The sequence below is a fragment of the Camelus dromedarius genome, chromosome X (assembly GCF_036321535.1).
Source record: "Camelus dromedarius isolate mCamDro1 chromosome X, mCamDro1.pat, whole genome shotgun sequence".
NCBI lineage: Eukaryota > Metazoa > Chordata > Mammalia > Artiodactyla > Camelidae > Camelus > Camelus dromedarius.
In genome coordinates this window covers 66,349,689-66,471,584 of record NC_087472.1, presented here as the reverse complement: position 1 = coordinate 66,471,584, position 121,896 = coordinate 66,349,689, and the positions used below count along the sequence as shown (strand labels likewise).

The 121,896-nt window shown below is 38.5% G+C and overlaps 1 protein-coding gene across 2 annotated transcripts; it reads right to left on the bottom strand.

Moving 5' to 3' along the window:
- Positions 1-11,668: 11,668 nt before the first annotated feature.
- Positions 11,669-83,612, bottom strand: LOC135320228 (uncharacterized). Of its 2 annotated transcripts, XM_064483088.1 has the most exons (4): positions 82,009-83,612; positions 55,166-55,310; positions 46,776-46,870; positions 11,669-12,104 (listed from the first exon to the last, which is right to left on the bottom strand). In XM_064483088.1, exons 1-4 carry the CDS (start codon positions 83,563-83,565, stop codon positions 12,099-12,101), a joined length of 1,803 nt encoding a protein of 600 aa, XP_064339158.1. In that variant the 5' UTR covers positions 83,566-83,612; the 3' UTR covers positions 11,669-12,098. The 2 variants fall into 2 exon arrangements, with proteins under 2 accessions (XP_064339158.1, XP_064339159.1); XM_064483089.1 differs by lacking the exons at positions 11,669-12,104; positions 55,166-55,310 and having other exon boundaries at positions 46,779-46,870.
- Between the last annotated feature and the right edge of the window lie 38,284 nt (positions 83,613-121,896).

The window sequence follows — 121,896 nt, the reverse complement described above, 5'->3', positions numbered from 1 at the left end:
CTCTGAAGTATTTGCTATGAATTTAGATAATCCATGCATGACATAATTCACCACTGACCAATAATCTGGAATTGGCCAAAACTGGTTCTCAACTTCTATGAAACCATTTTCCACATGGACGGTTTCATCTTGGCTTAGAAGAAAGGGCACTGGGTCAAGAAATCTGGGCTCAGTTTTTAGGTTTAATACAACTATGGGACCTTAAACAAATGATTTAACTTTTCTGTGCCTCAGTTTCCTCATTTGTAACATGGAAGTAAGTGGTAGGATAACCATCATCCTTCATTTGATCTTTTGCTTTTTTGCCTCTGACCTGAAAGTTATTTCCAAGCACACCACACTAACCTAGAAAGCCATTGTAATGTTCATTAAAAAGCCTCCTCTCATTAGTTCTTCTGCCAAAATGACCCAGGGAAAGGTATTAGGCTCACATGTAATAATAATAAAAATATCAAAATACAAAGGGTTAAAAATAAGCTTGTTCCTATAGGTGCCAGTGCCATTTCACCCAAGGTGAAACCCTGTCAGAGGTAAAAATATTAGCTACCAATAATGACTCCAATATCTTACTGTCCAGAAAACTAGAAGCTAACAAAGACCTTGAAAGTTCACCTGTTTAAGCCTCCTGTTTCCAATATCCTAGCAATCAGCTCAGTTATAGGAGTGGCTTCTGGGGTTATTGAAAACTAATGTCTTGACTGCAAATTTATTCATGTACTATCTTCCTAAAGCATGCCATCAGTTAAGGTCATTTTACTGGAGAAATTTTCATGTTTCAGATCTCCTTTAGTTCCCTGGTCTATTGTGATTAACATTTTATCTTCCAAATTGCTCCTGTCATTTGGAAAATTACTACTTCATGGAGAGCATCAAGTAGGGGCTGGTCCATATGGTGTTGTACAGCACTGAGATCTATTATTCTTCTGTATTTTGTTTTTTCATTGACACCAAAGATAAACCTGGAAAACTAACACCTGTCCTTGGGAGCCTATAATTCTTCCTTTTATTATTTCTAACTATGATCTGGATAAGAACTGCCACAAGGCAAGGAAACATGTTCCTTCACCAAAAGGGAGGCAATGTGATGGAGTGCAATGGGCACAGGCTTTGGAATTAGGATTTTGGAGCTTCAGTTTTCTCATCATTAAAATTAAAGTAGCATATACAAAGGAACTGACATGGACTAGGCATTTAATAAATGTGCCAGTTCTTCTCAGCAAATGATGATCCAGTACAGTAGAATTAATTTCCTTTTTTTCCTTTAACAGTGCTCCCCAACTCAATCCCACCTCAAAGGCTGAGAGGATATTGGAGCCATTCTAGCCTGGTCTCCCCTTCTCTTTCTCTTTTTTCTTGTTCGATTCCTCCCCAACCCTTCCTTCTTCCTCTTTCATTTCCCACAGCCCCTTTCTTACTTCTCTTTCATTCCTCTCTAACTAGCACACTGAGTTCTGTTTGCACACAGCAGGTGAGAAAATGTGATTTGGCCGAATGGCAAATGTCTTGCCAAGTGCATCTGATGGGTTGCAGGCTTCCTTCCTGCTGTGGTGTGTGATTATTATTTCAATTAAGCCTCTGGAGAAAATGGTGACAACTAAAACAGGGCCACCAACATATCCCATAAGCCCTCACTGTAGGCCCTGCAGTTGGCCTGACCTTCTCTAGCACTCGGGCCATCCCCCAACTGCCAACTCAGAAAGCTAGAAAAATTGGCTACTGATTTTATAGCACTCTGTATTTGGGGGGAAGAAGGGGGAGCAGGGCAGAATAGAGTTTATAGCTAAAAGGGTTATGGAAATTGACTAGCTAGAGGATCATCTCTAGGCAGAAAATGATGATTAAAATAGCCACTTGTAGCTGAAATGAAGCTACACCCTGGTGGCTTCAAGTCATCTGGGTTTTTTTTGTTTTTTTTTTTTCTGACACAAACAAGTTTCTTCTACAATTAGCACTACATAGGTAGTTGGACAAATATCAGGGAGTGCCAAACCAGATCCTAGCACATCTGCAAAGGGACTGTCAGCAGAATGACAACAGCAGCAGTAGCTGCTGTAGTTCTGAGATTGATGGTAGAAACAGAGGAAGCAGCTGAATCCCAGGACACAATGTGGATACCGAGGCTCAGGTGGAGTTTGTTGGACCATGTACTAGTTTGCTAGGGCTTCCATAACAAACTGAGTGGCTTAAAAAACAGAAATTTATTATTGCACAGTTATGGAGGCTAGAAGTCTGAAATTAATGTAGGTTAATTAATGAAATTAATGCAGGGTAGGTTCCTTCTGAGGGCTGTGAAGGAGAATCTGGGCTATGCCTAACTTCTGGTAACTGTTTCTGGCAATCTTTGATGTTTCTTGTCTGTAGATCATGGCTTCATCTTTGGCATTGTCTCTTGGTGCATGTCTGTGTCCAAATTCCTCCAGTCATATTGGATTAGGGGCCCACCCTACTACAGTGCGACTTCATCTTAACTAATTACATCTGTGATGACCTTATTTCCAAAAAAGTTCGTATTCTGAGGTACTGCTGGTGGGAACTCCAACATATGAATTTTAAAGGGACATAGCTCACCTCATAATAGGCCAGAAAGTTTAAGAGACAGGAATGGTAAAGCCTGGCATAGGAGGCATAAAAAGCATCCCCTGTTGTTTTTGTTAATGATAAGAACAGTCTGCTGAATTATGTGCTAGGTTATGGACTGGGTTCTTTACATGCATTATTTCATTAGTTTCTACCACAAATCTATAAGGTAAGCATTTCAAGAGATAATAAATAGAAATAAATTAAATAAATGTGAAAATTATATGCAAACACATTTAACAGCATTCTTTCAGGAAAGGGATGCCAGAAAGCCAACAAAATAGACATTGTTATTCATCCCATTAATGACTAAGTTGGGAAGCTGTGTGGACCAGAGCTGGCCAAAATACCCTTTATGAGCAAATGGAGACGTATTTGTCATCTTGGCTCCCAAGAATCTGTATAAATCTCTATAGGATTCTAAGGCCTAGTGTTTTCCCTGTATGTTCACCCACCTCATGGATCACTGATTCTGTGCCACACTCAAGAACACAATGGGTCAGTGGAAAGAACCCTCTACCTGGGGAATCAGAAGACCTAGATTCCAGTTGAGTTCCTGCTTTGGACTATATGTGTCTTTAGGCAAGTTACTTGATTTCTCTGAGTATCACTTATCCCTGTCTATAAAAGAAGGGATCAGATGTGATTATCTTTGAGTTCCCTTCCATTTAATATTCTGTGGTTTAATGATTAAAATACTTCCACATTCTTAGCCTTTCAGTTATTAATGGATTAGGTGAGAAAGGCATCATCTCCTAAAGGCCCATTAAAACATACTTGTAGAAAATAATTACCAGAGAGCCATTTATAAGCAGACAATTGAAACTAGTCTATTTTGGACTGATCTCCTATTTTATGGATATAAGAAATACCAATGCCTGCCTTGTAGATATCATATCACACTTTCTCAGCCAGGCACTTATCTCTCAAAATGAATTTTGGCCTCAATTCTCTAGGTTTTCCAATGCCTCTCTGAGTAACTTAGGTTCAAGACCTAAAAAGGCCCTAGGAGAATTTCTATGAGTAAAGTTTGAATAATGCACTTGAATAATTGGTGGGAGGTACCAATTTCAAAGTCAGTTCTGTAGCCTGGGGGGCTTGGCTTCTCTGGCATCTGGCAATGCATGAATGCATGCATGCATCCATACATCCATCCATTCAAGCTATTAATCAAGCAGCTATTATTTACCAGATGCTGTTTTAGGGGCTAGGGATTCAGCAATGTCAATTAATAAAGGTAGCTTGGTGTAGTGAAAGACAGCTGAACTGGTAGCTAGAGTACTTGATCTCACTTTAATTGACTATCTGTGCAATTCTGGACAGCTCTCCAAACCTAAGCCTCAAGTTTATTAGCTGTGAAATGTGATTTAATAGAGATGATCACTAAGGAAGATTCCTTCTAGCTCTAACTTCTATTAACAACATAAATAGATAATTGAATTGAATGGTGAAAGACATGGACTCTGGAATGAGGCTGGTGGGCCCAAATTCTTGGTTTATAGCTTACTAGCAATATGGCCTGGGGCAAATTGCTTAACTTTTGTATGCCTATTTCTTCTATGTATGGAATATTAATAAAAATGGTACTTACCTCAAAGGGACATTGTGAGATTAATGAGTTTATATGTGTAAAGTGCTTTCAACAGTGTCTGGAATGTACTAAGTACTCTGTTAGCTATCTGTAAGAGACAGACAGTGCTTTTGGCTACTTGAGCTTGAATCTTTTAGCCCTTATGAAGTATGAGAGACAAAAACAGACAAAACCTCTAAGACTTAACAAATGAAGGGGAAGCTCAATATACTTTACTTTTCTAAATGGTTAATGCTGCTTGATTATGAAGAGGCCTGAGAATTCAACCTCAAATAGCTCCCTCTCCCTCTTAAAGGGTACCAATAATATACCAATTGAATTTATTATTTTTAATTTTATCATTTATTGAGGTATAGTCAATTTACAATGTTGTGTCAATTGCTAGTGTACAGCACAATTCTTCAGTCATACATGAATATACATATATTCATTTTCTTATTCTTTTTCACCATGAGCTACTATAAGATATTGAATATATTTCCCTGTGCTATACAGTATAAACTTGTTTATCTATTCTATATATACCTGTCAGTATCTACAAATCTCAAACTCCCAGTCTGTCCCTTCCCATCCCCATCCCCCTTGGCAACCACAAGTTTGTATTCTATGTCTGTGAGTCTGTTTCTATTTTATATTTAAGTTCATTTGTCTTCTCCTTCTTCTTTTTCTTTTTTTACATTCCACATATGAGTGATCTCATATGGTATTTTTCTTTCTCTTTCTGGCTTACTTCACTTAGAATGACATTCTCCAGGGACATCCATGTTGCAGCAAATGGCATTATTTTTATCATATTTTATGGCTGAGTAGTATTCCATTGTATAAATATATCACAACTTTTTTATCAATCATCTGTCAGTGGACATTTAGGTTGTTTCCATGTCTTGTCTATTGTAAATACTGCTGCTATGAACATTGGGCTGCAGGTGTCTTTCTGAATTAAGGTACTCTCTGAATATATGCCCAGGAGTGAGATTGGTGGGTCATATGGTAAGTCTATTTTTAGTCTTTTGAGGAATTTCCATACTGTTTTCCACAATGGCTGCATGAAATTGCATTCCCACCAATAGTGTAGGAGAGTTCCCTCTTCTCCAAACCCTCTCCAGCATTTATCATTTGTGGACTTTTGAATGACGATCATTCTGACTGGTGTGGGATGATACCTAATTGAAGTTTTGATGTGCATTTCTCTGATTATTAGTGATATTGAGCATTTTTTCATGTGCCTATTGACCATTTTTAATGTCTTAATTGGAGAATAGCTTGTTTAGGTCTTATGCCCATTTTTAGATTGAGTTATTTGTTTCTGTCTTATTAAGTCGCATGAGCTGTTTATATATTCTTGAAATCAAGCCCTTGTCAGTATCATCTTTTGCAAATATTTTCTCCCATTCCATAGGTTGTCATTTTGTTTTGCTTATGGTTTCCTTTGATGTGCAAACACTTGTAAATTTAATTAGGTCCCATTTGTTTATTCTTTCTTTTATTTCTATTGCTTGGGTTGACTGCCCTAGGAGAACATTTTTGAGATGTATGTGAGATAATGTTTTGCCTATGTTTTCTTCTAGGAGGTTTATTGTGTCTTGTCTTATGTTTAAATCTTTAATCTATTTTGAGTTTAATTTTGTGTATGGTGTGAAGGAGTATTCTAGCTTCATTGTTTTACATGCTGCTGTCCAGTTTTCCCAACACCATTTGCTGAAGAGACTGTCTTTATTCCTTTGTATGTTCTTGCTTCCTTTGTCAAAGATTAATTGGCCAAAAGTTTATGGGTTCATTTCTGGGCTCTCTATTCTGTTCCATTGGTCTGTATGTCTGTTTTTGTACCAATACCATGTTGTTTTGATTAATGTAGCTCTGTAGTATTGTCTGAAGTCTGGGAGGGTTATTCCTACAGCCTCATTCTTTTTCTTCAGTATCGCTTTGGCAATTCTGGGTCTTTTGGGATTTCATATAAATTTTATTACAGTTTGTTTTAGCTCTGTGCAATATGTCCTGGGTAATTTGACAGGGATTGAATTAAATCTGTAGATTGCCTTGGGCAGTATGACCATTTTAACAATAGTGATTTTTCCAATCCAGGAGCATGGGATATCTTTCCATTTTTAAAAGTCTTCTTTAATTTCCTTAATGAATGTTTGTAGTTCTCCATGTGTAAGTCTTTCACCTCCTTGGTTAGATTTATTCCTAGGTATTTTATCACTTTGGGTGCTATTTTAAAAGAGATAGATTCTTTACTTTCTTTTACTGTTGATGCATCATTAGTGTAAAGAAATGCAACTGATTTTTATACATTAATCTTGTATCCTGCTAATTTGATGAATTCTTTGATTAGTTCTAGTAGTTTTTTTGTGGAGCTTTTAGGGTTTTCTGTATATAGTATCATGTCATCTGCATATAGTGACAATTTTACCTATTATTTCCCAATTTGGACCCCTTTATTTCTTTTTCTTGCCTGATTGCTGTGGCTAGGACTTCCTAGACTATATTGAATAGAAGTGGTGAGAGTGGACAACCTTGTCTTTTCTCAGATTTCAGTGGGAAGGGTTTCAGTTTTTCACTGTTGAATACTGTGCTGGCTGTAAGCTTGTCATAAATAGCTTTTATTATGTTGAGATATGTTCCCACTATACCCACTTGGGTAAGGGTTTTTTTTTTTTTTAATCATAAATGGGTGTTGAATTTTATCAAATGCTTTTTCTATTTAGATGATCATGTGGTTTTGGCCCTTTCTCTTGTTGATGTAGTGTATTACATTGACTGATTTGCATATGTTGAACGATCCTTCTGTTCCTGGAATGAACCCAAATTGATCATGGTGTATGATCTTTTTTACGTGCTGTTGAATTCTGTTTGCTAATATTTTGTTGAGGATATTTGCATCTTTGTTCATTAGTGATATGGGTCTATAATTTTCTTTTTTGGTAGTGTCTTTGGTTTTGGTAGCAGGGTGATGGTGGCTTTGCAGAATAAGTTCGGGAGTACTCTCTCCTTTCCAATATTCTGGAAGAGTTTGAGAAGGACCATTATGAGTTCTTCTTTGTATGTTTGGTAGAATTCCTCAGTGAAGCCATCTGTTACTGGACTTTTGTTGGCAGGCAGGGTTTTTTTTATTGCTAATTCTATTTCACTTTAAGTGATTGGTTTGTTCAAGCGGTCAATTTCTTCTTGATTCAGTCTTGATGTGCTGTATGTTTCCAGAAAGGTATCCATTTATTCTAGGTTATCCATTTTGTCTCCATATGTTGTTCATAGTATTCTCATATGATATTTTGTATTTCTGTGGTATTGGTTATAATTTCTCCATTTTCCTTTCTTATTTTGTTTATTTGTGCTTTCTCTTTTCTCTTCTTCATGAGCTTGGCTAGAGGTTTGTCAATTTTGTTTACTCTTTCAAAAAACCAGCTCTTGGTTTGATTGATTTTTTCTATTTTATTTTTAATTTCTATTTTCTATTTTATTTATTTCCTCCCTGATCTTTATTATTTCCTTCCTTCTGCTGACTTTTGGTTTTGTTTGCTCTTCTTGTTCTAATTCTTTTAGCTGCTAGTTTAGATTGTTTATTTGAGATTGTTTTCCTTTTTTGAGGATGGCCTGTGTCACTATGAACTTCCCTCTTCAGACTGCTTTTGCTGCATCCCATAGATTCCGTGTGGTTGTGTTTTCATCGTCATTTGTCTCAAAGTATTTTTTAATTTCTTCTTTGATTCCATCATTGACCCATTGGTTTTTTAGTAGCATGTTGTTTAATCTCCATGCTGTCATTTTCCCCCCTTTGTTTTTATGTAGTTGATTTCTAGTTTCATGGCATTGTGGTCAGAAAAGATGCTTGAAATAATTTCTATCTTCTTAAAATTGCTGAGCCTTCTTTTGTGCCCAAGTACATGATCTATCCTAGAAAATGTTCCATGTGCACTTGAAAAGAATGTATATTCTATTTTTGAGGTTGCAATGCTCTGAAAATATCAACCAAGTCTAATTATTCTATTGTATCATTTAATTTCTCTGTTGTCTTATTAATTTTCTGGAAGATAAGTCCAGTGATGTTAATGGATTGTTAAAATCTCCTACTATGATTGTCTTCCCATCAATTTCTCCCTTTATATCTGTTAATATTTGCTTTATGTTGTAGGTGCTCCTATATTGGGTGAATATTTATTAACAAGTGTAATATCCTCATCATGTGTTGCTCCTTTAATCACTACAAAATGTCCTTCTTGATCTTTCTTTGTGACCTTTGTTTCAAAGTATAATTTGGCTGAGATCAGTATTGCTACTCCTGCTTTCTTGTTGTCTTTTTCCATCCTCTCACTCTCAAACTATGTGTGTCCTTCTTCCTAAAGTGGATCTCTTGTATGCAACATATTGTAGGTTCTTGTCTTATAAAGTATGCCACTCTATGTCTTTTGATTGGAGCATTTAGCCCATTGACATTTACACTAATTATTGATAGATGTGTGTTTATTGCCATTTTGAACTTAATTTTGCAGTTGATTTGGTATTTCCTTTTTGTTCCTTTCCTTTTCGTGGTTTGATAAATTTCCTTTGTATTATCTTGGTTTCTTTTTAGTTTTTGTGACTCTATTGTAAGCTTGAATTTATGTAATTATAATGCTGGCAGTCAGGGCCAAAGCCAGTTCTGGAGGTGTCTGTGGGTAGCAGCTAAGCCTCTGTTGTTTTCCAGAAGACTCTGGGGAATCTGTGCCTAAAATTCAGGACCTTTGATTCCCCTCATGAGTGAAAGCACTTCTAATAGTCTCCACCTTAATTTTTGTGACTACTAAATCCGTTTACCTATCTATGTAAATCTACACCTCAGAATTAACAGAGAGAAGGGAACTGCACTTATTGAAGGCCTATGATATGCTTTATGCTTCACATTCATTAACTCGTTTTATCTTCACAACAACCCAGAAAGGCACTACCTCCATTTATATAACTGAAGAAACCTCAGGATGAAAGAACTTAAGTAACTTTCCCAGGTTACACAGCTCATAGGCATCAGAGCTGGGAGTTGAACACAGGTCTTTTGGCCACTGAATCTTTGATCTTTAAACTGTACCCCACTGCTTATAGGCTTCTTTCTGTGATGAACTACCAAAAAAGAGATGTTCAGTTTCCATTAAGTATTATGAATAAATTGGAAGTTAGTATTGAGATTAAGAGTGTAGAGTATCATATTTATCAGAATTTGACTCACAACAGAGTCAGGAGACTCCAACACTTCAGAAAGCTAGATCCTGCCTGTTCCCTTCCCCCAAGAAGTCCACTGGTGCAGGGTCTACTGGTGTTTCTTAGTAAAGCACAGAGAAGTGTGTTTAGAAATAGGGAGAGGGCATTTTTCCTTGTCACAAAGTCTGGTGATCTCTACTGGAACTTAGTGAGAGAAGGTCAGTGATGCAAAACATCCTGAGATGCACAGGACCAGCCCACAAAATTTATTCCACCCGACATGACAATTGTGACTCCATTGAAAATTTTTAATTAATGACTGTTAGACATGAATTTTAAAGGCAAAAGGAGATTTTTAAGATTAAGCAATTGCTAAATTCTCCCATGTTCTGCTTCCTACAATAATACTAAGAATGATCTGAGAGTGATCCTGGCTGATACTGAATTGATTCTGAAGTTTTGGGCAGCTGAGGAGATACTGAAGGAAGGGCAGGATAGAAAGGTTGCTGCAGGAGTGAAACTAAGGCTCAATGGGAACAAGATCGTGGAGGATGCTAGGATTAGCATGAGTATCAAGGAAAAAGTCAGAAAACATGGATTGCATTACCAGCCACCACCCTGAGTTGCTGTATAACCTTGAAAGGTATTTCCCTTCTTTTCATCTTTGATTGATCAGTAATCCAAGGAGAGAAGTAAACCCCATTTCCCTCCCTCTCTGGACTATTAAGAGTATTTATGAGATAGTAGATGTACACATGTAAACCTAAGTGCTATGGAAATGAGGTCTTATTGTTGTTCCTGGGGAAGAAAGAAACAGCCAGTGCCTCTTGCTATTCAAAGCCCAGGTAATGTTCTGGGACCCTGTAAGGTCCACCCAGCTTAGGCCAGCTAGTTTGAAATTAATATCTGATACAGTACCTCACCCAAACGCAAAGTTATATACTTTCAAGTTAGATGAGAGCACTTAAATTTTCTCTAATGAATGGTATATCCTTTGTCCTGTGGGTAATTAGCATGTAGCAGAAAATTGGAGAGTAGAGGACAATGTTTTTCATTAACCAGAAAATTAGAGCTGAAGAAATTATTCTTCTCCCGACAGTATTCCAGAAATATATTCTTTGGTCATGTCTATTTCCACTCTTCCCTCCTTGCAGATGATTAAATTGCACTACTCCTTTCTTGAAGTTAACCTTTCATCTCAATGCATTGCACACAGTAGGTTCCCAGCACCTGTTTGCTTATGTATTAACTCATGTTACTAGAAACTGAACCCCTAGTAGCAAAGTAAAAGTGTGGCCAGAAAGTGACCAAGAGAATGTGGTCAAAGAACTTGGCTTCTTATGTAAGGTAACTTGACATTACATGGGTACTGATATACATTTTATTCTGAAACATTTTATATTAGATCATGTTTTCTTATTGGGGAGAGAAGTTCTCCTCTCCTTCTGCAATAGAAACTGCTATCAGAGAAACCACCTTTCAGATCCCAGTACTTGCTTAAAGATGGGATTAAAATTATTTTTCAGTTTTGAGCAGAGGCCCAAGGAAACTTTCAGTGTGGCAAAAAGCTACTAACCCATGATGACTCTCAATTCATGTACTATGTGGAGAGAAGAACACCCCACCCCCACCTGCCATTGATGCTACTCTCAGTGGAATCCTTGAAGTGATTAAAAGCCATGGAAAGTTAGAGCTGACTAGTAGTTTGGGAGGAGTTTAGTGGCAAAACTCAACTTCTCCTCAAAAGAGTAAATTAAATATTCACTTTTGAAAGCAAGTCTACCTTGCCAGTAGTTGGCAGGCCAGCTGCTGCCAATTTGAGTCTTTGAGCTGGTATTGGGCACCTTGGAGCTTGTATCATTGCTACTTGCAGCCATTTTCATTGGGAAGACCCTGGAACAGGCTGTCTCAGAGCATTAAATTGGCCAGTCTACCTGTTGGGTTGGCTCCTTGCTGTGAACAGATGTTGGCCAGCCTTCTCTGCCTAAACTTGCCCTACTAGGGCATTTACCTCATTCTGTTCACTGCCTGCTGCTGTCCTAAGCAAGACTTGCCTGTTGATCAACCATTGCAGAAAAATTAAAGGAATTGTTATTAGTTGGTTGAATAAGACACAAGAAAAGTGGGATAAGAACACTCAAAAATAAATATTTTTACTGAATTGAATGTCATTTTTATTTATTACAGAATACTGTTCTCACAGAGAACAGAAAAAGATAAACTGAACTAGGACTACAACTTCAAATATTTCAGTTATATTTAAAGAACTATCTCAGAAACTGAACCAAATGATGAACAAGAGAGTAACATTTCTTCATTTCCCATGAACTTGGTAGGGAGAGAAGGGAACTTAAAGATGCAAATCAGCCACTCTCTAATTTCAAATGCATTCTGACATTCTCCCGGATAGGCAGAAATCTATCTCATGTGAAAGAGCTCTGGAGAAGAAAGTTCCGAGACTCTTCTCTCATTCAACTCAAAGTTGAACAGCTCTCAATGTCAAAAAATGTTGCATTATGTTTATCTCAAATCCTTTATATTAAAGACAATCCATTTTCTCTTGTTCCAGTCTCTGGAGACAAAGGACAACTGTAATGCTTTTGAAGACCATTTTTCAATCACCCCACAGTCTCCTCTTCTCCAAGTTAAACAACCCCAGCTTCTTTAATCTTTCTTTGATGGTCTTATTTTCCAATGCCATTTGTGGCTCTCCTCAGGGTCCCTTCACTCTCTCTTCATCCAGCTTTATACATGGAGCCTAGAACTAGATAAAGTCCTCTAGTAAGTACTGAGTATAGTGAGAAGCTTCCTTCCCAGTGATCAGACTTTTTGTATACTCAGGCTTTTTTCCCCAACATTTGCAATAATGGCCACACTCTTGTTATTGGTTACTGAGGTTGATTTTCATTATTTTTGCCAAGTAAATTATGGTATATTAACTCAGTGGTATATTAGACAGCCATTGAAAAGGATAATAATTTTCAAGAGTGTATAGCAACAGAAAGAGAAAAGGTATAGTTAAGTCAAAAAAGGAAAAATACAAAATTATGTGGCCTCACATATGTGGCTGCAAGGTACTTTATACACCACTTTATTATAGCACTAAACATTTTATATTCCTGTCATTTGTTTCTGTGCTTATCTGCCCCTCCAAGCCAGTGGAAGCCCTAGGCAGTTTTTAAGTTATCTCTGTCGCACTAGCACTGAGTATGGGTCCTGGAATGGAGTAGGTACTTACAAGTGTTTGTTAAATGAACAGATAAATTAGAGCCATATAAAAATACCTAAGAATGGAAACAACAGCTTAGGCATAATAGGAGAAAATAAAAATAGTTGTGCTATAATGGTGAAATTACAAGGGTTTTATTCTTCTCAAGTTTTCTTTCACCTATTATTCTTACCTGGAAAAAAAGGAGGGGGAAAAAGTCAGGATTAAAGTGTTTATTCCTGGTCAGCTTATAATCAACAGGTCCCTCAATGTCCTATTTTCTATCCATGCAACTTGTTTCATTGTTACTGGGATGTTTTGTCTTGATTTATGAGCAGATCCTTTGGTAAAGTTTCCTCTGATATTCTTAGTTCACTTTCAGGAGTACTGCTTGACAACATCCCTCTTCCCTTCTACCTAGAGAATATATCTCAAGCTATACCTGGGTGTAAATGTAAGTATTTTCCACGTACATCTCCTCATCTGAACTTCCTAACAATCCTGGGAGGTAGTCAAGGTAGGGACAAATTTCTGTTTGAAAGATGAGAAAAAGGCTTAAAGAGGCTAATGGTGACAGAGATTGCAAGAAATGCAATCCCGAACCCAGGTCTCGGACTTCAAACCCCATGAATACTCCATCACACCATCCACTGCTGGGCTGTATGATCTCAGATATAAAGACCCCCAAGATTCCTTATGCTCCCAAATTTGTCCCTACTTAGCCCTTTCAGTTGCTAGGTGAAAAAGCATTTATTGCATGCCTATCATATGTTAATCAACCTACCTATGATGAATACAATTATCATCCACGCTTTTTAGAGAGGAGATAACAGACTCAAAGGCATAAGACAGTTTCCTAAGGTCACTCAGCTGGTAAACAACAATCTGATATTCAAACTCAGGTCTGTTTGATTCCAAACCCCAAAACCCTTGGAAAGAGTGAGAACTTTCCCTCAAGTTAGTGACCTGGCCCAGTCTCCAAGATGCCCACTGAACAGCTCTTCCTACAGTCCCATTTAGACATATCTCCTCAAAGGGAGGAGGCAGGATCAGAGTAGAAAGCCATAAGGGGCAGGTCGCAGCTGTGGCCTGACTTCCTGTTAGATGATAATGACTAAAGTCAACTATATATGCTACTCCCTAGCCTGTGGGAGTCATTCTGAAAGTATCTGAACTCTATTCCAGACCCAGAATTGTGCTATCTCAGCTCTAACTCTATGTCAAACCATAGCTCCCCTTTTACCAACACCGTCCTATTTATTAACCTGTGCTAACCTGGGTAGAACAGTGCAGAGAACATAAACCACTGCATTCTCAAAGTGCTGCTCTGGATATTAACAACTAACAATTATTTAACCCTTACTCTGTGCCAGGCATGTTCTAAGTGCTTAACACATTTAATCCTCACCACAACCTTATGAATTAGATACTATTACATTCCAGGTGTTACTAATGAACAAATTGAGGTAAAGAAAGGTTGATTATTGCCCAAGTCACATAGCTAGTGAGTGGCAGAGCTGAGGTTTGAAGCTGGGCAAATCCATGAGTTCATGTTCTTAACCACAACACTGTACTGCCAGTTGTGATGTGAGAACTCAATAACAAAAAAACAGTTTTTACTGTATAGCACAGGGAACTATATTCAATATCTTGTAGTAACTTATGGTGAAAAAGAATATGAAAACAAATATGTGTATGTTCCTATACGACTGAAGCATTATGCTGTATACCAGAAATTGACACAACAGTGTAAACTGACTATATTTCAATAAAAATATATTTAAAAAGTAACTCACTAACAAAGCACCATGGAAATGCCTGAATTGATGCAAAAGGTAGCAATAAAAACAATGATACAATGCATTTTACATAGCACTTGGCACATCTGTGGACTCAGTTGGTCCTCACAGGAATGGTGTGAGAGAGGCAGGAGTGATATTATTATCTTCAGTTTTCAAGAAGGTGATATAGAAGAGAGGTTGAATACCCAAGGTGTGAAGTTTGATGGGTTCAAATTCTGGCTCTGTCCTTTCTTAGCTATGTAACATTGGACATATCCATGCTGAGCCTCAAGATCTTCATATGTAAAAATACCTTCATAGTGTTAGGGGGAAGAATGAATGTGGTAATGCATGTAAAGTGTTTCACACTTTTCTTGGTCCAAAGGAAAACATCAATAAATGTTGGCTATTATAATATGAGGAAACTAAGGACATGAGAGGAGAAGGGTGCATATACAATACTCAGGGAGGTATGGGAAGAACAGGGCTTAGATTCTAGGCCCCTACATCTTCAGTCCAGTGTTCATCTAGGGCTCTTTACTCTGAGGAAATCATTTTATATTTTGCCTGCCACTCCTGCTACCCATCACTGACAATGGAAATTCAGTACCTAACATAAGGTTGGCAGGTAGCAGGCCCTCAGTAAGTATATACTGAATGAAAGAAATACCTAAGCTTTAAAAGCACTCTCACTGGACCCTGAGGAGAGAGAGACTAAGATGACAACAGTCTTTGCCTTCAAGAAACTAACAGGGCTACAAGAGATATGGACTTCCAAATGAATGGTTAACCAACAGTGTAACAAGTAATGTCCTAGAAGACTGAACAAAGAGCTATAGCTTGGAGAGGAAAAAATCCCTTTCCATTCATTTGTTACTAATTCTCCTATGTCCTGGAAGCAAGTAGAAGATGATAAAATTCTTTCAAAGAAAATGGAGACTCAGAGGTAAAATTACTTACCTGGGATCATGCACAGGCAAATCTCAAATCCTGACTTCAAATCCAAAGTGTTTTCAGCAATACATTTCACATTTCTAGTTGAGAACCAGCTTTCTGGTTCAAGCAGGAAGGGACTTTTGTATTGGTTCATCCAAATAAACTAAGGTTAACTTTCTTATTTAAAGTTCCTCAGCTACGGAGTTGGGAGACATTGGATGGCAAAAATTCAAGGCAGATTTTGAGACTTCCTGAAGATGGTTGTGTCAAAGGCTAGAAGATGATCTGTCCAAGATAATTGGGGTATGATCTGGAAGCAAGAGGAAATCCTTCATGCCTTTGATAGGGAACTGCTCCAATAATGACTTGAGGTGTCAAAATGGATTTTAGCTCTGCCAATTAAATGTACCTCTCAAATGAAGACTACAGATTAGGGTGTCTGAATCCATTGAACATTGAGCATGGTGAACTACTGTTCACTGGGAGTTTATGGTCAGGGATGACAAGAAATTTGGCAACTCTACCCCATGGTTATTTAACACCACTGCAGAGATATATGAACCCATCAATCTGCTTCATGGAAACATGAAAATGTTTATTGTGATAATTAGTTAGCAGCTGTATCTTACCCAGTTCTTCTACAGTAATCATCACACCACAGAAAAAAAAATCCAAGTAGGAGAAATTTATTTTGTGCCCTTCTATACAAACAAAGGGGTTTGAGGGCATTTCTTTCTCCACCCTTAGGTTCAACACAGTCTCTCTCTGTTCCCTGTCTATCTGTCTCTTTCTGTCTTTCTCTGTCATCTCTCTCTCTCTCTCTCACACACACACAGAGCTATCCCCTTCAGCTTAGATTATCTATACCAATTCAAGGAATATTAGATCAACATTTACTAGCTTTATGACCTTTAGCAAGTTACTAAACCACTCAGAGATTTGTTTCTTTATCTGTAAAATGCAGATACCAATAACTACCTCCTAGAAAGTGCCTGGAATATAGTAGGTGCTCAGTAACTGGTAGCTGACTCAGAGGTGTTGGTACCAGCTAGATGATAGGGAGGGAGTATCTTAGGATGTGTGTTAGAAAATGGTGATTTTTTACAGGTTTGGGATACTGAGATAAGCTGACTCCTTAGGCATTCTGCTTGCATCGGGCAGCACCAGCAATCTTGATGTAAGCTATTGCATAAGATACAAGACAAAGCAACTCTCCTTTGGTATTAGAACTAACTTGGACATCAACAGTGCTGCAAAAGCAAGATTTCCAATCCTCATCTCTTTTCTACCTACCTCTAACCACCACCAATTCCAGAGCCTTCTACTCACTGACTCATGCTCACCACCCATTGTAAAAGTCTCATTTTGTCATTCACTCCCCATTCTGACTCTCACAATTAAAGCAACACAATGTCTTCCTCAACTACCCTCCTTCTGCTGACAGATGACAAGTGTGGGCTGTTGTAATGGTGGATTCCTCAGGCAGTATTTCAAAAGAAACCAGGGGATTGAAGATGATGTATACAGACTGTTGGAATAATTTCATTAAATAAAAATGTATAAAAATGAACTATTATGCTCCAGACACAGCAGTTCTGCTGCTGAGTCTTGTCATTGCAATATGTATCTTCTGTCCATGTGATAAAAAGACTTGTGTTCTTTCTAACTTACAGGCCAGTAAGTCCTTGCTGCACTATCTCCCACCTGGGGCCAATATGTGGGCAGAATTTTCACCAGGGTCAGGTCCTTGAACAGATTGTAGCAAGAAAAGCTTGGGAGGGCATGAGCAGCAGTGATGAAAAAGCCCCTCAAACCCACTGCCCCACAATCTCAGCTGGTCACTGCAGACAGAACAGAGACAGCAACAGAATAGACTCTAGGGGAGGAATCAAAGACTCAGAGAAAAACTCAAAAGAAAACCCATGAGCTAGAAGAGAAGTGGAAGGAAAAAAAATAAAGCAAAGAGCTCGAAGTCAAGTAGGAGAGAGACAGACAGACAGACACAGTAAGCAAATGAGACTGAGGACAAAGGATAAAAGGAAGATTGGCCAGGCAAATGAGAGAACAAGAGAAATAACAGAATAAAAGAAGAGGAGAAAAAGACAAATGTAACTCAAGGGGCTTTGAAGTGATGGAAAATAAGAACCAAAGAAAGAAGAAACAAAAAAGAGGTAGCTAAATGGAATAGGGGGCAGAAATTATCAGGGACCTAACCAATGTATTTTTTGCTTCACATTAGACAGTCCTTTCTACTTTCATAATAGGGTTGCACTTGACACCTGTCAAGGCTATAACCTTGACAAGCAAATGTGAAAGATATTGGTTTTCATATTCACCACACATTTAAAAGCTGTGGTAACTAGGACAAATTAAGGAGAGAAATAAAGAAAGAAAAGCCAGGAAGAGGCTTAAAAAACCCAGAACTTTTTTCCAAAGTAGGAAGAGATAAAGATGGAGAAGGAGTTGGAGGAAGTGGTGGAGGAATTGGTAGAGGTGGAGGGTGGGAAGGAGTAAAGGAGGGAGGGAGAGGTTGAGAGAAAGAGAGGTTGAGATAGAAAAATACACATATACATACTTTAAGACTAATTTTTGTTTTTGAATCAGTAGCCTCACCATTCACTCTTCCAGCAAATGAAAGTGGTTACTTTTTCTGTGCCTCCATTTCCCAAGCCTGCATCCTTCTCCCCATCTCTACAATCCCAGCCTCTATCCAGGCCCTCCTAAACCACCACTTGGAGGATTGGAACTCCATCTTTCCTAGCCTCTCTGCATCTCACGTTGCCTGCCCCTCTAAACTCTTACTCCCAATCTTTTCCTGGGCCATCCCTGTAGTCTGGAATGTTTATAGTGGTATGCTTGAGTTTGGATTGCCAGGTTAGAGACTGGAGGCTGTCTTTCTGTCCAGCCACCATGGCAAAAGTGTGGGATTCTGTTCTAAGTTGAAAAATGGTGTCTGTGCTAAGGTCTGAAGAAGCTAATTTCTTCTACATGAAGATTCCTATAAAAGAGAGAAAGAGAATGAGAGGAAAAAGGAGAGGGAGAGATAAAGAGAGAGACAGAGAGATAATTTTGCCTGTTTCCTATCCAATTAGTTTTATCACTAATTTATCACTCTATTAAAAATGTAACTCATTATTAAATTCGTTTAACCAAAATAGTCTCCGGTTACATAGTTCTTTTTTAAAAATAAAAAGATTAAAATGTTCAGAAGTTATCTAAGTTTGGCTATGGTCTAGTTGGAAAAAAAAGCAAAACAGAATCAGACAGACCCTCCAATCTTCCCTCTCCCCATGTTCCCAAACGTTCTGTTCTGCCTTGCTTGTGGCATGTATAACACGCTCATAATTAGTAATTGACTTTCCTGCCTCCTCAGGTGGACTCTGGGTTTCTTAAAGGTAACCATGCCTTCTTCATCTCTGGGTTGCCTAAGAGCTGCATAAGTATTGACCTTAACAAATACTTGTCTTGGAATTAGAGCTCTTTCCTGTCTAGTTAAATCCTGTGGATCCAATCACCATTTAGGTGAACAGTTAAACTTTTCTCCTGGCAGAGGAGAGGAAAAGGAGACAAACAGGGAAATTAACATTTATCAGGCACCTATATCAGGCATTATGCTAATCCTTTTCACGTGCACTATTTCCTCCAATTCTCAAAATAATTCTAGACATAGATATTTTTACCTTTATTTGACTTATAGAAAAGTGAGATCCTAAAAGGTTGAGTAATGAGTCCATTGTCACTACCAGGGTCTAGATTTGGACACAGGGTCTATTCAACTGCAAAACCCATGATTTTATCTCTACACTACCTTAGCTCCTAAGGTTAATAAAACCTCTTAATATCCAAAGCCATTTTTTTTTTTTGGTACTGGTCCTATTCAACTTCCCTAAACACTGATTCCTGTAAGTAAGCACCCTCTACTCAAAACTTTTTCTTTCCTTGGCTTCTGCAGAACTATTCCACCCTGGTTTTGTTCTTATGCTTCTGGCCACTCCTTTTCAGTATCCTCTGGCTGCTGGTTTTAGACTGTTCTAGGTGTTCACACTCTCCTTGGGCAATATCATTGAGTCTCAAAGTTTTTCTGAGAATCTGGATGTGGCAGACTCCCAAGATTGTATTTTCAACTCGATGTTTTTCCCCGAAGTTTAGACTCAAGTCATTACTGCCTCCTGAGCCTCTTAAATCCAACATGTCTAAAACTCAGCTCATCAGTCTCACTTCCATACCTCAACTTCTCCAAACCTTGCTCCTACTCCCATCTCCAGCATAAGATATCAGCTTCACTGGTAATCAGGGAAATTCAAATTTAAACAATCTCAAAATACCATCTTAGTCCCATCAGAGTGGCAGAAATGTAAAGGTCTCATAGTACTAAGTGCTGTGGTGTGGGGGTTGAGGAGGGGTCAGACAGCCTTTTTGAAGATTATTTGGCAGTATCTATTCAAGTTTTAAATGTGACTAACCTAAAAATCAAGCAATTCTATTTATCAGTATTCATTCTAGAAAAAAATTTTGGCACAGTGTACACAAAAGGGAATATATTACTAAAACCCATTAAATTGTACACTTCAAATGAGTGAATTGTGTGGTGTGTGAATTATATCTCAATAGATCCCTTATCTAAACAAACAAAAAATATATAAAGACTTTAACTGAAGCACTATATTTTTTATTGTGGTAAAATACTCATAACATAAAATTTACCATTTTAACCATTTTAAGGTACAATTCAGGGCATTATGTACATTCACAATGTTGTGCAGCCATCACCACTATCCATTACCAGGCTTTATCATCTTCCCAAAGAGAAACTCTGTACCCATTAAATAGTAACTCCCTATTCTCCATTCCCTCCAACCTCTAGACTTCTACTTTCTGTCTCTATGAATTTGCCTACTTTACATACCTCATGTAAGTGGAATCATACAATATTTGTCTATGTGTATGGCTCATTTAACTTAGCATAAATTTTTCAAGGCTCACCCATGTTGGAGCATATATCAAAATTTCAGAATGTGATTGCTTTTTACATCTGAATAATACTTCATTGTATATATAGTCCACATTTTTAATCCAATCATTTGTTGACAGTCACTTGAGTTATTTCTACCTTTTGGCTATTGCAAATGCTGCAGTGGACATTAGTGTACAAGTATTTGTGTCCCTGATTTCAATACTTTTGGGTATATACCATCTAAGAGTGGAATTGTTGAATCATATGACAGTTCTATATTTAACTTTTTGAGAGGTCCCCAAACTGTTTTCCAACAGCATTTTACACTTCTGCCAGCAATGCAAGAAGGTTCTTTATTACGTAGCTAATACTTGTTATTTTAAGTTTTTTTTTTAACTAATAGCCATCCTTATAGGTGTGAAGTGGTATCTCATTATGAGTTTGATTTGCATTTACTTAATGATTAAAAAGTTGAATATCTTTTCATCTGGCTTATTGGCCATGGTATATCTTCTTAGAGAAATGTCTATTCAAATCCTTTGTTCATTTTTGAATTGGGTTTTTTTGTTGCTGAGTTGTAGGGATTCTGGATATGTTTCTGGATATTAATTCCTTATCAAATACATGATTTGCAAATATTATCTCCCATTCTGTGGATTATCTTTCCACTCTCTTGGTAGTGTCCTTGATGCACAATGTAGTTTAAATTTGATTAAGCCCAATTTATCTATTTTTTTTTTCTTTTGTTGCCTATGTTTTCGGTATTATCTTTAATAGGAAAAACAGGTAAAAACTTAAATGACTATCAACTAAGTCTTGGAAAATAAACTATACAACCATGTTACAGGACTCCTTATGGTAGTCAAAAGGAATGAGGTAGATCTATACATACTGACATAGGAAGATGATGAAGACAAATTTTTTTTAGGTGAAAAATGCAAGTTGTAGCCCATTCATACAACACAAACACACACAGACTCATGGCTTCTAGTGGCTCAGAGACTAAATTAATTTGAGCATGTGTGCCCTCACCCCAAGGCTCTTCCTGCTTCGTCTAGTGAAATCAGTGTTAACCAATGCTTTTTAAAGTACAAATATTAATTACAGTATTTTGTTTCCAGCTACAAAGTAAATACAAACTCTAACACAATATCCAATCCCTAATCCTATTTATACAAAGTCTCCCTCATCTCTGAGTTCTTGAAATAAAGAGCTAGACCAAGATTTGTAGAGAAAATGTAGAGACCAATATATTTGTCTGTATTTCTCCTTACATGATTATTCTCCATGATTTCCTTACATGATTTTTCTCAGTAAGTGTATGAGGACTCTACTTATGCTACCATGTGTCCTACTACTTTACATTTTCTGGTGTTGCCCTGAGGGAAGGTTGAGAATTCTTTTTCTATTCAGGCAGTTAGTGCTTTCTTCAGATAATGCTGAGCAGGAAGAATATCTGATCCTGTACACTTTAGGGCCAATTCCAGTAGGCTTGGTCCAAGGATCAAAAAGAATAAACAGATGCCAATCTAATGAAACAGAACAAAACAAAACAAATAAAGAAAAGACAAAGTTTCTAAATCTTTAGGCAATATTGCATTTTAGACATGTGGTTTGATATGAAAATATATAGTAGTGCCTATCAAGGATGCTTCTATTTTATTAAAAAGGAGAGAGATAAATAGATCAAGAAAATAATCAAACATTACAGAGAGATAAGAACGGATGTAAGGAAGTTAGAGTAAGATTAGAAAAAACAACATAAGCTCAGGATTTTGAAAGGTTTCTGCCATACATTCCAGAAGCTTGCAACACTGAACAAGAGAACTGGACTACAAGGATGTCAGGGGAGGAGAGAGAGGGGATTCAAATTTCCCTGTACACACTTCTGTACCATTGTGCACTTTGTGTCATGTACATGTTTTACCTATTAAAAATGAATCAACAATACTAATGTTAAAGACCCCAGCTATATAAAAAAATGGCTTGGGCAGCCTATAGTGACCTCCTAACTGCTACAAACTCTTATGCAAAATAATCTACTGTGCATCCTTAGCTAGCACCAAAACTCTGGACCATCACTCTGTTCTCAACCAAACTACACCAGAAATTCTCAAAGAATAGCATATACTAAATTTGGAAGGAAAAAATCAAGATGTGTCTGGGACATCTCGCTTTTTCAAAAAGCAAGCAAGAGTAATCCTAATAATTATTCTGCCATTAAATGGTCTAAGATGCTGTTCTAAGGGTTTTACATGAATTAATTGATTTAGTCCTCATAGCAACCTTATAAGTTAAGTAATATTATTAACGACCTTGTTTTGCAAAAAGGGAAACTGATGCAAAGAGAGGTTAAAGCCACTTGCTCAAGGTCAGAATCCTTGCAGAGATGCCTGGGATAGTTTTTTTTTTTTTTTTTTTTTTTTTTTTAAGAACAACTAAGTCAAGCAGTGACAAGTAAAAAAGATTACAGCTAAATAAAACAAGTCTATAAGAAGAGTTTTCTATCCACAAGAATACTTAAAAGTTGTGAATAATGTAAAGTGTTTGGCAATATTTTGTATGTTTTATTAATAGAAATAATTATTGACTTAGTAGAACCAGGTGGACATCCTCAGAAAACAACACTGACAATGATTATAATAAAAATAGTTAAATATTATGAAATGTTTACATGTACTGAGTACAGTTCTAAGCAATTTACACTATTTCATTTAATCCTTAAATGACCCCATGAGAGAGAGATAGTATTACTAGTATTATCCCCGATTTATAGTGAAAAAAAGAGACATATCAGGTTCAATAACTAATCAGGGATCAAGTGGTTGACAACTAAGAAGAGTTAAGTCAAAGTGTGAATGAACCCAAGCATTCTGGCTTCAGTATCCACACTCTAAAACATTACCCTATATTGTCTCACTTGTGGGTCAGCAAATAACTTGTATATACAGACATGATGAATTAGAAAATACTATATGAAAATAGTATGGATTCCTTAAAAAACTGAAAAAAGACTTGCCCTATGATCCAGCAATCCCACTCCTGGGCATATATCCAGAGGAGACTCTAATTTGAAAAGATATGTGCACCACAATGTTCATAGCAGCACTGTTTATAATAGCAAAGTCATGGAAGCAACCTAAATGTCCACCGACAGATGACTGGATAAAGAAGTTATGGTATATATATACACACAATGAAATACCACTCAGCCATAAAAATTAATGAAATAATGCCATTTGCAGCAACATGGATGGACATGGAGATCATCATACTAAGTGAAGTAAGCAAGAAAGATGAAAAATACCATATGATATCACTTACATGTGGAATATAAAAAAAAAAGGACACAAATGAACTTATTTACAAAACAGAGACAGACTCACAGACCTAGAAAACAAACTTATGGTTACCAAGGGGGAAGGGGATAGAGGGATAAATTGGGAGTTTGAAATTTGCAGATACTAACTACTATGCATACACTAGATAAATAACAAGGTCCTACTATATAGCACAGAGAACTATATTCAATACCTTGTAATGGCCTATAATTTAAAAGAATATGAAAAAGAATATATATATATATATATATATATATATATATATATATATATATATATATTTTATATATATATAAAACTGAATCACTATTCTGTACACCAGAAATTAACACAACATTGTAAATCAAGTATACTTCAATAAAAAAAGAAAATACTATACGGTTTTTGCTTTCTTGCAATTAAAAGAAAGAGGACAAAATTAAGAGAAGACTGTGCAGAGGAAATTGAGATCATGTGCGGAAAGTTTTAAGTTGGGAGTAAGAGGAGATCCATTGAATTTCCACGGACATACTATTTCTCTTGCTGATCATGCTTTAATAAACCAAGTGTTCATTAATCCATATGCTTGTCCTAGGTGACTACCCATGGACACTGCAGGATGGTCGAGAGCTCAGGACTGCAAACTTCATTAAATGGCTTTGGGGAAGCATTGCAGGTTACAAAGTGATTATGTTCACTTACTAGCATGATTGTTCTCTCCACTCCTTAACACTCCCGTGGGCCCTGCTTACTGCTACCTGAACAAATCATGGATTTCTATTCCTCTGTACATTTACTTAGGCTGTTCCCTCTGACCAAAATGCTTGTCACTACTTCTGCCCTACCAGCCCCTTTTCCATAAATGGATAACTTCTACCTATTCCCTCAAAAATCCTATTCAAATGTCACTGCCTATGCCAGCTCACACAAATGAATTAGTGAGTTCCTCTATTGCTCTCTAACTCTTGGTATTTCATCATATGCCTGTCCACCAACCCTACTCCTCACTAGACTGTAAGAACTTTGAGGGAACACATTGTTCTGTGTTTGATTCATCTCTGTACCCCTGGTACCAAGATGGGGAAAGGCAAAAACAAATGTTAAATTTTTATCATCACCATCATTGTATCATCATTCCAAAGGCCCAACCTTTGCCTGCATAGTCACAGGGCTGAGACAAAGTATCTACAGGTTAACAGCTCACAAAAGCAAGGTCTTTGGAACCAGGTGGAAAGATGTGAGTTAAATCTCAACTTTACCCCTTACTAGCTATGTGAATGTAAGTGAGTCACTTCACTTCTCTGAGCTTCAGTTTCCTCATCTATTAAAATAAAGGTGAATAATTGGGCCTTCCTCACAGAGTTACTGTAAGGATGCCATGTAAACATGTGTGTAGATCACACAGTGTACAATAGCCACTTAAATAAGAGTTCTTATTATTAAGGCAATTGTACCTGTGGGTGCCAGTAGAGACCTGTGTCTGCATGGGCCTGGATATTTGTCCATATCACTCATTGTCCCAGAAACTCCACATCAGAACATTGTATCAAGCTGTCTTTAGAGTCTTAATCAGGCCCAAAGACTGACAAAAGAGCCAGAGTATTAATCTCTGACATGGACTCAGATTATTAATTTGCTGCTATGGGGACTACAGCCCATCTGTTCAGAAAGAGAAGCACTTAGTCCTTAATTCCTGAGAGGCTGCCAATATAACTTAATGTTTGTCATGGTATCAACAAAGGCCCCACCTGGAAACATGCATCTTAGGGACTAAAGTGAGTCTAGAAAGGACAGGGATGGATCTCTCCTTCTCCATTAACCTTGCTTCTGGCTTCAGCTCTATCACTGATTAGGCAAGTCTCCTTCCCTTTCTGGACCTCTGTTTCCCTAGCTGTGCAACAAAACTGTTGGGTCAGATGGTCTGTCTAGGTCCTATCAGCTCTGAGAATCCAGAGTTCTCTTTTCCCTCCTTTTTTGCATGCTCCTCTGCCCTTGGTTAATTCTAAAGTCTCAAGAGCCAAGATGGGATCCACTGACCAAAAGACAGAAAGGATGCACTCTCTATAACAGGAAGTTGAACCTGTAAAAGCAGAGCAGTAAGGCCCTGGGCCTTGATCTTCTGAGGCATGGTATGTGTGCTCGCACATGCATGCTCAGGCTGATGGGGGCAAGGGTGTCACATCCTAAGTTGGGAAGGAAGACAGAGGAAGAGGCTCTCTCAAGAGTTCTGATAGCTTTGGCAGTCACTGTGCCCCTGAGAAGCAGCCAGGCTTGGCCTAGGGCTTTGACCTGTCCAACTCACTCTACATTGGCCCATGAAAGAAAAGAAGCCAAGAGAGACTCTGGCTTCCAGAACTGTAGCTGGCATCTGCTTCCATCTGATATCCAAAAGCCAACTGATGAGAAGAACTATTCTATCCACTTCCAAAAGTCCAGGCAAAAACCTTAGATACAATGGGCTAGAAGAAACTTGTCAAAGGAGGGAATGGAAATAACACTTGTTGAACACCTTGCTGTCTTGACATAAGCATGTGGTAATCTCGGAACAAACCAAGAAAAGCAGGGTGGAAAATGCCTGCCAAGCTATAAAAATGCAGAGGAGATTTGTATTTCGGGAGCTATGGATATCTAATTTTCTCAAGAGAATGTTGCCAAGAAAATAGTTATCTAAATGTTATTCCTCTACTAGCAGATACAGGGACTTAATGTCTAGGTAGAGCAAAATGGCAGGGGTGGTCTAACAGTAGATCTAGCTAAGTAGTAAGAATGGGAGATAAGTGACCATGACTCAAGGCAGTGAAAGGAAAGAGAGATGATATTCTTCAGAAGCAAATTGGCAGAGAGAGAGAGAGGCTAAGTATTGAAGAGGATGGGGACATAGAAGGCATATGAGGGTTTAGAGAGAAGATGGGCACTTGAAGGAGGAAGGGGCCACAGCCGAAAGGGTAGGCCTGACAGGGGGTCAGAACCTAAGTGAGGAAAGGAAAGAGTTGAGAATGACAGAAGAGAGCAAGAAGGAGGTAATTGGGGCCAGAGGAAAATGCGGGTTTTGCCCACAAAACTGATGGTTCCACAAAGGGAAGGAAAAGAAAATGCAAATGTGGGGCTGAGGGGACAGTGGCTTAGAAGGTAGTTAAAAATATCTGAGGGAATGGAGATTAAATAAATGAATAGGGCCTGAGGAAGATGGAATTGCTACATGAGGTTACTAGGGCTACATAAGAAGCACTGTGGGGGCTCAGTCATGAGATGCTGTCAATTGATAGACAAGGCTAAATTAAGCCTAGAAAGCTTGGGGGTGGATGGAATGGAAGTGGGGGGAAAGGGAAGATTTTAGTGAGAAATTGTGGGCAATCCAGAAGATTAGAGAAAGTGATGAAATAATGGATTGGTGTGCAAATGGAGACTAAGAGAAGGGACGGGGCCTCAGGGAAAGGATACACTTAACAGTAGAGAAGGGGGTTCAATGAGGAGAGGAGGTTCCATAATAAGGAGGACTCACTTGGGAAATGGGAGTTCTGTAAGTATTAGGGTTCAGTGATAAGGGGCTTCAAGAAGGGGAGAGGCTTCAGCCATGATCAAAGAGGAAAAGGGAATTCACTGGGGCAAAGGCTCAGTGACAGAGGTGTGGACTATTTACAGATCTGAAAATATATGTGAGACAAACTTTCCCTCTGGACTGGATGATATAGACACATTTCTCCATGATCCTCTGCTACTAAGGGCAACTATAAACCCTGGGAAAAACGCAGGGGGCAGCCAGAGGAGAACTTTGGCAGGTGATAAGAAGAAGGTAATTGGGATTTCCAGTCAAGATGGTGGAGTGGTAGGACCATGAGCTTGCCTCTCCTCATGACTACAACAAACCCAGAACTGAATGCTTAACAACCATTGAAAAAAAGACTGGAACCTAGCAAAAAAGATCTGCAACTAGAAACATAAAGAGGGAACCACAGCAGGATGGTAGGAGGGGTGTGCTCACGATATAATTGGACCTGATACCCTCCGGGTGGGTGATCCACAAGCTGAAGATTAGTTAAATTCCAGAGGCCCTCCCACAGGGGTGAGAGTTCTAAGCCCCATGTTAAGCCCCCCAGCCCAGGTTCCAGCACTGGAAGGAGAGGGATATCCCAGGACATCTTGTTTTGAAAGCCAGCAGGGCTTGGATCTGGGAACCCCACGGGACTGGGGAAAACAGACTCCATTCACTGGGGAAGCATACACAGAAACTCAAGTGCGCCAGGTCCAAGGACAGAGGCAGTGATTTCATAGGAACTTGAGCCAGACCTGCCTGCTGGATTTGGAGGATCTTCTGGGGACATGGGGGACAGCTCCAGCTCACACAGGAGACATAAAAGCTGGTGGTGGACATTCCAGGAGTGTTCATCTACATGAGCTTTCCTGGAGGTTGACATCTTTCTTGGATCATTAGCACCAAGACTTAGCCCCACCCAACAGCCTGTAGGGAAGCCTCAGGCCAAACAACACACAGCCACACCCATCAGCAGACATCCTAAGCCACAAAGGCCTCTAGTCACGGCCCTACCCACCAGAGGTCCAGGACCAAGCTTCACCCAGCAGTGGGCAGACACCAGCTCTTCCTGCCAAGAAACCTACATAAGCCTCTAGTCCAGGCTCATCTACCAGGGGCAGATACCAGAAATAAAGCAATCCCAAAGCCTGTGGAAGGAATTCACAAACACATAGAAAGATAAATGATATGCGGCTAAACAGGAATATCTCCCAGGCCAAAGCACATGATAAAATCCCAGAAGAAGAAATAAGTGATGAGGAGAAGGGCAATTTATCTGAGAAACAGTTTAAAGTAATGTTGGCCAAGATGTTCAGAGAACTCAAAAGGCGTATAGGTGCAGACAGCAAAATTGTTAGCAAAGAGGTGGAAAATATAAAGAATACCCAAACAGAGTTGAAGGATAAAACCACTGAAATGAGCAACACACTAGAAGGAACCAAGAATAGACTAAATGAGGCAGAAGAACGGATCAGTGAGCTAGAAGACAGATTAGTGGAAATCACTACTTCAGAACAGAAAAAAGAAAAAAGAATGAAAAGAAATGAGGATAGTTTAAGAGCACTCTGGGACAACATAAAGTGCACTAATATTTGCATTATAGGGGTCCCAGAAAGAGAAGAGAGAAAGGACCTAAGAAAAGTTTTAGAGAGATAATCACTGAAAACTTCCCCAGCTTGGGAAAGGAAATAGTCATTCAAGTCAGGAAGCATAGAGTATCAAACAGAATCAACCCAAAGAGGAAAACACCAAGGCATATAGTCATTAAATTGACAAAAATTAAGCATAAGGAGAAAATATTAAAATTAGCAAGATAAAAGCAACAAATAACATACAAGGGAACTCCCATAAGGTTATCAGCTGACTTTTCAACAGAAACTCTGCAGGCCAGAAGGGAGTGGCACAATATATTTAAAGCGATGAAAGGGGAGGAAGAGAGAAGATGACAGAGTGAAAGGACGCTCGTAGCTCACCCTCTCCCACAAATGCACCAAGACTTACATCCACAGACCCACTCAGCCAACCAGAGCACCTGCAGAACTCCGACAGAACATCGCCCTCTTCAAAAGATAGAGATGCCAAAAATCTGGTAGGAGAAAAGGAAAAAAGAAAGAAGAAAAGGCAAAGCAGAGCGGGACTGGTTCCATGGGGAGGGAGCGACAAAGGAGGACTGGTGCTCATTCGCTGGGTCTCCCGCCTCCAACAGAGAGGCCAGCAGGATGGAGGGGGAGCCTCCGAGGCTTGGATCTGTACAGACCAGCCCTTAACTGACAGAACTAAGTTAAACGGGCACAGAGGGTCCCCCCGACACCCAGCCTGAGACGCGGGCCAGAGGCTGGGGGCAGGGCCAGGCTGCCCAAGCCGGGCAGAGGACGGGGGCGGATGCACTGAGGCAGCCCTGGGGGACTGCAAGGGGCTGCGCGCCGTGGCTGTGGGCGTACAGGGCAGAACAACATGGGCCTTCCATAAAACAACATGGTTGATGTGCCTTGGGTGGAAGGGTGAATACCCCCATCTCTGAAAACCCGCAGAAAGTTTTCAAGGGAAGAGAGGTGGGGCTCAGGCACAGCCACCATATCCTCCGGCACTTGGCATCAAGGTGGGGGTGGGGGGCGACACCTGCTTCCGCACCTAAGGGATTAGCAACCTCAAAGGCCAGAGAGAGACCTGTCTACAGCCCAAGGCAGATAGGATCCTTCCATCCTGGTCCCTCAGAGAATTTGCTCTGCCAAGACAAGGAGCTGGGTTCTGGCCCGGAGCAGGGACAAGGCTGTTCCTCGGTCTTACCCGAGACCACCTGCGGAGTGCTGACCTGAGGCGGAGTGCGCAGCAGCACAGAGCAGCAGAGCGACCGGCGCCAGGAGAGGTAGGGCAGACCCCCGCCTTTCGGGCAGGAACACAGCCCCTGACCGAGGTGCTGGGAGGGGGCACGACCCGCCCTCCTACCCGGCCAGTCTGCAACAATTGACTGTTGCATCAGGAGGGGCAGTAACCCGCCCGCCTACAGCAGAGGAGAGCTGCACCTGACCCAGTGTTAGGAGGAGGCGCGATCTGCTTGCCGACAGGTGCTGGGAGCAGCACAGAAGAGGGCACCAACGGAGGGCCTCTGAAAACAGCAAGCTGAGTTTCCAAAACAGGACGAAGACAGGAAGACTTCACATTAAAAGCACACAGACCCCAAGACAACAATGAACACCGCCTTTTTTAAAAAATTCTGTTTTTACCTGTTCTATTTTCTATTACCCTCTTAATTTTTACTTAATTGATATTTATTTCTCCTGGGTTTTGATGTCCTGTTATTGATTAGACACAGGTTTCAAATACATCTTTTCATCTCTTCTCCTTTTTTAAAAGGATTTAAAAGGACGTCTCAACCCAATTGCTATTCTGCTTCAACTTGCTCTTCTATTATTCATTATACACTGTTTTCAAACTTTTTTCTCCCTTCTTTTAAAATTCTCTTTCTCTCTCTCTCTTTTTTTCTTTTTTGCCTAAGTCTTATTCCTACATAGGCATTAGATAGATAAACTCCTTAAGGACAAATAGATAACTGATACTCCATAAACCACAGTGCCAGAGAGGTATGAGCAAGATGAAGAAGCAGAGAAACAATTCCCAATTAAAATAACAAGAGAAATCCCCTGAAAGAATAATCAATGAAATAGACATCGATAGCCTACTAGATCAAGATTTCAAAAAAGGAGTGATCAAATTGCTGAAGGAATTAAAAGAGATAGTGCTTAGCGATACAAAATATGTCAAAAATGAAATGGAAGCTATAAAGAAGAGCAAAGTAGAATGGGTAAACTCATTGACTGAGATGAGGAATGATCAAAAAGTTGTACAAAGCCAACTAGATAATGCAGAGGAATGAGTTAGTGACCTAGAAGACAGGACAATAGAAAGCACCCAATCAGAAAAGCTACAAGATAAACAAATAAAAACAAATGAAAATAGCATATGGGATCTATGGGATGATATAAAATGTGCCATTCTTCGCATAATAGGTGTTCCAGAAGGGGAAGAAAGATCAAAGGGGATTGAAAAGGTTTTTGAAGAAATCATGACTGAAAACTTCCCAAACTTAAGGAAGGAATCAGAAATCCAAGTACAGGAAGCTCAGAGGGTCCCAAACAGGAAGAACCCAAATAGACCCACACCAAGACATATCATAATCAAGATGGCCAGAGTTAAGGATAAAGCAATGATCCTAAAGGCAGCAAGAGAAAAGCAAAGAGTGAGTTACAAGGGAACCCCCAAAGTCTCTCAGCTGATTTCTCTACACAAACACTACAGGCCAGAAGGGAGTGGCAAGATATATACAAAGTCATGAATGAAAAAAAGATGCAGCTTAAGATACTTTATCCAGCACGGCTATTGTTTAGGATAGAAGGAGACATAAAGAATTTCACAGACAAGAAAAAGCTACAAGAGTTTAGCAACACTAAACCCACGCTAAAAGAAATATTGAAAGGTCTACTGTAAATAGAAAAGCAGCAGAATGCTACAGAAATGACAAACTCAAACTGGAAAGGTGATAACTCATGAATTATGAATAAAATAAACACAAAACTATAAAAGAAGACATGCAAATCACTGAGAGTGGGAGAGCGAGGCAGGGAAATATAGAATATATTTTTTTCTTTATTTGTTAAATTTTTTGTTCTCGGTGGGATGGGTTTGAGATCATGTTACTATCAGTTTAATAAAAACAGTGATAGTAATGGGCTAATAGATTTACAAAAAAAGGGTAACCACAAGCCAAAAACTTACAAGGGAGTCACAAAAACTAAGTAAAATCCATGATAATACAAAGGAAAATTAAAAAACCACAAAAGGAAGAAGAAAGTAACAAAGAAGATATACCAATTCAGCTGCAAAGATAAGTTCAAAATGGCAATAAACACACATCTATCATTAATTACTGTAAATGTTAATGGACTAAATGCTCCAGTCAAAAGACATAGAGTGGCAGACTGAATAATAAAGCAAGAACTTTCAATATGCTGCATACAAGACACCCACTTTAGGGAGAAGGACACATATAGATTGAGAGAGAAAGGATGGAAAAGGATATTCCATGTAAATGGAAAAGCCAAAAAAGCAGGTGTTGCAGTATTGACTTCAGACAAAATAGACTTTAAAACAAAGTCCGTAAAGAAAGATAAAGAAGGACATTTTACAATGATTAAAGGAGTGATGCAAGATGAGGATATTACACTCATTAATATATATGCACCCAATATAGGAGCACCTAAGTACATACAAGAATTACTAACAGAGATAAAGGGGGATATTGATGGGAATACAATCATAGTTGGAGATTTTAACACTGCATTAACATCACTAGACAAATCTTCCAGACAGAAAATAAACAAGGCAACAGAGAAATTAAATAATACAATAGAAAAACTAGATTTGGTGGATATTTTCAGAGCATTACACCCCCCCAAAATAGGATATACATTCTTTTCAAGTGCACATGGAACATTTTCCAGAATCGATCATGTACTTGGGCACAAAAGAAACCTCAACAATTTTAAGAAGATAGAAATTATCTCAAGCATATTTACTGACCACAATGCCATGAAAATGGAAATCAACAACACAGAAACAAAGGAGAAAAAAGGAAAGCATGGAGATTAAACAATATGTTATTGAAAAACCAATGGGTCAACGAGGAAATCAAAGCTGAAATTAAAAAATACCTTGAGACAAATGACAATGAGAGAAGAGCCACTCAAAATCTATGGGACACAGCAAAGGCAGTGCTATGAGGGAAGTTTATAGTGATACAGGCTTTCCTCAAAAAAGAAGAACAATCTCAAATAAACAATTTAACCCACCACCTGAATTAATTAGAACAAGAAGAACAAAAATACCCAAAAAGCAGCAGAAGGAAGGAAATAATAAATATCAGAGAGGAAATAAATACAATAGGGTAATTAACAAGACCATAGAAAAAAATCAACCAAACCAAAAGCTGTTTTTTTGAAAAGGTAAATAAAATCAATACACCTCTGGCCAAACTCACAAAGAACAAAAAAGAGAGAGCACAAATTAGCAAAATAAGAAAGGAAAATGGAGAAATTACAACAAATAAAATAGAAATACAGAATATCATACGAGAATATTACGAAAAACTTAATGGAACAAAACTGGATAACCTAGAGGAGATGGACAACTTTTTGGAAACATACAGTTCACCAGGACTGAATCAAGAAGAAACTGACCACTTGAACAATCTGATCACTAGAAAGGAAATAGAAATAGCAATTAAAAACCTCCCTACAAATAAAAGTCCAGGACTAGATGGCTTCACCGGGGAATTCTACCAAACATACAAAGAAGAACTCATACCAGTCTATCTCAAACTCTTCCAGATGATTGAAAAGGAGGGAATACTCCCAAACTCATTCTATGAAGCCACCATCACCCTGATACCAAAACCAGGCAAAGACACTATCAAAAAAGAGAATTATAGGCCAGTATCACTGATGAACATAGACGCCAAAATCCTCACCAAAATATTAGCAAATAGAATCCAATAACACATAAAAAAAAGATTATACATCATGACCAAGTGGGATTCATCCCAGGGACACAAAGGTGGTTCAACATACGCAAATCAATCAATGTAATACATCACATCAACAACAGAAAGGACAAAATCCACATGATTATCTCAATCGATGCAGAAAAAGCATTTGATAAAATTAAACACCCATTTATGATAAAAAATCTCACCAAAGTGGGTATAGAGGGAACATATCTCAACATAATAAAAGCTATATATGACAAACCTACAGCCAGCATAGTACTCAACAGTGAAAAACTCAAAAGCTTCCCACTAAAATCTGGGACAAGACAAGGATGCCCACTATCACCACTCCTATTCAACATAGTCCTGGAAGTCCTAGCCCCAGCACTCAGGCAAGAGAGAGAAATAAAAGGGATCCAAATTGGAAAAGAAGAGGTAAAAGTGTCACTATATGCCGATGACATGTTACTATATATAGAAAACCCTAAAAGGTCCACACAAAAGCTACTAGAGCTGATTGAAGAATTCAGCAAGGTAGCAGGTTACAAAATTAACGTTCAAAAATCAGTTGCATTCCTTTACACTAATGATGAATCAACAGAAAAAGAAAATAAAGAAACAATCCCCTTTAAAATAGCACCCAAAGTAATAAAATACCTAGGAATAAATCTAACCAGGGAGGTGAAAGAATTATACACAGAAAACTATAAACCATTGATGAAGGAAATTAAAGAAGACTTTAAGAAATGGAATGCTATCCCATGCTCTTGGATTGGAAGAATCAATATTGTTAAAATGGTCACATTGCCCAAGGCAATCTACAGATTTAATGCAATCTCTATCAAATTACCCAGGACATATTTCACAGAACTAGAACAAATCATAATAAAATTTATATGGAACCATCCAAGACCTAGAATTGCCAAAGCATTACTGAAGAGAAAGAAAGAGGCTGGAGGAATAACTCTCCCAGACTTCAGACAATACTATAGAGCTACAGTCATCAAGACAGCATGGATTGGTACAAAAACAGACATACAGATCAATGGAACAGAATAGAGAGCCCAGAAATGAACCCACAAACTTTTGGTCAACTAATCTTCAACAAAGGAGGCAAGAATATACAATGGAGTAAAGACAGTCTCTTCAGAAAATGGTGTTGGGAAAACTGGACAGCAGCATGTAAAACAATGAAGCTAGAACACTCCCTTACACCATAGACAAAAATCAACTCAAGATGGATCAAAGACTTAAACATAAGACAAGATACAATAAACCTCCTAGAGGAAAACATAGGCAAAACATTATCTGACATACATTTCAAAAATATACTTCTAGAAGAAATCAAAGCAAGAATAAACAAATGGGACCTAATGAAACTTCAAGCTTCTGCACAGAAATGGAAACCATAAGTAAAACAAGAAGACAACCTACTGAATGGGAGAAAATTTTCGCAAATGAAACCGACAAAGGCTTGATCTCCAGAATATATAAGCAGCTCATATGACTTAATAAGAAAAAAAAAAAAAACCCAAAAATGGGCAGAAGATCCAAACAAGCAGTTCTCCATGGAAGACATACAAATGATCAATAGGCACATGAAAAAATGCTCAATATCACTAATTCTCAGAGAAATGCAAATCAAAACTACAATGAGGTATCACCTCACACCAGTCAGAATGACCGTCATTCAAAAATCCACAAATGACAAATGCTGGAGAGGCTGTGGAGAAAGGAGAACCCTCCTATACTGGTGGTGGGAATGCAGTTTGGTGCAGCCACTATGGAAAACAGTGTGGAGATTCCTCAAAAGACTAGGAATAGACTTACCATATGACCCAGGAATCCCACTCCTGGGCTTGTATCCAGAAGGAAATCTACTTCAGGATGACACCTGCACCCCAATGTTCATAGCAGCACTATTTACAATAGCCAAAACATGAAAACAGCCTAAATGTCCATCAACAGGTGACTGGATAAAGAAGTGGTGGTATATTTATACAATGGAATACTACTCAGCCATAAAAACCGACAACATAACGCCAGTTGCAGCAACTTGGATGCTCCTGGAGAATGTCATTCTAAGTGAAGTAAGCCAGAAAGAGAAATAAAAATACCATATGAGATTGCTCATATGTGGAATCAAACAAACAAACAAAGCATAAGTACAAGGCAGAAATAGACTCATATTTAGAGAATACAGACTTGCGTTTACCAGGGGGGTGGAGGGTGGTAAGGGATAGATTAGGATTTCAAAACTGTAGAATAGATAAACAAGGTTATACTGTATAGCACAGGGAAATATACACAAAACTTTATGGTAACTCACAGAGAAAAAAATGTGACAATGAGTGTGTATATGTCCATGTATGACTGAAAAATTGTGCTGAACACTGGAATTTGACACAACATTGCAAAATGTTTATAAATCAATAAAAATGTTAAAAAAATAAATAAAAAATAAAATAAAGCCAAAAAAAAAAAACGAGTTCTGAAACTTGACACTAAAAGCATGAATCCTAAAAGCAAAAAGTTCAACAAATTGGACCTCATTAAAATTTAAAACTTTTGCCCTGCAAAAGCCTAAAAATGAAGTGGATGAAAAGACAAGCAATACTTTCATACATCATATCTGACAAAGAACTATACACAATATGTAAAGAATGCTGAAAACTCAAAAGTAAGACACAAACCATCCTATAAACAAAAGACACAAACAGACATTTCACCAAAGAAGATATATAGATTACCAATAAGCACATGAAATGGTACTCAAAATAATACAGCATTAGGGATATTCAAATGAATATCATGATGAAATATTATTATATGTATATCAGAATGGCTAAAATTAAAAAAAATAGTGACAAATTCAAATATTTTTGAAGATGCTTAAAAAATGATTACTCATACAATTTAACAGGACACTCATACCCTGCTGATGGGAAAGTAAAAGGCACATTTTCTCTGGGAAACAATTTGGTAGTTTCTTACAAAATTAAGCATGTAATGATCATACTACTCAACAACTGCATTATTGGAAATTTAACCAGAAAAATTAAAACACATGTTGACAGAAAAACCTGTATAAGAATGTGTATAACAGATTTATTCACAATAGCTGCAAACTGGAAATATCCCTGATATCTTTAAACAGGTGAATTTTTAACTATGTTATGCCTATAATATGGAGTATTACTTGGCAATAAAAAGAACTGAACTACTGACATACTGAGACATGCAGCAACTTGGATGGATCTGAAGGAAATTGTGCTAAATGAAAAAAGCCAATCTCAAAATATCACAAAATTGTATGATTCTATTTATATAACATTCTTGAAATGACAAAATTTTAGAAATGGATAACAGATTAATTGTTGTTAAGGATTTGGGGTAATGGTGGTAAAGAGGTTAGTATGGTTATAAACAGACAACAGAGGGATCCTTTTGGTGATACAACTGTTCAGTATCTTGACTGTAACTGAGGATACATGAATCTACGAGTATGATTAAATTGTGTAAAACTAAATACACACACACACAAATGAGTACTAGTACAACTGGGGAAATCTGAATAGGATTGGTAGATCATATAATTGTTAATATTCTGTATGTGATCTTGTACTTACAGTTTTGAAAATGTTATCATTGGGAAAACTGGGTAATGGGTACACAGGATCTCTCTATATTATTTCTTATATCTGCATGTGAATCTACAATTATCTCAAAAATTTCAACTAAAAAGGAAAAGGAAAAGAAAGCAAGCATAAGTGATATCACAGGTCAAGAAGTGGTAGATGACGATGAGCCTGAATAGCCATGAGTGGCACTCAAGGAGGAATAGGGACTGCTGGGAATGGGAGACAGGGTTAGGGGACTCTAAGAACTGGGAATGAGTCATTTCAGACTAGTGGGGGTGAGGAGTTTGTAATGCAAGGCATTAAGTGGGATTTCTCTTGGTGTCCTTACCCTCGATACCCACAGGCCTCAGGACTGTCACTCAAGCCACACAGGCTACTGTAAAATCAACCTCAATAAGGCCTCTCGGGTGGCTGAAATGGACAGTGACAATATCCCCATGATGAAACTAATAAAAATGTGACACACTGGGCCCACCAATTAACAACAATAGTGCATGACAGCTAAGATATCTTGCACATATAATAATGGCTTGTCTGTCTCAGAGTTCCAAAATAGCCTCTCTTCCTGCCTGTTGGCTAGAACCTGAAAACCAAACTTCAGGGCCTTGAACCTTTCCTCACATTCTAAGGAAGGTTTGGACTCAAAGGGAAATGCTGAGATGGGTGTATTCATTTCCTATTGTTGCTGTAAAAAGTTACCACAAATTTCATGGCTTAAAACAACACAACACAAATTTATCACCTTACATTTCTGGAGGTCAGAAGTCCAAAATGGATCTCACTGAGCAAAAATCAAGGTGTTGTGCCCTCTGGAACACAGGACTGTATTCTTTCTGGAGGCTTTAGGGGAGAATCTCTTCCCTTGCCTTTTTCAGCTTCTGAAAGCCATCTGCATTCCTTGTCTCAAGGCCCTCTTCTCCATCTTCTATGTCAGCAGAATAACATCTTCCGGTCTCTCTCTCTGACTCTGACCCCTTTGCTTCCATCATCACATCTCTTTCTGTTTTCCTACTTCGTTGTTCCTTTGTAAGGGCCCCTGTGATTATGTTGGTCCAACTCAGACAATACAAGATTAGCCCCTCCATCTCCAGAGCCATAAATTAATCACATCTACATAGTCCCTTCTGCCATATAAGGCAACATATTCCCAGGCTCTGGAGATGAGGATGAGGACATTTTTGTGTGGCCATTATTTTGTGTAAAGCAGTGGGGAAAGGAGGATCAATGATGATCCTCCAAAGTACACAGTGAGATGGAGAGAGGGTAGAGTGCAGGACACTGGGTTCTGGTGAGAGAAGAGGTTAGTTTCCACCTTCTCATATTTCCCAGTTTGACTAAGCCTGGGCTTTAAGTACCTTGGCTAAGGCAGAGCACATAGTCATTGCTCAATCAATGGCCTTGTATCATCCCTTGGAGATTCTTCCACAGTCTCTCTGGTTTAAGTCAGTACTGGGCTTCCAGAGGGTCTTTCAAGGTCCAGCTAAAAGTGCCCTGTCTATGAAATCTCACATGATTCTCTTCTGCTCCCTCCCTTACCAGTCTTCTGTAACTCATCATCTGGGAGCTCATGGTACATACATAGGACTTCTATTTAGGTCCTCTAAATCAATAGGCAAAGAAGGGAGTTACTGTGCTGGCTGAGGTGATTCATCTTGATTATTAAAGAGAAATTGGACTGTTGCTTCATAATGGAGGTAAGAAAGGGTATATCTGTAAGTACAGGAGATCCCTTAGGGTATCTCTTACCATTACCATGCCCTGTGATTAAATGCAATAGAAAACTACATCAGCCCAACCCAGGTAGGACTACTAAAGGCCCAGACCCTTCAGAAATGAAAGTTTGGGTCACCCTATCAGGTAAAGAACTAAAACCAGCTGAGATGCTTTATGAGAGCAAAAAGAATAATGAATGGATAGCAGAAGAAGGTGGTTATGAATGCCAGCTATGAACATGTGACTAGTTATAGAAATGAGGACTAAAATTATCACAAGTATTTCCTTCTCATTTTATTATAAATAGACTTGTTTGTGTTTCTTTTGGTGTTTTGATTAGATTAACATTTTAATCAGTAAAGCAGATTTCCTTCCATAATATGGGTGGGCCTCATTTAAACAGTTAAAGATCTGAATAGAAGGCCCCAAGTGAAAGGGAATTCTCTAGCAGACTGTCTTCAGAGTTTACTTGGAACTTCAGATCTTCCTCCTTGATGGCCTTTTAAATGGAACATTGGCTCTCCCTGGGTCTTCTGCCCACTGGCCCACTCTGCAGATTGAACTTTCCAGCCTCCACAATTACACAAACTAATTCTTTATAATAAATCTATTTATATGTGTGCATAAATACACATATGTATTGGTTCTGTTTCTTTAGAGAACTCTCACTAATACAGATGGGGAAGGGGACTCTGATTTTAAGTTAGAAGAGACCATGTCTCTCACTACTACTAGAGTAGGAGCCCCTTGAGGGTAGAGACAGTGTCTGAATCTTCCCTATATTCCAAGGGCTCAGCACAGGACCTGGGACAAAGTAGGCACTCAAGTAATGCTTATAAAGCAGATTAGAATAAATTAATTGACTAATTAATCAATCCTAGGCTTAGTTTTTGGCTATAGAGAGTTCTGCATTTGAGCAATGACCCATGCATCTTTATAGACTCTCTAAGGAGTTGTGGAGCATGGAACTATTCCACAATCTCAAGGAAGTTCTATTGACTATGCTGCCTAGAGTGGCCATGAAACCATAGTGTAGGAAACAGTTTATCAAAAATAGTTCAACATTTTCATGATAGCTTGAATAGATCAATACAATATAGTGGCTCTTAACCCAAATTTAAAAACTATTTTATCACAAACATCATAATAAATAAGAACAACTTTCACAAGTCATGTACTTCATCTCTTTGCCTTAATCAATACTATACTCAAATCTCTTCAGAAACTTTTATAAAGCAATAGGAAAGATGACACAACAATCGTCTTCAGTCATCTAATGCAGTATCATTGCTAATCTTCTAGTTGTTCTAAATTAAACTCTTCCTAAAGACCAAATGTTCACTGGGCACATATCATTTGCTAGATTTCTTGTTTAGATATTCACATGTATTAATTTAACATTTAGAGCAGCCCTAAGCTGTAGGTACTATACTTATTCCTATTTTATAGAGGAGGAAACTAAGACATAGAACAGTTAAGTAATTTGTCTGGGGTCACAAAGGCAATAAGTGGAAGACCTAACAGGATAGCAGGCTGTCTACCTCCAGAGGCTATACTCTTAACCATTATGTACTTATTATATACTAGTCACTCTTCTTAGAAAGCAAGTCCTTAACTCAATTGCCATAAAGCAGAAATTCAGCTCCATCTTGGATCCCTAAGTGAGGTATATTTGTTTACTGGGGAAACATGAAATGTAGTTGAGCAGTGCTATGCCAAACCATATTGGAACCCAAGGGAAAAGGAAAAATTAGTAATGCTGATCCTGTCTTTATCTAAAATTTTGGTATTTTGTTAAATGTGGATTTCTCATTAATTTCAATTTTTAAAAATATTGCATTATAATAGTATTTATCCTGATGACTAAGGTTTTTTGGCACTCCCTTATATTTTTTGCCCAAAGCAAGTGCCTCATTTACCTCATCCTAGTCCCAGCCCTGGGAATAAGTGGAACATAAGGGGAAAAAAAGAACATTTGATCACTTTGCTCTGCCCAGTGCTGCTCTCTATGGACTTAGAGCACCTGTTTCCTGGGCAATCCAGAAAATGGTAAGGTCTGGCTTTATGAGGACAGCAATGGGGTCCTCTCTGGCTACTACAACATACCCTTGGTTAGGCTAAAAGGACCTTTGAAGGCATTGAGTTCAGCTTTCTTATGTCCAGAGGAAGAAACTAAGGCCTAGGGAGGAGAAGAAAAGAGAAATGCCCTCAAGTTATCCAAGGCCATGGATAGAGCCCAGGAGTCCTGACTCCTCATTTGGAACTTCTTCAATAGCTTGCCATCAGAAGGGAACTTTGGGTCCTGTGGTATAATGAAAGATAAATATTTGGTCCTTGTTCCTGGTTCCTAGCACATTAGCTCCTAAAACCCTTGGAAACTGCAGAATGACAAGAGTATTTTTATATGCTAATGAGATAACTGGTGGATGGAGGCCCCTAGGTAGCTTCAGGATGGGGGCTAGTCACCAGAAAGACCAAATCATGTGATTAGAGAGCTAGAATTTTCAGCCCCAATTCCTGACCTCCCAGGAGGGGAGGTGTCCAAGATTGAGTTCAGTCACCAAAGGCCAATGATTTAATCAATCATGCCAACAAAATGAAACTTCCATAACCTCCCCTAAACAACAGGGTTCAGAGAGCTTCCAGGTTGGTTAACACATTGAGGTGCTGGGAGGGTAGTGTGCCTAGAGAGAGTATGGAAGCTTTACACCCCTCTCTATATACCATGCCCTTTATATCTCTTCCATTTGACTGTTCCTGAGCTGTATCCTTTATAACAAACCATTAAAAGTAAATAAAGCAATTTTCCTGAGTTCTGTGAGATGTTCTAGCAAATTACAGGTACTTGGGGGCTATGGGGTAGTGTGAACCCCCAAATTTGTGGTCAATTAAGACAGAAGTGTGAGTAGCCAGGGGATCTGATACTTAAGACTGTTGTCTAAAGTGAGGAAACTCTTGTAGGACTGAGCTCTTAAACCTATGTATTCTGACACTAATTCCATGTAGTTAGTGTCAGAATTCAATTGAACTGTAGGACACTATTTGGTATCAGAGAATCATGGAATTGGGTGGTATTAGAGGGGAGACAAACTTCTCAGATCCCTACCCCAGGCAAGCTGGAGATGGAAATCCTTACCTGTCTTACTCTAGAGCCCAATTTCTATGCATATGCCAAGTGGTTGAGTGAGGAAGGCTTCTTCTTCAAGGAAGGCTTTGGCTTCTGTGAGAGAAAGGTTCATCTAGTTCTAAAGTTTATAGTGAGCTATAGCAATACTGGAAGTATAAAAATTTCATGGCATATGCATTACTCCCAGCTCTGAGTTTCCCACAATCTGAAGCTCCCATAATATGTAGCCAAGGGTAGGGATGAGAAGAACAGCATCTACTGATCCTGCCCTCCTAATCAAGTGCAAATGGCACAAGATCTTCCAGGTCCCTGAGATAACATATTTAGACTTCAGAGAAAGGAAATGAAAGCTACTCTCAATACCAAAATTTTCTTCAATCTGAACACTCTGAAAGCTCCAGTACCTCGGGGATTCAGATGATAATTATCACTCTGGCACTCCCTAAAACTTTCCAACTTTATGTCAGAGTTATCATCAAGCCTACTAGGACTGCTGCTTTTTGAAACTCTTTTGAACTTTTGCCAAGATGTTTACCATCTCATCCATCCATCTCATAGTTCCCGAAGCCTGGTGTGCTGATTGAGTTTTATTATTGTATTGAGTTTTATTATATGTATATTATACACTAATAAAGCTGAATAAAAATGGTGAGACAATACAGGTTGCTTTACACTTGTGCTCTTTCTCTGGAAAAAGATATACAACCTTATCCCTCTCACCCCTCACCCCCCACACACAATTTTTAGAACACTTGAACATTTTTCAAAGAATACTTCCTCTGGGATTCAGGATCCAATCTGTTTCTCTGACTTATTCAAACCAAAGTAAACACTTCTACAGTCTTAGGTTCCATTCCTTTTCTTAGGCTGTATTACATTATTTTGATTTCCTCATTGGTTTGTGGGATTCTCTCCTGATTAGATTGTGAACTCCTTGAGAGCATAGTTGTCTTTTTAAATTCTGTATACTAGCACCCAGTTCAGTTTCTTGAACATAGCCTGTCTTCTAAATGAATGAATAAGTGAATAAACAAACTTATTAGATGACTTAGAGAAAATCATTTCAATTCACTGTAAATTTGCAAGATTTAGAACAGGGATTATTACTGTTCTCAGAACTTTTTGAAGACAAATTAATTATTACCAGTTTAAAAATTCTAGCAAAATTAAAGAGATACAAAGCAGATCAGTGGCTGCCAGGGAAGTAGGGGGATAGCACTGACTAGAAAGGGTCATGAGGAAACTTTCTGGGGTGATGAAAACATTCTATAGCATGATTGTGTTGGTGATCACATGACTATACACATTTGTCAAAATGCATCAAATTGTAAGCTTAAAATTGGTGACTTTTATATATGTATATTATATGTTAATAGACCTGAATCAAAATGGTCTGGATTCTCAGAAAGAAAAGAGATTTAAAATCCAAGACCATGAAGGTAATCCAGTTAGATATGTAAAAATAACATAGACCTGATAATCAAGACACTTAGGTTCCAACACTAGTTCTGCCAGATAGGTGATCTTAAACAAATTGCTTAACTTTTCTGGGACTCATTCTCTGCCTCTTTTAAGGGACAACAATACCTGCCTTACCTTTCCAGGGTACAGGGCTCAAAAGAGATAATGGATGTGGTTGCATTTTAAAAAGTTCAACACTTATATTATTGTGATCAGAATCTCTACTCTATATAGAAAAATTTAATCAGATCCAGAGAAGACCTCACCTAGAACCCAGAGTCAAGGGAAATATACTGAATCCTGAAACTCAAAACCCACCATCCCCAACTCCTTTAAAGCAATTTCTCCTTACCAGTTGATTAATAAATTTCCTTTTGAAAGTGTTTGTTCAGTCTAGCCTTGAGAAGAAGAGACTGGCTAAATTTAACTTTGGGAATAAAGTTGGTTGGCTTTTTGAGAGGTGACACAAGTAAGTTGTAGAAGAGAAAGGAAACCACTGAGGGGGAGCCAAAATTTTTCCCTCAGAGTGCTGATGACCTGGGTACTGGTTGTGACCCCACCAGAGCTTCCTGATTTGGTGGGGTTGGGCCACTGTCATAGCATGCTCTCTTGTCAGAGATCATCAGCTGATGCTCAATCTTCCAAGGCCAAGACCAGCCAAGTTGGGGACCTAGAGGAAGCAGCAGATGGTGGGGGTTATGGGGGCAGAATATTGCTGATCCATTTGCTTTAAGATCTACTGCAGATATGCTGCCACCTTCCCCAAGTGGGAATATGAAATAGATATCAGGTCACTGGGCTTGGAGCCACAACTAGGTTTACCCTGACTCTAATATCAACTTGCTTTTTGACCTTGGGAAAGTCTTTTCTCTCAGTTTCATTTTCTCATCTGAAAAATAGAGATAACCCAGTCTTCCCAAGTATTAAATGGTATTATATGTTAAAGTTTCTCTCTTAGCTATAAGATATGCATAAAGATAAAGGGAGATAAGGCTCCCTTTAACTCCTGGCATGGTTAATAGGAGACCAGCCTGAATTAAGTATTCCCCTGGGACAGGGAGAGTGGTTCTCTCCTGGCCATAGCACCTACCATCTGACTAGACCACCTCCCTCTGATCTGCCTATTTAATCCCTTCCCATCCTTCAGAGTCCAGCTCAAATTCCATTCCCTCTAAGAAGTCTTGAATATTGTAGGCTACCACGAGACTCTTCTTTTTAACTTAGATTGCTCCCTTGAAAAAGTGTTTTTCTCTCAATTCTGGATTCTTCAAGGATGTGAAAGAGCAGAGATCTAGGTCCTGCATTTTGATTTGCACTCATACAGAAGGTTTGGGTCCTGGTTCTACCATTTACTAGTAGGGTTACTTTGCATAAGTCATGTCCCTACTTTGAGCTTCAGCATTTTCATATACAAAATGGGGATGATATTTATTGACAGGTTTGCTATGATGTCAAATGAAATACTGGATTTGAAAGCAATTAGTAAAATATCACAGGGATCTAAGCCATTTTTATTACTATCATTACTATCATAATTACTATAAAGACCAAAGGCTGAGCAAGTCTTCAAGAAGTGTTTAAGCATTTCAATCCTGTGAATGACATAAAGTCCCCCAAGATTTCCTTGGTGACCCTTATCACTCCCCTAAACCATTGATCCTGGATATTTTATCCTGTTGGGACCACCTCCCTGGATTTCACCTCTTGGGGCCTTACAAAGTCTGGCTTCCCCACAGAAAAGGTCTTATCACAAATGACTAGTTGCTGTCTTTGAGCATACACAAATTACTGATTAGAAGGATTCTGATCATTTTTTCTCTTAGTAAAAAGAGGACCAACATGGACACCTGGCTGAAATGAAAATAGTGTTCAGACCTGTCTGTTGATGCCCTTTGTATTAAGAGAAATGGACCAGCCTGAGTCTGGATCAAGGAAATCAAGTGATGGAAGGTTGGCAAGAAGGCAACTGAGCAGAGGCAGCAAACAGAAGAAAGCAAGTCCAGTGCCATAGAACTTTCCCTCTGGGCCTCACTTTTCAATTCCCAAACTAAAACAAAACAAAACAAAACAAAATAAAAACCCCTCAACATCACAGCACATCTCCTTGACCAAGAGTTTTTAGGTGGAGGTTGTCATGAAACAGGCCTGAACTACTGTGACTAGAAGTTTATTTCTGAGCAAAAATATTCAAGTTGGAGGATAGTGATAGTGAAAGCTAAGCCACTAGGCCAGATATCTCTGGGGGTTGCATTCTTAACTGTATTTGCTCACCAGGCTTTAACCACAGAGCTGTAGCCTTATGTATCCAAACATACTTGCTCCCACATAGATTGACTCATGCAGGCACACAGACACATTATAAAGCAGGTATCTATATACACCTCAAACAAGAAGATGTAAATGAACAGATCCATAGATCCAAACACGTACAAAAAAGTACTAGATGTCAAAACACCCAAAGATACACTCAGACAAAAAGATATATATATATATATATATATATATATATATATATATATATATATATATATAGAGAGAGAGAGAGAGAGAGAGAGAGAGAGAGAGAGAGAGAATTAAAAAAGATACATTGAAATACACTTAGGGACACCCATAAATTCAGGAAGGAAGCACTTTAAGAAGAATGTAGGTGTACAAAGATCCATATATATAGACATACATGGACAGGCATGCACATGCACAGGGATATAGCAAGAAAACTACATTTACTATACTCAACATAAATACTCAACTGACATGGATATAAAGATAGAGTTCAAGAAGCCTACTCACATTTATATCTGCACTTATGAAATATTTTCTCCAAGGGAATGCATATAAATATGCCACCAGTTAGCACTAAAGATGATCATGAACCCAAAGGATACAATAAAAGCAAATCAGATTACCCATGGTTTAAAATCTCACAGTGCATCCTCCCATCTGCCACAAGAAAGGCAGCCAAAGACATTGGCAGGCTGTGTGGAAGCCATAAAAAGTCTTTGACTTATCTCATAGAAAAATTAACCTCAGGGAAAAAAAGGTTAATACTCCCAATTTTTTGTAGCCATAAAATAGCTCAAAAACCCATTTTTAAAATTGCTTCCATTCCACATACTGGAAGCTCTAGCACTTGCAATATGTCTAGTAAAAAAGAAATCTTAGAGGAAATAAATGGTCCCAGAGGCCCAGCAAGTCCCAAAGGACTAAGAAAAAGGTCTTACTTCATTAATGTGCTTGTTTCCTTGTCTCTGGGCCTTCAAGTATCCACCAATGTTCTTGCAGGTTTCTAGTGTCTTGGAGCCCTGGTCCAAGTTACCTGTGGTAAGAGAATACCCTTTATGTTGACTCTAGACCTCAGCTCCCTTTACAGAGGCCTGGCTGCTGGTCAACCTAGAACCACTAGGAGTCAGATGGATGGGGAAATGGGAAGGAATATTCAGATGAGGCCAGTGGTGGGAAGAAAGGGAGCTGAAATCCAAAGCCAGTATCTGAAGTACCCTGGACCTTCTTACGCTGCTCAGAGAATATCTTGAGAGAGGAGGAACCTCAGGACCTCATTAGAAACTGCAAGAAAGAATTCCAGGTCTGGACATCTATGAAGTACTTAAAGTCTTAGATGGCATGGAAAGCTTGGTTAATTAAAGTATGGGAATATTGTCAAAACATTTTGAATGATAGTTCAAATTTCTTGACCCTCCCAACACTTCCCCAGTTCTACATTTTCATTCCTTTCTATAACCCACCTGTTAAGAAGAAATATGATCAGTGAATATGTCCAAAACCTGGGAGCAGGAGGAGAAACCAAGAACATGTCCAATCAGACCCAATTAGTAAGTGAAATTTGTGTTCTCAGAATAGACAGAGAACACTAACTCCATTTCAGAAATGAGGATACTGAGACTCTAAAAAAGGGAAAGATTAGAACAGACTACACACAGGCACACACAGAAACCCAGCAACAATCAGTTTAAATCAAGTAGATATAATTATCAGTCAACATAGATAAACCCCACAGTGACCACAAATCAAAAACCTACAATAAATACATAAAAAATGAAAAAGAAAGAAACCTAAGAATAAGACAAGGGAAAGTCATCAAACAAGAGAAACAAAAAGAAGAAATAAACAGAGAAGAACTACAAAAACAATGGGAAAAAATTTAAAAAAGTCAATAAGTACCTAACTATCAATAATCACTTTAAATGTCAATGGACTAAATGTCAAAAGTCATAAGGTAGATGACTGGATTAAAAGACAAGACCCTTCAGTATGCTGCCTATAAGAGACTCAATTCAGGGCTAAAGACACAAAACAAAGTGAAGGGACGGAGAAGGATATTTCATGCAAATGGAAATGACAAGAAGGCAAGGGTAGAAATAATCAGACAAAATAGTCTTTAAAACGAAGACTACAACAAAAGACAAAGAAGTACATTACATAATAATAAAAGGATCAACATACGAAGAGTATATTACACTTGTTAACATATACACACCCTAATTATATACATACTAACAGACATAAAGGGAGAAAATGAAAATAATAGAACATTAGTAGGAGACTTTAACTCCCCACTGACATCAAATGACAGATCATCCAGACAGAATATCATTAAGGCAACAATGGTCTTAAATGACACAATAGAACAGTTTGAATTAATGTCTACAGGACATTACATACATTGCAAACGTCAGAATACATGTGCTTTTCAAGTGTATATAGAAGATAAAAATCACATAATAGGTCACAAAACAAACCTCAACAAATTTAAGAGGATAGAAAGTATATCAAGCATTTTTTCCAACCACAATGGCATGAAACTAGAAATCAACTATAGAAAGAAAGACAAGAAAACAACAAACACATTGAGACAAAAAAAAAAAATGCCAGTAAAAACTCAGTGAGCTGGTGATGAAATCAAAAAGGAAATGAAAAAAGTAACTCAAGACAAATGAAAATGGAAACATAACTTCCCAAAATCTATGAGATGTAGCAAAAGCAGTTCTAGGAGGGAAGATCATAGTGATATAGGTCTACCTCATGAAACAAGAAAAATATTTTATAAGTAAACAACCTAACTTACTACCTAAAATAATTAGAAAAGAAAAACAAAGGTTAGTAAAAGGAAAGAAATAATAAAAGTCATAAAGGAAATAAATAAAATAAAGATTAAAAGACAATAGAAAAGATCAGTGAAACCAAGAACTGTTTTTTTTTTGAAAAGATAGATAGAACTGATAAATCTTTAGCCAGGTTCACCAAGAAGAAATATGACCCCAATATACAAACTAGAAATGAAAGAAAACATATAATAACTGATACCAGAGATATACAAAAATCATAAGAGAATAGTATGAAGTTACATACCAACAATTGAACAATCTAGAAGAAATGGACAAATTTCTAGAAACATACAGCCTAAAAAGATAGAGTCAACAGGAAACAGATGATTTGAACAGACCAATCACCAGAAGTCAAATTGAATTTTTAATTAAAAAAAACTCTAGCAAACAAAAGTCCAGGACTGGGTGATTTCACAGGGGAATTCCACCAAACATATAAAGAAGAAATAATACCTATAATTCTCAAACTGTTCCAAAAATTGAAGAAGATGGGACACACCCAAAGTTATTCTCATAGGCCAGCATTAATCTGATACCAAAACCAGACAAAAACACTACAAAAAGAGAAAATCTCAGGCCAATATCTTTAATGAATATAGAAACAAAAATCCTCAACAAAATATTAGCAAACAGAATCCAAAAATATATAAGAAGAATCACATACCATGATCAAGTTTGAATTACTCCGGCATCACAGGATGGTTCAACATTCACAAATCAATCAATGAGATACAGCACATTAACAAAAGGAAGGACAAAAATCACATAATCATCTCAACAGATTCAGAAAAAGTATTTGATGAAATTCAACATCTATTCACGATAAAAAAATCTCATCAAAGCATTTATAGAAGGAACATATCTCAATGTAATAAAAGGCATTTATGACAAACCACAGCTAACATAACACTCAGTGGTGAAAACCTGAAAGCCTTCTCACTAAATTCAGGAAAAAGACAAGGATGCCCACTCTTACCACTTCTATTTAACATAGTATTGGGAGTGTTAGCCACAGTAATCAGACAAGAAAAAGAAATGAAACATATCCAGATTGGAAGGGAAGAGGTAAAACTGTCATTATTTGCAGGTGACACAATACTTTATATAGAGAACTCTAAACTCTTCATGCAAAAACCAAATGAAGGTTGCAAGATACAAGATTAATATACAGAAATCTTCTTTCTTTCTATACACTAAAACTGAACTATCAGGAAAAGAAAGTAAAAAAAATCGATTTAAAATCACATAAATAATACTGAGGAATAAACTTAACCAAGGAGGTGAAAGACCTATACTCTGAAAATTATAAAACATTAATGAAGGAAATTGGAGATGATACAAAGAAATAGAAAGATATCACATGCTCTTGGACTGAAAGAACTAATGTTTAAATGGCCACGCCACCCAAAACAATCTACAGATTTATTGCAATTCCTATCAAAACACCCATGACATTTTTTCACAAAACTGCAACAAGTTATCCTAAAATTCATACGGAACAACAAAAGACCCAAATTTCCCAAGCAATCTTGAGAAAAAAGAACAAAGCTGGAAGTATAAACTTCCCAGGCTTTAGGCTTTATTACAAAGCTACACTAAACAAAACACCTTGATACTGGCACAAAAACAGACACATAGATCAATGGAAGAGAATAGAAAGCCCATAAAGAAACCTATGCACCTATGGTCAGTCAATCTACAACCAAGGAGGCAAGAATATACAATGGAGAAAAGATAGTCTCTTCAACAAGTGGTGTTGGGAAAACTGGACAGTTGCATGTAAAACAATGAGATTAGAGCATTCCCTCTTACCTTATACAAAAATAAACTCAAAATGATTTAAAGTCTTAAATGTAAGACCTGGAAATATAAAATGCCTAGAAGAGAACATAGTTGGAATACTCTTTGAGATAAATTTTAGCAATACTTTTTTGGATCAGTCTCCTAAGCAAAATAAATAAATAAATAAATAAATAAATAAATACATACATACATACATACATACATACATACATGCATGCATGCATGCATGCAACAATAAACAAATTGGACCTAACTAAACTTTCAAGTTTTTGTATGGCAAAGGAAACCATAAAAAAAGAAAAGACAGCCTACAGAATGGGAGAAAACATTTGCATATGATGTGACTTACAAGGGGTTAATATCCAAAACATATAGACAGCTCATATAACTTAGTAACAAAACAAAAATAAAAAATGGGCAGAGATCTGAATAGATGTTTCTCCAATGAAGATATACAGATGGTTCACAGGCACATGAAATGTTGTTCAACATTGCTAATTATTAGAGAAATGCAAATCAAAACAATGAGCTATCATGTCACACCTGTCAGAAAGGCTATCATCAAAAAGTCCACAAATAACAAATGTTAGAGAGGATATGGAGAAGAGGGAACCCTTGTAAACTGTTGGTGAGAATGCAAATTGGTCCAGCTACTATGGAAAACAGTATGGAGGTTCCTCTAAAAACTAAAAATATAACCACCATATGATCCAGCAGTTCCTCTCTGGATATATATCTGCAAAAACAAAAACACTAACTTGAGAAGATACATGCACCCTGATGTTCATAGCAGCACTATTTACAACAACCAAGACATGGAAGCAACCCAAGTGCCCATCAACAGGTGATTAGATTAAGAATATGTGGGTTGTATATTTAGATAGATAGATAGATGATAGATAGATAGATAGATAGATAGATAGATAGATAGATAGATAGATAGATATGTACATAATGGAATATTAGTCAGCCATAAAAATGAAATATTGTTATTTGCAGCAACATGGATGGACCTAGAAAATATTATGCTTAGTCAAATAAGTGAGACAGAGAAAGACAAGCACTGTGTGATATACTTATATGTGGAATCTAAAAAGTAATACAAATGAATGTGTGTGCAAAACAGAAAGAGACTCACAAACTGAAAACAAATTTGTAATTGCCAAAGGGGAAACAGCAAGGTAGAGGGACAAATTAGGGGTATGAGATTAGCAGATACAAACTATTATATATATAAAATAGATAAGCAACAAGGATATACTGTAGAGCATAGGGAATTATGCCCATTGTTTTGTAATAAACTATAATGGAATATAATCTGCAAAAATACTGAATCACTATGCTGTACAGCTGAAACTATCAGTTATTAAGCATAGCTAAATGAGATACCATCACCACAGAAATACTCAAATAATGAGTAATGATACATTAGTTTATTCTTATCTGCTCAGAATGAGTTTCTTGCTTAGGATTTCTTCCAACTGCCCCATGGCCATTCAACTGAGTGATGTTAGATTCTTCTTGCTGTACCCTACAACACTCTTAACCAACCAATCCAGAGCCACCCCTTTTGGGAGGAATAGGGCCTCAGTGGCAAATGATCTGAATGTCACTGCCAAAACAGGCCTCTGAGTCAGCCAAGCTCCAAGTAGTTTGAGCACAGATCAGCAAATATGGGGTGTGATATGTGTAAGGGTATGCCAATATGGGGTCTACTTCTGGGATCCTGGTTCTTTCACATAGAAGAACTTACTTCATTTAGAAAGTAAATCTTGGATTCTAATATTGCCATCAACAGATATTTATGGACTATCAACTGTGTAAAGGGCCTAGATAGGCATAACTCCTATTTATTGTTATTGCCACTACTATCATTCCAATCTAGTTGTATAGCACCTTAGAATTTAAATAACACTTTTATGTTTATTTCCTTTGAGCCTTACAGCATTGCTTGCATGGTTCAAATTATTACCCTAATATTACAGATAAAACTAAGTCTCAAAGTAGTAAAGTGTACCAGATCACACAGTTAGTAAGTGACAGAGCCGAGATTCAAATCCAGGTATGTCTGGAAAACTTTTGCTCTTCCCAGCACAGCAGGCCATCAAAAGGCAAACTCCACTGACTTTCCAATTTTGTTCAATAAATGTTTGTTGTGTAAGTGAGTCAATAAATAGATGAGTAATGAGAGGAAGTAGCTCATATACTAGGGCAGATTCAGGTTGGGCTCCATGTGGTGTACATGTGTGTACATGTGTGGATGTCCTTGGGCGTATACAATTGGTAGAGGGCAATGAGGAGAAGGAATCTGCCATCACTGAGCACCATATAGGCCAGAAACTATGGCAGGGACATTCAGAGATTCTGTTTCACTCAATCCTCACAATGATCCTGTGAGTCAGTTGTTATCCGGTATCTCATTCCTCAGATGGTGAAACTGAGGCCCAGAGAGGTTATGCAATTTGCCCAAGGTGGTGGAAAAGAAATTTGAACCTGAGTCTGTCCAACTGCAAACTGATCCTCTCTCCGCTATAGTTGACTTTTGGAACCTCCTGATTAGAAGCTGAGAGGGAGGAGCTGGTAGGAATGTTCATAGATGAAGATGGAAATGCAGAGATTGAGTACTAGAAAACAAACTGAGGTCCTTCAGGCCCCAAGCAATATGGAAGTAAAACAGGCACTTAATGGGAATGGGATCCTTGGATACCATTGCCAGCAGGGTCAGGAATATAAGAGAAGCTGAGTGACAAATGGCTTCCCAAATGGGATCCTGATGTCATCCTCCTTCCTAGGGATATTTTTAACCCATGTGTCTCTTTGGGACCTTGAGAAGCAGAGCTGCATTGTGGAAGCCACTTATATCCTTGAGGTGAGTGGCTGCTAAGGTGATGGCAGGACCTGTGCCAAACTCAGGGGTACATTTTCCCATCCATGGCCTATAAATAAACCCAGAGCAGTCCCCAAGGTAGCTATTAACCATGGCTTTGCTAGGCTTTCCTCTGAGGGGTTTTCAGGAAGGTGGGGGAGTTGGGTACTCTGATGCACTTGGCAGTGCAGTGGTAGCAGCTGCTAAAAAGCCTCTAAATTTCTATGGGGTTGGGCTCATTTTCTAAGAGGGAGGGAGGAAGGAAACAGCTGTGACCAGACCCCCTGCTTTAGACCCCCTGAACTGACCTAAGGGATTGTGTGAGAGTGCCTTAACCTCAGGCAGAGGACTTAGAAAATATGGCAGGCATCTGTTCCTGCCTTGATGACTTGGCTTATGCCCACCACTGCCTGTCTTCTCATGGGGAAGGAGGTGGCTGGCAATTCTAGTACTGGTGAGCTTGAATGGAACTAAGGCTTGACATTCCAACATCACAATGTTGCTCTATAACTGGAGTAAAATCACACTGTGACATGGTGAAAAGTCAGGAGATTTAAGCTGTCAGTCATAACTCTGTTATGAAATGACTTATGACCTTGACCCTTCCCCTGTCTGAGACTATTTTTCCCATTCATAAAACAAGAGGATGGAAGAACCTCTAAGAACCCTCCTAGCTTTGACAGTGAAGGATTATCTCCCTTCAGAATATTCATTCTTTCCTTTTACAACCTCCCTGGCTTCTGGGGATTTCTGAGGGAAATTATGATACAAAAATCTTAAGCCTGAAATTTCTTTGGCTCCTACCTTCCTGAAATTCTGCCAAGGAATTGCAGGGTTGGAAATAAACTCCAAGTTAAAGCATCCCCCACATGTCCTCCACAAATGGAGTAAGGAGAATAAAAGAAAAGAAGAGGAGAAGTGGCAGGTTCAGAGCAGCTATAGAGCCTTTGGGGTTGAGGGAAGCTTTAGGTCATGGGGAAGTGGGATCAGGTTTCCCAGAGCTTGTAGACACCATAGAAAACTTTGGAAAGGAATACTGTGAGGTCTTGTGTGTCCTTAGTATTCATGCAAATTATGTTGCTGTGAAAACAACTGAGGGTGGGGCCTGTTAAGGGGCTGTTAGAGTGTGGTTTAAGGCCCATGGGCAAGAAAGCATGGAATTCCCCTGTTGTGGCAGAAAATGGAATTTTACTTGTAAGTCACAAGAGTCTGTCAGGCAGGCCAGTGAGCAGAGTTATAAAGGATGTACCCTGAAGCTCTGGGAGGTAACTGAATTGTTGACTGGGGGAAGCCTCTGGGATTTGAGTGGGATAAATGAAGCTGCCTTGAGCCTTCAGGGGCTTTGCATGGTCAGTAGCCAGTGAAGGGGTTAGGACCTGGGACCCACAGAGAGTAAGTTAAGCAAGATGCCAGAGAGATAGGGCTAGAATGATCCCCTGGGAGGTGGGAATTATGGGACTGGTCCCTTTGAGGCCTGGAGGGTGTATATAAGAGCACTATGAAAAGGGTGGGGGGAGTTTATGAGACCTGAAAAGTATTAGGAACAGAGGGTCTGGGAAAAATGAGGCTTTGAGAAGATGGAATATTTGAGTGTTTTGAGATTAAAGCCCCCCCAAATAAGGATATTTGCATTTTGAAAGAGCATGTCTATACCAAGGCATTGCTAACAGTGAATTTTCAGATACCAATGAGGAAGAGAGTACTGGGGAGCTAAGAGGAGGGATTAAGGGGGAAGGAAGGTAAATTATCACACAATTTGTGAATGCATGAGGCCTGCCAAGCATGTCCTGCCTCAGAAACCAGGGCAAAAAAGGCATACCTGTGAAAAGCTTCCTAGGTCTCCTCCAGCCCACTTGATCTAGCTCTCTGGGAAAGCTCTGTGAGATGGGCAGAGAGTGACATTTTTCCAGGAGGATTTTGAGGGGTGGAGTCCTTGGTGATGGTTCAGCTGGGGGAGAGAAAGTCTGCAAAAAATTAGTAAGAATTAGATATTCAGTGGGGATGGGCAATGGGCCACCACTTGGCTTAAACAGCAGAAATTCCAATTTAAAATATCATCTGGTCCAGCACCCAAATCCAGACAGGGTTACCATGTATCATCAATAAATGCAAGCAAAGATCCAACTACCAAGAGCCTAAAAGACACCAGGCAGTGGAGAATATGAAAATCAAGCAACTGATTTAAAGAAAATAGCATATGTTTCTCCTTTTTTGGGCGTTTTATGTATGTTTAGTTAGCGTTGGGATGGGGGAACTGAGGATACTGAATTTGCTATAGACTTTAACGTTTACTCAATGTGACACCAGGGGTGAATGAATTCATCTTTCTGAGTCTCCATTTCCTCATCTGCATAAAAAGGATAGTGATAATACCTACTTTGTAAAGTTACCAGCATGAAGAAGTGAAATAATGTACATAAAGCACATAACAAAATACTAAGAAAAAGTATGTGTATGTGTGAAAGAATGAAAATGAGAGTGAGAGAGAGAGAGAGAGAGAGAGAGAGAGAGAGAGAGAGAGAGAGAGAGACTTTCTATTGCCAGAAGCACATCTTAGCTAAGACCAAGTCCAAATCTTCTCCTTTGATTTCAACATAGTCAGCTGTTTTCATCCCAAATCTTTCTTTCTTTTCCAAAATCCTGACCTCCAAGTGGTAAAAGACGAAAGTAACTAACTTCTGTGAATTATCTATGGACCATCTGTTATGCACCAGGTACCCTTCTAAGTATATTTATGCATATTATGTCATTCAATTTTCACAACTACTCCCTAAGGTAGATAGTAGCCCATTTTGCAGCAAGGAAACCAAGGTCAGAAAGGACAAATGAGTTACTCAAAGTCACACAACTAGCAAATGGTAGGTTTATCTGACTATAAACTTGCCATGATGCCTTTGTAAAAAAGATAAAAATAGTTCCTGGGCCTACATTCTTCAGGTTCCTCCTCAATACTCCTAAGACACTATGACATAGTACAGGATGCTTTCAACTGTATTATTCATCCCTAGAGGATTAAGTGTGGGGAGAAGTTAATAGTTTGGATGGCACAGGTATGAAACACTAATAAACATGAATATCAATGAAATAGAGACCAGACACTAAAAGAGGTTGCTTTTAGGACCTGTGATGATAGCAGAGCCCAAAAGGAAGAAAGACACCTTTTCTTTCCAAGCAAGTACTTAGTCAATGAGAAGCCATGGACTCTTCATTTACTAGAGCCCTCCCAATGCTCTTTTCACATCTACTAAAGTATAGTCCTTCCCTTGTTGTGCAGGGGTTTGGACTTGGCTCGCCATGATTACAGATTCTAAATTGCAATTTTCTGCTGATCCTGAATATAAACCCATCTTTGCTGAAGGAACATCTGGCAGTATTTTCATTTCAGGATGACATTTCAGTGGCCCATGCAAGGACCAGAGAAGACTCCCTCCCTGTGACAGCATTGAAGTTAGTGAGCAAACAGGTGTGGTACCCACTATTGAGCCCATTTTGCTTACTGCTTTTTCTCACCAACCCTAGAGTTTAAAGGTATGTGTTTTTCCTGGATCCAAGCTCATGCCCTCTTTGTTTTTGAAGCTCTCCAGGCTTTATTCACGATCTATTATAAGGTTTCATCTTTCCAGTACATCCTGGTTCTGTATTTGAGTATTTGTTTGACACTTTGGTCTGATTTTAAGTTCAGACTGTTTCAACAGAAGCTGGCTAAAAATGTCTTCAGCCAAATTTCTTCAGAAACAGGGGCTGCTTCTCCAAAACTGTGACTGTTTCTCAGCCCTCAGCCTGTTCCTTTGGAATAGGAGCTGTTATCCAGAAACTAGCTGAAAAAGCTTTTGGCCTCACTCCTTTAGGGCCAGGCTGTTTCCTTAGAATTGACTGATATTCACACTTGCAAACTGTATTGAGCTGTTAGTGCTGTAAGCCAATTGAGCTATTTGAAAATTGTCCTTTACTCTAGAGAAAAACCTCTGAGAAATGGGACCCAAGTAATCTAAGTATTTTGAGGGCACCTTCCCCTACAGGGACTCCAGCAATTTTATGTTTAAAAACGATGCTCCTTTCTCATGTGCATTTTTAACTAAATGTACCAACCTGACCAAAGGCAATTTAGAATATTAGTGACTATTATGGAAAACTTATGAAATCTCCAAGCATAATTTCCTCACAACTGAATTGGACTACAGTAGCTCAAAACTTTCCAGAACTGAGTGGAATGCTTATTTCCATTTGTATTTTGAGATTTCCTAACATTATCAGGAATCTATAATTTCATCCCTGGAAAATAATATTTTTAGATTAACTGAGGCAAACGAAGAACAATAAAATGGCTCCCAAAATCTCAGGATTTTCTTCCTTGGCTTCTTTGACTCAAGCTTGGCTTTTGATGCCATCTTGTCTCTGTCTCTCTCTCCACTCCTCATGGCCAGACTCCATACCTGACACCAACCCCCTCCTTTCCTTCTACACAGCCAAAATCTCCTCTAACCCTCAATTCTGCCCCTCTTACTAATTCCCTCACCAAACTTCTGTTTTCTGTAAAACTCTCCCCACACCCTTTTACTCTGAACTTGTCAGAACCTGACCCTTTAAGATTAATCCTTATGAGGATCCAGGAGCCAAACATTTAATTTCTTATATTGCTGGGACTAAAGCTGAACTTCAATTCATAGTCAGAGATTTTCCCAGGGTAACCGAAGAGTCTCACAAACTTGCTGGAAAATTAAATATAGTCATTCAATGTATCAACCTGGTTTCTCTGATTTAAATCAGATAGTTTATATGTTTGTTAGTGAAGGCTAGCTTGGCATTGGATGACAACCACTAACTAGGAAAATCCTGAAATATCTCTACAATTACAACTGGGAGGTCAGCCCTCTAACTCATATGATCAGGCTCCATCAATCACTAGGCAAATTTACTTGGCAATTCTTAGAGCTTTTCTAAAGCCTGTTGATTCAAACAAAATTCAGGCTTTCACACAAAAGTCTGAGGAACCTGTTCATGACTATTCCAATCCACTTCACACTGTTTTGAAAGAAAACTCTGGTCTTCTTTCAGATATTGATTTCACCCAGGCAAAGTTTAACTTTCTGTTTATAAACTGGGACCCTTCCCTTCTAGTAAAAAGGACCAGGGTGAAATGGGAAACTATGTCCACTTCAGATGTAGTTAATCTGTCAAACCAGCTCTCTTGCACTCTAGATGAGTCACCTCTAAGGAAGGCTGCCAAAATTCTTAAACTTCAACTGTAGCAAAGGAATGCTCCTAAACAAAACCTAAAAACCCTCCTAGTTCCTGCCATTATTGCAAAGAACCAGGGCAGTGGCAAAGAGATTGTGACAAATTTAAGCACTTCAGGTGCTTTCATCTTTCTAACTAGCCTCTCCAGCATCTTCCCAATTTTCAGTGATGGTGCCCCAAGGAACCAAAGGGGCTCCTCCCATTCCCATTAAGAGGGAGGCCTTGTAATTGCCTTGAGGAACATGTCTCCAGATTGGGGATGAATCTCTTCCAGTCCTAACTGACACTGGAGCCACACTCTCAGTGTTCAACCCCACTACTATAAAACAGCCTCTTCCTAGGAGCACTAAAATTGTTCAAATAGTGGAGATCTCTAATGAATCTCAAGCAGTTCCTGTCTCTGAACCTATTCCCTTTTGTTTAGGTCCTTTGAGAGATACACACCCTTTTCTCCTTAGTTCTCTGCCTCTACCCATTTATTAGGCTGAAAGTTCTTAGAGAAGTATAGTGTCAGAATTTCTTTCTCCATAAAGGGGAAAATGATTCTAGAATTTGACAGTACTCGTCAAAGTAACCAATCAGGTGAAGTAAGTGACACTTTGACATCTTTTGTTTGCTGTTTCTGACTGTACTAGAGCTGATTCTGGAAACAGTGATCATTTGACCCTTTTGAATCAGCTACTACTTTCCTTACAGGCAAATTATTTAAATGAAGTTGGCAAAATTCACAGTTCACTACCCATCAAGATTCAAATAGCGCCCTCAAAACCTCTTCCCAAAATTAAACAATAATCTCTAAGTAAAGAGGCCCTTCAAGGCATAAAGCCCATAGTGGAAGATTACAAGGCTCAGGGCCTCATTATCCCTTGTACTAGTTTCTGGAACAATCCCATTTTACTGGAGAGGAAACTTAAGGGCTGAGGGTGGAGGTCTGTCCAGCAAACAACATCGCAATTCCCTGACACCCTGTTGTTCCTAATCCTCACAGGTTACTAACATCCATTCCCATTGGAAGCTACTTATTTACTGTAATTGATTTATGCAGTGAATTCTTTAGCAATCCAGGTGATGAAGCTAGTCAATGCCTTTTGCCTTCACTGGGAATGAAAAACAATTCACCTGGACAGTAATGCCTCAGGGATTTCTGAGAGTCCTTGTTTCTCCCAAATCCTGAAGGCTGATCTGGAAGATATAAAGTTCCCTAGGGGTTCTCATTTGTTGCAATGTGTGAATAATTGGCTTCTTTGCTCTACTTCTCAGGTCTCCTCACAGGAAGACAGCATCTACTTGCAAAGCTTTTATCACTAAAGGGACACAAGGCTGATAAAGAAAAACTGGAGTTTGCCCAAACCCAAGTTCAATTTAGGGCATCTGGTATCAGGACAAGGGCTAGCTACACCTAGATCCTGATAGACTTCATGGTGTCCTAAGTTTCCCAAAACCCAAAACTAAGCACCAACTATGAGGTTTTCTCTAGTTTGTTGGTTATTGTTCAAGTTGGATTCCAAATTTCTCTCTTATGGAAGCCTCTATATGTTTTATTCAACAGTAAAAACCCCTACCATTATGGGAGGAGTCAAATGACATAGTCTTCAAGGCCTTAAAGGAGTGTTTGATAAACCCAACTGCCACTGGGCATCCCAGTTCTCAGATTCCCCTTTTCCTTTTTGCACATGGAAAGGAAGAGAATGCCCTTGGGGTATTCATCCAAACACAGGGGGAGCACCATTGACCCATAAGATATTGTAGCCAGTGGTTAGACCTTATGGCTTGGAGAAAACCCTCCAAGAAAATCATTGTGGGGTCCCCTTTAACCATTTTTGTATCTCATGCAGTAGAAGCTCTCCTGAATTCTCATCACACTCAAATTCCTCAGTCAGCCACCTCACCTCCTATGAAGTTCTTTTGTTAACTGCTCCTCACATAATTATTTTACCTTGTAATAACCTTAGCCCAAATAGTCTTCTCTGTCACCCATGAAGTCCCTCAGGATAGTTTAACTCTGATTAACCACCTTCTGAATCTTTGAGAGTCTCTACAGGAAATCCCATTGGATAACATTGACTTTTAATGTTTCACTGATGATTCTTACTTAAAAGGTGACAATGGGTGTGCTATTATAACTCCTTTTGATGTTGTTGAAGTAGGATGTTTTCCTATGGCTACTTTGGCCCAATAGGCTGAATTGATATGCTCTTACATGGGCTCGTAGTTTAGCCAAGGGCAAAACTACCCATATTTATACTGATAGTCCATATACTGTTGGAGTGGCTCTTTATTTTGGAGTGTTGTGGCTTCCTTATGTCCAGTGGAAATAAACTTAAAATGACCTTTATATTCTGGATCATTGAATGCAATACCTTACCTGCCACTTTAGCTATAATTAAGATTTTGGGGCATAGTTCTAAACTAGGCTCTCTGAAACATTATGGAAATATTTTGTTGAAATTTCCACTAGGAATGTTGCCCTTAAAGGGACTAACAAAAATCAAACCACTGTCATTGTCCAAAGGGATATTTCCTCAAATGATAACTTAGAAAAACCGGCTAGAGTAGCCCAACAATTTGGCCAGAGAAAAAGAAAAACAAGATTGTAAATTCAACTACTGTTGGTTTGCTAAAAAGAGAAACCTCTAGTTTGGAGCAAATAATAACCCATCCTACCAGAGACTCTGAAATTCCCACTCCTAACCACTGTACTGCATTAAACCATCAGTCTACTGACAAAATGATAGCCTTTGTGAATCAATATTAGTGGGGAAACATTAACAAAGCCACAAAAATTACCTACCTCACTTGTCTCTCTTGTCCAAACTACAACCCAGTGGAGCCTGTTCTTACTGCTCCCAGACATTTTAAACTGCTTAATGCACCATTTGAACTCTGGTAAATGGATTTCATACGATGTTTCATACAACGTCTTATGGGTATAAATGTTTTAGTCATGGTCTGTATGTTTTCACACTAGACTGAGGCCTTCCCTCGTACTGTCTACTGTCTATTCTATGGCTAAAGTCCTTTTGGAGAATATTATCCCTATCTGAGGAACTCCTCTTGAACTTCATACTGGTTGAGGAACCCAGTAAAATACTGGCTAGGTATTTCATCAAGCCTGTGCTGTTTGGCCAATTTTACAGCAGTTTCACTCTGCTTACCACTCTCAATCCTCTGGTTTAGTTAAAAGCACCAATAGTGTTAAGTCTCACTTGGAAAAGTTTGTAGAGGTCCTCCAAATGCCTTGGCCAAAAGGGTTACCTTTGGTCCTTCTAAATCTCAAGTCCATCACTTTTGGAACTTATGAACTCTCATTTTAGAGACAGTCAAGAGATGCCCAGTGCACTTGTATCCTGTGCCTTTTGAACAACAACTAATAAAAGGAGAGATACTCCACTATTGCAAAGACCTAACTGGTTCTATTAAAATTTACAATGGTTTGGTAGATCAATCATTTCACAGTGCACCCTCAGGAGATGAAGACCTTAAGCATCGTGCCTTGTAATCTGGAGATTTTCTCTATTGGAAAAGAAACCTCCAGAAGAATTCCCTTTAAACCTCACTGGAGATACCACCATCAGGTACTGCTAACCAACCTTTGTGCCACCAAACTCCAAATAATAGACTCTTAGATTCACCTGACACACCTAATGAAAACACCAAACCCTGACTGGACATGCACATCATCTCTTGACACAAAAGCAAAGATTTCTCAGAATTGAAGCCTACAGCATCTGATGTGATAGCTTTCCCAAGTATCCAGACTAGATCTGTTGGAAGTTTGTCACCAAACCTTTGATGATGACATTCTGTTTCAGGTAATCGCCAATGTCTATGATCTTGATAACATTTGGCCTTTAGATAAAAAGTGCCTGAAATCTCTCCCTCCTACCCCTCCTTGTCACTCTAATGTGACCCCAATAGATTTCGAAACAGTGCATCTTCCTTGTAACATGGTATACTACACCCAGAGAAATTCCCTTCTGGCACTGAGTGACAGAAAGCTGCTAAAACCAGAAAATCTGACCCTTGATCAGTGATGTTTTCAGATAAGGATCTTGATCAAAATGGGGAGATGTAAAAATTAATAAAGAGAAATTTCAATTAAAATAGAGTTGGGAGGCCAGAAGGGAGAACTCTCATACACTACGATAAAAGCAGAGGCCCTACAGGAAGAAGAAATACTTTCTCTTCTTGTTTAGCATGAGCACAGCCAATGAGAGACTGTCAGGATTCGGCCAATGAAAAGCCACTATATTTCAAACTCCCAGCTTCCAATGAACTCTTTGTTTACTTTACTCCTCCCAACTTCCTCTTCCCCTCTTTAAAAGAGTTATCATTTCCCTGTTGGGAGGAATTGCACATGGCTCACTATGGTTGCATACCCTGAATTGCAATTCTTTATTGATCCAAAATAAATCCATTTTTGTTGGAGCAATAGCTGACAGTCTATTTGTTTTAGGTCAACACAATCTTAATATTAGTCTGGATAAACTTGCACTAGTTTAGTATCCTCTCAGTGCTAGCATTCTAGCCTTGGCAGCCTTCCTTTGTCCCCCTGCAGGAAAACAAAATAAAACAAACAAAAACCTCAGCAGGCTTTTTTGACTAGGTCTTAATGTCATGTGGTTGTCATTTTGCCTCCTTATTCGATATGGCTAACCCACAGAGAGGGCACACTGGAGGTTGGAAAAAGACCATGGTTTTGTGAGCAAATATTGACAGAGTGCCCTTAGAAAGCTGTGAATTTCCTCAATCAAGGCAGAGGGATGGAAGGCATGTCCTCTCTTCACATCCACTGAAGCAAGCAAGGGAGTCTTCAAGACCACTTCCTAGAGCTTCAAGTCTGCCTCCTTTCCACCAGGAACCATTGAGGTGCCATGATGTAACATCAGGAGCATGAAGCAGAGCACATCTGCCAGGCCCTCCATTTCAAGCCACCTTCAGGACCCCAATGAGATGTCACCAAAGTAGCCATTGTCTGGTACACACCTTTTTGTCTCAGGAAATGCCACAGGCCTCTCCAAGAGTCTCAGAATGAAGCTAGAATCATCATTGGACCTGATCCATGACCCCCCTTGTGAGAGGTTCTTGCCTCCAGCCCATGCCCCTCTCCCACCTTACAACATTGAAGGATCAAATTTTCCTCAGATTCTCTGAGAAAGGAGAGCAAGGATAGCCTCATGAGTGAGGCAGGAGAGGCCATCTTAATGAAGGTGGCCACTTCCATCTCCCCTCAAGCTGTGCAGAACACCTGGGAGGTGGAGATTCTCCCCTACCTTGCACTAAGCTAGGGGGCCACTAGGAAAGAAGAGTGGAATCCATAGTGCATGTTGGAGTTAAAAGGGTGGGGGGCAGAGGAGAGAGGCCAGAATAGTTGGCAATTTAGTTGGCAAAACATGACTATATTTTCCTTCACATCCCATAGGTTGTGCCACCAGCTTTGAAATGTACAGCAGCAAGAAGACTAGGGAAAAACTGGCTCAAAAATTCTTGAGACCTCAGGATGGGGTAAAAGGCAATATAGACCTGGCACTGACATCAGGGTCAGGCTCCTTGTGTCTGATCCTTCATCTACCACTAACTCACTTTATATCCTCAGACAGGGCTCAATCTCTTCAGCTGTAAAATAAGGACAATAGTCACTGTCCTAGCTGTTTCTGAGTATGATTATAAGTATCATTTGTAGGCAGAAGGGTAATAAAATAGGATAGTAGTGATGATAACAATAGAGCAGGGACACTAGAAAGATCAAATGAGATAACAGAAGTAAAATCTCTATAAATAAAGAATGTTGCCTGTCATTCCAGTTTTACAAGGATCAAACCATTAAGCCTTACAATCACCCACCAACAGTGTACTCTGACGGGAATTTAGAATGGAGTAAAACTGGAAGCATTCTGTGCTTTGGGTACTAGCCCTAGGTAATTAAAATGTATATCTAAGGAATAATTTCAGTGAACCCAGATTCTTGCATCTTCCCATACATAGAAGAGCACTAAAAATCACTGACTTGAAATGATGTCTCTTTTTAGGGTATTGGCAGTAATCTTTTTATGTTTGACTAAATTATTTTTTAAGAAAAACTTCCATATATCCTTGCTCCACCCATACTTCTTCAGGACATTTCTTCAGGGCTATGGGAAAAACTGCCTTCCCATGCTATAGTCTCAGTATGATCACTGAATAAAATATAATTCTCAACTTTTAGGGTGCTTGGTTTTTTGTTTTTTTTTTGTTTTTGTTTTTTTAGCCTGTACTTTTGGTGACTGATGAAGGGATCCAGAATGGACTTCTTTCCTTCAGCTGAACTCTACAAGGAATCAGAGTTTTGGTATCAGCAGAGGCACCATTGTGCCTGTGAGCTTCCTCAGAGAGTCCAGAAGAATTTGGGTGAGCTTTTCCTGGGTCTTAAATCTCCCATTATTGGCCAATAATTCTAAGTTTTATTCAGTAGTGGTAAACACCTCTCTGGAGGTGTGGATTTTCCTTAAAACTTAGTTTCAAGAAAAGGTACCTGAGTTTTCCTCAGTTGGAAGACACTGGGAAGATTTTATTATGTACATACAGAATTTATATTTATAAGTACTTTCTTAATTGGAAATTAAAGGAAATTTCACACTAAAGATGGCTAAATTGGGATTCTTTTGACATTCCAAAACATATATATTTTTTGCATGTGTAGCTAGAAAAAATCAGCTTGATAAAATATCTTTTCAGAATTCTGACCTTAAAGAAACAAAAGTCTTTCTAGGGGGAAGCTGCATTTCTCTCTGTGTCTGAGGTGTAAATATTCTACCTGATCTTCTTAGGGGTGTGTCTGTGTGTGTGTGTGTGTGTGTGTGTGTGTTTTGAGAGCTTGGTCTCCCATAGAAAAGGTACACATATGGTGTACATTTGACAGCCAATGGAATAAACTGGGATTCTGAGCAGACTTTTTGTCTGGGTGTGCCAAATCTTGGGCTTTTGTTATCTTGACTTCCATTGTGCCCACATGTACAAGAAAGGCCTTTACTTTCTTAGACTACTTTTGGAGGTAAACTTCCTAGATCTTGAGTAGACTGCATCCCTTGCACACTTTTGTGGGGATGCCTCTTGCATCTTAATGGGTTGAGTCATTATTTAGATGTGTCTCATTAATGGCCAGATGATGGATCCTTTAAATTGGAGGAACTTCTAAATTGGTAAGATTTTAGAGACCTCTCAGTATAACAGCTGTGTTATTGGTACCTATGAAAAACAAACTAGAAGGTGGATTAAAAGATATAAATATGTGTGTGTATATATATATATATATACACACACACACACATACACATATACACACACACATACACACACACACACACATACACATATACATAAATACTAACCAAATAACTCCCTCAGTTTAAAACAAACAAAGTAAAATGGTTTAGAAATCTTCAACTTAATGGATCTTACAGATACTAATAAGAATATTAGAATAATTAACATTAATTGGGTTGATTAACAGGGAAATAAGAAACAACTGAGAGGAAACTCTAGCAACTTCTTCCCAAAAAAGTGGAAATTTTAGAGACTTGTCCCAAAAGGATAAATAAATCTCTAGATAGTTGTTAAGAAATGGGATAAATAAAATGAGCATTAATGGGATTAAAACAAAAGGTTTTGATACAACACCACATAAGATTGGATGGGCCAAAGGGACCCCTATTGGTCCCCAACATTAAAGGGCCTCAAACAAGTCTGCTGTATTTACCCCAGTTAATATATAGCTGAAAGAAAATTACAGAGATACCTGATCAAATATTGCTTGGGGCAACAAGCCATTTAAACAAATTTAAATGTTGACAAGAGGGCCTGAGTCCGTGGGTTAAACCCCTCACTGAAGACGGCAGAGACTTTTATACAAAAATAGATAAATAGGTTAGGGGATACAAATAAATGTTTCTGGACTTGTAAAACCAAGGCTTATTGATGGGGTCTGTCAACTGAAAAAAATGCACAACCTAAAAGTTGAGAGTTATGTTTTATTTGGTAGACAAACCCCTCTCAGACATCTCTGAGGGACTGTCTCAAAGAGGTAAGAGAAGAGCCAGGATACACAGGATGAAATATCTAGAATTAATGTAGATATTTCAGAAGGGCTTCATGATGGTGGAATAGAAGGATGTGGATCTCACCTTCTCCCACAAATACATCAAAAATACACCTACATGTGAAACAGTTCTCTCAGAATACCTACTGGTCTTTGGCAGAAGATCTTACACAAGTGGAGCTACAAGAAAAGTCTCTATGTAAATGTGTAGGACCAAAAAAAAAAAAAAAAAAAGAGAATTTGGACAGGACCTGTACCCCAGGGAGGGAGCAGTGAAAGAGTAAAATACTCTGACCTGGGAAGCCTCTTCACCAGCAGGGAGATTAGCTGGGACAGAAAGGGAGCTTCAGAAACTCAGAGCATAGCAGCCACCTTGCAGCAAATAGGACAGAGAGAAATTGGCACAGAGGATCTGTGCAGTCCCCAGGCTGAGACATGAGCCTGCTGGAACATGCCAGAACTGGGTGCTGAAACTCACACTTCAGAGAATAGACCCTGGGAGAAGACGGGTTGGCTGTACAGAGACAGCTTGAAGGGTCTGGAATGTGGTATGGGCTGAAACTAGGTGCATGTGAAAAGGAGCCCCAGTTCTCCATAAAAAGCCCCATTGTTGGTGTTCATGGAGGGAGGAACAAGACTCCAACATAGCAACTTTCTGTTTGGTAAGGTCACAGAGCATGGTCCTGGCATAAAAGCCTCATTGTTAATACACTCTCATGAAAGGACGGTTAGGATCCTGCCATAGCAGTCTCCTTTATGGCTTGCTCTGGAAGGGCATAATTGCTGGTGGGTTGACCCCAAGTGCAGGTGGGGCTGAAACCTCAGCCCATTCCCAGGGGCCACATGACATCAGAAATGGGGCTGAAATTTGAGACTTATCCCAGGTGGTTTTGCAGATTTATGTCACTGGTGCCTTTGCAAACTGTCTGCAGGACATCCAAGCAGAATACTGGTGTGTGGCTGGGACAGGTCCAGTGTTAAAAATGGGCATGTGCCCCCGGTGGTGGGGTTGGGGTCTGGCTAATCCTCTAGTACTCTGCTGATCCAGGTGTATGACTACTTGTAACTACAGTGGATCCTGGTCCCTGACCTCAACAAAATCTGCCCTAGTGGCTTTGTGAACACAGCACCTGGGGGACCCAGGGCAGGATGCCTACATTTCCATGGCTGAGGCAGTGCTAAGCGCAGCACCAAAACCAGTGTACTTTGTGAACATGCACAATGGATGATAGGCAACACTACAGAGAGCACTTCCTGGTGGATCTCTCCTGTAGAGGAATACTCAGCCCCTCCTCTCCCAGAGGAAGAGCTTCAGTACTGCCTACTTCGCACAGAAACTCAGAAATGGATCTGAGATCTTCTTCTCCAACAACTAAGGAGCAGGCTTAGCCCCCAAAAGGGCTGTAACAATGACAGAGCAAAGAGGGGGCCCTGCTCAACATCCAGTGCAGGCTCAGGTCACCACAATACCAATCACACCTACTATCAAGGGGATAGCAGTCCTCACACACTGAAGAAATATGTGGCAGCTGTCAATACTAGAAAAAGCCCTTGCAACAAAAATATTAGATGGACAAGGGCTACACAGTGATGTTCCTACATAAAAACAGTCCTTCAAGACCAGAGTAGATAACTGTTACTCCTAAATTAATAGTCAGAGAAATATAAGTAAAATGAAGAAGCTGAGGAACCACTCCCAATTAACGGAACAAAAGAAATCCCCCAAAAGAACAAACAATGAAATAGACATCTCCAGCCTACCAGATCTTGAATTCAAAAAAGAGATAGTAAAAATACAGAAAGAAATAAGAGAGACAATTGATAGAACTGCAGATTACTATAAAAAGGGAACTAGAAACTATAGATAGAAGCCATTAAAATCACAAAATGCAATTGCTGAGATGAAAGCAAACATAAAGTCAATAAATAGCAGTCTAAACAATGCAGAAGAACAAACAGGTGATATAGAAGATAGAATAATGGAAATCCATTGATCAAAATATCAGATAGAAAAATAAATGAAGAAATAAATAAATAAAAGAGACATTTGGAATAACATAAAACTTTTCAATCTACACGTCATAGGGAGCTCAGAAGAAAGAGAAAATGGGATTGAAAACATATCTGAGCATTTTTTCATGTGCCTATTGGCCATTTGTATGTCTTCATTGGAAAATTGCTTGTTTAGGTCTTCTGTCCATTTTTGTACTGAGTTTTTTTTTTCTTATTAAGTTGTATGAGCTGTTTATATATTCTGGAAATTATACCTTTGTCAGTTGCATCATTTGCAAATACTTCCTCCCGTTCCGTAGGTTGTTGTTTTGCTTTGCTTATGGTTTCTTTTGCTGTGCAAAAGCTTATGAGTTTAATTAGGTCCTATTTGTTTATTTTTGCTTTTATTTCCATTGCCTGGGTAGAATGCCCTAGGAAAACCTTGCTAAGATTTATGTCAGAAAATGTTTTGCCTCTGTTTTCTTCTAGGTTTATAGTGTTTTGTCTTATATTTAAGTCTTTAAGCCATTTAGAGTTTATTTTTGTGTATGGTGTAAGGGAGTGTTCTAACTTCAGTGATTTCCATGTAGTTGCCCAGTTTTCCCAGCACCATTCGCTGAAGAGACTGTCTTTTCCCCATTGTATATTCTTGCCCCCTTTTTCAAAGATTAATTGTCCATAAGTCTGTGGGTTTATTTCTGGGCTCTCTATTCTGTTCCATTGATCCATGTCTGTTTTTGTGCCAATACCATGTTGTTTTGATTATTGCAATTCTGTAGTGTTGTCTGAAGTCTGGGAAGGTTATTCCTGCAGCTTTGTTATTTTTCTTCAGTATAAAAGAAGATGTAAACAAACACTTCTCCAGTGAAGACATACAGATGGCCAATAAGCACATGAAAAATGCTCAGTATTCCTAGTTATCAGAGAAATTCAAATCAAAACTGCAATGAAATATCACCTCATACCAGTCAGAATGGCTACCATTAAAAAGCCTACAAATGATAAATGCTGGAGAGGGTATGGAGAAAAGGGAACCATCATACACTGTTGGTGGGAATGCAGTTTGGTACAGCCATTATGTAAAAGAGTATGGAGATTCCTAAAAGAAACTAAAAATAGACTTACAATATGATCCATCAATCCCACTCCTGGGCATATATCTGGAGTGAACTCAAATTTGAAAAGATACATGCACCCCAATGTTCATAGCAGCACTATATACAATAGCCAAGACACAGAAACAACCTAAATGTCAATCAACAGATCACTGGATAAAAAAGCTTTGGTATATTCATACAATGGAATACTATTCAGTCATAAAACCTTTTTTTAAATAAAATTATTTGCAGCAACATGATTGGATGTGGAAATCGTCATTCTAAGTGAAGTGAGCAAGAAAGAGAAAGAAAATACAATATGATATTCATATATGGAATCTGAGAGAAAAAAACACACACACACAAGAAGAAGACACTAATGAAACTTCTACAAAACATAAACCGACTCACAGTCATAGTAAACAAATTAATGGTTACTGGAGGAAAGAGGGTGGGAAGAAACAAATTGAGAGTTTGAGATTTGCAAATACTAACTAATATATATAAAATAGATAAAAACCAAAAATTTTTTTCTGTATAGCACAGGGAAATATATTCAATATCCTGTAGTAACTTAAAATGAAAAAGAATATGAATGTGAATATATATGTGTATATGTGTGACTCAACCATTACTGTATGCCAGAAATTGACACATTGTAAACTGACTATACTTCAGTTAAAAAAAAGTGCATATAGTTAATACTTCTGTACTGTACACTGAAACATTATTAAAATGGTAAACCTATCTAAGGAGGTAACCACCAAAAAAATGAAAAGACAACAAATGGGAGAAATATTTGCAGATAATATGACTGATAAAAGGTTAATATCCAAAATATATAAAGAGCTCATACAATTTAACTTCATAAAAACAAACAACATAATTATAAAATGAGCAGAAGACCTGAGTAAACATTTTCCCAAAGAGGACATGCAGATGGCCAACAGGCACAAGAAAATGTTGTCAATATTGTTAATCATCAGAGAAATGGAATTTGAAACCACATGAGATAACACTGCACACCTGTCAGAAAAAACTTTTATCAAAAAAACACAAGTAACAAACGTTGACAAAAATGTTGAGAAAAGGGGACCCTCATACAATGTTGGTGGAAATATAATTTGGTGTAGAAGAAAGGGTGGTGGTTTCTCAAAAAACTGAAAATAGAACTACTATTTGTCCCAGCAATTTCACTTCAGGGTATATATTGAAAAAAACAAAAATAGTAATTTGAAAATATGCATGTACCCCAATATTCATAGCTGCGTTATTTACAATTGCTAATATATTAAACAAACCTAAGTGTCCATCAACAGAAAAATGGATAAAGAAGTTGTAGTATACAGTCTTGGGGAGATCAGCCAAAATGGCAGAATAGGACACTTGTAGCTCACCACAAATACACCAAAACTCACATCCATGGACCCACACAGCCAACCAGAGTGCCTGCTGAACTCTGACAGAATATCGCCCTCTTCAAAAGACAAAAACACCATGAATCTGGTAGGAGAAAAGGAAAAAAGAAAGAAGAAAAAGCAAAACAGTGCGGGACTGGTCCTGGGGGGAGGGAGCAGCAAAGGAGGAATAGCGCTTGTCCCCTGGGTCTCTTCCTCTCCAACAGAGAGGTCAGCAATATGAAGGGGGAACCTCCAAGGCTTGGATCTGTATGGAACAGCCCTTGCCCAACAGAACTAAGTTAAACAGGCACAGAGGGTCTCCACAACCCCAAGCCCTAGAAGCAAAGTGGCAGGTGAGGGACAGAACAGGCTGCTCAAGCTGGGCAGAGGACTGGGGCAGGCTGCACAGAGGCAACTCTGGGGGACTGCAGGGTGCTGCACACCATGGATGAACAGGTATACAGGGCAAAACAATCTTGGCCCTCCAAAAAACAACATGGCTGATGTGCCCTGGGGGAAGGGTGCCATACCTCCTATCTCTGAAAACCTGCCAAAGGTTTTTGGGAGAAGAGAGGTGGGGCTCAGGCACAGCCATCATATCCTTCAGTGCTTAGTACCCAGGTAGGGGCAGGGTTGAAACCTGAATCCTTACCTAAGGGCTTAGCAGCCTCAAAGGCGAGATGGAGACTTGCTTATAGTAGCCTGAGGCAGATAGGATCATTCTGCCCAGGTATCTCTGAGAAATCACACCTCCAAGACAAACAAATAAGGAGCTGAATTCTGGCATGGAGCAGGTGCGGGGCTCTTCTGCCATCTTCCCTGAGCCCGCCTATGGAGTGCTGACCTGAGGTGGAGCAGGCAGCTGCACAGAGCAGGGGAGCAGCTGGCGTGAGGAGAGGGCGGGTGGCCACCTGCCTTCCCAGCAGAAGCACAGCTACTGACAGTGGTGTTGGGAAGGGGCACAACCTGCCCACCTACCTTGCCAGAGTGCAGCATCTGACCATGGCATCAGGAGGGTGAGTGACCTGCCTGCTCACTGTGTAAGAGCACAGCACCTGACTGTAGTATTGGGAGGGGTTGAGACCTGCCCGCCTAACTTGTGTGAGCACAACATCTGACCACAGCATCAGAAGGGGGAGTGACCCACAGCCTACCGTGCTGTTGGGAGGAGGCACAACCTGCTCACCTAACCTGCATGATCATGGCTTCGGGAGAGGGCATGACCTTCCTGCCCACTGCATAGGAACACAGCACCTGACTGCAGTGTTGGGAAAGAGTGAGATATGCTTACCAACCTGCACTGGGAGCAGCACAGACCAGGGGCGCCAAAGGAAGGCCTCTGGAAGCAGTGAGCTGAGTTCGCACAGCAGGGCAAGATCTTTCAATAAAATCATTAAGAGTGAACAGTCTCCATGAGAACATACCCCCCCCTGTTTTTTTCTATCTCTTTATCTTTTCTTTATCTGTTATATTTTCTATTAACTTTTAAATTTTTACTTTTTAAACAATTCTATATATCTCTGGTTTTAATCACTTTAAAATTTTTATTTTAAAAAATTTTATAATTATTATTTTTAAAATCCACCTCATTTCATTTTTATTTCCTTTGGTTTTGATCTCCTGTTATTGATTACACTTGGGCTTCAAATATATATATATATATATTACTGTTTTCTCTCTTTTAAAATTTTTTAAAAGATGTCTCAACTCAATTACTATTTTCCTCAACTTGTTCTGTTACTGATTATATACAGTTTTCAAACCTTTATATTTATTTTTCTCTCCCTTCTTTTAAAATCCTCTTATTTAAGTTTTATTCCTGCATGGGCTTTAGAGAGATAAATAAATAAACACCTTAAAAACAATATATAGATAACTGATACTCCATAAGCGACAGTGCCAGAGAAGTATGAGCAAGATGAAGAAGAAGTGGAACCACTCACAATTATAAGAACAAGAGAAATCCTCTGAAAGAGTGATCAATGAAATAGATATTGATGGCCTACTAGATCAAGATTTCAAAAAAAGAGTGATCAAAGTACTGAAGGAACTAAAAGAGATACTGTTTAGAGATTAAAAAATATGTCAAAAATGAAATTGAAGCTATAAAGAAAAGCCAGGAAAAATTGGAAAACTAATTTGCTGAGATGAGAGCTGATCTAAAGGCTATACAAAGCAGGCTAGATATTGCAGAGGACCTAGAAGACAGGACAACATAAAGCACCCAATCAGAACAGCCGAGAGAAAAAAATGAAAACAATATAAGGGACCTATGGGATAGTTTAAAGCATGTCAATCTATGCACAATAGGGGTTCCAGAAGGGGAAGACAGAGCAAAGGGGATTGAAAAGGTATTTCAAGAAATCATGACTGAAAACTGCCTAAACCTAAAGAAGGAATCAGATATCCAAGTACAGGAAGCTCAGAGGGTCCCAAACAGGAAGAACCCAAATAGACCCACACAAAGACATATGATAAGACGGCCACAGTCAAGGATAAAGAAATGATCCTAAAGGCAGCAAGAGAAAAACAAAGAATGAGTTATAAGGGAACCCCCATAAGGCTCTCAGCTGATTTCTCTACACAAACATTACAGGCCAGAGGGAGTGGAAGATATATTCAAAGTACTGAATGAAAAATGATGCAGCCAAGGATACTTTTTCCAACAAAGTTATCCTTTAGAATAGAAGGAGAGCTAAAGAACTTCATAGACAAGCAAAAACTAGAAGAGTTTAGCAACACTAAACCCATGCTAAAAGAAATATTGAAAGGTCTACCCTAAATAGAAAAGAAGCTGGATGCTACAGAAATGAGAAAATCATAACTGGAAAGGTGATAATGAATTACATGAATTACAATGAATTAGAAATAGAATAAACATGAAATTGTAAAAGAAGACATCTAAATCATTGAGTGGGAGAGGGAAGCAAGAAAATATAGTTTTTCTTTTCTTTCTAAAATTTTTGTTCTAGGTAGGATTGGTTTGAGCTTATATTACTAACTGTTTAATACAAACAGTTATAGTAATGGGTTAATAGACTTAAAAAAAGGGAAAACACAAGACAAAAACTAACAAGGGAGTCACAAAAATTAAATAAAATCCAAGATAATACAAAGGAAAATTATCAAACCACAAAAGGAAGAAAGGAACAAAGAGGAAATACCAATTCAACTGCAAAGATAAGTTCAAAATGGCAATAAACACACATATATCTTTAATTACTGTAAATGTTAATGGACTGAATGCTCCAGTCAAAAGACATAGAGTGGCAGACTGGATAATAAAGCAAGAACCATCAATATGCTGCATGCAAGAGACCCACTTTAGGGAGAAGGACACATATAGATTGAGAGTGAAAGGATGGAAAAGGATATTCCATGCAAATGGAAATGACAAGAAAGCAGGTGTTGCAGTGCTGAATTCAGACAAAATAGACTTTAAAACAAAGGCCTTAAAGAAAGATAAAGAAGGACATTTTACAATGATTAAAGAAGTACTATAAGATGAGGATATTACACTTATTAATATATATGCACCCAAAATAGGGGCCCCTAAGTACATAAAACAATTACAGAGATAAAGGGGGAAATTGATGGGATAACAACCATTGTCAGAGATTAACACAGCATTAACATCACTAGACAGATCTTCCAGACAGAAAATAAATAAGGCAACAGAGAAACAAAATGATGCAATAAAAAAAATTAAATTTAGTGGATATTTTCTGAGCATCACACATCCCCAAAATAGGATAAATATTCTTTTCAAATACACATGGAACATTTTCTAGGATAGATCATGTATTTGGGCACAAAACAAGCCTCAATAATTTTAAGAAGATAAAAATTATCTCAAGCATCTTTACTGACCACACTGCCATGAAACTAGAAATCAACTACAGATAAACAAAGGAGGAAAAAAAGGAAAGCATAGAGATTAAACAATATGCTATTAAAAAAACCAATGGGTCAATGGCGAAGTCAAAGCTGAAATTAAAAATTACCTTTAGACAAATGAAAATGAAAATACGACTACAAAATTTACAGGATGCAGCAATGGCAGCACTAAGAGGGAAGTTTATAGCGATACAGGCCTTCCTCAAAAAAGAAGAACAATCTCAAATAAAAAAATCTAACCACCCAGCTAAAAGAATTAGAAAAAGTAGAGCAAAAAAGCCCAAGTCAGCAGAAGGAAGGACATAATAAAATTCAGGGAGGAAATAAATAAAATAGAAATTAAAAAACACTACAAAAATCAATCAAACCAAAAGGTGGTTTTTTGAAAGAGTAAATAATATTGACAAATCTCTGGCCAAACTCACAAAGAAGAAAAAAGAGCGATCACAAATAAGCAAAATAAGAAAAGAAAATGGAATACCAAAACAAGGCAAAGACACTACCAAAAAAAAGAATTACAGGCCAATATCACTGATGAACATAGACGCCAAAATCCTCACCAAAATATTAGCAAATAGAATCCAATGACACACAAAAAAGATTATACTTCATGACCAAGTGGGGTCCATCCCAGGGACACAAGGGTGATTCAACATATGCAAATCAATCAATGTAATACATCATAACAACAAGAGAAAGGACAAAAAACCACATGATCATCTCAATCGATGCAGAAAAAGCATTTGATAAAATTCAACACCCATTTATGATAAAAAATCTCACCAAAGTGGGTATAGAGGGAACATATCTCAACATCATAAAAGCTATATATGACAAACCTACAGCCAGCATAGTACTGATCGGTGAAAAACTCCAAAGCTTCCCACTAAAACCTGGGACAAGACAAGGATGCCCACTATCACCACTCCTATTCAACATAATCCTGGAAGTCCTAGCCACAGAAATCAGGCAAGAGAGAGAAACAAAAGGGATCCAAATTGGGAAAGAAAAGGTAAAAGTGTCACTATATGCCAACAAATGTTACTATATATAGGAGACCCTAAAAGGTCCACGCAAAAACTACTAGAGCTGATTGAAGAATTCAGCAAGGTAGCAGGTTACAAGATTAACGTTCAAAAATCAGTGACATTCCTTTACACTAACGATGAACCAACAGAAAAAGAAAGTAAAGATACAATCTCCTTTAAAATAGCACCCAAAGTAATAAAATACCTAGGAATAAATCTAACCAAGGAGGTGAAAGAATAATACACAGAAAACTATAAACCACTGATGAAAGAAATTAAAGAAGACATTAAAAAATGGAAAGCTATCCCATGCTCTTGGATTGGAAGAATCAATATTGTTAAAATGGTCACACTGCCCAAGGCAATCTACAGATTTAATGCAATCCCTATCAAATTACCCAGGACATATTTCACAGAACAAGAACAAATCATAATACAATTTATAGGGAACTACAAAAGACCTAGAATTGCCAAAGCATTACTGAAGGGAAACAAAGAGGCTGGAGGAATAACTCTCCCAGACTTCAGACAATACTATAGAGCTACAGTCATCAAGACAGCATGGTATTGGTACCAAAACAGACATATAGACCAATGGAACAGAATAGAGAGCCCAGACATGAACCCACAAACTTTTGGCCAATTAATCTTCAACAAAGGAAGGAAGAACCTACAATGGAATAAGGAAAGTCTCTTCAGCAAATGGTGTTGTGAAAACTGAACAGCAGCATGTAAATCAATGAAGCTAGAACCCTCCTTTGCACCATATACAAAAATAAACTCAAAATGGATCAAAGACTTAAACATAAGAGAAGATACAATAAACCTCCTAGAAGAAAATATAGGCAAAACATTATCTGACATACTTCTCAAAAATGTTCTCCTAGGGCAGTGTACCCAAGCAATAGAAACAAAAGCAAGAATAAACAAATGGGATCTAATTAAAGTTTCAAGCTTCTGCACAGCAAAGGAAACCATAAGCAAAACAAAACAACCACCTACGGAATGGGAGAAAATTTTTGCAAAAGATGAAACTGACAAAGCCTTATCTCCAGAATATTTAAGCAGCTCATATGACTTAATAAGAAAAATCAAACAACCCAACCCAAAAACGGACAGACCTAAACGAGCAATTCTCCAAGGAAGAAATACAAATGATCAATAGGCACATGAAAAAATGCTTCATATTACTAATTATCAGAGAAATGCAAATCAAAACTATGTTTAGGTATCACCACATACCAGTCAGAATGACCATCATTCAAAAGTCCACAAATGACAAATGCTGGAGAAGGTGTGTAGAAAAGGGAACCCTCCTACACTGCTGGTGAAAATGCAGTTTGGTGCAGCCACTGTGGAAAACAGTATAGAGATTCCTCAAAAGACTAGGCATAGACTTACCATATGACCAAGTATTCCCACTCCTGGGCATGTATCCAGAAGGAACCCTACTTCAGGGTGACACCTGAACCCCAATGTTCATAGCAGTACTATTTACAATAGCGAAGACATGGAAACAGACTAAATGTCCATCGACAGATGACTGAATAAAGAAGGTATGGTATATTTCTACAGTGGAATACTTTTCAGCCATAGAAACTGACAACATAACACCATTTGCAGCAACATGGATGTTCCTGGAGAATGTCATTCTAAGTGAAGTAAGCAAAAAAGAAAGAAAAATACCATATGAGATCGCTCATATGTGGAACCTTAAAAAAAAAAAAGAACATAAATGCAAAACAGAAACAGTATCATAGACATAGAGTACAAACTTGTGGTTGCCAGGGGGGAGGGTGGTGGGAAGCGACAGACTGGGATTTCAAAATTTGTAGATACTGACAGGCATATGTAGAATATATAAACAACAGTATACTGTATAGCACTGGGAAATATACATAAGATCTTTTGGTAGCTCACAGCAAAAAATAATGTGACAATGAATATATGTATGTTCCTGTATAACTGAAAAATTGTGCTCTACTCTGGAATTTGACACATTTTTAACTGTAACTCAATTTTAAAAATCAATCAATCTACCTTTACTTAATTGTGGCTGGCTCTTGAAATCTTTCCTGTGCAAAGCTAAGGACCCACACGTGACATCCCAGGGACTCAACGGAGACCTGGGATATGGCCCTCCTCACACTCCACATCCGGTTTTCTATATCACAGTGATTCTTGGTCAGACAGTTATAAGTACTTGTGTTTATTTACTCATTTCACCTTCACAAAACTCCTATAAAATAGGTATTATTATCATCCACATTTTAAAGATAGTCCCTGACTCATAAGGCAGTTGTATGATGAATTGAGCTCATACATGTAAAATGCTTAGAACAGTGAGTGCCTTGGGACATAATAAGCAGTATGTAAATGTTATCTATAATTATTATTTCCTAATTCTCCTCATTTTCCTAATGCAAAGAGTAAGGCACAGAGAAGTTTCGGCCAGCCCCCAAATGAAGGACTCTGTTTTTGATTTTTTTTGGGGGGGGTGGTAATTGGGTTTATTTCTTTAATTAGTTATTTTAATGGAGGTACTGGGGATTGAACCCAGGACTTTGTGCATGCTAAGCATGTACTCTAACCACTGAGGTATACCCTCCCCCACCAAATGAAGGACTCTGAAGAGATTCTATTCTTGCCTTCTGATATCATCCCCTTGAAGCTGCATCCTGTCCTGGACTATACTACCAGCCCCAGGCTTGACCAGAGCCATATATCTGGGCCAAAACAGCTACAGTGTCTGGAGTCACTTAGCTCTGTAGGATTCGATGAATAGACCTCAAAAATAAAACACCCTGGAGGAAGCCAGCCAATGCTCATTTTCCCTAGGAAACCTAAAAGGACCTGAGCCATTCTGCTAGCTGGGTTTTTCATCTCTATTTGCATATAATGATCCTCTATAATTATGTGGCCTTTGGGACTTAACAATGCATTGCTTTCATATTCGTTATACCAGTTTAACCTCACAGTGAACCTGAAAGGTGCCTGAAGGAAGAATGAGAATTTGGCAGATAAGGCTGCTAAAACACAGAAGGAGAAAGGGGTTTGTCAGTAGAATTTGAGGCAGATCCAATACTGGATCTCTCAGGTCCTACTTGTCTCCCAGCTTTGTGTGTCAGGGGAAATCCTGTCTCTTCTCTGGGACTCAGTAGCCCCATCATCTGTAAAATGAAGTAATTGGACCAGATGGTCAATAAGAACCCTGACCTACATCAATGCCCTCTGGCATTCAGCTTTTCCACTCCACTTTGCTTTTTCTCTGGATCTCAGGGTCTGTCTGGGCTGGTGTTTACCACACCAAGGAAAGATAGCCAGAATCTTTGAGCAACCAGCAGAGGGCAAAGGAAAGCCATTCTAAAAAATGCTACTGAGTGGCAAGGAGTCTCCCATTGGACTCAGAGAAACAATTACAGGCTTAACTGGGAAGTAAGAGCTAGAGATAGAAAAGGAGAAAATATCCTCAGGAATTATGTGCTGCAAATTCTCTGGGTCAGATGGAGAAATTGAGGCCCAGAGAGGGGAAGGATCTGTCACAAGGTCACAGGCAAAGTCAAAGGTATAAATGACACTAGAAGCCAGTTTCCTGACCTCAGACACTTCCTTCAACTGTATTAACCAGCTGATTTTACAGTAGTCTTGAATTACTTTTCTGGCTGAATATTGTTCACACTCACTAATAATTTACCAAATTTTAATAATGACAACTGCAACTTTGTGGAAGCTCACAACGTGTCACAAATAATGCTAGAATGGTTACCTTACATACTCTGGCTCCTTTGATTCCCCACAACAGCCCCCTTAGGTAGGGATTATTTTGTCCAATTTCACAGATGAGAGGGCAAGTCCCACTCAAGCTTTTGTGACTCCAAAGCCTGCACTTTTAAAGAACATATAAGGCATCTCCATGTCCAGTTCATACAGCCTCCTAGTGAGGGAGTGTACTCAGCTATGATCCTCTTCTTAGTGACTGATAACATTGGACATGCAATACTCAACAGCAATGATCAGCTAACGGAGCCATAGGTATGTTTTTTTGTTTGTTTGCTTGATTGTTGGACTTAAAACCAATGCAATGACTTTACTCCCCCCAATATGCTAATTTTTATATCCTTAAAGCTTATCAAATATGATAAATATAGAAAGAGAATGCTTTTAAACATATCAATGGCCTTCTCAGAAAAAGCAGGCTTATTGCTTCTGTCCTCATGTGACCCAAGTTCTCTGAAAATGGGATGTGAGAGATGCTCAAACAAGTCAAGAACTATCAAGCTAGACCATGCCCATCACCACTACCAAGAAGAAGAATTTTAATTAACTGTACTTAAGAAATACTTTGCCTTAAAATTATCTGGAGAAACTATAGCATACCTCCTTATGAAGACATTTTTAAGTCTCAAAGCCAGATAGCCCCTTCTAGTGTTTATCCAACATTTTTCCTACTGAGACAGGAAGATATTCAGCCATTTTGGAAAAGGACTGGGGAAAACAGGACTTGCAAGCTAAAGAACAAAGGTCCTGGGGGCCTGAGTCCCAGAAACAAAAACCAAGCTCACAAAAATAAAAGACTAGTTTTATTTTGGTTACACTAACCAGTATACCTAGTTGCCATAAGACAAGAAGCTCAACTATACATTTTAATCTTATCTGTTCCAGTGCATTCTTGCAGAAAATTCTCATGCACTCCTGTCCCCTCACAGAAGCACTCCCTAAGCCTAATAGCCACCACGGAGCTACCTGCTGCTGTTCAAAGAAGTTTAATGATTTCTGGAAATTATCAGTGATCATGAGACAAACCCTCCCTTTTATTATAAAGGCAACTTGCCTCTTCTACTCTAGGAGCTTTTTATCCTGCCTTCTCCCTTATGCACAAACTATTTCTTTTAATAAAAAGCTTTGCTTGCTTAAAAGTCTTGTGAAAGAGATATTCATTTCTCTGGTAATGCTGCCCAATAATCTGAAAAGGGCCTGGTAACACTACTACTTTTTAGCACCTTTCTTTTTGTCCATGAATGGGGATGTGGTGAGCTCCTTCTTGTCATCACTCAAGTCAAACCCCTTGAATAATATAGACAGCTACGCAAAAGCACTAGACTTGGGAGTCAAAAATGATATTTGAATCCAAATTCTGTCACAATCTGTATAACTCTGGAGAAGTTATTCAATTTCTCTGAGCCTGTTTCCTCACTGGTAAAATGATGATAATCACTCCCTTCTCACAAAGTTACTTTAAGAATTAAATGAAAACAGTGTATGTGACAGCATCCTGACAAATGCTTGATATAAAGCTACCACTCAATGAATTCTGGGAGAAGAATGTTATTGGGCTGTCCTCTACCTACATTCTTCAGGTCAAACAACAGTGTTGTTACCAGAAGGTGCTTAGAGATTTCTAAGACACCAAGACTGCCTTCTCTCCTTCATAGGGAAACTGAGGTCCAACAAGATGAAAGGACTTGTCTCAAAGTCATACAGAGAATGGGGCACAGAGCTGAGACATAAATCCAGGTCTCCTGACCCTCAGTCCTAGAGGCTTTCCTTGACCCCTGTCTCTGGATTCAGGTCTTGTTGATGAGGGAGGAGAGGGTGGCAAAGCCAGGGAAATATCCCACAGTCTAAGCAAAATAAGAGACTATGGCTGTCTTGGGCATCATTAAATGAACCTGGTCACTCTGCTGACATTCCCAGAGCTTCAGTTTTGGTTCAAGGCTGAATTAAGATGTGATTGCAGGCATTCAGCCCAAGGAAGAGACAAAAATTGCCTGGGGTTTTAGGATGAGTCAATTCCAAGGTAACTGACTGGTGGGAGCTTTCCTTCCAGGATATTTCTGATGGAAGGTATGGTTATATAAGAGGCCATGGTAGTTTAGCTGGCTTCTGGGGATGTGAACATTTCAAATGGCGATTTGGAAATCCAGATCCCACCTTACCTGAGTACTGGGGACTCCAGCACAAGCTTTGCTGGCTTCTCTCTCTGCATCTGCTGCTCCTATATCTAAGTCAGAATCCTGAGGCTGCCCTGCCTGGGTGGACCCCACAGGTCCCCTGTGGGTATCCTGCTCCTCCATCTCATTGGGCTTGTCTTTTAGCTTCTCCATGACCGCTTTGGTGGTCATCCTCTTGGCACAAATGCCCAGCTCAGGGGACTCTCCAACACTGTCATCTTCTTTCAGGAAGCTGACCACGGTCTCAGTGTCTTCATCAAGCTCTTTAGAGGAAGAGTGCTCCCTAGTGAAGGCATGGCCATAGTGGAAGCTACAGCCATTCTTTGGTGTCGGATCATCCTGGAACTTGAAGACAGCTGAGGTTGAAGTTGAGACCAAGGTAGCAGCAGTGCAGGGAACTGTGAGGGCATGGTCCAAAGTCTCCTTGCCCTCTGCGCTCATTTTAAAGGTGAATGAGGCTTGTGAAGCCTTGTGGTGGTGGCGCTGGTGCCTCCCAATGACACTGCCCCACAACACAGCCTCAGAGGGGTGGCAGGGCAGGCTGAGTGGGAAGTTGGCTCGGGAGGCTATACTCTCCAGAATGAAGTCTTCACTGTCACCACTGATGAAGTAGGCCTCGCCTCGGCGTCTGCCCATCTGCAACTCATCTCGGGAGAATGAACGCCACTTTCGGGCCACCTCAGCCACATTGCTGAAGAACTTGACAACACTACCAAAAGGCATAGTCTTGTCTCGGTGCAGGTGCCCAGGGCCCTCCTTGTAACCCCCTTCCATGTTCCCTTCCAAGGTTGAGCCCTCAATGGCAGCCTCAAGTTCCTGGATTCTGGATTCTCCAGCTAATGTGTATGGGGCCTCAAGGTCCCCAGGTAACATGCTTTTCTGGTAGCTTTTGGCCTGCCTGCCCCTACCAGGCTGGTTAGGGGACTCTTCCTCCCAGGAATCCTCCTCCACTTGGATACCAAAGTCATTGAAGGCCAGTACTTTCTGGTTCATCCTCTTGGGGGCATGCACTAGCTTCTGCACATCTACAAGGAAGGGCTCCAGGCTTTCAATGTGGCCTGAGTAAGAATAGCGGAAAGGCTTTGGAGCCTCCTGGGCCTTTCTCATCTGGTACATACCTGGAATCTCTTGGGGTTGCTGGGCCTTGTTCCTCCTAGGAGGAGTATTCTTGGAGGCCCCAGTCAAAGGTTTCAACCTCTTGAATGACTTCATTCGATCCATTAATGTGACTTTGGGCTTCAACTCTGATGGTCTTGAAGTGTCTCCCAATAAAATCATGGACTGGGGGCGCTTCCCCTGATTGGAGGCAACTTTTCTGCGGCTCACAAAATTCCAGATCTTGTTGACTTTGGTTTTTTTCTTGTTCTGACCATTCTCATCCTTGGGACTCAAGTCATCCTGGTCACACTGCTCAGACTTCTCCAGCACCACCTCCCCAGCCAGGTCTTCTACTTCAGAGCAGCCTGGGAAGACCTGAGCCAGGTAACCACTGGGCACAAGCTCAGAGAGGAAGGCAGTCCGGCAGCTGCTGAGAGTCTCCATGGTCACAGCAGGGGACGGGGCCACAAAGGCACAGAGGGAGGGCTGGTCTGTTATTTTCAGCTGAAGAGGAGGGAAGGAGGGAGAAACAGAGAGAGATTAGGGAAAGCCACATAAAGGGTTTTTACAGATTTGTCACAATCAAATACATAGAATATACTTTGTCCCCATTGGGCCACAAAATTTTTATGAACTTTACAAGGCAAAATGCATTAATTTGGACCCCACTTGTTTAGGATTTAGATTGGGGAAGATCACAGCTTATCCTGTTTACCAAGGAAAGCTTTGTTCCTTATTTAAGTGCAAATATATTTGACAGGAATATAACTTAAAGCTATTATTATCAGATCTTGATAACTGAGCAAATGCATAAAAAAGCAAAAAAAAAAAATGATGAAAGTTACCTCAAAGTCCATCACTTTGATCCTCTCATTTTATAGGGAGGCTCTAGAGATCCAGAGACTATACCTGTCTTGCCTAAAACATAAAATCAAGGAAGCAGCAGGTAGAGATGCAGTCCATGCTTCTCTTTCTCATTTCCTCCTCCATTCACTCAGGAAACCAGCAGGTAGTGAGTTTGCCTGAGAAATCACCTGCTCAGCAGTGACCTCTCAGCTAGGTTCTGGACATCAATGAGATGAAACGGACACCTGCAGCTAGTCACCTGAACTCACAGGCTAAGGGAGAGATTGGTAGACATAAACAATTACAATACAGCCTGACAAGTGCTCTAGTAGAGATGTGTGGAAGCTTAGAGGGAAAGAGGGCAGGGACAGTAGACCAAGAGAGGGGTGGGGGCTGGAAAAGGTGAAAAGAGATATTAGGGGCCCCCAAGAATGCATACCACAACTGCTGGAACTAGAACTAGGAGCTCACTCATGACTTGATGGAGAGTCTCCCTACATCTAGTGCTTTATGTCCCTCTGCCCTACATAGCCCGAGAGCAGGGTTTGCTAAGAGGGAGATAAGCAAGAATGCAGGTTGATACTCAGATGCTGAAGGGAAAGGAAGAGAGGAGGGGAAAGTAGGCAGATCCTAGAGCCCTAAAGACAGCTTCTGATATCTTTGTGGTTTTGCCAGGGGTCAGGTCACTAGCTCATGGTCTGTTTGTTCCTCTTTCTCTGGTCTGGTCTTTAAGGTTAACTTCACCTGATCTGGATCATGCCTTAACTCTGGGTCTTTTTTATACTTATGTGCACAGCTTGCACAGAATCTGTTTGACTCAGAAAATGTTTGCATTGGAAGAAATCAGAAATATTATCCAGTTTGTGAAAATGAGACCAAAAAGAGGCAGAGATTTGACCTAGGTCACACACCAAGCCAGTGGCAGGCCAAGAATAGAAGTCTAGTCCTCCTGCCTCCCATGCCAGGAAGTGCCCTTATCTCTGTCCCACACTTTCACCTTTATCCATGAATTCTGTTTCTCCAAGTAGGCTGTCTGTCCATCTCAGGATGATAATAATAATAATAGTTAATCCTTATAAGTGTGAGACATTGCACTAATTTCCTCTTTATTTATTTAGTTTTTGCAACAACTGTATGAGGTGGGTACTATTGTCATCTGCATTTTAAAGATAGTTCAAATGAGGTGCAAAAAGGTTAAGTGATTTACCTATGTTCTCCATAATCATTACTAATAGATTTGGAATTTGAATCCAGGCATAGTGACACCAGAGGCCATACCCTTAGCCATTATACTATATTCCCTTTCTAGAATAGGACTTTGCTCACAGAGGATGGTCCATACACAAGTCTGCCTGCCTGCCTGTCTCTTAACTTCCTTTGTTAGTACCAGAACAGAATAAACTTCTTAAAAGGCATCTGGACACATAGCCCAGAGTGGGGCAAGGTGGGAGATGGTAATTGGTGGAAGATGACCACTGTACCTGATAACTCTCCTACAGAAAGCCTTCCCAAATTAGGCAGGTGAACTCAGGACTTCACCTGAATGTGCTACTTCATTTTCCTCAGGTTTCCATCTAGCTATAGATCTGCCCCTTGAGATTTGCTCCAAGTGTATCCCCAAAAAGAATATGCCTTGAAAAGTCCCAGTCTTAGCCTCTAAGTATAAGCAAAATCAAAGAGTCTTTTGAGATTCCCTTAGCCCACCTCACCCACCATTTTACAAGTTGAAACTGAGGCACAGAAAATTCAAGTGAAAAGCATGCCAGATGCACATTGTATATTTATGCACCAACTACAGCTGCAGAGCTGGAAGGGATGTTGTAAACCATTTAACTGGGCCCTCACACTTGTAGCAAGGTAACAGAAAATGACAAAGACCAAGAGACTTGTCCCACTACATATACATAACTAGTGAATAAAAGAGTAAAGTCAGGCTTACCAGTATGAAGGCCAGGTCACTGTGCTCCTCTGGTTCTTTTATCACATTTAGAGGAAATCTACTGACAAAAGGGAAGACTGCCACGCTATATTTCACTATCAGGGGACTTAAGAATTGGCACAAAAATGTAGATTTAAAAAATCCCATTTGCTCTGAACATTATTGTATGAGACTTGTGATATAATTAAGATTAACAAGAGGGTTTTATTAGCTGAAACCTTTATCAATGGATTTGATAAGACTGATTGGACCAAAAAGACTTACTAGGGCAGAAGTAGAATCATCACCACAGTACACAACGACAGGGGCTTCCTTTGTTACAAAGCAAAAACACTCATCCATGCTGCTACAGAGCACTTATCACCCTGAATTTTGATTACCTATTTATATACCTGACTACCTCACAAGACCAGGAGCTTTTCCAGGATAAATACTGGGTCTTGTTTACCTCGATATCCTCAATAGTTACCAGGTACCCAGCATATTGCTGGTGCTCAATAATGAGGATCTAAATCAGGGGTCAGCAAACCAAGGCCTGCCACCTGTTTTTGTAAATAAATTTTTATTAGAAAACAGCCACGATCATTCATTTACATATTTTCTATGCATACTTTTGTGCTACAAAAGCAGAATGAGTAGTTTCAAGTGAGACTGCATGGCCCTCAGAAGCTTAAAATATTTACTATTTGGCCCCTTACAAAGAAAGTTTGCTGACCCTCCCTTTGTGTGTATAGTCCTACATAGTTCATCACTTTTACATTCCTCTAGACTATTTATGGCTCTATTTTACAGATAGTCACAGTGGAACTCAGAAGAATGAACTGATTTATATTGCTCAGAAGTATTCCATATATCTGGGTAAGATATAGCAATGGAAACATTGTTTCATTTGCCTAGTCAACAGCTCCTGGTCCCACAGGCAATGAGTAGCAGAGCTAGGACAAGGACATTGGGCATCTGGTGTCAAGTCCAATGTCCACTGTCCTGCACCTGACTCCTCCCTTAGAAGCCTTAAGTAAGATAATGAAAGATGATCTTTTGCTAATTTTTACCTAGGTGCCATTGCATAATAAAGGAATTGCTTAGATCAACAGTTATCCATTCCCAAGCTCATTTGGAATCTGAACACTGTTCTAAATAGCAAGAGATCTTGTAATCCACTTTCTGTGCCATATAAGTTTTGTGAGTGTTAAGTGAGATAATGGCTAATATAATAAGAGTGATAATAACTAATATGTCTTCAGCACTTACTTTGAGCCAGGCACTGGGCAAATCATATATAAAATTAATATATAATATAATATAATCAATATATATTGTATGATTATTTATATATATATATATATATATATATATATATATATATATATATATATATATATATAATCTCACCAATGTTCATAACACAACTAAGAAATATTATGGTCCCTATTTTAAATACAGGAAAGAAGGCTCTAAGAGTAGCGAGATGACTTGCCCGAGGTCACACTTAGATCCAGGATTTGAATCAGGGATGTTTGATGCCAGAGTCATCATCCACACTGCTCCTTTAAGTATAATACAGGTCCTGGCACATCATATCACTCAATTAGCAATCCCTAAGATTATGTTGTACTTTCTTTTTTTATCAGCAGCTACCATTTATTGAATGCTTGCTATATAGTAGGCATTGTGCTATGCATTTTCTTAAGTATTAACTAGTTGAACCTTCACAACAACACAGTGAGTTTGGTACTATTATTATATCCATTTTACAACAGAGGAAGCTGAGGTGCAGAGAGACTAAGAAAAGACAAAAGTCACACAGCTAGCAAATGGTTGAAACTAACAATATACTTGGTATCCTAGGGGAGATGGGACTTGAGATGCAGGCCTGGAAAAAGCCTGAAAAGCCATCTAGTAGTTCATTACCCCTGCCCACACACACACTCCAGACAAAGTGGGATAAGGGAAAGTGAATTGGCTCTGTGGTTGGTGAGACCTGGGGAATAATGCCCACTTTCCTCCAAATGGTTCTGGGTTGGGGAGTGGGGTGGTGAGCTGCCTTAGAGATGTTTCACTTTCTGTAGAAAGATAAATAGGGCAGTTCACTATATGGGAATGAGCCACAGGTGACTGATGCTTTAAAAGCCCCTGAAGAAGAAGGAAATAATAATGGTGATGGATTCTTTCTTGGGGCTCACCTTACTCAGATCTCTCCCCTTTGCTCTTGCTCAATAGAGAAGAACAGCAGGTTACCTCACTACACCTCCCCTACTTCTTATATTTTATTTCAAATCTTAGAGTTACAGGCACAAGACTTCTAACCTAACTCAGTCACTTCCTCACTGAACATGACCTTGGACATGCCACTTCCTCTCTCCAAGCCTCAGTTTCTACATCTGTAAAATGGAGAGAAAGGCATCCTCCTCATTAGGTTGGTATGAGGATTCAATGTGATAACATCAAAAGTATCCAGCATAAGGCTTTACATTAAAAAAAATCAGGATGGAAACTCCATCTCTTATAAACTCAAAGTGAATGGATAACCTACACCATTTTCAGAAATGCCAACAGCACTCTGATACAAAGTCTATGAAGTGCTCCCCTGATAAGTGGCATCATCAGCAACTGAACTATCTTATATTAAGAAGAGACAACTGAAGCCTGAAGCCTGAAGCCCTGGGAGCACACAGAGCCTGACCTAAGTCTAAAGAATGGCTGAAAAAATAGACCACCTGGGAAAATGAGAGGAAATGTGGCCAGAGGTCTCCAACAGAGCCACCACTAGAAGGGAGGCAAAACTGAAAGGCTCTAGTTGCAGATGGCTGGCTTGCCCTTCTTTTTTAAAATTCACTATATATAGTGAATATATATAGTAAGGTTCCACATATAAGAAAGATCATTCTGCATTTGTCTTTCTCTGTGTGACATATTTAATTTAGCATAATGCCTTCAAGGTCCTTTCATGTTGTTACAAATTGCAAAATTTCATTCTTTTCTGGCTGAATAATATTCCTGTGTGTGTGTGTGTGTGTGTGTGTGTGTGTGTGTGTGTGTGTGTGTATCACAGTTTTATTCATTAATCCACTAATGCATACTTAGGTTGTTTCCATATTTTGGCTATTGTAAATAATACTGCAGTGAACATGAGGGTGCATATCTTTTTGAATTAGATTTTTTCCTCTGGGTAAATACCAAGAAGTGAAATTGCTAGATCATTTGGTAGTTTTATTTTTATTTTTTGAGGAACCTCCATACTATTTCCTATAATGGCTGCACCAATTTACATTCCCACCAGCAGTGCACACGAGAATTTCCTTTTTTCCACATCCTCGCCAACACTTGTTATTGCTAGTCTTTTTGATAATAGCCATTCTAACAAATGTGAGGTAATACCTCATTGTGGTTGTGATATGCATTTTCCTGATGATTAATGATGTAGAGTATTTTTCATGCACATATTGGCCTTTTGTATGTCTTCTTTAGAAAAAATGCCTATTCAGAAGTTCTGTCCATTTTTAAATTATTTTGTTAGTGGTTATTTTTAATACTGAGTTTTATGAATTCCTTATTTTGGATATTAGCCTCTTATCAGATAGATGGTTTGCAAATATTGTTCCCATTCAATAGGTTACCTTTTCATGTTCATGGTCTCTTTTGCTGTTCAGAAGACTTCTGGTTTGATGCAGCCTTACTTATGTTTCTATTTTTGTTGCTTTTGCTTTTGGTGTTAGAAAAAAAAAATCATCTCCAAGACCTATGTCAAGGAGCCTACTATCTACGTTTTCTTCTAGTAGTTTTATGATTTCAGGTCTTCCATTCAAGTCTTGAATCCATTTTGAACTAATTTTTTGATTGTTTTCCATGTGGCTGTTCAATTTTCCCAGCACCATTTCTTGAAGACACTGTCCTTTCCCCATTTTATATTCTTGGGTCCTTTGTCATAAATTAATTGAACGTATATGCATAGGCTTATTTCTGGACTGTCTATTCTTTTCCATTGATCTATGTAGTTGTTTTTATGCTAGTACCATACTGTTTTGATTATGGTAGCTTTATAGTATAGTCTGAAGTCAGGGAATGTGATTCTTCTAGCTCCATTCCTCTTTCTCAAGATTGTTTTGTCCATTTCGGGTCTTTTGTGTTTCCATACAAATTTTTTTAAAATTGTGCTCTAGTTCTGTGAAAAATTCCATTGGTAATTTGATAAAGATAGTCTTGAATCTGTATATTGCCATGAGTAGTATGGTCATTTTAACAATACTGATTCTTCCAATCCAAGAACACAATGTATCTTTCTATCAATTTATGTCATCTTCAGTTTCTTTCATCAGCATCTTATAGTTTTGGAAGTAGAGGTCTTTTGCTTCCTTTATTCTTAGGCAATTTATTCTTTGTAATGTGGTGGTAAATGGGAATGTTTCCTTAATTTCTCCTTCTAGTATTTCGTTGTTAGTGTATAGAAATGCAACAAATTTCTGCATATTAATTTTGTATCCTGCAACCTTACCAAATTCATTGATGACCTCTAGTAGTTTTCTGGTGGCATCTTTAAAATTTTCTATGTATAGTATATGTCATCTGCAAACAGTGACAGTTTTACTTCTCCCTTTCCAATTTGGATTCCTTTTATTTCTTTTTGTTCTCTGATTACTGTAGCTAGGTCTACCAAAACTATGCTGAATAAAAGTGGTGAGAGTGGGCATCCTTGTCTTGTTCATAATCTTAGAGGGAATGCTTTCAGCTTTTCACCATTGACTATGAAGTTAGCTGTGGGTTTGTCATAGATGGCCTTTATTATGTTGAAGTAAGTTCTATCTATGCACGATTTCTGGAACTTATTTTTTTTTTATCATAAATGGAATTGAATTTTGTCAAAAGATTTTTCTGCATCTATTGAGTTGATCACATGGCTTTTATTCTTCAATTTGTTAATGTGGTGTATTATATTGATTGATTTGCATATACTGAAAAATCCTTGCATCCCTGGGATAAATCCTACTTGATCATGGTGTATGATCCTTTTAGTGTAATGTTTGATCCAGTTTGCAACTATTTTGTTGAGGATTTTTGCATCAATATTCATGATATTTTTTCTGATATCTTTGTCTAATTTTGGTATCAGGGTGATGGTGGCCTCATAGAATGTGTTCAGAAGTGTTCCTTTGCAAATTTTTTGAGTAGTTTCAGAAGGATAGGTGTTAACTCTTCTCTAAGCATTTGGTAGAGTTCACCTGTGAGGCTATCTGGTTCTGGACATTTATTTGTTGGGAATTTTAAAATTACTGATTCAATTTCACTCTTGGTAATTGGTCTGTTATTTTCTAATTCTTCCTGATTCAGTCTTTGGAGATTGTACCTTTCTAGATATTTGTCCATTTCTTCTAGGTTGTCCATTTTATTGGTATATAGTTGTCTGCAGTAGTTTCTTATGATTCTTTGTATTTCTGTGGTGCCAATTGTCACTTATACTTTTTCATTTCTGATTTCATTGATTTGGGCTCTCTTTTTTCTTGATGAGTTTGGTTAAAAGTGTATCAATTTTGTTTATCTTTTCAAAGGACCAGCATTTAGTTTCATTGACATTTTCTATTGTTTGGACTCTATTTCATTTATTTCTGCTCTGATCTGTATGATTCATTTCCTTCTACTAACTTTGGTTTTGCTTGTTCATTCCCTAGTTCCTTTAGGTATAAAGTTAGGTTATTTATTTGAGAATTTTCTTGTTTCCTGAGGTAAGCTTTTATCACTTTACTCTTCCCTCTTAGAACTGCTTTTGTTGCATCCCATAGGTTTTGGATCAACCCATTTTTGTTTTCACTGTGTCTACATATTGTTTTATTTCCTCTTTGATTTCTTCAGTGATCTGTTGCTTGTTTAGTAGCTTACTGTTTAGCCTCCACGTGTTTGTGTTTCTTGCTTTTTTTGTAGTTGATTTCTAGCCTCATAGTGTTGTGATCAGAAAAGATGCTTGACATGATTTCAATTTTCTTAAATTTACCAAGGCTTGTTTTGTGGCCTAGTATGTGATCTATCCTAGAGAATGATTGATTCCTTGATCATTATGTAGGGTCCTTATTCGTCTCTTGTAACAGTCTTTATTTTAAAAGTCTATTTGTCTGATGTAAGTATTGCTATTCTGGCTTTCTTTTGATTTCCATTTGTGTAGAATAAGGTCCATATTTCCTTATTGATTTTCTGTCTTAATGTATCCATTGCTTTAAGTGGGATATTAAAGTTCTGTACTATTATTGTATTGCTCTCCATCTCTACCTTTTGGTATGTTTATATCTGCCTATATATTTAGGTGCTTTTAAGTTAGATGCATAAATATTTACAAATGTTATAGTGTTCCTTATTGGATTGATTCCTTTATCATGTAACCCTTTTCTTTGTCTCTTATTACAATTTTTGTTTTAAAGTCTATTTCGTTTAAGTATAGCTACTCCAGCTATATTCTGGTTTCCATTTACATGGAATATCATTTTTAATCACTTCTCTTTCAGTTTGTGTGTGTCCTCACATCTAAGGTTTCTCTTGTAGGCGGTATATAGATAGATAGATCTTTTCCTTAAATCCATTCAAATACTTTACGCTTTTTAATTAAAATATTTAGTCTATTTACATTTAAAGTAATTGTTCATAGGCATGTCCTTATTCCCAATTTGTTAATTGTTTTCTGGTCATTTTTGTACTTCCTTGCTGTTCCTTTCTTCTTCTCTTGCTCTCATTTGTTTTGATGACTTCAGTCATGTACTTATATTCCTTTCTCTTTCTCTTTTGTGGATTTACTATAGGTTTTTGCTTTCTGGTTACCATGAGGCTTACATGTAACAACACTTATCTGTAGCAATATGTTTTAATTGATAACAACCTAAGTTTGATTTCATTGTAAAGTTCAACATTATTACTCCCCCATGTTTTATGTTTTTGATGTCACATTTTAGATCCTTTTTTACCTTGTATATCCCTTAATAATTATTGTAATAAATTTTATTTTTACTGCTTCGGTATTTTAACCTTCATAGTAGCTTTATAAGTGATTAATTCACTACCTTTACTATATATTTTGCCTTTCCAGTGAGATTGAGTCTTTCACACATGTTCTTGTTACTAATGAATGCTGCTGTTTTCAGCTTAAAGAAGGCCCTATAACATTTCTTGTAAGGCCAGTTTAGTGGAAATGAGCTCCTTTAGCTTTTGCTTGTCTGGAAAACTCTATCTCCCCCTCACTTCTGAATGATGCCTTTGCCTGCTAGAGTATTTGGGGTGAACTCTTTTTTTTTTCTTCTTTTAGCACATTGAATATACTGCTGCTCTCCCTTCTGGTCTGCAAAGTTTCTGCTGAAAAGTATGCTGCTACTCTTATGAGGGCTTCTTCCTTGTACATAAAAAGTTACTTTGCTCCTGCTACTTTTAAAATTCTCTCTTTGTCTTTTACTTTGACATTTTAATTATAATATGCATTAGTGTGAGCCTCTTTGCACTCCCTCCCTTTTTTTTTTTTTTTTTTTTTTTTTTTTTTTTTTTTTTTTTGGAACTCTCTAGAATTCCTTGATCTGGATGTTTCCTTACTCAGGTTAGGGAAATTTTCAGGCATTATTTCTTCAAATAACTTTTCTACCCCTTTCACACTCTCCTTCTACTTCTGAGAGCCTTATGATGTGACTGTTAGTCTGTTTGGTGTTTTACCATAAGTCCATTAAAATATCTCCACCTTTTAAAATTCTTTTAAAAAATTTTTTGCTGCTCTGATTCTTTGAGTTCCACTGCCTTGTCTTCAGGTTGACTGGTCCTTTCTTCTTCTTCTCTTAATCTGCTGCCAGTGCATTTTTCAGTGCAGTTATATCCTTCAGCTCTGTGACATCTGTTTTGTACTTTTTTGTATTTCTTCTCTTTTTTGAAGTTCTCACTGTATTCATTCATTTTCTCCACAGTTCAGTGAGAATCTTTATAACCATTACCTTGAATTCTTTATCAGGTGAATTACTTATCTCCCTGTAATTAAGGTTTCTTTTCTATCTTTTTCTGTTTTCTTCTAAGACTTCTACAGTTTTAATCTCTTAAACTTAGGTCTCTGATCCATTTTTAGTTAATTCTTATAAATAACATGAAGTAAAGTTCCAACATCATTCTTTTGCAAATGTCTGTCCCAGAACCATTTGTTGAGAAGACTATTTTTCCCTCATTGGATGGTTTGGTACCATTGTTTAAAACTAGTTGAATATAGATGTTTTTGTTTCTGGACTCTCAATTTTATTTTGTTGATCTATACATCTATCCTTGTGCCAGTGACACACTCTCTTGATTAGTTGTTTTGTAGTAAATTTAAAAATCAGAAATTGCAAGCTCTTCATTTTTTTTTTTCAAAATTGTTTTGACCATTCTGGATCCCTTGCAATCCATATGAATTTTAGAATCACCCTGTCTAGTTCTTACTACAGTCAGCTGGGATTCTGATAGTTATTGCATTGAATCTGTGGATAACCTTGGGAGCATTGACATCTTAACAATGTTAAGACTTCCTGTTCATTATCATAGGATTTTTTTTCAATTATGTGGATCTTTAATTTCTTTCAACAATGTTTTGTAGTTTTCACATTGGCTTTGCATTGTTTTGTTAAATTTAATCATAAACTTTTTTTGATGTTACTGCAAATAGGATCATTTTTTTAATTTCATTTCCAATTTTTTCATTGCAAGAATTACAGAAATACAACCTCTGTATATCGATCTTTTATCCTGTAACCTTGCTGAACATGTTTATTAGTTTTTATTTTAGATTTTTTAGTGGATTTCTCATATATAAAAAAGCATCTCTGAATAGGGAGAGTTTTATTTCTTCCTTTCCAATATGGGTGACTTTTATTTCATTCTCTTGCCTAGTTGCCCTGGTTAGAACTTCCAGCACAATGTTGAATAGAAGTGGTCTGACAAGACATCACTGTCTTACAGGAAAATATCTAGCCTTTCTTTATTAAGTATGAAGTTAGCTGTGGGTGTTTCATATTAAGGTTAAGTAAGTCACTTCCATTCCTAGTTTGTTGAGTGTTTTTATCATGAAAATATGTTGACTTTTGTTAAATACTTTTTTAGCATCTATTGAGAAGATTACAAGAATTTATTTTTTATTCTATTGATAAATATTACATTAATTGATTCCCAAGTGTTAAACCAACTTTGCATTCCTGAGATAAATCCTATTAGGTCATATTTTATATTTATTTTTATATGATGCTGGATTTGGTTTGCTAGTACTTTGTTGAGGATTTTTACATCCATATTAATAGAGTTACTAATTTACAGTTTTCTTTTCTTGTGATATGTTCATCTGGATTTGGTAACAGAGTAATGCTGGCATCATAAATTGAGTTGGGAAGTGTTTCCTCCTCTTACACTTTTTGGAAGATTTTGTAAATAATTGTTAATAATTCTCCTTTAAATGTTTGATAGAATTCAGTGTTGAATTCATCTGGATCTTGGATTTTCTTTGTAAGTACTTTTTGTATTATTTATTCAATTTCTTCATTTTTTATGTCTAGTCAGATTGGTTAGTTCTTGATTCAGTTAAATTAGATTCTGTCTTTTTAGGAATGTGTCCGTTTCATTTTAGTTATCTAATTTGTAGCCTTACCATTGTTCATAGTAATCCTTTATAATCCTTTCCTATTTCTGTAAGGCTGGTAGTAATGTCTCCTCTTTCATTTCTGATTCTAGCAATTTGAGTATTCTTTTTACCTTGGTTATTCTTGCTAAAGGCTTGCTGATTTCTTGATCTTTTCAAAGAATCAGTGTTTGGTTTGATTTTCTCTTTGCTAATTAATATTCACTTTAATCATTATATTTTCTTCCATTTGTCTGCTTCAGAGTCCACTTGTTCTTTACTATAGTGTCTTAGGGTGGAAAGTTAAATTATTGATTTGAGATCTTTCTTTTCTTAGGAGTCTTCTATTTATGATTGGCTTCTTTATCTGGCACAATCTTTGAGACAGGACCCTGGAGCTAGGAGTAGGGACAATGGTAAGCTTCTGTCTGAGGAACACCTCCACTATAGGAGATGAGCACTTGTTTGGGGAATGGCAGCAGTCTGTGATTCTCTCATCTAGCCTCACCTGGTTTGTAACCACAGCCTCACAAGCTTGGCCAAGGTAACTAGTGCCCCAGTCTTCTCAGCATGCTGTGCCAAAAGTATAGTCTCCATTCAACAAGTGGAGGCTGAGTGGCAAGAGAAAACTCCACCTCTCAACCATACTTGCCTTGGGACTTGGGCTCAGTAACAAGTAGTGGAGAGCAGGAAGAGAAATGCTGACATCTTGCTCCTCTTGAGAAGAAAGCCTTCTAACTGGGGGCTGGAGGGAGAGGAAACCTTCTGTTCTTGGATTCAGGAGTATGAAGTGAAGTCTTGCCTCTCTGACCTGATAGAGAGAAGAGAGGGGATTATCTTGGTTCATATATAGCACAAATCTCATCTTTCTTACTGAATTTCATACTTTTTGTTGAATAGATGTTTCTTCATTTGCTGTTCTCCCTTAGGACCATTTTGCATCAAAGACCTTTTAATGACTCTGGTACTTTTTTTTATTTTGGGCTTATATATTAACTCTCATTCCTCCTTGTAGCCAAGATGGTGTTAAGGGCAGCAGTGTCTAAAATGTGGCATATGCTCCACCCTTACCTAATGGGGTATTATCAGTACCCATCAGATAATTTTCAAAGGCACATGAGCATGTGGATATGGCAAAATTTTGGTGATGTTAAAATATAACTGAAGTTTGGGAAACATCACCATAGGGGAATGAGTGTAGACTATAAAAACAAAAATTTTCATTCATTCATTCAAAAAATATGTATTGATTCCCTAATAGGTCAAGCACTAGTTAAGGCTATGGAGCTATAACAGCGAAGAAAGCAGAAAGATTCCTGGCCTCAAGGAGTTTACATTCTATTAGTTTGAATCACATGCAATTGCCAATATTAGACCATTATTGAAAAAAATAGCAATTTCATATGGTTCAATCTAATAGTAGGGGGAAATTCACAACTTTATCAATTGTCAGCTATGTGACCATGTAAATTACTCCATTCCTCTGAGCCTCAGTTTCACCATATGGAAAATTAAGATAATGATTTTCTGTGTGTGATGATCCTATAACTTGGTAAGTAGAGAAATGTCTAGGACAGTGCTTAATACATAGTAAGCACTTAATATTGTGAAAATTAATAAAGGAAACCTTCATGATATTGGTACAAAAACAGACATACAGGCCAATGGAACAGAATAGAGAGCCCAGAAATGAACCCACAAACTTTTGGTCAACTAATCTTCGACAAAACAGGCAAGAATATCCAATGGAATAAAGATAGTCTCTTCAGCAAATGCTGTTGGGAAAACTGGACCGTAGCATGTAAATCAATGAAGCTGGAACACTCCCTTACACCATAAATAAATAATAAACTTAAAATGGATCAAAGACTCAAACATAAGACAAGATACAATAAACTTTCTAGAAGAAAATATAGGCAAAACATTATCTGACATACATCTCAAAAAGTTCTCCTAGAACAGTCTACCCAAGCAATAGAAATAAAAGCAAGAATAAACAAATGGGACCTAATGAAAATTACAAGCTTCTGCACAGCAAAGGAAACCATAAGTAAAACAAAAAGACAAGCTATGGAATGGGAGGAAATTTTTGCAAATGAAACCAACAAAAGCTTGATCTCCAGAATATAGAAGCAGATCATATGACTTAATAGAAAAAAAAACAAACAACATAATCCAAAGATGTGCAAAAGACCTAAACAAGCAATTCTCCAAGGAAGACATACAAATGATCAATAGGCATATGAAAAAATGCCCACTATCACTAATTATCAGAGAAATGCAAATCAAAACTACAATGAGGTATCACCTCACACCAGTCAGAATGGCCATCATTCAAAAATCCACAAGTGAAAAATGCTGGAGAGGCTGTGGAGAAAAGGGAACCCTCCTACACTGCTGGTGGGAATGCAGTTTGGTGCAGCCACTGTGGAAAACAGTATGGAGATTCCTCAAAAGACTAGGAATAGACTTACCATATGGCCTAGGAATCCCACTCCTGGGTGTATATCCAGAAGGGACCCTACATCAAAATGACACCTGCACCCCAATGTTCACAGCAGCACTATTTACAATAGCCAAGACATGGAAATAGCCTAAATGTCCATCAACAGATGGCTGGATAAAGAAGTGGTGGTATATTTATACAACGGAATACTACTCAGCCATGAAAACCGACAACATAATGCCATTTGGAGCAACATGGATGCTCCTGGAGAATATCATTCTAAGTGAAGTTAGCCAGAAAGAGAAAGAAAAATACTATATGAGATTGCTTATATGTGGATTCTGAGAAACAAAACAAAACAAAGCAAAACAAAACAAAATGAAAAACAAAACATAAATACAAAACAGAAACAGACTTATAGACACAGAATACAAACTTGTGGTTGCCAAGGGGGCGATGGGTGGTGGGTGGGAAGGGATAGACTGTGATTTCAAAATGTAGAATAGATAAACAAGATTATACTGTATAGCACAGGGAAACACATACAAAATCTTATGGTAGCTCATAGAGAACAAAATGTGACAATGAATATATATATATGTTTATGTATAACTAAAAATTGTGCTTTACACTGGAATTTGACACAACATTGTAAAATGATTATAAATCAATAAAAACTGTTTAAAAAAATAACAAAAAAATAACGGAAATATTAACTAAAATTTGATCTGGGAGGGCCTGTAGAGGGAGCTCACACCGTACCACTCATAATCAATTACCCTAGACAGGAAGAACTGTATCTTGCATCTCAAGGATGAAGGTTGCTATATTACTACCCCAGGAAAAGGAAGGGAGACTTTCTTCTTGCCCAGCAGTAAGCTTAGCCAATGAAAAATACAACAGCTCAACCAATGAGAATCCATCACCTCCCTTAACTCTTACTTTCCTCCAATGAACTTTCATTTAAAACAGTCCCTGATAATTCCTCCTTTTCTCTATAAAAGCAAGCTTCTATCCTTTGTTATTTCAATTTGCTTATGGCCCATCATGGCTTACATTTCCCAAATTGCAATTCCTCAGGCTATTCTCAAATGGACTCACTGTGCTGGTGAGATAACTGGACATTTTATTTTTTAGAATTGACAGTTATGGTGTCAGAAGTAGGATCTGACAGAAGTGACCCCCTGGAACCATGCAAGGTACCCACACTGAGCCCTTGTGCTCATGGCATCCATGAGTTGCTAACTATTGTTGGTTTGGTGACCCTCTCAGATTCTGGGTTCCACTCTCTTTGCATTTTGAGTTCTCCAACTTAATTCAGGATCAGGAAAGGCTTTGTCCTTTCTGTTTCAAGGCTCTTTCCTTGCTGTTGAGGCTTTGTCTTTGGGAAGTAATCAATTATTTTCCTTTCAGAAGTGTACTAATACTTTGGGACATTTCCTCTTGGAATGTAATTGGACTACCTAGGAATTTTCTTGGGGAAAATCTGAGAAATAGGATTCCAATAATCTAAATGATCTAAGGGTAGTCCTCCTTCAGGTATCCTAGCTGGTTTTACATTTAAGAACTATGAACCTTACACATACACATTTTAAACTAAATGGGCCAATATGACCAAGAATAATCTGGAACTCTAGTGGCCATTATGGTGAACTTTCAATCTTCAAACTTATTTTTCTCAGAACTAACTTAGAAATTCACAGCTTTAAGATAAAACAAACTGAATTGTACATCTATTTTAATTGGTACAGGGAGTCTTCCAAATGTATCCATAATCCCACAATCACCTCTTTGCAAAATACCACTTCTAAATTAATTGAGGTGAAAAAACAAATGAGGTAAGAAAAAATGGCTTCTGAGGCCTCCTTTTCCTCTTTCCATCTTCTTTGTTGGCCCAGCTATTTTGTGCACTGGTACAACCACTGGTGCCATTTCCTTTCTCCTACTCTGTGAATACCTGCCCCCTTAAAATCAGGGAGGATTCAAACGCTAAACTCTTAATTACTGTTTCTAAGTTAACTAGGGCAAATAAACACTTAAAAGGAAAAATTTAAACACCTACTACCCTTGATTTGTGATAATAAATATACTTGAAAGATCCCAGAAGAAAACTGGCTTTCTGCTTCTTTCTGTTAAAGCTATTTGATAAATTATGCTTTCTATTAAAAGGGGAGAACTTTGGTTTTAAATAAGTCCACTTTAAGGGTCACCTCTTCTTCTCAAGAAATAATGAAATGTATTCTTTGATTTCTAAGTAGAAGTTTTTAAAGGCAAATTCAGTATTTAAGGGGATACTTAGAGCCACAGCAAATAATCTTAATTTAGTTCACCTGTCAGAAACATAAGTTGGATTTATCTATGCTTTTGTTTCTGTTTTTTAACATTTTTTATTGACTTATAATCATTTTACAATGTTGTATCAAATTCCAGTGTAGAGCACAGTTTTTCAGTTAGACATGAACGTATATATATTCATTGTCAAATTTTGTTCTCTGTCAGCTACCATAAGATCTTATATATATCTTATATATAAGATCGTATATATATCCCTGTGCTATACAGTATAATCTTGTTTATCTATTCTACATTTTGAAATCACAGTCTATTCCTTCCCACCCTCTGCCCCTTGGCAACCACAAGTTTGTATTCTATGTCTGTGAGTCTATTTCTGTTTTGTATTTATGCTTTGTTTCTGGGATTTTCTTTATTTTTTTTTTTAGATTCCACATATGAGTGATCTCATATTGTATTTTTCGTTCTCTTTCTGGCTTATTTCACGTAGAATGACATTCTCCAGGAGCAACCATGTTGCTGCAAATGGCATTATGTTGTCGGTTTTCATGGCTGAGTAGTATTCCATTGTATAAATATACCACCACTTCTTTATCCAGTCATCCGTTGATGGACATTTAGGCTGTCTCCATGTCTTGGCTATCATCAATAGTGCTGCTATGAACACTGGGGTGCAGGTGTCATCCTGAAGTAGGATCCCTTCTGGATATAAGCCCAGGAGTGGGATTCCTGGGTCATACGGTAAGTCTATTCCTAGTCTTTTGAGGAATCTCCATACTGTTTTCCACAGTGGCTGCACCAAACTGCATTCCCACCAGCAGTGTAGGAGGGTTCGCCTTTCTCCACAGCCTCTCCAGCATTTGTCATTTGTGGATCTTTGAATGATGGCCATTCTGAATGGTGTGAGGTGATACCTTATTGTAGTTGTGATTTGCATTTCTGATAATTAGTGATATTGAGCATTTTTTTTTTCATGTGCCTATTGATCATTTGTATGTCTTCCTTGGAGAATTGCTTGTTTAGGTCTTGTGCCCATTTTTGGATTGAGTTGTTTGTTTTTTTCTAATTAAGACATATAAGCTGCTTATATATTCTGGATATCAAGCCTTTGTCAGTTTAATTTGCAAAAATTTTATCCCATTCCATAGCTTGTCTTTTTGTTTTACTTATGGTTTCTTTTGCTGTGCAGATGCTTGTAATTTTCATTAGGCCCCACTTGTTTATTCTTGCTTTTATTTCTATTGCTTGGGTAGACTGTTCTAGGAGAACATTTTTGAGATGCATGTCAGATAATGTTTTGCCTATATTTTCTTCTAGGAAGTTTATTGTATCTTGTCTTGTGTTTGAGTCTTAGATCCATTTTAAGTATATTTTTGTGTATGGTGTAAGGGAGTGTTCTAGCTTCATTGCTTTACATGCTGTTGTCCAGTTTTCCCAACACAATTTGCTGAAGAGACTGTCTTTATTCCATTGTATGTTCTTGCCTCTTTTGTCGAAGATTAGTTGACCAAAAGTTTGTGGGTTCATTTTTTGGCTTTCTATTCTGTTCCATTGGTCTATATGTCTGTTTTTGTACCAATACCACGCTGTCTTGATGACTGTAGCTCTATAGTATTGTCTGAAGTCTGGGAGAGATATTCCTCTAGCCTCTTTGTTTCCCTTCAGTAATGCTTTGGCAATTCTATGTCTTCTGTAGTTCCCTATAAATTGTATTATGATTTGTTCTAGTTCTGTGAAATATGTCCTCGGTACTTTGATAAGGATTGCATTAAATCTGTAGATTGCCTTGGGCAGTGTGACCATTTTAACAATATTGATTCTTTCAATCCAAGAGAATGGGATAGCTTTCAGTTTTTTAATGTCGTTAATTTTCTTCATCAATGGTTCATAGTTTTCTGTGTATAATTCTTTCACCTCCTTGGTTAGATTTATTCCTAGATATTTTATTACTTTGGGTGCTATTTTAAAGTCGATTGTTTCTTCAATTTCTATTTCTGTTGATTTGTCAATAGTGTAAAGAAATGCCACTCATTTTTGAATGTTAATCTTGTAACCTGCTACCTTGCTGTTTCTTCAATCAGCTGTAGTATTTTTTGTGTGGACCTTTTAGGGTTTTCTATATACAGTAACATGTCGTTGGCATATACTTACACTTTCACCTCTTCTTTTCCAATTTGGATCCCTTTTGTTTCTCTCTCTTGCCTGATTGCTGTGGCTAGGACTTCCAAGACTATGTTGAATAGGAATGGTGATAGTGGGCATCCTTGTCTTGTCCCAGGTTTTAGTGGGAAGCTTTGGAGTTTTTCACCGATCAGTACTATGCTGGCTGTAGGTTTGTCATATATAGCTTTTATGATGTTGAGATATGTTCCCTCTATACCCACTTTGGCGAGAGTTTTTATCATAAATGGGTGTTGAATTTTATCAAATGCTTTTTCTGCATCAATTGAGATGATCATGTGTTTTTTTTCTTTTCTCTTGTTGTTGTGATGTATTACATTGATTGATGTGCGTATGTTGAATCACCCTTGTGTCCCTGGGATGGACCCCACTTGGTCATGATGTATAATCTTTTTTATGTGTTGTTGGATTCTATTTGCTAATATTTTGGTGAGGATTTTGGCATCTATGTTCATCAGTGATAGTGGCATATAATTCTCTTTTTTTGGTAGTGTCTTTGCCTGCTTTTTGTATAAGGGTGATGGTGGCTTCATAGAATGAGTTTGGGAATATTCCCTCCTTTTCAATCTTCTGGAATATTTTGAGAAGGAGTGGTATGTGTTCTTCTTTGTATGTTTGGTAGAATTCCCCAGTGAAGTTGTCCGGTCCTGGACTTTTATTTGTAGGGAGGTTTTTATTGCTATTTTGATTTCATTTCTAGTGATCGGTTTGTTCAAGTGGTCAGTTTCTTCTTGATTCAGTCTTGGTGGACAGTATGTTTCCAGAAATTTGTCCATCACCTCTAGGTAGTCCAGTTTGTTTCCATATAGTTTTTCATAGTATTCTCGTATGATATTCTTTATTTCTATTTTATTTGTTGTAATTTCTCCATTTTCCTTTCTCATTTTGTTAATTTGTGCTCTCTGTTTTTTCTTCTTGTTGGTTTGGCCAGAGGTTTCAATTTTATTTACTTTTTTAAAAAACCAGCTGTTGGTTTGATTGATTTTTCTATGTTGTTTTTAAATCTGTATTTTATTTGTTTCCTCCCTATCCTTTATTATTTCCTTCCTTCTGCTGCCTTTCGGGTTGTTTTTTCTTCTTCTTCTTTTTCTATTTCTTTTAGCTGTTGTGTTAAATTGTTTATTTTAAATTCTTTTTCTATTTTGAGGAAGGCCTGTATGGCTATAAACTTCCCTCTTAGCACTGCCTTTGCTGATCCCATAAAGTTTGTGTGGTTGTGCTTTCATTTTTTTTGTCTCAAGGTATTTTTTAACTTCAGCTTTGATTTCCTCACTGACCCATTGATTTTTTAATAGCATATTGTTTAATCTCCATGCCTTCCTTTTGTTCTTTTTTTCTCTATTGTTGATTTCTAGTTTCATGACATTGTGGTCAGTAAAGATGCTTGAGATAATTTCTATCTTCTTAAAATTTTTGAGGTTTCTTTTGTGCCCAAGTACATTATCAATCCTAGAAAATGTTCCATGTGCACTTGAAAACAATGTATATCCTACTTTTGGGGGGTGTAATGCTCTGAAAATATCCACCAAATCTAATTTTTCTATTGTATTATTTTATTTCTCTGTTGCCTTATTTATTTTCTGTATGGACGATCTGTCTAGTGATGCTAATGTGATGTTAAAAATCTCCAACTATGATTGTATTCCAATCAATATCCCCCTTTACCTCTGTTAGTAATTGTTTTATGTACTCATGTGCTCCTATATTGGGTTCATATATGTTAACAAGTATAATATCCTCATCATGTATCAGTTCTTTAATCATTATAAAATGTCCTTCTTTATCTTTCTTTATGGCGTTTGTTTTTAAAGTCTATTTTATCTGAAATCAGTACTGCAACACCTGCTTTTTTGGCTTTTCCATTTGAATGGAATATCCTTTTCTTTCCTTTCACTCTCAGTCTATTTGTGTCTTTCTCCCTAAATTGGGTCTCTTGTATGCAGCATATTGAAGGCTTTTGCTTTATTATCCAGTCTGCCACTCTGTGTCTTTTGACTGGAGCATTTAGTCCATTAACATTTACAGTAATTAATGATAGATATGTGTTTATTGCCATTTTGAACTTATCTTTGCAGTTGAATTGGTATTTCCTCTTTGTTCCTTTCTTCTTCCTTTTGTGGTTTTGTTATTTTCCTTTGTATTATCATGGATTTTACTTAGTTTTTGTGACTCCCTTGTAAGTTTTTGGCTTGTGGTTATCCTTCTTTGTAAGTCTATTTGCCCATTACTGTAACTGTTTTTATTAAATTGATAGTAACATGATCTCAAACCCATTCTACTGAGAACAAAAAATTTAAAAAAGAAAGAAAAAAAATTCTATATTTTCCTGCCTCCCTCTCCCAATGATTTAGATGTTTGCTTTTACAATTTCATGTTTATCTGTATTTCATGAGTTATCACCTTTCCAGTTGTGTGTTTCTCATTTCTGTAGCATCCTGCTGCTTTTCTATTTAGAGTAGACCTTTCAATATTTCTTTTAGCATGGGTTTAGTGTTGCTAAACTCTTGTAGCTTTTTCTTGTCTGTGAAATTCTTTATGTCTCCTTCTATCCTAAAGGATAGCCTTACTGAATAAAGTATCCTAGGCTGCATCTTTTTTTCTTTCATGACTTTGAATATATCTTGCCACTCCCTTCTGGCCTGTACTGTTTCAGTAGAGAAATCAGTTAAGAGCCTGTTGGGGGTTCCCTTGTAATTCACTCTGCTTTTCTCTTGCTGTGTTTAGGATCATTGCTTTATCCATGACTCTGGCCATATTGATTATGATATGTCTTCATGTGCGTCTATTTGGGTTCTTCTTGTTTGGGACCCTCTGAGATTCCTGTACTTGGATATCTGATTCCTTCTTTAAGTTTGGGAAGTTTTCAGTCATGATTTCTTCAAAAACCCTTTCAATCCCCTTTGATCTTTCTTCCCCTTCTGGAACACCTATTATACAAAGATTGGCATGCTTTATATTATCCCATATGTCCCTTATGCTATTTTCATTTGTTTTTATTTGTTTATCTTGTAGCTCTTCTGATTGGGTGCTTTCTATTGTCCTGTCTTCTAGGTCACTAATTCGTTCCTCTGCATTATCTAGTCAGCTTTGTACAGCTTTTAGATCATTCCTCGTCTCAGTCAATGAGTTTACCCATTGTACTTGGCTCTTCTTTGTAGCTTCAATTTCATTTTTGACATATTTTGTATCTCTAAGCACTATCTGTTTTAGTTCCTTCATCAGTTTGATCACTCCTTTTTTGAAATCTTGATCTAGTAGGCTATCGATGTCTGTTTCATTGATCATGCTTTCAGGGGATTTCTCTTGTACTTTTAATTGGGAATTGTTTCTCCACTTCTTCATCTTGCTCATACCTCTCTGGCACTGTGGTTTATGGAGTATCAGTTATCTATTGTGGTCCTTATGGAGTTTATTTATTTATCTATCTAATGCCTATGTAAGAATAACACTTAAAAAAATCAGAGAGAGAGAGAAAGAGAATTTTAAAAGAAGGGAGAAAAAGAGTTTTGAAAACAGTGTATAATGAATAATAGAAGAGCCAGTTGAAGCAGAATAGCAATCGGGTGAGACATCTTTTAAAAACCTTTAAAAAAGTAGAAAATAGGTAAAAATGTATTTGAAACCTGTGTATAATCAATAACAGGACATCAAAACAAAGAGAAATAAAAATGAAATGATATATAGTTTTAAAAATAACAATAATAAAAATATTTTAAAAAAATTTAAAAGGGATTAAAACTGGGAGTATATATAATTGTTTAAGAAGTAAAAATTAAAAGGGTAATAGAAAATAGGACAGGCAAAAGCAGATTTAAAAAAAAAGGGGGGTGGTGTTCTCCTGGATACTGTGTGCTCTTAATGTGACGTCTTTCTGCCTTCGCCCTGTTTTGGAAGCTCAGCTTGCTGTTTCCAGAGGCCCTCCATTGGCACCTTCATCTGTGCTGCTCCCAGCACCTGTCTGCAAGCAGATCGCGCCTCCTCCCAACACTGGGTCAGGTGCAGCTCTCCTTTGCTGTGGGCGGGCAGGTCACTGCCCCTCCCAATGCTGCAGTCAGATGTTGCAAACTGGCCAGGTAGGAGGGTGGGTCGTGCCCCCTCCCAGCACCGCGGTCAGGGGCTACGTTCCGGCCGGAAAGGCGGGGGGCCGCCCGCCCTCTTCTGGCGCTGGTAGCTCCGCAGCTCTGTGCTGCTGTGCACTCCATAGCCAGGCTCATGGAAGACCAAGAAGCAGCCCTGTCCCTGGTCTGGGCCAAAACCCAGCTCCTTGTTTGTCTTGGCGGAGCAAGTTCTCTGAGGGATCCGGTCGGAAGGATTCTATCTGCCTCGGGCTGTAGACAAGTCTCCGTCTGGCCTTAGAGGCTGCTAAGTCCTTAGGTGTGGATGCAGTTTTTGCCCTCGCCCCCACCCCCACCTGGGTGCTCAGCTCTGGAGAATATGGCAGCTGTGCCTGAGCCCTGCCTCTCTTCACCGGAAAACTTTCCGTAGGTTTTCAGAGATGGGGGTATACACCCTTCCCCTCAGGGCACATCAGCTGTGTTGTTTTATGGAGGGCCCAGGTTGTTCTGCCCTGGGCACCCACACCAATGGCATGCAGCTCCCTCTAGTCCCCTGGGGCTGCCTTAGTGCAGCCGTCCCCGTCCCCGTCCTCTGCCCGGCTCAGGCAGCCTGGCCCAGCCCCCAGCTGCTGGCCCTCATCTCTGGCTGGGTGTTGTGGCGACCCTCTGTGCCCGTTTAACTTAGTTCTGTCAGTCAAGGGCTGCTCTATACAGATCCGAGCCTCGGAGGCTCCCCTTCCATCTCGCTGACCGCTCGATTGGATAGGGGAGACGCAGTGAATGAACGCCAGGCTTCCTTTGTTGCTCCCTCCCCGTGGGACCCGTCCCACACTGTTTTGCCTTTTCTTCTTTCTTTTTTCCTTTTCTCCTACCAGAGTTTTGGCGTCTCTATCTTTTGAAGAGGACGATGTTCTGTTGGAGTTCCACAGGTGCTCTGGTTGGCTGAGTGGGTCTCTGGATGTGAGTCTTGGTGTATTTGTGGGAGAGGGTGAGCTACAAGCCTCCTTCTACTCTGCCATCTTGGCGTCTTCCTCCTGGATTCGTCTATTCTTTTGAGTTTTATTTTAATGTACCTGATACAAGGCTAAAATTTAAAATAGATCTATAAGATCAATGTTTGCACCTGTATGCTCATGTGTGTCTAAATATATGTGTATATATGTGTTATAGGTATGTGGTATTTTGTTTTTGTTTTTGTTTTCTACATCTGTATGGCATTGCTAAAATTAATTTGTAAAAGAGCTCTATTTTATTGGATTAAAAACAAATAAGTGCTCATATAATATAAAGAAATATAACAAATACTAACCCAAATGCTTTTCAACTTCACATGATCTAGGATTAATTTTTAGTAAAGGAAAGCTAGTTTAAGATTATTGGTTCAATTAAAACAAGCATGACTTTGGAGTTATCAACAATGAAAACTTACATTCTACCTGGGTTTATTGATCAGATGAATTTATATTACCACTGTTACGTAATTTGTTAGGTCATGTAAACAAAGAGAATCTTGGCTTTTGTCTCTGGGGGCTTGAAGTACTGAGCAGGTATTTTAGGGTTAGTCTTGCTTAGAAAAGGCCAACTACAGGAAGTGCTATGTGACTCAGAAGGCATCTACCCTCCCCTCTCTTCCAGATTTTAATTCTCTCTTCAACATTCCTAGAATGCATTCATCAGTCTTTACTCCTTGGTGTTAAGGAGCTCATTCCTTCATGAAGCAGCCCTCTATGGTCAACTCTCTTAGCTAGGACCTTCTTTTTGTTTGTAAATTGACAGCCATTTTCCTATAATATCTGTCCCCTAGTCCTGATACTTTGGAACAGCACCAAGTTGGTCAACTCCTTCACTTATTGTCAGAGAAATGGGTGACATATGTAAGGAAAAGAGTACTAGATTTGGAGTCCGAAATCCTGGTTTGGAATTATGGCTCTTGGACAGTGTCCAGTCTTGCTGAATCACATTTACCTCATCTGAAAAGTGATCAAAATGATGCGTTCCTCATGTACCCCCAAGTTTCATTTGTACAAATCTAGTAACCATAATAAGACATAATGATTTTGATAGAACAATATATAAACTTGTAAGAAATATACAATTGTGAGCTAATTTGACCACTGCTACTCCATGAACTTGGACAAAGGATGGGCTTTGGAGACTGACAGACTCGGGCTCTGTTCCTAAGGCTGGTCTCAATCTGTTGACCACATATGATTGCTTCCTTTATGCCATTCCTTGAATGACTAACTTAGAGTTGATTTCTGTTGCCTATAGCTCAGAATCTTGCCTGCTGTGCTGAACTGTCCCTCTTGAGCCATACTCTCACAGAGGATTTCTGTAGGTCAAGAGTGAGACTTTTTGAAATTAATCTGCTACACCCAGAAAAGGACTGGGTACATGTTAGTTGATCCATGGCATTAAACATCTGAAACTATTCTTATGCTACCCACTTCCTCCTACCCCCAGACCTAAGATGCATCAACAACATGACCAAGTATTCCAAGGTTCATTTAACACTGCTGCCACTGCCTCTTCTTATTTCTGATGTCCACATCCTAAAGGTAGTTACAGAAGTCTTTATTTGTTAGGTAGGCTCACAATGTGGTAGGGAGGGGCTCTAGATCATGTCTTCCAAATACAGGAGCTTTGGGGTAAGCTCTAAATTATGGCCTTCAGAACTACTTCCCACCTCATTCTTCCTTCCTTTCTCATCTTGTTGACAGGGATGAAGGGGGAACAGCACAACCAGACAGTCCAAAATAGCTGGTAACCTGAGCCTATACTATGGTTGCCACCAATATTTGGTGACTCGGTGTGGCAGGATGCCTTGGGACAAGGCAGGGAATCCATGTGTCAGTCAAAAAGTTGGCAACCTTTGAAAGTGTGCCAGATCTGGTACATGAGCCTACTGTCAGTGCCCTATAGACTAGTTCCAGCTGTCACACCTTTTGTCACAGCCTAGCAGTCAGCAAGGGTGTATCTCTATGGGTTTTGAAAGCTGGCAGCACAACTTCTTCCCTCCTCACCCTGCTCCTCAGCCCACTAAATTTGGAAGAGTCCCCTTTACCTCCACCCCAAAAGAGGGTGCAAGCTCTGCTTCTCAACCCAGTGCTGGTCATTTATTCATAGCCACCTACTCCCTGCACACATGCATCACAAGAAATAGGAGCAGAACATTTTCCTGCCCCTTTCAAAAGTCTGTCAATCCATTATCTACCTTGCAATGACTCTCCCTTACCCTAATGAACAGACTGCTGAAGTCCTAGGGTGCTTAACAGATTCACAAGCATTCCTTCTTTTGACACTTACAACAAGCCTCTAATGTTTTATTATTTGCCATCATTTTAACAGATGAGAAACAGAGACATAGAGTAGTCAAGTAATGTGTCATGGCTAACCTGCACAGGATGTGAGTCCTTGTTCTGAAGGGTACAAGTGTAGTTTAACTGTCCTTGTCTAGCAGACAGTAAGGAAATTTATGTATCACGTGGCAGAAGGAAGATGATGTCAAACCAGATGACCTCCATTTCAACCTACTACTCTATAGTCTTAGGTAGTAAAACATGGTCTCAAATCCAGGTCTTCTGCCTCATCATTTCAAAGCTCTTTGTATAGCGTCACTAGATATGAAGGCTTTGCAAGCAGGTGCCACATCTCACACATCACTTTTGTGTCCTCTACCCAGCATGGCACAGGGTAGGCATTACCTGTTGACTAAGGTCTTGATTTCACTGCTTGTTGACTTAATGGCAATAATAAACACTTGTGGAGTGGTTACTGTGTATCAGGCACTGTTCTAAATACTTTTCATCTATTAACTCACTTAATGCTCATAACAAGCCTACAAGGTAGGTGCTGTATTTACATTTTACAGATGAGGAAGCTGAGACACAGAGAAGTAAACTAATACAACTGGTAAGTTTTGGAGTAAGGATTCAAATCCAGACAGCCTGGCTGGAGAACCCCTACCCCTAATTATTCTACTACATTGTCTCTCAGTATGTAAATAAATGATTGCATACAAGTTCTCCATAACTACAATTCACTGACCTGCAAAGAAACACCATATTCAAGCACATAAAGGAGAGTGATTGATGTGTTAGTCCAGAAGACACTTAGGTACACTAGAATGGAGCCCAAATAGGGCAGGTGTGGCCCTAAGGCCTCATGGATCTCCACTCTTTCTTCTCTTTCTTTCCCATTCAGAAATCCCAGCTGGGGCCCTCTCCTCCTATTGTTCTTAGTCACCAGTTAGAAAGCTTGGCCCCACCCCAGCCTGGATTTCCTCTGTTCCCTGGACAAATTCCCATCTAAAGGAAAATAGACCACTGCCTCCACCCTGGTTCACATTCTCTAAACCAGCAGGAGCACTGCACCACCTAAGGCATGAGTAGTGGGAGACCTAGCCCTGCAGATATGACCAGCCCAATAGAAAGCATAAGCCCTAACTCAGAGCCCACAGGAGCAGAAGATACCACTCCAAGTGTCTCACCCTCCAAGGAGGGCAGAGGAGGAAGCAGCCTCTCCTTGATGTGACAATCATGATTTTCAAACTTTTTCCTGCTTAAGCAGCACAGCTGGTCCACATTGTGATGTGGATGAAAGCCCAGGACACCAGGAGCAGGGATAAGATTATGATAATAATAAGAACAGCTACAATTTATTTAGCCTATACTCTGTGGCACAAGCTGCTGAGTACTAGTAATCATTGTTTCACTCAATCTTCCCTAAAATCCTGTGTTATTAGGCTATCATGTTACAGATGGAGAGACCAAGAAGTTAAGCGATTTGCCCAAGGCCGCATAGTTCCTAGGTGGAAGAGTCAAGATTGTTCTCCAGGATAATATGAAGCTTGAGCTATACTCTTAATCATTACCCTTCCTTCTGCCTTTCTAATGGTCTCATAGGACCACTCTAGCTCTGTCATGTGAGCATTTTGAGAAATGGAGGTATGATTAATGGGAGTGTTTCCATCCTATGTGATTATGAGGCATCAGGTGCTGGTCCAACTTCTCTTGCCATGTATCCTTGAGCCAACCTCCTCACGTTACAGACAGTGGTACTGAGGACCAGAGAAATAAGCCAACTTGCCTGAGGTCCTTGGTACCAGGGCCACTCCCATCCCTGCATGCCTTGTAGTACTCCACAAGGCTGCCTTCCCTCACACCTCCCACTTTCAGCAATCCACACAGAATCAGAGTCAGTTCCCAGATGAGGGTTTCTCAGTGCTTCAGCCCTTTTGCTTCAAGCCAATTTTACAACTTTAATATCTGTATGATTGTCTTGTTATTAATTCTTTATCTATCTCTTTCATGCACACATACACACACACACACACACCATAGCATTCTAAATCTGTGCATCCTTTTATGTGCCAGAAAACACAGAGTTGGGAATCCCAAGACAGGATGCTGGTGATTGTTTAAGATTTCCTAGATTTTTCTGAAGCTGGAAGGGTCCAAAACCTGGGGCAAGATAATACCAGTAGGTAGATAAGGCCACAGGTTCCTGGGCTCTATAGAGGGGCTCTCTGCTTTCAGGAAACCTTACATATAAGAATAGTGTGAACAGTAGCCTCCACATAAAAGCTTAAGGCCACTCACACTCAAGTGGCTGATGCCTGAAATGCCACCATTAGATTCGGCATTACCACTTATGCTGGACCTAATTTCAAAATGTCAGTACCTCTGGAGGTGGAAGAAGGTTGCCCGGGTCCCTGAAGCCTCATTGTATACACCTAACAGGCTTGGCAGATAGCACAAAGTCTGGGGCTGAGGGGGCATACAAAAGTGAAGCAGGCTTGCCAAAGGCTAACTTCACAGGCTCTTAGTGTTTTGCCAAAGGAAGTTGAAGGTCAATTGATCACAACCCCCTTCTCTCCAACCACCATTGCCAGCATCACATCACTATCTAATATGTAAATCTTCCCTATGGCATTCCCATAAAGTAAAGATTGCATTAGCTTGCCACCCCTCCCCAGAATGATGGAGAGCTCTTTAACCCTATGGCAGCATACTTCATCATTAGAAATGTTGTCTTTTTGTGAAGCTGAAATATGTCACCCTATAGCTTTCATGTAGGTATGTAAAGTATTCACTAAACATTAATATCCTCCCACTTTCCCTTCTATGCATACATAAGTGGAACCACACTGAACCTGTCTGCTTCTTCCCTATATTAGCACTCCTGAAGCCAAATACCACATCACCCTGAGCTTCCTCTGGTGAAGCTATAAAGTCTCAGCTCCTTCAACCCTTTTCCAGTCTACCTACCTGACCACATTCCTTGTTTGTTTGGGGCCTATTTCATATGTGGCCCCAGCCATTTTTCTTAGCTTTCATGTTCCTGCCTTCTCCTTCATAGGACATACACTGACTAATTTGCATATACATATCTATAGGCTCATGGAATTAGAAAAGACCATGGAAAATATCTGGTCCAACCAACCCAAAATGGTAAATACTGATAAAAACATTGAGGCCCAGAGAAGGGAAGAAACATTGCTCATTAAAAAACCTTTCTTTCATTTGGCCTGCATCTTTCCCTTAAGACAATGTCTCTCAAAGTGTTGTATGGACCACCTAAGTCAGAGCCACCTGAAACAGAATCTCTGGTATTTGGAATCAAGAAATATGCATGCTTAAGAAGCACCCTCAGTGATTCTGAACTAGTTTGGGAACTAGGGCCTAAATATGAGATAACATTTCAATGGAGTTGTCTTTCATTCTGTGAACATTGTTGCCAATCAGGAGCTGAAGTTTCTTCTTCAAGCCTCATTAATCAACACCTTAGACAGCCTGAAGCTTCTCCCTACCCTGAGTACAAAAAGCCCTGATGTACCAGATGACCTTACAGTAGTTCAAGATTCTTCACTTAAAGAAAGAAGGTTCCAGGGGGACATTATCCACATACCCAGATCTATTTTGAGAAACCATTCTTTCAAACTTATAACCAGATCTGAGAGCTGCTGTTACTTCTCTGTATTATAAGCCTGAATGCTTTTCCACTTCAATCAGAGATCTACCTTTCTCAAAATCAAATTTCAGAACTGTAACACAAAAGCCTTAGTGTCAAACTAAATGTTCCTGTTTTGACTTTTCAGCTTTTCTGCCCATTTTTCTGCCCACTTCTCCATTTTCTTACTTTCCTTAATAAACTTAATTCCATACTTTAACCTTTCTTACAATTCTTTTATGCTGTCACTCTCCTGACTAGAGAAACATCCTCACAATGTTTTAACCCTCAAAGCACAAGCACATGGGTCCCCTTGGTGTGCTAGTGAACCCCCAATTAGAAAATGAATATACCTGTCATCATTCAGGTTGTGTAGACTGTGTGCTTAAAGTGTTGTTATCTTACTAACCTATAAAGCGGACACCATCAGACCACATCCCCATAGGGTGATTGGGAGGAAGACAAGGGAGACTTCCCTCTATGAATCATCCCATGAAGCTCCAAAGGTGAAGGGCCCTAAGAACTTTAGCCTCCAACAGTGAGAAGGATAGGAAGTGACCAGGCCCTAGGCCAGGCCCTGCCCAAATCTTTTGTTGTTTAAACCTCCCAACTAACTGGTCCTCTTGGCGTTGAACAAATTCTCATTATCTCTATCTTTATGTATATTCTGCATGAGAACTGAGGGATAAAGACTTTGGGTCATTTGGGAAGTTTGAAAAGTGAAGGTCCTTGGTATCTGTTCTTATTCATGGTAGGCCACTGACATGTAGCAGGAGATAAGACAGTGCATACCTCATGTTGCTGGGAAGGACCCTGAGGGGAGAAGACCCAAGTGAAGTAATTGAAGAACAAAACCAGTCCATCTGGGGCAGGAGGGGAATTAGTTAGCTTGAGAAAAGGGCAACTGAGGATTAGGGAAATTTTTCCTTTGCTGTGCTTACTACATTTGTAGAATCAGAAGCCTGTACTTCATATATTCCCAAGAGGCTATTGTGTTGGTGGCTTCAGGTAGGAAAAAAATTACCATTGTTATATGAAAAAAAGTAAACTTTGAAAATCTTATATATGTATTTTCTTTATAATTTCTTTATTGATTAGATTTTTTATTTGCCCTTACTTAACTTTCCTATTGGTTAATATCAATAGAGAGCCCCAGGGTCTGTCTGTGCCTAGGTTTGGGCTTTGTTCTAGGAGACACAGAGGGAGCAACACTAGGGCACATGTGAGAGCACTGCCAAGAAGGCAGTGAGGCTAGAAGGAACCAAATTGGGAACACTACATTACCTGCCCACAGGCATCTTTCTAACTCTAGAAATTTCTAGCTTACAGATATATATGTTGTGGTACTAAATGTTCATTAACTGATGAATGGATAAGGAAGATGTGGTATTATATATGTAGCAAGAAGGATTCATAGTTAGTGAAATAAGTCAGACAGAGAAAGAAAAACACTTTTATGTGGATTCTAAAAAATTAAACAAATGAACAAATATAACAAAACAGAAACAGACTAGTGGTTACTAGAGAGGAACGGGGTCAGGGGATGTGCAAAATAAATTAAGGGGATTAAGAGGTACAAATACTAGGTGCAAAATAAATAAGCTACTGGGATGTAATGTACAGCACAGGGAGGGAATACAGTAAATATTTTATAGTAACTTTATATGGAGCATAATCTATAAAAGTATCAAATTACTATGCTGTATGCCCAAAACTAATATAATATTGTAAATCAGTCAACTATACTTCAATTTAAAAAAATACTGTGGTACATTCAGACAATGAAATACTATATAGCTATGGAAATAAAAGAACTATAACTACTATCACTTTAGTTTCTCACATTTGAATGTGCACATGAATAATATGAGGATCTTATTAAAATGCAGATTCTGATTCAGTAGGTATGGAGTGGGGCCTGAGATTCTGCATTTCTAGCAAGTTACCAAATGGCGCCAATGCTTCTGATTTGGAGACTGTACTCTGAATAGAAAGGGCTAGAGCACCTCTCAGCAAAGGGCAAGGGGAGGTTTTTCATTCCTTTTTTTCCATCGACATGCTCTGTAACCCTCCCAGACCCCTCAGGTCTCTGGGATGTCTTTCTCAAGTTGCTCCTCAGACCCTCACAAAGAGTTACCACAAGATTCAGAGAACTCCCATTCAAGCTAGTAAATTGCAGTCAGTCTTCTCTGCAAAATCCATCGGTAAGTCCCTGAAAAGTAATGAATCACTGAGAGTAGAATTTCAGGTATGTGGGAAAGAAATTTGGGACAGAGAACCTTCCTAGCACCCATTAAACTATACCACAGAGATAGCACCAAACTCCCCTCCATTATACTTGCCTGCCTCTTCCATGTCTTTGACCTACTACCTCCCCTCCTTACTGCGAAGGATAAAAGGATAAGCCCTTCTCTGCTACACAGTTTCCCCAAGACATCAGTTTTGCCTCTTTTCTGCTGGGCCTTGCTCCATGTTTTCCCCCTCACACAAGGCCACATCCTTTCCAAGTCTAGTCTGAAATGTGTACTTGAGAATTTGAAGAAAAGAGTAGGGATTCTGTGGAGCAGGAGAAAGAACAGAAGATTTGAGTTCCATAGATTTCAATTAGAATGTTGACTTCACCAGTCTCTAGACATATGACCTTAGGCAAGTGACTAAATTTTTTGTTTCAACATTTCTTTAGTGAACACTTACTAGATTCCATGCCTGTTCAGAGGCTGAGATACAGGGGCAAACAAGTCAGAAAAGGACCCTGCCCTCATGGAGCCCTCACACAGCTCATATTCTAGTGGGAGAAGACAGGCAATAAACAAATATGTAATACATCAGGTGGTGGAAAATACTCTGAAAATGAAGTGAAATAAGAGGACAGAATGATAGATATTATTATTTGAGATATTAGCGAAAACACCTCTACCATGTGACGTTGGAGTAGAGATCTGAATGAAATGAGAGAATGAGCCATTAAGCTAAGGGAAGAGTGCTCTGGGCTAAAGAAACCACAAGGCAAAGGCCTTGAAGTAGAAACAAGTTTGCTATATTTGAGAGATGAGAGTGGTTTGGATTGGGCATATTGGTAGTAGAGGTGGTGAGAAGCAGGCACATTCTGTATATATTAAGACTTAACTTCTCTGAGCATCCTACATTGTTAAATGAGAATTATATCTATCTCTAAGGGTCATTGTGCAGCTTAAACAAGATCATTCAATAAAGTACTGAGCCTTATCTGGCACATAGGGGTTAAATATTGTCAGTACCCTTACCTCCCAATTTAATTTCCTTCAGTGACTCCAGGAAGAGGTCAAACATCAAGGAGAGTGTTTATTCTAAGTTGCCTGTAACCAAGGCTTACCATTCAGAGACCTACCTTGTCTACAATGCAGTCTTCCTCAGGTCCAGCTGAGTGGGTGGAGTGAGGGAAGGGTGTTCCTGCCTTCCAGAAATTTATTATCTGGATGAGGAAACTAATGTTTATCATCAAGAAGAATATAATAAAAGAATATATGCTTGTATAAAGAGTTCTTATAAATAAATCAGAAAGTAGTTCAAACAATCCAATAGAAAAATAAGTCAATTGCATGAATAAGGGTTTCACAAAAAGTATTAATAGGTCATAAACATGAAAAATATACTGTCTAACTGGTAATAAAGGAAATGCAAATGAACCCCACAAGAAGACACAAGTTTACACCTAACAGATTGACAAAATTTACAAAGGCTGACAATATCAAGTGTGGATGAAGAAGTGTAGTAAAAGAAACTTTCATTGTGATACTGTAAAATGGCACAATCACATTAGGAAGATATTTGGACTTGTGTAGTAAATTTGAAAATGTGCTAATCTTACAATTCAACAATTTCACTCTTGGAGATGTATACTTAAGACGCCCCTGCATGCATACCTCAGAAGATGGGCAGAAGAATGTGCATATTGGCGCTGTTTGCCATAGCTCCAAACTGGAAACAACCCAAATGTCTCTCAACAGGAGAACAGATAAATAGGACATTTTAGTCTCAATAATAGAATACTACACAGAAATGGAAAATAACAAACTATAACTACTTGCATGAACATGGCTCTCATAGAGAGAGAGAACATAGAGGTCAAAGAGGACCAAAATCTTCAGAAAAGGAATGGGTCACATGATCTCAGGTTTTGAAAACTATCTAAACAGTCCTCTAGTCCAAGCCACCATCTAATAGTTTAATCTCATCCATGATATATTGAGTTATGCATATGAGTATCCCAATTAAATCTCCCAACAATCTTGTAAGGACAAAAGTGAGATGCAGAGAGGCTAACTAAATATCCCAAGATCACACAGCCAGCAAGTGACAGAACCAAGTTTTGAACTCAGAGCTGTGAGGTTCCAAAGCCATCTGGCCATACTCAGCAGTTTTGCTCTGACTGTGAGAAAGTTCTACAAAGAGTAGAGGGGTTAGTGGGAATACAGAGTGGAGAGAGGGAGAGTGGAGGCTATTTAGGAAAACTGAAGTGACTTCTTGGAGGAAGTGGAGAAGAGTTAGGGTGGATGGGAGTAGGAAACAAAGGAACTAGATCCAAGTCCTATTTCTTGACTATATGACCATGTGAAAATTCTGCCATATCTCATAGCCACAGTTTCCCACACACAAAATAAGAAAAATGATAGTACTGACTTCTGATTTCTAGTCCAGCATGTAAAAAGCTTAGAAGGCATTACTGCTGTCCACACAACAAACACAAAAATAAGATGAAATAAATTGAAAATCAACAAATCTTCTTAGATCTAATAGAGAATTGAGGTTACAGGGCAAACTTCTGGCCCAAAAATTGAAGAGATGCACAGAAGGATTTGGAGAATCACAACTTATATATGTACAGAAAACCAGGAGCAAAAAATCCCATGGAAATCAGTCCTTGGGTAGGAAAACCTAAACTGTAATCAACAAATTATTAGAGGCTCAGTACAACTTTGACTGCTACAAACTCCAGGGATGCCAGGTCTTAGATGGGGCCCACACATTTTGTGAGTATTACCTTTAGGAACCCTACCAGGTTTACATAGTAACGATTAAAGAAAAATCCCCTCTGGCAGAATGAAGGAAGAAGTTGTCATTTTCAAATATGCCTAGACCATCTGTGAGGAGATTGAAAGTTACCACTCTATCCTAACAAGTAAAAAACTGAACAGCTTGAAAAATCAATAAATCTTCTTGGATCTGTAAGAGAGGGGAAGATACAAGGCAAACTGCTGCCCATAAAAATTGGAAATTCAGACAGGCAAACACAAGGAGTCATGGCTTACCAGAAGAGAGATACTCACAAGCAAAAACCACCTTGGGATCCAGTGCTGGAGCAAGTAAACCTGAACTATAATTGATGAATTTCTAGAGGCTCAGTGTGGACAATTTTGAGAGTTACAAACTCCAGGGATTCCCAGTCATAAGAGGGCCCCATGATACCTCCAAGAGTTCAGGTATTTTTACACAGTAAATAATGGAGGAAAATCCTCTCCCATTCTGGCAGGGGGAGAGAAAAAACAACCATTTTTAAAATATTCCAGAGCACACTGTTCTTCTTAACAAGTCCTGCTCTCAAGAGAAACTAGTTAACCAGTGCCTAATGATCTGAGAGAAGGGAAATACCCAATTCAAGAATACTCTACCCAGGATCTACCAAATAAGGGAGGAGAAAAATGAGAAAATCTTGTGAAGTTTACAGTCCAGAGGCATAGACTTATGAAAAGACTGATACTTAATTACAGGATTATAGGATTCTTCCTATCACACCTGACCACCACATTACAAAAGGCCTGTTTTGAGCAGTAACTTTTACCTGGTACATCATATCCAGCTATCAAGAAAAATTTACAAGACATACTAAGAGTCAAAAAAACCCAGTTTGAAGAGTTAGAGCAAACATCACAACCAGACATCCAGAGATGCTAGAATTATGAAAACAGAACTTTAAAATGACTCTGATTAATATGCTAAGGGAAATAACAAAGTATGCAGCACAGAAAAACAAATGAGTAATGTAAAAAAAAAAAAAGAGATGGAGAATGTCATTCTAAGTGAAGTAAGCCAGAAAGAGAAAGAAAAATACCATATGAGATTGCTCATATGTGGAATCTAAAAAAAAAAAAAAAAAAAAAGCATAAATACAACACAGAAATAGACTCATAGACATAGAATACAAACTTGTGGTTGACAAGGGGGCAGAGGGTGGGAAGGGATAGATGGGACTTCAAAATTGTAGAATAGATAAACAAGATTATACTGTATAGCACAGGGAAATATACACAAGATCTTATGGTAGCTCACAGAGAAAAAAATGTGACAATGAATATATGTATGTTCATGTATAACTGAAAAATTGTGCTCTACACTGGAATTTGACACAACATTGTAAAATGATTATAAATCAATAAAAAATGTTAAAAAAAAGAGATGGAAATCCTAAGGAAAAAAATAGATGCTAGAGTTCAAAGACTGTAAAAAAATGAAGAATGTGTTTGATAGGCATAAGGCATCTATTACTAATAATTGTAAACTAGATATGCCTGAGGAAAGACTCTGAGTTTGAGAATATATCAATAGAAACCACTAAAACTGAAATGCAAAGAGAACAGAGACCTAAAAGACAGAAGTGAATGTCCAAGGACTATGAGACAACTACAAAAGGTGTAACATACAAGTAATGGGAATATCAGAAAGAGAAGGAAAAAAGAAATGAAAAATATTTGAAGCAATAGTAACTGAGAATTTCCCTAAATTCATATCAGTTACCAGATCCAGGAAATTTGGAGAACACCAAGCAGGATAAATACCAAAAAAGGAAGGAAGGAAGAAAGAAAGGGAAGAAAATGAAGGAAGAAAGGAAGGAAAAAAGGAGAAGGGAGGGGAAGAGGAGGGAGAGCAGGGAATGGAAGGAATGGAAGGTAAAGAAAGAAAAGAAAAGAAGAAAAGAAAAGAGAAAAGAAAAGAAAAGAAAGAAAAGAAAAAAGAAAAGAAAAGAAAAGAAAAGAAAAGAAAAGAAAAGAAAAGAAAAGAAAAGAAAAGAAAAGAAAAGAAAAGAAAAGAAAAAAAGAATATACATTCAGGCATATTACTATTAAACTACAGGAAATTAAAAATAAAGAAAAAAATCCTGAAACACTCCAGAGTAGGGGGTGAGGAAACATCTTACCTATAGAGATGCAAAGGTTAGAATTACATCTGACTTCTCCTCAGAAACCATGCAAGCAAGAACAGTGTGGAGGTAAATATTTATCGAGAGAATGAAATCACCAACCTAGAATTCTATAGCCAGTGAAATTTATTCCAAAAAAATAAGTAGAAATGAAGATTTTCTCATACAAACAAAAATTGAAGGAATTTGTTGCCAGTAGATCTGCCTTGCAAGAAATGTTAAAGGTTCTCTGGAAAGAAGGAAAATTGTATAGGTTAGAAACACAGAGCTACAAAAAGAATGGAAGAATACTGAGTAAAGATAAAAACTTTTATTTTTATTATTCTGTAAAATTTTATTGAGATATAGTTGATTTATAATATTATGTCAGGTGTACAACACAGTGATGCACAATTTTTAAATACTTACTGCAATTTATAGTTATTATCAAATATTGGCTATATTCCCTGTGCTTTACAATATATCCATAAAGCTTATTTATTTTAGACATAGTAGTTTGCATCTCTTAATCCCCTACCCCTATCTTGGCCCTCTCTCATTCCCTCTCTCCACTGTAACCACTAGTTTGTTCTCTATATCTGTGAGTCTGTTTCTTTGTTATATTCACCAGTTTGTTTTATTATTTTTAGATTCCACATATAAGTGACAGCATATAATAGTTGTATTTCTCTGTTTCACTTATTTCACTAAATTATAATGCCCTCCAAGTCCATATATATTGTTGCAAATAGCAAAATTTCATTCTTTTTTAGGGATGAGTAGTATTTCATTGCATATATACACCACATCTTCTTTATCCATTAATCTGTTGATGGACACATAAGTTGCTTCCTTAGCTTGGCTATTGTAAATATGCTGCTATGAACATTTGGGGTGCATAAATCGTTTCCAATTAATATTTTCGTTTCTTTTTTCTGGATATATATCCAGGAAGTGACTTGTTGGATCATACAGTAGTTCTAACTTTAGCTTTTTGAGTAAACTACATAATGTTTTCCACAGTGGCTACACCATTTACATTCCTACCAACAGAGAAGAAGGGTTCCATTTTGTCCACATTTTCACCAGCATTTGTTATTTGTGTTCTTTTTGTTGATAGCCATTCTGACAGGTGTGAGCTGGTATTTCATTATAGTTTTCATGTGCATTTGTTTGATGATTAAAAATGTTAAGTATTTTTTCATGTGCCAGTTGACCATTTGTATGTCTTCTTTAGAAAACAATGTCTATTTAGGATTTCTGTCCATTTATTAATTAGTTTTTTTAATATTGAATTGAATGAGTTGTTTATACATTTTGGATATT

Coding starts and splice junctions, on each gene's coding strand:
- LOC135320228 (XM_064483088.1), bottom strand. CDS start 83,565: ATGGAGACTCTCAGCAGCTGCCGGACTGCCTTCCTCTCTGAGCTTGTG. Junction 55,311..82,008: donor CTGGAGTCCCCAGTACTCAG/GTAAGGTGGGAT, acceptor AATTTTTTGCAG/ACTTTCTCTCCCCCAGCTGA. Junction 46,871..55,165: donor ACCTAGGAAGCTTTTCACAG/GTATGCCTTTTT, acceptor CTCTTACCACAG/GTAACTTGGACCAGGGCTCC.